Source organism: Pogonomyrmex barbatus, unplaced genomic scaffold (assembly GCF_055798465.1).
Source record: "Pogonomyrmex barbatus isolate J1 unplaced genomic scaffold, ASM5579846v1 scaffold8, whole genome shotgun sequence".
Taxonomy (NCBI): Eukaryota; Metazoa; Arthropoda; class Insecta; order Hymenoptera; family Formicidae; genus Pogonomyrmex; species Pogonomyrmex barbatus.
The window spans coordinates 9341747-9485925 of NW_028297182.1; the positions used below are offsets into that span (position 1 = coordinate 9341747).

Sequence of the window (144179 nt, forward strand, 5' to 3'; positions counted from 1 at the left end):
AAATTCTAATAAGTATAGCTTCATTTCACATATCACAAATTTTCATCTTTTATGTCTTGAACTGTCGTAAACATAAAAAATGACGATACATTGCAAAGATAAAGTTGTATTATAATGTTGATTATGAGATTACAAACGGCATGAAAAAGTACTTTTAAAAATCTTTCACGCCTTCTTTTTATTATGCAACGCAGCGTACACAATAGCAACGCACGTGGTTCACTTATATTTCAAGCTTTCCGCCTGTGTTATAGCGCAAGCTCGTCATACAAGTTGGCTTGGCTCCCAGTGCGAATCGATGTTGTCTCTCCGAACTATCCATTCATCCTCTTTCATTATCAAAATAACCTATCATATCAAAAGTGCAAGATACCTTTAATAGAGAGCGTATTAATCTGATCGAACCGGGATGCTCATACACAGTGAGTCATGCACAGAATTAATAAGCTCAAAAAATCTATTTCAGGATTTTATTAATTTAATTAATAAAATATCGATAGAGAAGAGCAGTGTTACATTAAAAAAAAAAAAAGATAACTGTGTGTTTGAAGGAAATTTGTTCGAATAAAAATTTTTAACATAAGCAATTCTAAAAAAAAGATACAATTTTATGAAAGATGATATTTATGTTGATATTTATTTTTATGATCTTTATAACTTTTATATTTATGATATTTTTCACTTTCAATACTGTACTATTTTTTTAGTCTTGAAGACATTCATTGCAGATCGTAGATTTATAAAAATATTTACTTTTTCTTGGCAAGAAATTTGCAAATTATTTACAATATCAGGAATAATTTGACATCATTCTCTTCAAGAGATCTTCGAGAGATGTCAAGGAAACTTAAAAGCATACACATAAGCACCGTCGGAGATGAATGAGTCGCACGTGCCATCACCATTTACCTCGATATTTCATAATCATTTGTCATTCATGAGACACGAGAAGTCCACGACGAAGCTCGGACTGCCAAGACGATGAGAGGCAGAGTAGATCTCCAACCTATTCCAAAAAGTGGCGCAGTCGCCTTGACAACGGCGGCGCCATGTGCGTGTATGCGCGCCCTTTCACGACGTCGACGAACGGTGAAGAGACGGAAGAGGACAACGTTCATAGGAGCGAGTGAGATGAACGACGATTACATCCTGCGCGATGATAGGAAGAGAGAGAGAGGATGAAAGAGAGAGAGAGAGAGAGGGACGAAGTACGACAGCGCGCTTGATGGTGCTAGCTAGAGAGAGAGAGCTAGAGAGAGAGAGCGAGAGAGAGAGAGAGAGAGAGAGAGAGAGAGAGAGAGAGAGAGAGAGAGAGAGAGAGAGAGAGAGAGAGAGAGAGAGAGAGAGAGAGAGAGAGAGAGAGAGAGAGAGAGAGAGAGAGAGAGAGAGAGAGAGAGAGAGAGAGAGAGAGAGAGAGAAAAGGAGCATAGGGGTTGGAAGGTTGGCGAGGCACAAGGGGGTGGCGCGCGAGAGAAAACCGCTACCGCAGTACGGGATAGTGAGCTATGAGTTAGTCTCCTCTTTCACGCCGCGAAAAAGCTACTAGCGTTTAGATAATATACCGTTCGGCTGTTCGCTTTCCGCCATTCCGCACTTTATGAGGGTGTTCGATTTCTGTTATTGTTCTAGTTTGTGACATAATGTGTACGAGGAAGTGACATCAGAATCACGCACGATTGTTCTCGAAGCTGTTCGAGATTTCTTTCAGGATTTAATCAAGCCATATCTTGTTTGTATCGTGACACCAGTATCGTGACACCATCGTCGAATGTCAAGGACGATGCGGCATTTCGTCGTTGTACTCCAGCACGACACCCGTTAGATCCCACATCTGTGACGACTGTAGGTTGGACAACCAACAACGTCGATTGAGAGATATCGCGAGTGCGTGCAGCCGCAACATCAGAGAAACGTTATATCTTTTTTTAAAAATCTCGTTCTTAAATCACAAAGCGTTCTACGTATCGTCACATCTTGCTCACACGGAGCAAATTCTAACAATGCAGGCACCTGTTCCTGAGTGTAGCGAGTCGGAGGATGACGAAGTGGATAACGATCTTCCTTTATCTACTTCTAGAAGCGACAGTGGAACGATATCCTCGTGAAGACGCTCCACCTGCGGCGAGAGTGTTACGACTTATTGGTATCTAAACAAGGATTTGAAGTTTTGATATCCTTATCATTCATGACACATTCTGAAGAATTGGAACTTTGATACATGAAGAATTGCAATGTTTCCATATCTACCGATAGAAACTCAATTGGTGTATGAAAAAGAATTTTTAAGTAATTGAAAATTAGTCTGATATATGTGAATTTTGAGACATGTTTCCAAAATGTGAGGAAATGTTATGAAAAAGCCAAGAAACTTTAATAACTGAAAGTTCTCTTATCGCTCTTCCATCATTGATATAAAACGGATTCTCAAGAAAACAAGTGGTTTTATTATACTTTGGACTGGATTTATGTCACGACACGAAGAAACACATCTTGTTTCTATATAATTAAAAAATCTTGACTGGAAGATCTAGACAAGAATTTAAAACATCCACATGTGCCGTTGTTAAACTCTGAAATTCTAAAAACGGAAAAGTGAATATTCTCGTACATGTGAAATATGATTGTTATTTGGTAAAATATTTAAGAGACTGAAGTTATAAATCAATGAAATCTGAAGCACTAAATTAACTGAAAACGAAAATAATTAAACAAACACAATTTAAACTTGAGACAAATAACAAAGTGATTTGATAGAAATATGTTAAGTAAGATTTTAAGAAAGATAAAGCTGACATAATCTTATCGAGATATAGTTGATTTTCCAAATCTCACAAAGAAGCGTATTTGTGTAGTCCTTTTATTTGTTGACCGTGACCTTCGGTCATCATGTGACGTCATTCAGGTCAGACGGAAACGAGGTGTCTCGAGATGCTTTTGTGATCGCTACTGTCACGTCGACAGTAGTTGCAATCAATCAAAGTGTGTTGAGGATTCACTAACTAAAAATTACTTTATCATCTTTTAGATGAATCTAGCGAGATTTGTTATATAAAATATGTATTTTTTGCTCAAAAGAAAAAAAGTAATAATTGTTCAAAAGAAATGAGCGGTGTATTATATCATTTTGGTACTACAATATTTTTCTGAGGTTCTGTTGCGTATTTGATTAAAATCGTTAATAATTCAGAAAGAAATTTATAATACATAAAATATACGTAAAGTAGTATAAGTTTGAGATAAACGTTGCCCTACCTTGATCAAAGATAATTTCGTGGAGTACCAGAAAACTCTGTCTTTTAATCTTCACTTAAAAAGACTCATCTCTTACAAAGTACTTTAATATAAGTGCATTTTATCATTTTCGTGAGATATCCGCGAATGAAATGCGAATCAATACAAAAGGATTTTAAGATTACTATTGAACACTTTTCTGTTGCGCAAGATGCGTTAATGCTTCACGCTTCCATTGTTATTTGCAATTAATCGTCATTGTTATCTTGCGATGATTATTCAACGTGAATGTTATTTAGTGCCAAAAATAGTGATGCAAAAAGCGATCTTCACGAAACTTCTTTTTGTCAATCAAAGCTCGATAGCAGCTGAGCAAAAATAGAAAGAGATTTTAGAATGTTGCTCTTTTTACGCTTGATCATCATTATTATCTCGACTATTTTTTTTGAGACTTTTGATGATCAAGAATAGCCAGCACAAGTCATTATCTTTGTAATTATTAACAAAAAAAAATAAATAAATATCGTCGATAGTTTATATCTGTTATATCGAAATGTTAATTATGTGAATTTTGTTAAACTCGTTGAAACTTAAAATTTTGAGAAACTGCTTTTAAAAAGTAACTGTTAATTTTTATGAACATTAATTAAAATAGAAGTGATGACTCGTACATAATAACATAATAACAATAAATAGGAAATATTTTAGTTACATGATATTACCTCGCAAAGTTACCACATCTGCAAGTATTGTCTTCTATCTTATTTTGAGAGAAGACAGCAATTGAAAAACAGATGTTTTTTTTCACACTCGAAGAGCCAGAACTTACAAACTCCTTTTGATGCAAATTTATCGATAGATCAAACACAAGATCACAATTATTCAAATCACCTGAAAGTTCTGTTCATTATGCACGAATGAGTCTTATAAGATTACTTTTACTGTTCTTTCGTCGATTTACTTTTGCCTCGATCGTGTGTTTCTAGCTTTTTTTTTTCATAAGCAAGACAATACTTCTTGGCTAGAATATAATCTACAAATAGAACATAAAACAATTTTAAATATACATTTTATAGTGTCATATTATGTAAGCATGATGTTCTCGTTGAAGAGCGTAATCTTTGAAACTTCCATAAAAACTGGAAACAGAACTTTGCAAATTTATTGTGCAATTTTTAGCGCAATTTTGAATCTTTATTGACAGTGACTTTTCTTTAATCATGATTTTGATTCTAATTAAAGGAACAATACGTACAAGATATACAATAAGTGAAATCAGACTTATATAAAATTAATGAATTATTTTGGATGTGAGGACAGAAATGCTATAAAATATAAGCATTTACATTATAATTTTGCAAAACAAAGTAATGATTATAAAAAGGATGGACAAATCCTAAATCTTTACAAATCTTATACGATCAGTTGATTGTTATTGCACGCGCTACGAGTATTATATTCTCAAGATGTGCGTTCAGTGTTCGTCAAATTTTCCTCTTCGTTATCAAGCAATTAAATATTCCTTTGGATTTATTCATAGCGCCTGTTTGCGTAATTATAATCGTTTTGTTGAGTGATCGGAGAAAATACATTAGCGATGCGGTCGCAGAAAGAACGATGTGGCCGGACGTCGCCGGTAAATCTTACACGTTTCGTGATCGCTTCAAAGTGAAGCTGCCGGCAGTAAACGAAAAGAAGAGGGGAGGGGAAAACGAGCCGGCGTGCTGTAAGATCCTCGCCCTGTTTCATCACCGTAAGCCTCGGGATCCGCTTCGTGCGGGTTCCAGCGCAGCCTCGTCGGTACCCCTGCTCGATATGGGCGCCAGAGCATGGGACTACGAGGCCTTGCCGGAACTTCAGACTTCTGCAGCGGTCACGCCGACTTCGACACCACCGAATGCGTCTCAGCAAAAGGCGCCCAGGGTTTATTTTCAAGCAGAGAATCTGGCGTCCACTAGGCGAAGGAGCAGTTGTAGGCTGCTGGCACCGCAGCAGTCTTGCAGGAGACGTAGCCGGAGCATGAGTGCATGGAGCGACCTGTCCAGGTCGTCCTTCAGATTGGATGAAAGGTTCGTTAGTCTTTAGCTGGAGTTCTTGCTTGTTGATAGTTCTGGTTCTCGCTGTCACGCCCTTCATTCTACATCATCACTCTGGGGATATATTTATATTTTGTTAGTTAGTCGATAATTTGTCTTAATAGCTCAGCATAATTTTGTATGGAAATCTAGTAGTAGTAGTAGTTAAATTTTTACAGATATGGCTTTATGGCAATTATATTTTTTACATTTTACATTTCTTTCTTACTTTTTTGGAATAAAATGTCTAAATAATGATAAATATAATGTGAATAACAGCATTTTTATATTACCAAAAATTGGATTTATTTACCATCAATCACATATACATGACACTTCAAGAGATTGTTGTCTTACATGTAAACATTAAATATTAAACATTAAACATTAAATGCATAATATGTATAATATTTATTTTGCTCATTTAAATCGCTTATTTTGTCGTCTTATGTATACATACAAAATTCTATTATCCTAGACAATACTTTTATTTTATGCTTCTTTCTTTTATTATCTTCTTCCTTTCTTTTATTATTATTATGTTTGAACTTTATGTTTAATTTAAATGAAAATATTTATTATATTCATTATTACATAATATTATACATATTTTGCAAAATTACTGTTCATGATTTACAAATTGTAAAATTATATTTATTATAACAATTTTTGTTGTATTCTGTCTATTATTATGTATTTAAGGTCTTTTCTTGAAGAAATTTTATTATTTTGGCACTTCTTTTTAATGAAAAAAATGTGACCTTATTAATATCTATAAGTTTTGATAAAATGGATGAATGGGCTTGACTATGTTTTTAAATAAAAATGTTAAAAGTGTTATGGAAGTGGTTAATAATATCATTATCAGTTTTTTTTCATTGAGCAAGCGCCGAGCTGCTTTGTCTCGTGAGTGCATCGTAAGCGACAAAGAACAAGCTTTCGATTATCGATCATCGTTATCGACAATATGCACGTATGGTCATTTCATCGAAAACCAATAGTGATTGTTGTACCATGTTAGGCAATAAAACCACGAATGCATTTTATGTGTCATACGATATATAAATTTAACGTAATATCGTATGACTATATAAAATTTCGTAGACAGTTGATAAATTGTGGAACTTGTAAAATTTGTACAAAAAATATAAACGTGACTAGACTATTAACACATATATACATACATATATATATACAATAATATAACGATATTTTTCAAAATATATTTTATTGCATACATTGATGTTTGTGTAATTTTTTAGCAATAAGAAAATTATGAAAAATGATACCATAATATAAATCTTTTGTTCAAGTCATATTAGAATGAGATAATGTTTAATGGTTTCCGAAGGGACTGAAATGGAAGAAAACTTTTATTCTGAAATAGGGACAAAGGGATCTTTCTATATTTGAAATACGCGTTGTTTCTATTTCCTGTATTTCTCATAAAGTTTTTACAAATTCTCTTAAATAAAATATATGATGACAATTTTTACTATTTTATTTAAATATTATATTTATTTATGTAATATGTATTCTTGTACCTCATGAAAATATAGATTTCGTAGAAATTTTTATTAATATAACATTTGCAATTTTATTATTGTTATTATTGTTATTATTAAAACAAATGTGCGGCCATTTACGCTTATATTTTTGTTCTAACTATAGTAACTATACAGTTATATTGTTTATAATTTTGTAAGAATAATTTTATTCATGCGACAAAATTGAAGTAATTTGAAATGATTTTATATTGTTCATAAATCAGACTTATCAGATATTAAAAAAAAGTTAATTTTTGTTCTGACATTGATGTTGATCCGTTAGATAGAATATCGTCTATTTTTAATAGAAACTTTAAGACCACTCAATAGATGTTCTAAAAACATTCTAGGAACGCGTGGGAATGAGAAAAGATTTTATATTTTTTTTTGACCGTGAAGAGATCATTACGTTGCGTTTTCAAACAACGACAAAGTTCTTTAATGTTTTTAATAGAAAACTTTAGTGCTTTTATTGTTAGATTAAAACGAGATTCTTCTCAAATATCTAGATATTCTCATTTAGTAGTCATCTCTGTTCTTGTCATCTTTTTCTTACTGTCATCATTTATAGCTTAATTCACTTATAACTTACATTAATTTCTAGATTAAAAGAATCAATGTATTTGCACAAAGTAATTACGAAAATAAATTGGAGACAACCTTAATTAATTTAATAAAAATATTGTTTAATTTACATAATATAAATATATACACAAAATTACTATTATATTATAAGTACTATTATATTAATGCAAACAATTTTGCATAACAATAATATTGTTTCAGAGAGAGAGAGAGAGAGAGAGAGAGAGAGAGAGAGAGAGAGAGAGAGAGAGAGAGAGAGAGAGAGAGAGAAGGGATTAAAATATTTATTCTGCATATAATCCTAAATCTTTTAATTTTAATTTTAAAAGAAAATCATTATTATTATTATTTTGAATCTGTTATTTGTTGAAAACATTTTTGTACAGATACAATTATAATAATCAATAAAATTGATAATCAATTAAAACTATAACTAATTCAATAAAATTGATAATCAATTAAAACTATAACTAATTCAATAAAATTGATAATCAATTAAAACTATAACTAATTTTTGTAAGAATTTTTGTAAGATAAAAGCATGATATTTTAATATATTTAGCAATTAATATTCTTATTGTCGAGTATTTTATTATTAAAATTAAAAAAATTTTATGAAGAGAAAACTAATTAATAAATTTTTTAATTTAACGTTAATTTAATGTTTTACGTTATTGTTTAATTTAATACGTTATTATTTATTCATTGCATTAAATAATCTATTCATAATATTTTAATTTTCTTGTTTCAGGTAAGTGCTGACATATAATCTTGCCACTTCATTCTTCATTATAGGTAAGTAATTGGAGCGATGTCATCATTATTAGATATTAGTAGCGATTATAGTAGCTAAGCATAAAGTGAATTATATTCATTCTGACTGAATTCTCTAAATCAACAGACTACTATTAAAATATATTCAGCAAGTATGTTCACAATACATCATTGAGTAAACACTTATGTTGTATAGACTGCTCAATATAAGTATAGAAACTATATAAAGCAAATAGCTTGTTTTTTATTAGACATAAACTACAAATAAATTTAAAATTCAGTAACAAATTTAAAAAATTTGTTACTGAAATAAAATTGCTTGTTATTATGTTTAAATAATTATATAAGAAATAGTAATTAAATAAGTAATATGCATTGTCAAGAATTAGGTTTCAATTATTTACCAAACATTTCATAAAAGATAAATCATAAAAAAATTAAAATTAAGCAAATTTTTCATATTATGCAACTAATTCATACTTGTCAATAAATCTTAATTTATTTAATGTAATCAGAATATAATTTTACTTTTTATAAAATATTGATAAATTTTAAGATATTTATCATTAACAGAAGAATTTAGGTATTTAGGAATATATTTAAGAATTTATTATGACAAGAAATAAATATTAATTATATATTCTTTGCAATTAGATTATTACAAAAGAAACGAGTACGTCTTGATTTATATTATTTTCAATTTATATTATTTTCAAAATGTTCTTGTTCTAAAATTAATATTGCATCTTAATTCCTTTTACATAGAGAATCTAAGTAGCCAATTAGCTAATGGAAAATATTAAATGTTTAATGAAAACTAAATTCTTTACACATTCTTTACACATTCATGAAGTTCTTTATATTATGTAGTATATATATAAAATTATATAGATTAATAATTGTAGAAAATAATTTTTTTTGGTGCAAAGAAATTTATTTTATGACATATTTTTTCGCTACGCCGTTTTTCTGTATTTTACTTCTTCGCGCGTTAAAAGTTTATATAAAATTTATATTTATATAAAAATATATCGAGAAATTTCTATATTAATTTTTTTGTTAATATAATATTTAAATTTGCTTAAAAATGATTTTAAATGAAAATAAATAAGTTATAGAACAAATTTTATCAAATAAAAATATATATTTTTTATTTGATATTAACAAAAGAAATAATGAAAATGAAAGCTTGATATAGAAATATTAAGTTCCACGAAAAATTTATTTAAAATATCTGTTAGAACTAGCAGAAAGAGATATTCATGGATCATTTATATTGTTATAAAAAGAATTTTAAAATGATCGGCAAGTTTTTTTAAATATTGTTACCTTGTAACATATATCGACTTTGATAAGTAATTAGATTTGCTCAAATTGCATTTTTTCTAAGAAAAAATTACATCTAAAAGTTTAAATAATAAGATATTCATTAAATATACATGCAAATACACAACATATCTATTTATCTAAAATACACACACACACACACACACACACACACACACACACACACACACACACACACACACACACACACACACACACACACACACACACACACACACATACGCGCGCGCGCGCGCGTGTGTATATGTATATATATATATATATATATATATATATATATATATAAACTTTTTTGTTTCGCTTTTCTTGTAAACCAATATATATCATCTGTTTATAAGGAAAGTGACACAATTCAAAAAAGCTTGCAATTTTCCAGGAAATTAATTTGAAAAATTTCTTATTACAAGATTATGAAAAAGAAGTTTATTATGAGACTTATCATAAAAAAGAGGTTTATTATAAAAATAAAAAAGACTTTTTATGAAAAAGGCTTATTATAAAAATAAGATTTAATTTTAGAGTTAACTTTAACTAATATCTCAAAATTAATGATTTTTGAGATACGCTACTCTTCTTATAAATTTTTCAGATAATATATGATATGTACATTTATATATTTTAACAAAGTAAGTTTTAACAAATCTTGTTTGGTGCAGAATAAAAATTATCTTATATTAAAAGTAGAAATTCAGGAGCAAACTTGCATATATTCTTATGAGAATTCTCCAATTTAATGCTATTCTTATAACGGAAATGTCAGGGTTCATTTCTTCTCTATTGTCATCTTGCTTGACATCGTTATCTCGAATTGTCAAGTTTTGGCACAGATTTTTGAAGGATCAAATGCGACTTCTTGAAATATTCACATTCAAATGCATTCGTATTCTTTTTCGTTATCTTTTCATAGTAGTCCAGTAACGTAACAAACATTAAAGATATAATGTTACGTCACTCAATGCTATTTAGTGCGGAAAGAACATGACATTTAAGTAGACAAAAATATAATCGAAGAAAGAATGTTTATTAATTTTGATTTATAAAAATGGCTCTGCAATCAATTCATTTTATTTCTAAAAAGATTGTTATTTTTCTAGAGAAAATAATTTAAAATATACAACTTCTTAATAGAATGTGTTTATCATTAAATATTTAACTTTGAAGTAATCTTTTTAAAAATATAAAAATGTTAATAACACCCAAAAATTTAACAATATTAAAATTTTACAACATTGCACATAGTTTAACTTTGAACTTAAATATATCAATTAAAGAAAAATAGAATTAAATGTGATAGAATTAAATTTTTTTTATAATATACATCGTTTATTTTAAATAGATATTTTGAATTGTTTTCAATTTAATATGGAAAGACAATGTTAATAGCCATTATCGATGTGTTCAACTGGTTCGTTGATCCTCTTCCCCGTTGTGTACTGTGTTCAGTCTGTCGAGTAATGCGATTTCCCCTACATCATTTCTAAATCTGAAGCTTTGCTTAATAACATTATTTACGCGAAGTACCTCGATTAGGTGCCTTGTCGATTATGCCGCAGATGATGAACCATATAAATTGAGCGTATCACCTTCTTATATGATTTGCTCCACATAAAGCTACAATCGTATCGTATCTAATATTGTATAAGACATATCATATTAAATATACAAAGATTATAGGAAAAATAATTTCACGAAAAAGGACTATTTTTATCATATTATTTGTATATTATTGATACTTTGCATCTTATAAAAGTCAAATTTTAAAATAATAAAAAACCATGTTCTATTATATTAATTAAATTTATAATATCTTCAATATATTTTTATATTATCTTTTTAGAAATAAATATCAATTATTGTAAATATTTATTGATAAATACCTTTCATTCAAAAGCAATGCATTTTGTATATTATTATTTGTATTATTTATATTATATCTTTTTTAAAGTAACAATTTTTTGAAAAAAAATATTTTATAATTTAGACTAATCGATACACATTGTATAAGATTATAATAATAGTTTCATACGATGATAAATTGTTGTTTATTATCGACTGAAAGTGTGTGAATTATTATAGCAAAGTTTTGACATTTATAATCGAGTATCCTAAGCTTGCATCTGTTGATAAAGTAGGTATCTATTGAGCTTTTTTCCATATGATACAGGTCCACACCATATCTGAGCTTTCTTTTCTATGTTATCGACTATATGAGAAAAATCAATGAGCTTTCGAGGAAATTCACATTACATTTGAGTGTTGCGTCAAAACTAAACAGTATGATTTTAAGATATCTTAAGATTGCCAAGTTTATTTAATTTATACATAATAATTTTCAAACAAAAGACAGAACTAAACTGATTACTCAATTAAATAAATCTAAAATTTAAATTATTAATGTGCTATTTATACATATATTTATTGAACACAATTAGCGATGTTTAATAATTCAATAGAAATTAATTGTACTTTAAGGAAAGTAAGGAAAAGTTTTGCATAAAGCAAAATAATTTTGTATAACAATATATTTTACTATTATATGTAATCTGTTAATCGTTAAGAATTTTATTTTTTATTAAAATGATGAATTAATAAATTTATGAAATTTTATGTAAATATATATATATATAAAGTTTTTAAAATTTATATATAGTAAAAACTTATTAATTCATAAATACATTTATTAAAGCTTTTTTTCTTATTTGAATAAAAAAATATGAAACTTTTTTCTGAATTACAATGTTCTTTATAATTCTAGAAAAAGAAGAATGAAATAAAGTTATTGAAATAAAGTTATTTCGCAGATTGATATATCAGTTTTCTTTCAATTTTATTAAAGTAATGAGCAATTCGATGCTCTTCGAATCCTTTATTATATTTTAAATATTATTAAATCAGATTTTATTCTTAACCGATTGTTAAGATAAGATATAAGATAAGAAACAAAATAAAACATACTTTGTATTCGTATAATGGAAATATGTCTTGCTTGAATGTACTACAATGTGTGGATTGCACTGGCTATAATTGTATTTCCGCCGTTCTAAGAATTTAATGAAATGTCCGTGCCGTACGACGATCTCATTAAATTTTCTCGGAGTTATTGAAATGACTTTATTAAAATCACTGATTGCAATACTGATTCATTATAATAACGAATAACAACCGTTTTATTCATATTTCGAAATTTCCTAACACTAAAGTTATATAGAATATTTAGCGAAGTTATTATTTTGTTATTAGTTTCTAATTTCTATTTAGAATATCATAAAGTATCTATGGCAGCTTTATGTATTTAGGAAGTAATACATACATCAATTGAATTTTGCAGTCAGTATTAATATCATATTAACTACTTTATTTTATATTTTTCAAAATTATGATGCTTTCGATTGATTGATCAAGCATAATACTTATAAATAAAGGATTATTCTTAATTTAGAGATGGTAGAAATTTTGAATTATATCATATATGGCTACATGGATTATTTGACATAAAATGACGAATAATATTTACTTTAAAATGATAAATTATTTAGTTACGATTAATTATGATTAATTTTGCAATCTATTTCTAAAAAATTTTTTTCTAAAAATTCAAATTTTTGATAAATCAATTTAATAATAAATTATTTTAATAATATTAGAATAAAAGTACAGTTATTGATTTTTTAAATCAATAAATATTATGTTAGTATTTAATATTTTATGAAAGAAATATGTATAAACAAATGTTTATTTATCAAAATAGAAAAAAGACAAGCTTAACATGTGCAGAAATTGAAAGTTTTCTCTTAAGATTAAAAAAACTAAGAAACTTTTCTTCTATAATTTTATTTCTGATGTATTGATTTGTTATCTTTTCTTATGTAATGTTACGATATATATATATATATATATTGATTTTATTAATTGGTATTAAATACTAATTTTATTTTACTAAAGCCAATATCTAATTTAGATAAAATTTTAAATATTTTTATTCTTATAGTTTATCTTTTAGAAAATTAATATTTTATTTTTAAGAATAATTTTAACAAAAATATTTGACGATTTTAAAAATTTTTATATATCATTCTTTATATTATATAACAAAGTAGAGTGTTTCAATAACTTATTAAAATTAATAAAATATTAATTCTAGGCAAAAAGAAATTTGATTTTCTTATTGTTATAGTAAATAATATACATTAAATATATCGAACACACACACACACACACACACACACACACACACACACACACACACACACACACACACACACACACGCACGCGCGCGCGTGCGCGCATTAAAAATTCAATTAAAATCCTACATTGAAAAACTGAAGGTCAACGAGGTACTAATGTGGCGATATATTACTAACGAGAATTTGATGTGACGCCATATTAGTAGACAGTAAAGTATATTGAGTAATGATTATGCCTTGTCCATAATGATATTTGAAAATTTTGTACAAGAATCTTTTCATATTATACTTCAGAACTTGTAAACGTTGTTTGAATACTATTGTCTCATCGTAATTGGCTGCTTCAATCTTTATATGTAACAATTCCCAACGGAATGGGTAGATTTAGAATCACTTTTATTATTGCGCTATTAAAGTGCAAATGGAAGTTTCCAGTCGACATATTGAAGCAGAAATTGTGCAGTTTATTGAATTATGTCTTAAGCTGATGACACCCTAGCGCCTCAATGCAATAGCTGATAGAATGAGGAAATATCATTGTAAAAGATGAGAAAGTGCAAGGCAAATTTAATAAAATTTCCATAATCTATTGTCATAAATACAAAAGGTACTATTTTTGGTCAAAAAATATGAAGAAAATCAGACAAGAGAGAACATAAACTACAAATTATTACAAACTATGACAAGCTATAAACTATAACTGAATTTGAAAATGAATTTATTTATTACCTATCTATTATTATGGAAATTATTAATTATTTTTTTTCCTCTATTATCAATCTTATTTTTAATTGTCTATATAATGAATATTATAAATATTGTTTACATTTAAAAAAAAAATTATTTTTAAAAAATTCTTGACAATTAATTAGTGTATAAATTAGATAAAGTTTATTATTAAATAAAATATATTTTAAAAAATGATGTTATTAATAACATATAATAACTATTTGCGAATTTATCTTTTAAAAGATAATAACTTAAATTATATTTTTCTCTGTATTAATTCTCTAAATGTATTTGAAGACAAATATTTACTGTTTAATATGCCATGGTATTGTTGTATTCATAAATAAGCAGAAAGAATTCTTCCATAGAAATTTCTTCAGCTGTATAAACATATTGATTGTTTAATAGCCAAACTAAGACATAATGATGAAGGATAGAATAGATTCAATTTATTTTTTAAGAAGTCGATCAAAACAATTTTTATTTGCATATATTAAACAATTTAATTACTGACTCAATAAATAAATTGTTGATTACCGCATGTTTAGTTCATTTTTAAATATTATTAAATTTTTTTACAAAAAAAGCAAATTATACGGAAATAATGAGGTAGTTGAAAAGTCTGAAATTATCTCATCAATTTATCGTTAATACAAACGATATTTTAAATTTTAAAAGTTAAATTGCACGGCCAATACACATTAATCGATTTTCTGAACATAAACATCAATCGAGAATTTTTAGATTTTTTTGCACTCATTGTTAAAAGAAAAACAATCTTGTTTATGCTATAACAATAATCTTGTTTTTGCAATAACTTGATTATTATCAATGATTTATTAATCTCATTATCTGCGCATCGCGTTTTTTCGATATCTATGTTTTCTTTGATATATTTTATGTAACTGTAAGAAAAATTATTTCATTAAGTTGTATGTTATACCATCAAAAGGTCAAAGAGCAATATATGATTTTCGGATTATAGCTTTTGACATAAATATATAAACATTCTATCACATTACAAAATCATCTTTTTTGATGTATCTCAGTATCAAGTTAAATAAAATCCTGCATAACTATCGAGCTTTCTTACGAAACGTTTGAAACGTGCTTTCTTCCCATTTGTCTTTATTTTGCGATTTATCTTTATATTTAAAATTTGATTGATGGTTACCTTCGGTTTATCGCACAATATCATCGCTCACAACGAAGAGTCAACAGTGAGATCTCAGACCCTGGAGATACGGATAAAGTTAGAAAAAGCTTCTGAAGGTTGTAGAAAGAAGGAAAGAAAAAAATGAAGCGGAGAAGGGATGGACTAACTTGGATCAGAGACAAATAGAACTTTTCTGTAATATGAGCTTAAGAAATTGAGAAGGACAAAGGATTGGAAGGCTTATGTTTATATTTTGATAGATTCTAACTATTAAGCTTTATCGACTTGGCAAAACGGACTGAAATCTAAGCAATCTTGCAATCTCGTTGTAATTTTTTGCTGTATATTGCACGATACGTATCACATATTATTTATTGTGAAAATCTGACGTGAAAATGAAGACGTTGTACGAAATGAAGACGAAATGAAGATAACCATCAATCAAACAAATTATTTTTTGAATTAAACATGAAATCTAAAAAATGTCGATAAAATTTGATTTGATTATTCACATTATTCATTTTTACTAAATCGATAAAGTTATTCATTTTTATTCCTTAGAATTGATAATAAAGATGATAGAAAAATAAGAAAATTATAATTAATTTTTTAAATATTTGTATTAAAAAAATTATATTTTAACATTTTACATTTACTGTACACTATATGTTTTAGCTATTTTATTAATTATTCTTCAAATCAAATCGCTTTAAAGAATGATGCTATTATCCGGAGAATAAATATTACAAGAGACAAGAGAAGCTTAAAATGAAAATGATATACTATCTTCAATTTTTTTAAGTGTGATGAGCTTTTAATTAAACTAGCAAACGTCGACTATTTATATTAATATATTACATAGATATTTCATAAGCATAAAAGAGAATTCCCAAATAATAGAATAATTATTTTAGAGAAATTACTTTAATTTTCACTTTTATAGGTTTTTATTAAGAATATCACAAATATTAAAAAGTTAGCTGATAATAAAATAAAATGAGCGTTTTGTATTGCATAGATTTGAATGAAATAAAAGATAAATTTTTTGTTTGTAAAACAAAAGCTAATATAATATTTATGTTCATTGTTTTTTATATTTATAAGAAGAATCAATGACATGATAATGGCAGTTCCATAATCCCAAGTGTAGTGTTAATATTTAGCAACGTGCCTTACTCATGAGATTCGTATATAACAATTATTGATCTATCTATATATAGTCAACTGCTATTATACATTTTGAGTAAATCCGTTAATAAATTAATAGTATCCTGATCTGTATTTATTTAATACATAGTGTAACCAAATAAAGATAGAATTAGAAATTCTAAAATATAAATAAAAATGAAATACATATTGATTACGCGAACCAATTTTCTGTCTAGTTTCAAACTTTTATAATAATTTCCATAAATGGACAATAAATATAAATATAAATATTGATATTTTTTTACTTTCTGATATAATAATAGTAAATATTTTTCTCAAAAATATAATTTTTAGTAAATATTTGAAATATATGACATTCAATACTAATTTGTTGAAATAAAGTTTATATAAGAAAAAGAAAATAATGTGTGAACTCAATATATGAGTTTAAATTTCTCTTTAAAACCTTTATAGTCTTTAAAAGATCCGAGGCAGATGAGTTCACAAATCCTTTGAGGAATGCCATAGAAACAGAAGAGCGTGAAAAGAAGATGATGCGATACTTAAAAGAACGCAGAGTACATCAAAGGACATAAATAACGCGACAAAAGACATGTGATACTTTCACGACAAACGACAGCATATGAGAAAACCTTATTAGGATCATAAATAGTTCTCTAAAGCAAATAAAACATAAACAAAACATTTTTTCTTTAAGTAGGCGAAATACACTTCTCTTCAAACTTACAAAAAAAATTTAATTTTATTAATGTTTGTAATCTTTATCGATCGAAAGAGATTCATGTAGGATAGAAAATTTAATCACAGATGGTAGAATAAAAAAGTTATTAATATTATTAAATTAAAATTTTTTTTCCTTAAGGAAAAAAATTCTAATTTAATAAGAAAAAAAAAACATTAAAATAACGGTTTTTCTAATTTTAATTAGAATTTAGGTTGTTAGACGTAATATACATTTTGCTGTAATATAATACATTATCAAGACTTCATTATATCATATTAGTTTAGGTTGTTTAATATACTGTAGTTATATGTATATAACAATTATGTTTGCATAGATTTTCGCTTGATCCTTTTAATATTAATTTTTCTAATATTTAAAATTAAAATAGTTATAGAAGGAATGTTTGAAATTAAAATCTGTCTGAAGAGTAACCACTAATTTAATAAAATAAAAAGATAGTACAGTAAGAAGTACAGTAAGAAAAAGAACGCGGATATTATTATCTATGTATCCATAGACATATTTTTTTTCCAAAATGTTATTATAAACAAATATAAGAATATTTCGTATATATTATTTATATGTTTTATAATAATGCCCATAAAAATGCCATTAAAATAATTCATCGAATAATTTATTGTTAGAAACTAAAAATCTCTAGATAATCCATTGTCTGATCAATACTATGGTTACTCCACTGCAGTCGCGCATATATACTTTTATTTTTTCACAAATAATGGTATTTCTTTCTTTCAAATTTCCACTTAAATTGCACATTGCATATCCCAACAATAGATCAAATTATTTAATAACTTTTAAAAAATACATGAAATCGTGAGATTGCGGGATATTGATAATCCATTGATTTCTGAAAGATGATGAAAGGGATGAAAACGGAAAACGGATAGGAACGAATCTCATCATGACGGGTGATTGTTTTTGGGGCGTCTGCATCTGATGGTGTGAGAGAGAGAACTAGAACCAGAAGGTGGGTTGTCGAGTGACTAGTCAGCCTTCCAAGCGACCGCCGACCGACCGACCAACCAGGAGGAGGCGCGGAAGCCCTCGGGATGCCAGTCGTCTCCGAACCGCCGCACGGTTGAGATGCGAGCCCTTGCATTTCGCGAATTTCGTCGGTATCCGACCTCGTGTATCATTTTCACCTTTGATTCGCTTTACCTTTCATCGATCGACAATCGTCGGTCTCACCCGAGCTCATACGATCGGCGGTGTATGCGATTCTTCGCCGCCGCCGTCGCCGCTGCCGCCGCTGCTGCCGCCGTTGTACCGGAAGCGGTGGTGCGCACGTGAGCGATCTTTCTGGGGCTCGCCTTCTCTCAGTAGTTGTCGGACAATCGCGCGGTCGTGGTCGTGATAGAGAAACGCGCACGACGATATTTCGAGAGACAAGACAGGGTCAGTTACCTCGGTGTTATGATTTACCGCCCTGTTTTCATGTCGTTCATCACTACATCTTAATTTGTCAAAATCTTGAGAAATTATGGCACCCGATTCCTGCGATCGGGTGCTTCCGATGACTAACCGAAGATCCTCTGAAGAGGAAAATCGACTTCGAGGTATATTTGTTCTTAACTTTTCGCGCCATTTTATCTTATAAATTTATCCGTAATCATTTATTTATTTGTTCTGCCGACAATGGAGCAGTTTATTCTTGTCTTTATTATTTTCGTATTGCTCGTGTATTGCTTGCGATAAAATGTCTCTTTAGATGTATATATATATATATATATATATATATATATATATATATATATATACTGTATTTTCTTTATTATAACAACACTTAAAGCTTTACGATATCATACATAAACATTTAATTTCTTTTTAATATACTCCAATTGAAGATTAAAGTTCAATCTGGTAAAACGGTAGAGAAAATTCTGTAGAAAAGTTCAAGATCGTTTTCCGTGCTTCCTTATTTCATTCTCGTCACGCTTGGAAAGAAATTATGTTTTAGTTAGATGATAAAATGGCGCGTTTATTGATTTTCAGAAAATCAATTTAATTTTGATTATAAATTGATATCAACGGATTTGACAATTAAATAATGAGACATTTCATTCATATTTGTTGCACGTGCACGTGGACGCCATCTTGAAACGCGTGCGAATTGAATGCATAAAATAATAAGATATTTTCATATATTTTTCTCTCTTATCATAGAGATGATTTTGAAATTTACTTTTATTTGCGCAATATCAATAATTAATATTGTTGCAACATTACATGTATTATAAAATATTTTTTATTTGTTTATTTATGTAGTTTTATACAAATGTCCGATTTTGAATCAAATTTAGAAAATTAAAATTACAATAATTTCTTTGTTTATAGCAAACGTTAATAGAATAAATTTGTAATATATTGCAATATATATCTGCAATATATTTATTAATGAAATAAAAAATCTGATAATTTATTATTAATTAAACACAATCTAATAAAACTGTATTAATTAAAAATATTTGAATAATATAATATAACTACATTTGACTATTAATGTTATGTTTAAATATATATTTTAGTTCATCTATAATTTTTATTTTTAATAAAGTTACTTCAGCAATCTCGCAAAATATCATTATGATTACATTATCACAATTAAACATTTTTTTTAACATTTATTATTTAGTATAATACTTGTTAGAATATAATAATACAATATATAATACAATAATAGTTATTAGTATAATTTTTCTTTTTGGATTTTACCTATTGTTTGTTCGATATATCCGTCTATATATACTTGTTTTCTTTTTCTATTGAAAAAAATTTAATTATAAATTATGTATGAATAAAATCTAATTATTGAATTTTAATTTAAGCTACGATTATTAAGACATTTAAAATTAAAAATATGAACATGAATTTTTAAATCATATATACTTTAAATTTTGCAATAAAAAACTGAAGTTTATATTTTTAATTTGATACGTCGTACAATATAAATACAATATAATAATATCGCACAAGATATAATAATATCGCACCTATAATGCTATCAAAAGTTTCATGCGCATGTCACAGTTCGTCACGTATTATTGCACACTTTGTATTAAATTTTGGTTGCACGAAATTCCCAAGAGGATTCTCAACTTATGCTTGACATAACTCTAGGAAAGTTTCGCAATATCGGATTGCCATTTTTCCTACGAAGTTGTTACATTTAATATTTGAATGCGTGACGCACGATATGTTTTCGCATCTCGTTGGGCATATACATATATCTCTCCAGTTCAAAGTCAAATTAGCAGGCATAATCTAACACATTTATCACAATTAACGTTTAATTTGCAAAAGTTTTAATTTGCAAAAACCTAATCGTTCTCGGAATAGATACCTAAATTTATAGATACCTAAATTGTTAATTAGAATTCTGATATAACAATTATATAATTTCAGATATTACATGAACAATTACATGAACTGATTACTTATACAATTCCCAAATAGATTTTATAATTATTATCTCATATTGCTATTTATATATACAGAGGCTCTCTAAATACATAAATTATAACAATCGATAACTAATAATGAAATAAAACGAAAATTTTTGTAGCATTTTGTTCTTTAATAACTCTTTTCATTTGTCGTAATGACGTAATATCTCACATTTTTGAAATTGTATATTACTGAAAAATCACCGTGATTTTCTGTTATATTTCCAATTCTATATAGTTGAAAAGTCAGGGTATTCATGATTTGGTTTCATGATTTTACGTATATTAAACTTTTAAAAAATTGTTGAGTTATATTTTTAAAATATGATACTCTCTACGAAAATATTGTTTTTTATTAAATCATTGTGATGATAAAATATCACTTTTTTTAATTCAATACATAGACAAATTTTTTTGATCTTTTTTTATTAAACAATAAATTTAATTGCAATGAAATTTTGATATAATTATTATTATATTTGATATTATTTTGATATAATATTTTTTAATCAGAAATCTGCTATATATGTATGTTTAAATTTCTAAAATAAATGTAAGAATATAGGAATATAGAATATAGGATATATATTTTTTGTTAATTATTAAACAAGATTACGCGCGCGCGCGCGCGCGCGCGCGTGTGTGTGTGTGTGTGTGTGTGTGTGTGTGTGTATGTGTAATCTTGCATTGATATATCGAAAATAAACATTTTATTAAGTTCTTAGGATACACAGGTATTTAAGAAAATATAAATTATTCTTTATTTCTCTTTTAATTGTTCAATATATACAAACTTTAAAGTCATATTATTCTGTATAAAGTATTACAAATGATTTAGATCAAAATAAAAGTCTATATAATAATACAATAGAGACAATACGTTAATTCTTGAAAATATTTATAGCAACGTGACTATAATGAAATACGGATATTGAGAAAGAAGATTATAGGGGATTGGTCGGTCAAAATCAATTAATTTGATGGACGCAATGATTGGATTCGTTCCGATGAGACGGATATATGATGACTTGTCTCTTGACGACGGTCTAATCATGACCACTATATTACGAGGACTTAATCTCGTGACAGTGTCAATTATGGAAAAGGTCTTGCTTCCAAAACGAGCCATAACTTGCGGAAAAAAACCTTTGTAAAAAAAAATCGGTTAATTGATCGCTTTATCAGTAATACGGAGGAAACGATTGGATTAAAGTACGAATATCAATTTAAAGATGAGAGATTGTTTTTATTATTTACACTTTATTAACGGATTTGAATTTTGATTGAGTGTCAATTTAAACGAATAAAACATGTAAGAAGCGTAAATGTATAACTTTTATATAAAAGATTTTTCATGTCAAAGTTTTCTTATATTATAAATGTTCTACGTAGATTTCTTGTTTTATAGAAAAATAAATAAAATATGCAACAATATATATTGCATTAAAAAATAATTTATATTATAATATGACTTTAAGAATTTACATTTATTTTGTTAATGATTGTACTGGTTACATATAATAATTACATTATACTTGTTTTATTATTTAGTAATAATGTATTATTATTTTACGTATGTGCTCTACATATTTATTAAATATTTTACTTTTTATGATTAATAATGCAATATGAATACTTAAATTACGAATAAAATGTATAATGATTTAATACATAAAATGTGCCAAATATTATGTATTCAATAGAAACAGTAACATATAGTTAAAGTTTACATATTTTTCAATTTCAAGCAAGCACTTTGAATTATATACTGACATATTATTTTAAAATATTATCGCGCAATAATTATTTAATAAAATAATATTTTTTGTTAATATTTTAATACCTTTCAAACTCAATTTTATTTCTAAAGTGATTTATACGATGAATCTTAATTAGTTTGAATAATTGTGCAAAACAATTTATAAATATTGTATAATTTTGAATGATTTTTATTTTAGCGCAAGTATATACTTTGTGCACTTAAATGCGCACTACTATTTAAAAACAAAAATTATTGAATCTTAAAATCTGTTATGGGATATTTTTAAGTTTCTTTTATTTCATTGTTTATTCTTAAAGTTATTTGCCTGATTAGATTTTATTTGATTCAAGATTTAATGTATTTAAAATAAGCGTATGAAATTTATGAATAAAATGAAATGAGTGTAAATATATATTCATATCTTCGAGAATATATATACATGATCATCAAATTCATCAAGTTCAACAGTGTTGAATGAAATATTGAATCTGAATTTTCTAAAATCTTTAATTTTTAAATCTTTTAATGACATTGTTACAAGCTTAATAACTAAGTTACTTAATTAAAATATTTTAAAGAAAAAGTTTTAAACAATACCAACAATGTCAAGAAAAAATTTTAAACAATACCAATTGATACCAGCCGTGTATATGTTAACAACCAACAGCAAGTAACATAGTCGGTTTCTCGGCAAGTAGAATCTTGGTTGCTAAATCTTTTGTATGAAATAAATTTAAATAATCATATCACCTATAACTACATGCCACTAGACTTTCAACGTAGTGTTTCTATAATAATTCAATAATCAAATATTTTTGATATCGATTAAACTCCCTTTTATTATTCCCCCTATTAGAAAAATTTTTATTTAAAAAATTTTAATTACATCTTGAACATTAAGATGTTAATAAAAAATAATCTATTAAAAAATGTATTAACTTTATATAAATTGATTAAAAAAATCAAAAAGACGAACGCGAGTAATTTTTTTTATGTACGTATTAACTATGAACATGATCATGAAAAAACGTAAAAATTTTATTTTTAAATTTATCCTCTCTACTGTATAAGTATTAAATAAAATATTATACCACATAAAATTTTATAAGAAATGAATATTTGAATTGAATTATATATTACTATTACGGTATATTGTTTTAATTATTTTGCGCTTGAATTTTGATATTGAATTAATCAAATAGAAATACGGTCATATATGTAACTATCATCCATCATGTATTTGCAAACCAGAACACGTATTATCGATGAAGATGATGTAAATGGGCGCGTGGCGCAAGTTTGCACAATGCATAATTAATAGAACGCAGAGCGACTTTCACACAGGTTGACTGTTATAACCAAGATTAATTGAATCAAACCAGAATTATCCAACGCTCATTCTAGAGATGCAATGTACTCTCAAAGGAGCCAAAATATTTAGAGGAATTTCATATATTGATCAAAAGTAATAGAAGTTGTCTTCTTTTATATGTATTGCAAATTTTTACATATTATGTAATATCTTATCAATTTAAATGAAATTAATACTTATATTGCTTTTTACACGTGTATTTAATATTATTAACAAAAATGGATAATTTTCTATTGTCTATTTATAAAATAAGTTGGTTTTAAATGATACAATTAATTGTAATATGGTTTATATAGAAAATGTGATAATATTAATAATTATAAACTATAAAACTTATTTTTTTATATAATTTTATATTGTTGTTATATTGTTGTTATGTGCAATTATTATATATTAAAAAATTATTTATTTCAGTGAATATTTAATTACAAAAGCTTATATTCTAAATATTTATATTTTATATTCTGTATTATAAAATATTACGTTTAAAATTTACAAGTTATATGACACATCACAGGGATTGTAACCTTTCTGTATTTTTCAAAATACACTAAAAAAATATTGTACAATTTATACGTTCCGGTTTGAATTGGTTTAACCATTAAACAAAATTTTATTTGATTGTTTTTCCATGTGATGTAGTTACTTTCAATCTTGAAATATTTGTTTTCTATAAACTCGACATTTGCACTTCGAATGTTTCCGACATGACAGTTCATGACTAAAAAAAAAAAGAATCGATTTTTATAGTGAGCACAAAATTTTATTAAAAATATCACATGCAACAATTGGTTCGGTCTTCTTGATATATATCTTTTTCTGTGTTAATAATTTGATTTAATTTAGAATAGCAAGTATTTTTTGAAATTTTATCATCTTTGAAATTGAATTCACATTTAAAGTATATATTTTTAAGCAACTACAAATTGTATTACATAATTTGATTTTTACAGTTTAATTTGAACAATGTTTATTTATATTTCGGAAATCTTTTAGTTATAGCATATTTCTCTTTGAAATATTATTTTATTAGATATCGTAAACTCTTCGTATTCCTTTATTTTCAATTTTAACAAATTACTGATAAATGTATAGGAATATGTGTATATAATAATAATAATAATATATATAATAATAACATATATAATAACATATATAATAATTATAATATTAATATATATATATATAATTAAGCTTGTCTATCATAGATCTAACATAAATATTAATTTTAATATAATTTAGAATTATTATAGATTTTTTATTATTTTAAATCTTATTATATTTTTATGATATAAAAACTTATAAAAAAGTAAACAAGATGTCAAGGTAATATCTATACATCTGTGTAAAGAAATTATTTATTATGAAATAATATCTTAATTACAATAAAAATTATAGAATAAATATATAATGAAAATTATAGTGTATTACAAACAAATTATTGTATAAATAATATTATTTTTATGTTGAATTGCTCATATATATATAAATTCATTCAATATAATTTAATTTAAATTAATTTTTTTTAATATATATATATATATATATATATATATGTATATAAATATGTAAATTTTATATATAAATTTTAATCTTTTTACCATCTTTTAATATAAAAAGTATATCTAAGTAGACATTGCAAGCATTGTTAAAACTATAAGATATATTTTATTACATATAGAAAAATTAATGTTTTTTAAGATAATAATATTACAGAATGGTATAAATTAAAAATAACATAAAAATGAAACTTAAAAATATTTAATAGTAAAAATATTTAATTCACTAGAAAAAGAATATAGTAATACGTTAAATTCTTATCGTAATATGATCATAATATTTTAAAATTAATTTTAATTACTTTTATTATTTTAATTTTAAACTTTCTTTATAATTCAAAGATTATAGATTTAAGAGATAATAAATGAAAATACGATATATTAAATGAAATGATACTTTTTAAATAACAATTTATAAAATAGATGTTATGGAAATTTGATATGTTTAACAATTTACGAATATATAATTTATTACGCGAATACAAATATATAATGTGAATACATAATTAGGGGCATAGAACAATATATAATTATTTTCCTTTATAAAATATGTTTTTCTATTTTATTTATTTATTAGTCATACACAATTTGATATTACATAAAATATTATATTTTACGTTTAATTAAATATATAATATGTTGCACATTTAATTTAATTAAGTAGGAAGTACAATAATATCTTTTTGTGAAGCTATAAAGTTAGAAAGAGCGAGTAATATATCTTATCTATATAAATTAAACGATTAAATAATTTAATTTTATTATATTATTGTACATTTATATTATATTATAATGTACAAGAGTAAATTCAACAGGTGGAAGAAAATGTAATGAACGAGATAATAAATTACAATTGCATTGTTTGATATTCATTTATGTTCAATGAAGAGAATATGTTATTATTAAATAAGGGACAAATACGAGAATAAAATAAAGAATATATTATAAGAATATATCAGTAAACATTTTCCGAAATTAACTTTATTTTGTTTTAAATGACAAAAAAAATTAATAATAATAATAAATTTATAATAATAGTAAATTTTATATTTTTTATTTACATCAAACTCTTTCAAATTTTTACAGTTGAGCAGATTTTTTATTGTTATTTATAATTTCTTGATAAAAATTTTTAAATTTTTTGTCAATGTAATTGTTATGATGCTTACAATGTGCTATTAAGAAACAATTTTAAGTTTCATTTTGTAAAGTCATTTTGTAAAGTCTTTTTATTTTAATGCAATCAATATATATCTTAATTCAAATGGAACATAAAACAATTAGCATAAAATGTCATTTAAACATTTATTGGATTTATGTTAGTTAAATGATTGACATGAAAGTTTGCTAAAATGTTTATCTACTATTTGATCACAAATATGCGAACAATATTCTTTTACTGTAAACTTTCTTTGTTTTCAATATGTATTTAATATATATTTTATTGTAATATATTTTCATATATTGGTATATTTTTGCGTGTACAGAGGATAGAGTTTAAATGCAATTAAGAAGTTATTTAGAGAGAAATAAATTATACAACGGATTAGTATATAGTTTAAAAGTCAGGCATACTGTTAATAAGTGTAGTTCCCCTGATAGAAATTTCAAACTTTTGAACTCATTTCATTTAATAGAAAAATTTAATAGAATTTTGCTTTTAGGCAGTATTTGATTTTGATTTTTTTTTCTTAAACATCAAGCTTGAAAATAAATAAAGTTAATAGAAAAATATTTGAGATACTTTATTGAAATTGCCAAATTTTATTATTGCATTGAATGTGCTGAAGCATTGATTAATACGAAACAATATTAATAAACTTGAAAAATAGATTTAGTTTTGAGTAATTATTTAATTAGAATATTTCAAATTTTTAATAACAATTGAAATGTTATGATATTTTACTTTTTATATATTTTTCGTTCACACATATCTGATAGTGAGCATGCAGGAAACAAAAAAATGTCTGAACAAGAGAATAACAAGCAATATAAAATGAAATTTTTAATAACATTTTTAATATTTTGTATAAATTTTTATACTCAAATCTGATTGAACATGAATATATGATATATACAATATTGATATTCTGCTTTAACATTCGTAATACATTTTCTGATCGTAATATGAAAATTTACACAGTAGGCATTTATATAACATAATATCTTGTTTTATTTTTAATAACAAAGATCTATATCATCATAAGATAACATATAAGAAAATTTTTTCATATTTAAAAAATTTTTAAAAGTCTCATTTAATATTGAATCTATAATGAGACAGAATTTTGTTGTGCTGTTATATATGAAGTATACCATCGAACGGGGAAGAAACTTTTACGAGTACTTAATTCCCAATTTCTCGAGATGTGCAAGGTTTAGCATCAAAAGAACGTTACCGAGGTAACAAAGTGTATTGAAATCTATAATTCATCACGTTAACTTGTAGTATTTTTTATTAAAATAATTTTATTAAAAAATAATACTTAGGCCAGTATTCATATATAGTCCATTTTCATTTTAAGATTGTCTTGAATAATGTCTTAAAATGATAATACGATTTGTGATTGGTTTATAAGATCTTAAGTACTTAAGATCTTAAATGTAAGAATCGAATACTGGACTTCAGCCCATAAAGTTGTTACGTGTTGATTGCAACACGAAAGTCTTGTACCAAAGTATCTCTCCCTTGTTTTATTAAAGCTTGAAATTCCACTGCCAGACATTTGATTGATATTTTTGATTATTTTCTACATTAAAATATATTTATCAATTTCGAGTATAAAGATTTGTAACTAAATATCTTAAACATTATCATATTTCTGTTTCTTCATAAAATTTTAAATTATTAAATAATTCTAAATTATTTTGTGAATATGCTTTAAGAGTTTTTTTTAGCACGTACTAATAGTGCGACATAATAATATATTACTACTTATTTTATATTATAGTTACATGAAAATATCTACAAAAATATTTATTAAAAAAAGAAAGAAGAATGATTTCAGCAAGCACATAAAAAATAATTTTAATATATTTTATATCCTTATCTTATGATATATAAAAAAATCTTTAATCAAAAGCTGTAATAGTTCTTTGCATATGATACGACATTTCAATCAGATTGTGAAGTAAACTCACGTGAGAAAATAGCGTTGTCAGCAAAGTAATGTGACAGATAAACGAAGAAACGAGAATAACGAGGAAATAACAAATTAAAAAACATCGTTGAAAATTACGAAGGTTCAGATTGACCCTTGTCATTAAACAGTTTCAATCTAGGTAACTGTTAACCCATTGTTTGTACTAACAAAAGCATCATAATTAGCGAAAGCGTCGGAAGATAGTGACAGGACTGAACAGACTTGAACTCATACTCTACGATGTCATACGTCATGCAATCACGTGTAAAATTCTCAGTTAATTTTAAAATTAAACACAAGTTTAAACGACGTGATCTCTATTTCAATTATTTTCGTTTTTCCGTACGAATTATGGATGTTTTTGTATACATATACGCTTGTTACAAGCCATTTCTTGGGAAAGCGTGTAAATTATGCGAAATGTTGTATGCATTTTTTTCCTCTTTTTCCTCCTTCATTTCTTTTTTAACGTTGAAAAATAAAGGATGTTGATATGTCGAAGCTTCTGCTTGTTAAATATCGATGCATAAATAAATATGCGCTTCAAAAATCAATATCAATTGACAAGTTTGTTTTGAACTTTTGTTAGAACGTATCTTGTTAGGCTATATGCTTCATATATATATGTATAACTGGAGAAACACATAGACACGCATCTGTATAAATAACGCATATAATAATGTAATTAAAAAAAAAGAATTATTCTTATTATTCATATTTATTTAATAATAATAATAGATACAAGATTGGATTGAAATATTTCTTTGAATTTTGAAAATTAAGAAATTTATTTTTCATTTTAAAATTAAACTCAAGTTTAATGTTTAAATATTATTAATTCTTAATTTAACATTATTCATTATATGCTGTTTAATTTATTGAAACATATTTATGTGTGAGAAGAATATTTTTCTTTGTTATAATTAATAAAATTTTGATTTAAACTTTGAAGAAAATAGAAATAATATTTTTTATTTTTATTTATTCTTATTATTTATGTTTGTTTATTAATGTTTATTATTGGCAATGATAAAAAAATTTATGTTATAATTATGTTAAATAAAGGCAGCAAATTGAATTTTGTATTTATAACGTAAATAGTATTGTGACAAAATACGTATTACGTGACATGTAAAATAAGGAGTGTCTTTTCTTTCTATCTTTTCATTATGTATGCGTGATTATATCACATGCACTCGTGATGCTAGAAATGTAATTAAATTATGACATATAAAATATTGCGTTCATTAAAAATTAATTATTCATTATTATTCACGGTCAAACATAATTTCTTGCATATTTTTAACACTTTAATATATTTATAATATATATTTATATATAATATAAACTTTAATATATTTATAAATATATTTATATATAATATATTTACAATAATTTTATAAGATATAATTTTATAATAATTATAATTTTATAAGTAAGTTTTAATTTAATGTAATATTGTTACTGTAACTTTTAATTATAGTAATACAATGCTTTATAGTAAGATTGATGTTTATGTGTTTAAGGAATATAAAAAATTAATTTCTTCATTGCAAAACTCTTTTAAAGATTTTTTTCTTGATATTTCTGTTGATTACTGTTATATAATTATAATAACAAAGAAAAGAAATATTAATGATTAATAATTGATATTTGTACTTACATACGTAATATTATTCAATAAAATAAAAGCATACTTTATGCGTTTCTAATATTTAAATAAAATTAGTTTAGTTGCAACGTTACTTTGATATAATAATTGCAATATTACTTTGACATAAAATTTATAATTAATTTATAATTAAATTTTTAGCAGCTAAAATGAAGAATATAAGGACTGCCAATTTTATTTTAGCATCGACGTGGCGTTCTTTGCCATTATAATGCTTGTTAATAGACCCTATATGCTTTTACGTATGATCTTTTTTGGCGTTATGTTCGCTCGTGTGAAAGACACGCATACGTCCGTAATTATACAAATTCACATCACATGTACGTATGCAAAAATGTACGCTACTCGTGTGTCATGTATAACGCATGTGGCAGTAAGTAGGCCAACCAAATAATTATTATTAAATGATTCGTGCATTGGATTCCCAAACGGATTGGATGGTTATATGAAACCAACATTCGGTCGAAATTACAATAAGAATTCATACAAATTTTTAAAAATGATCAATTTTATATTTAAATAAATTGAAGCATAATCTTTGAATTTTTAGCATAAGAGTGAATAATAAATTTGCATTATCTAATTAATTTTAAGGTGACTTTAGGATTTGTAACTGAAGTATAATCTTTTATCATGAAATATAATCTTTTAAAATAAAAATAATTGACAAGATTGAAGAACTAGAAACTAAATATTAGATTTACAAGACAGTTATATAATAGATATTATCAACTTTTACAGGAAAAAGATAAAAAGATAATTTTGCAAAAACAATTAAATTTGTCAAAAAGTTTTTAATGAAGAAACTAAATTTTTTGTTTACTTAATATAAAATTTGACATATTTCTTTCTATTTATCTATATATTTTTTTATCTATTTGGAGTTTTATGATTTGGAATATACTATATTTTACCCAGATTACATATATTTTCTAAAATAAAAAATTTATATGAGAGGAGTGAGAAAAGAAATCATATTCTTTAAAACTTCAGAAAAATATTATGAAAGATTGAACTATATAATATGTAAGTTCAAACTAACTGATGATATACGGATCAGATATACGGATGTATAGATCAAATATATAGCAGTAAATAAATAAGACAAATATTTCTAGTTAGAATGATCGATTAATATCAAATATTTCTAGTTAGAATATTTGATATTAATCGATTTATAAATCAAGATTCATATGAGGATATATGAATATTTGTCGATTTGCGTGTCACAAATCGTCGCAATGCTATAAGCGATTCAATTTTGCAGGATAGGGAGGAATGAGGTCGACGAAAGTGTATCTCTGCTTTTACACAGAAATACACTTTCGCTAATTGGTACTTTTGCAAAGAAGGCTGCATATTTCTAAGCATTGCTTTCATGAATACCCTTCTTTTTGTTACATTGTTTCTTTTAACTTCACTATCTTTCGGTCGATATATTATTAGTCCGCGTGATTTTCTACATTCATGAATTTACTCAATCATTATATCTCTTATTTAATTACAATTCTGCAAATATTTTGCAATATAATATTTGATATTTTTTAGGAAATATGTCAGACTTATTATAATAATAATTTACTGTAAAGTTGTTTTAGAAGTTCCGTATGGATAATTTTCGATAAATGAAAATTTAAAAAAATTAATAATTAATAGATACAAAAGAAATGGAGAGAAATAATAACATTTAATGCGGAAAATTTACATTTATTTTTGAATATTCCTATTTCAATTTTTAGAAATATTGTTTTTCTTGTTATACTATTTTAAATTTGAAATGATTCAACATTGTAAGTAAAATTTTATTTAGTTTATTAGTTTTATAATATTTGAACTTATGAATATAATTATTTATAATAATTATATATTTATAAGAACTATACGTAGCAAAGAGGAAATTAAAGTTAGTTTAACTCATTATTAATTATATTTTAATATTTTAATTTTTAAATTAATTTATATTTAGGTGTCTCAAAGAAAATAATGGCATTTAAAAATATTTTATAAGTAATATTAATTTTATTGGTGTTATTCTTTTTTTAGAATCAATTTTATGAAAAGACTGAAGTTCAAAGATTGAAGTTTATTCAAGTTTTAATTTCTGATTTTTAAATCTAAAGTTTTAATCTTAAGAGAATATTTTAACAATTATTTTAATATTTGACAAATCTTTACAATTATACAAAGTTTGATTTTTGAGTAAATGTTGTGTTTTGAACTTTCCAGAATTCATGCGCTTAGCGTGGATCACAATTTGCATGTTACATCACATGAAATTCGCGAAATTCGTGGAGAAACAGTGTTTGGTGAAATCATTGATTTACTAATACACGCGTTTACTAATTTGGTACACACGATTCTGTTCACGTTTGCGTCTAAATTTGAGGAATTAGTGAAAATTAATATTTGACAATCTTAATGATATCTACAGATATGATCTAATGATATCTACATCTATAGATGTCTTAATGAATATCTATAGAACATTTATTTGTGTATATATTGTATATTGAAGAATATATGTAGTAATGTACATAGTAATGTAGAAATGTATATAATATATTGAAGAATTTCGAGAAAGTAAGTGTAATTTATTTTGTAATCAGCAGTTTAAATAGCATGAGAAAAATTAATTACTAATAAAACAATAAATATCTCGTAATTTAATTTTAATAATTACTTTAATTTTTTGTTATAAACTTTATTTTTTTATAAATATTGTCATTTTGTAGTTAAATTTTTTCTGACGTTTTTGTAAAAATTTTTACGTGAAACTTTAACAAAGCTCTTTTATTTAGTGAAGTTTAAAGTTTCCTCATTGTATTTCTAAAGAAATGCATTATATTCTTTCTGTACAGATTTTAATTATTTTCAGTTGCACATAACTTTGAACATGATTTGCATGAATATTACATGTAGATATGCTTTTATGACCATTAGCATGACGGACTATTTCATCGGATTGTGCTTATCGAGGTTTCTTACTCGGAAAATACCTTTTTAGGAAGTCTGTCAGATTAAATTTCCGGAATCCATCAGTTTTATCTTCTGTTTGCATAAAAGCATGCATCAGCATATCGATCAATCCGTTCTAATTAAGGATGACAATTCATGAATTGTGCTTAGACGATGTTATTACATTATCACAATAATTGAGTCTTCCGTTAATTCCGACTTCATATCGAGATTGTAACAGCTTTCCTAGTTCGAAGGTCTATTATTGTCGGATTAAGTGTATATCCGGTCGATTTGAATGTTAATGCGACCTACATTTTCGGAAATTGCAATAAAAGTACAGTTTTCATCATCATACACATTTTCCAGTATTCGTATTACGCAATAACATTAAACCAATTTACAGCTGTAGTTTTATTTCGAAGATATAACATATAAACTTTATATATTTTTTTTTAATTATTAGGATATTAAAAATTTCTGTAAGAAAAATTTAACAATTAACAAATTAAATATGTTTATAGTTATAGTATTAGACTAATAAAATTATATGAAATGCATACAATATTTACACATGCGATGCAAAGAAAAATTCAGACTTATTGCATAACTATAATTTTTTTAATTATAAACATTTTTGATTGCAATAGTGTGAATAGTACGACACAAAATCAAATTTTGACTAATATTACATTTATTAATCAATAAAAAGGAATAACAAATTTAATAATAATATATTCAATAATATGAAACATATTACAGATTCTGATATATTGCAAAATATCCAAAATGTTTTCAGTTTTTTTTATTTTTAGTTTGTAACATATAATTTCTTTGAAGTTTGAATAGAATTCCTGCTTCTATATTCTATTTTTTTATTTTATCAACCGAACATTTTTAGTATTTTATTTCAATTGCTTTCGGAATGTGTTAGACAGGTAAAATTAAATAAATTCCTCAACTGTAGTGTAAATAAATCTGTCTAAACGTGAAAATAAAATTTGTTTCTTTACATTGATTTGTCTAACATTGATTTGTCTTTACTTGAATAATATTATTCAACTTATGAATTTAATTACGACGTTTCCTGCATTACGTAATCAATATATTTTCTTACATTTGTATTTCAAAACATATTTTACGCTAAAACCAACATTAATATAGTTGTTAAAAAATAAAAACTTTTTTTGTGATATTGTTGCATAAATTTTTTACAGAAAAGTTTTTCGTTATAAAGAACACTGGTTTTGTAATTATATTATTTTTTTAATTTTATTTTATAATCTCAAAAATTTATGACAAACTTCATATTGGTATTTATCTTTCAATAATTACAATAATAAAAACAATGATATAGGATACGGTCAAGGGCTTATTACAAATGCTTTGAAGCATTTTTTGATTGGTTAGCAAAATTCTTTGTTTTGATTGGACAATCAAACGCTTTGAAGTATCTGTGGTGTTGCATTGACCGTAGCCATAGTCTAAAAAACTATTATATTTTTTAATAATGAGAGTGTTATCTTTTTAGAAAGTCTTCATCTATTTAAAAAGGTTAAATATAAAAATGTGCAATAAATATGTACCAAATATAAGTAACGATATAGAGAGATAAATAAATATCTACCTTCGTTCGCTTGATACGTGCAATATCGCTTCATTAAAGGCAGTTGCTGTCGTTGCGCTGTGATACCTTGGACTTTAATTTGATCCACAGCTTCGAGCACTCAAGTACATCGTCGTCGTCGCTGTCGTCACCGTGAAATGCTTTTCTCACGGAAGAGATGGGATCGGATGAAAAGCTTTGCAATTAATCGGATATTCTCTGTTCTCTGCGATCGCGATCTTGCCACTATAAAATTAGTAGACAGGCATTAAGTGATATAATTGTAAGCAATATTGCCATTAAAAGTCGTATGAAAATCGTGTTTGACTTTCGGATAGCAGAACATCACGCATATTCGAATCCAATGCGGCATTTCTGTGTTACGATGATAAAGCAGGCATGTGCATGTGCCTAATGCGATTTCCACATTTAGACAGCTCAAGATCATCTAGTACAATAATGCCTATTATTCACGTAGCACAAGGCGGAAAGATACTTAAGCCTTATCTTTTCATTAAGCATATTAGATAAACAAAAGACAAAATCAAATTCATTAAGGTTTTGCCTTTTTTTAAATCTTTTATCATATTCGCGAATCTGTTATCTTTGTACAATTTGCAATTTATCAAGAAAAAATATACAAAGAGGAAGTGAATAAAATTCTTCTTTAGAATAAAATTAATATATACACATTTTGTGTTATTAACAAGCAAAACTTATTAAAAATAGAATTTTTATTTTAAATGGAATCTATTATTTATATTCAATATGTATTATATTCATATGTATATCAAGAGCTTTTATTATATATGTAGCATTATCGATACTTTTTTTTCTTTAGAGATGAATTCAGAAGATTTCGTTTCTCTCTCTTCTTTTCCTTTGAGTGTTCTTGAGATTATATTATCGGATTTGCGAATCTTCTTTAAGACACATGATCTGATCTGATATATATTGCGGAGTACTCTGTTCTTACTTTTCGAGTTCTAAAATTGATACTTCGTTGAAATTTGACTAATTCGAAATGATTTGTGATAAATTGTTTTTTGTCGGAAATACAAGAAACAAATAATCACAATTCATTTTTGTGACAATATTTTGTGATTAATTATTATTACCAAATTTTCTGATTATTTGTTTTTTTTCAAAAAAGAACAACGAGAAATTAATATTGTAAAATTATTCATTTGTTATATAGCTATGTGTTCTTAGAATTCATATTTTACCTAATTTCTTTTTATCAAATTACAATTTTTTTCTTATCTGAAAGATTTGATAATCAAATTTTTATATCAATCTAATAAATGTATGAGTTGTTAACTACAATAATAGAAATTAATGTTTTTGTTTTTAAATAAAAATTTGCGAAAGTAATGAAAGATTTAATTTTTTTAAATACTTATAATAAATGTATCCTAAAATTATAAAAAATTGAAATCTTGTTCCAAGTTTGAATTCTGTGATAATATTTTTTACAATAAAACTTTTTTACAAAGGAAAAAGAAATAATTGATATTACTTTTAATTGATCTATTAAAGGAGAAAATTTAACTATGATCTTGAATCATTATGTTGCAAATCCATTAAAAATAATGACATGATTAACAATATAAACATTTTTATTTTGAATTAATAAATTTAAAAAAAAATAAAGAAATAGATTATTAGGAACTTTTTGGGAAATTCTGTCTGCCAAGTATATTTGTTACATTCTACTTAAAATCGTGTGTTACCTTAAAATAATATAAGATTAGAATAGAGAATCAATATCTGCGAAAGTCTATCAAATACAATTTTCTAACATCAATACAGAAAAGTGAATATTGAAAATTTTTGAATAAATTTATTGAAATAGTTATCACGTAACCTATTTCAGTGTGGAACGATCAGATTTTATTGGATGAAATATGATTCACTTGATATTTGAAACTACAAACCGTTAAAAGTAATAGAATTTGTTTATAAATATGTTATTAAATTCTTTTAATTATATGTGATACGAAAAATACAGAAATTATACTTGTATGTAAGGATTAATTTCAATTTAAATTATTTTGGATAAAAAGTTCTAAATGTGAAATGTAAAAATTTGAAATCTTAAAATATATTTATACAGAGTGTTCCGCAAGACTTCTGCCACCGCTCGTAAAAAAATAGATGGAACCGAGATGAATATAAAAGTCTCATATCATTTTGTGGTATTATACAGCTAAATGAGAGAGGTAGTAATCTCACTTACTGCATTTATATTCGTTTAAAGACTTTCTGTCTGTGTAATTGCTCTTTAGATTATTATAATTTAGAGCAATTTGTGCAAATATTAAAATATAATTTATTTATAATTTACATATTAATTTACATATAAAGTTTAATATTAATGTTAATTTCAAATTTTGTTTAAATTCTAAGAAATATGTTAAATTCTAAGAAAAAAGAGTATTTTTCAATTAATTAAAAATTAAGAATTTATATACATAATATACATAATAAAAAATTCCTTATTTTCAATTACATTGCTTATAATTCAGAGATTATTGATGCTTTGAGAGTAAAGATTATATTTTTTGACATTTTCTTAATTCGTAAAAAAGAAGTTAATTTTGTATATTATAAATGTTTTAAATGCATTTGTTAATTGAGGTCAAAATATAAGCAACTGCTTTGTTTGCTGTATATTCTATATTTCTATCTTAGTTAATAATATTACTAAATTTATTTTATATATCTTTTTGTTTATATGCTTATATTTGAGCATGATATTTCAATTTTGAAATTATGTAAGTAAAATAAAATTTACAATTATATTATTATTAAATTGAATAGAATAAATTTTTGCCAATATATTTTTTATAGAAAGCAGAATTATTAAATCGTTTTTTATTTTTATATTTTATATTTTTGTGTTTTTTATGTTTTATATTTTTGTTAAATATTTTTGTTTGTTAACATATATAAAATACGCTAAATTTAGATTTTAATAGAAATTATTTTATTAAATTATATTTTATATGAAATATACACATTTAAAGCTATTATTAAAGCTATACAAACATACACTCACGCATTCGTATGTATGCACACATATAAATCGCTTTAACATCATAGGAAGATTTACTGATTTTCATGAGAATATATTACTCATGTAATATGCAAACTTTTTATGAAATAATTTCAGATTTTATAAAATAATTTGTATTGACTACAATCGCATTATTTTGAATATATTGATCTACATACAATCCAATAAATATGAAGTCGATAAACTACAATTTTACGAATCGTACGAAGTACTTAATTAAAATTTAAAGAGCACTAAATTAAAAAAAAATCCGTAATATTAAGTTTTCCGTCACATACTTTTTCTTTCTCGAGTCTTTTGTTTATTCGATTCCATCTTTGCAAATTCCTTTGATGACGAATTAAGCTTTTTAATGCGTAAAAAACATTTACAAAGTCCTACTACCGCAAAGTCCTATTACCGCTGGTTGTGATTAATTTGTTATTGAAACAATACAAAACGTCAGTTGAGTTTACTGCTTTAGTCACGACATCATATAATACAGCTTGTACTTGGAATACGAGAATAGAATCTGAGTTTTCTAAATTCAAGTTAATTCTTAAAGTAGATTGAGGCTATGAAAGTTTCAATATATAGATTTTCAAGTTTATTAGGCTTTATGTTTTTTGGAAATCTTTTTTAATGATATTTTATATTGTCGAGTTTTACAACGGTTTGATTTTTTTTTTTAATGAGAAGAAATTTTATAAAAAGTTAAATTCTTAAATTGCAATGTTTGACCATTACATGGAATTTATCACATTTTCTGAAATTTTTTTTGAAAAGCAGTTCTGAAATCAGTAATCTCGATCGTCGTCAGTTGACTATAATTTTCTCGAACAAATTAGTTTCTTTGACAAGCTCAATCTTGAAATGAGATTTTGTGATGGAAAGCATGTTCTACGTGAATCTACAGTACATTACAAGTACACTCACACTCATGTAATTGAAGCATAATTTGCGCTTCTAGAGTAATATAATTGATCTAAAAATTTAATAATATAAAACTTTAATTAACGCAATGGTACTTTACCAATTAATTATTTTCACATAAAGTAAATAATAAAAAATTTTATTTTAAATTCCTATTTTAAATTATGAAAGTATATAATTTAGTATAATCTCTTACTTTTAAAATGACATATCATTTAATAAAGAACCACGTTATTTACACTGCTTTTGTTTGTATAGGCTTTTGTTTAATTGAAAAATAAACAACTGTTTAATATGAAAGAAATAAATTACATTTTTTTAAATAAATGCTATAATCATAAAATTAATTTCTTTATTAAATGACATTTCAAATGCTATTGTTATTTTTTATTACAGTTATTTCTTGCTCGGAGTTGATTTAGGCTATTTATATATTCTAAGAACCAAATGAGAGACGGAGCGGAGTCATGAAGAAATTGCATCATTCACAATATTAAAATCGACTTATTGACTTCGTCACTGGATACGACGAGTGGACCAAAAGGAAAATATTTTTTGACAAAAATGCTATCCATATGCAGATAGACTCGACCAATTCGCTATAGCTTTATCTATTTAACTTATTCCTGGGGGCCATTTTCTAAACAAAAGAAATAGAACTAGTCAATTATCTTCAGCGAAGGAGCAAGAAAAGACAGGCGAGAAAAATTGCAAAACTGAGATATTTTATAGATATTTACAAAAGAATTTAAATTTGCATATTTCCGTGACCATATTTTTATTCAACATCTTGACTGAAAATAGCGGCGTAAATCGCCGCCATTACGCCGGCACGTAACATCGAGGTGACTACTTCGGGGGAAGCCCCTAATTTCAACGTGCTAGAGCGACTCAGACTGTTGAGTGCGAAACAATCGGCAGGTATTGTGCACAACCACGTTCAACAAAGACAGTGTATTTGTTGCACGAAATGTCTTGAATGTAAGTGCCGATGTTTTACATTGATACAGCATGTTCGAGCACGATCACTATTAATTAGTTAAATAATCCGATGCTTGATTCATTGTTTTTAATATTTGTTTTGCATGTTATATAGAATGCATATAATATGCAATGATAACATTTGTTTGTTTTGAATTGATTTTCTAAGTTAGATCTAATATATTTTTTTACTCAACACATAAATGGAAAGTTAAATAGTTTTTAATAAATAAATTGCTGATTTTAATATTTAAGATTTCCTTAATTTTCTATACATATATTTTTTAATTATTAAAAAGATGTTATATATTTATAATTATAAAATTCGGAAAAATTTAAATTTGCTGTAAGTACAACAAATAAATTTATAAAGAGAAAGAGAGAATTTTCAACATTGATAAAAAATAACGAAAATTGAAATAAAAGAATGATTTTGTTTTACTTTAATATGCACTCTTCTTATCGCGTCTGACTTATAGAATCCATTCTTTTATCGTAAATAAATTTATTTTATATCTGTTTGTTATATCAGAAATACAATAAATAATCTAAGATATTTATACTTTACTGTAATTTATTTCTCTAGAGTTTAAATTTTAGACATTTATTTATAAAGATGCATAGTATAAAATATTAAAGAATGATAAATAACACGATTTTATATGAAATCTTCTATATCAAATTCTTTTTAAAATAAAGTTAATAAATTTGAAATAAAACATATAACAAATAATATAAATAAATAAGTGTAAATAAATTAATAACTTGTATAGAGAAATTATTTAATTTAATACGATAAAGATTATTAAACTTAATAAAAAGTATATTTAAAAATTATCAGCTTATTACACGCATTATTTTTGTTGTATGTCAAGCGTTGTTTTATGCGCAAACTGGGAAGCTGAGATCTTTCTCTTATGTTGTCATGATTATTTTATGTTGTGCAAGAGATACAAATACGTGAAGGGATGTTATTTCGGAGATTTGCCGTATTCTGTTGTATTTTCGTGTATATAACTCTCCAAGCCAAGATTTAGCGGTAAGCTTAGAGTCCTTCTCGTAAACTTCCTTCGAAATATGCTACGTATCCCTTGACGAGCGCACTTTAGCCATATCTTATTACTTCATGGATATCTCGACTAGATAAGGGAAATAGATAAATCTTTTAATATAAGCAGTAATGCTTCTAGTAAACAATATTTTACTTACAATAGAATTATAAAAAAAAAAGAATAGAAAAAGTATAAGAAAATGTATAATACATATACAATATACAGATATATATATGCTCTGTCATCGCTATGATAGAATATAGCATATATAAAAAAAGTAACAAAATAAAATATTATATAAATCAAATTATATATATTTTTGAAAAAAATATTTCAAATTTCGATATTATAATAATAACATATGCATCGTTCAAAATGTGATTTTAATAATGAAATATACACGAAGATATTTCACGCAGAAACAATTTTTTAATAAAAATATTAATAAAACAAAATATAAAAAATTAACAGTTGCCTGTGATAATTTTATTATTATTATATATTTACTGCAGCGAATAGTATTTACGATGTACACATCTGCAATGCGGCAAAGAGGAAGAATAATATATAGGAAAGTCGTGAATAAGCTCCGTTTTCGTTTTCTTTTCTTTAACAATTGTATGATGATATGTAAAGAACGTTTGATGGGAGTACGTTTTTTTATAAAGTATGAAGTAATAAAAGGGCAAATGAGAATCAGCGCTGTTTACGGTGCGCAATTTACATTCTTTATTACAAATTAAAAAAAATATAACATACGTTTCGACTCTAGTTTGAGTCATCCTCAGTATATACAAAAATAAAAAATAAAAAATAAAAATAAAGATAAGATACCGTGTTCATTCGACGTGCTCACTAACGTTAATTTCCTTCCTTAAAGAGATAGGACAGTCTTTAAGGGTTGTCAATTATCGGATGGACATAGCTCACACAAGAATGACAGTACAATCATAATTCGAGTTAGCGAAATTAACATTAGTGAGCACGAAACAGAAATAATGAAATTTTCTTCAAATTATTGTGCTAGAAAATTATTGTGTTATATTAGCTTTTTTTAAACATATATATTTTACAACTTCTTTTCCATATATATTTAATATATTAGATTAAGTTATATGTATTGCAATAAAAAATAATAATTTTATATATATATATATATATATATAAAATAAATTATATTCTTTCTCTCTCTCTCTCTCTCTCTCTCTCTCTCTCTCTCTCTCTAACTCTGTGACATCTAGTTATTGAGAAATTCAGTGATAGTGACGTATCGATATGCCTTGAGAGCGTTGCGTTATCATGATGTTCTTGATGCAAGCGCGCAAAACAGGAAAGCACTTGAACACGTAGATGCTGCACTTACGTCTCGCTCTCTACTCTCTCCCTTTCTCGTATATATCTTGCAGTTCTCGCAAATGAAGCCGCAAAGCTATAAAGCATCAGCCAGCTCAGACCAGAGGATCGTGTAATCGAGGAAATGAGATGAAAGGGCAGAGTTCGCGGCTTCTAGTTGCAAGTAGGATCATTTGCGAGGTCAATAACTAGACTGAAATATCTGTTTTCAGACATAAAAACAAGAAAGAAAAATTGAAATTTTATGATAATGTGAAATAAAGATTGACTTTTTTTTTTATTTTTTACTAATTAAATATTGAATAAATCAACGATTGCTATGCATGTTAGAAAAACACGGATTATGCCATTGTTAATATTTAATATTAATATTAATTGTTAATATTTAAACATTTAATATTTAAACATACAATTAATTTAACTCAATTTTTGCAATTTTAAATTTATATATGTAATTGAAAATAAATTGAATTACACTATTCATATTCAATTTTCATGAATATAAACTGTGAAATATTGCTTAAATAAATAAATTATTTAATTACTTAGATATGGAATCTAAAAATTTACTTTTTGGACTTATATATATGTCATATTTAAAAAATTTTACATTTTTGTTGTAACAAAGATTTTTTTAAGTTTAACAAATTTGAAATTTTATATAAATGTAGTCAATATAATAATAATTTAGCAAAACAAATGTTTGTAGTTATATGTATACATAACAATTTTATATGTATATATATAAAATTAATTTTTATAAAAACTGTTATGACTATTATTAATAAAATAAATATAAATTAATTATAAAATGCAAACCATTTTTATTTTGTATATATTTATTTCATTATTAATTTAAATGTACGATATGCCATCCCAAAATACGTAGTAATTTTTTTAAATTTTGATGTAACAAAGTAGTACTTAATTGGAACAAGGGAATATGAATAGGCGTGCAGAAGAAAAAGAGAGTTAGAAGAAACTGTATGATAGCTGCGTGCGGCTAAGAATATTGCATCTTTTACTTTCGGTTATGAATAAATATCATCCTTCATAATTAGTTTGTGTCAATATTATTCCTACACATATATATAATATGTTTTAGAAATATTGTTGTTATAAAAGTCTTTGTAATGTATTGCAAATTGTTTAAAATAAGTTAAAATGAGCTGTATATTAATTTGCACAAATACAAACTTGTTTCTAGATTTACACGGTAATTGAAGAAATGTATTAAATGCAAATTTAGCTAGTTGTAAAAATTTATATTTATTTCATTTAAATTGATAACTTTTTATCATATTAATTAAATGTATACTTTGATACATGAAATATAGACTAGTATTTATTTTCAAAATTTTATCTGTGTAAATTTTATCTTTTGTATTTTATATTAAATATTTATGTATATAATATATACAATATATAGTATGTATAGTATACATTATAATATTTTATCATTTTTTTGTTTAAATTTTCTTTTTGTTTATTTAGTATTTATAATTCAAAATTAATCGAAGAAAATTATATTAAAATTAATTAAGGAAAATTATGTTAAAATTTATATTCATAATGAAACGAAACAATAATCTAATGCGGAAAATCTGTAAATCAAATATGTGAAATTTAACAGTATTTAGTTTTCATTTTAATATTTATTTGGATATTTGTGAAAGTATGCCGAATGTACAAGGTATATAAGGTTTGAAAAGATTATTTCCAGAAGAAAGCTTTCTATTGAAAACGTGACGAAAGGAACACATCTGGGCTGGTAGCTTTCGTGAAATGCACTTTTGTGTATTGCATTTTCATCTTTACGATGGCACCCGAGATGCAGGTGGTATATCTATTGAAGATATTTTATTCTGCTTTTAAAATGTTCTTTTTCAAAAATGTTCTTTGATATATGCATTTATTGTAAATATATGTTAAATATTTATTTTCTTGATATAATTATAGAAATTACATTTTTATTTTCTGAATCAGAAAGAGAGAGAGAGAGAGAGAGAGAGAGAGAGAGAGAGAGAGAGAGGGGGGGGGATAGTCTCTAATAATACGTGTGTGTGTGTGTGTGTGTGTGTGTGTGTGTGTGTGTGTGTGTGTGTGTGTGTGTGTGTGTGTGTGTGTGTGTGTGTGTGTGTGTGTGTGTGTGTGTGTGTGTGTGTGTGTGTGTGTGTGTGTGTGTGTGTGTGTGTGTGTGTGTGTGTGTGTGTGTGTGTGTGTGTGTGTGTGTGTGTGTGTGTGTGTGTGTGTGTGTATACATAGAAGAAATTGAGAGAGATTATTCATATGCAAATTTTATACATGACTATAAGTAGATTTCATATTTTAGAATAACAAAATTTAAAAATTGATTTTTTATTGATATTTATGATGTGCTGATGAGTTAATTATATTATTATTTATTAATTAGAAATTATATTATTATTATATTATTATTTATATTATTATTATTATTATATTATTATTTATATTATTATTATTATTATATTATTATTTATATTATTATTATTATTATTATTATTATTTATATTATTATTATTATTATTATTATTTATATTATTATTATTATTATTATTATATTATTTATATTATTATTATATTATTATATTATTATTTTAATGTTTTAAATTTATATTAAAAATAATTTTTACATAAACTTTTAATACTGAATATTATAAAATGCAATTTAATTGCATGTTTTTTTGTGTATATAATTAATATATATGTATACATCGTCATCAAAATGGATCGAATGTTTTACGTTACGGGAATAGTAGAAAGCAGCTATGAGTTAATTTCAGAGGATTTATACAGTCGACGTGGATACCAGCAATTTTCGACTATTTGCCTTCTCTTCAAGATTTATCGTTGGAATTTAGCATAGATTGTATGGGTTACATGTAGAGAATAACAAAAAGAATGTGAAAAATGCGAAAAGACAGAATAAATTATATAATACAATTTTATCGTTTGTGTAATGCTAAATTTTAAACTATTTTCTTTATAGTTTATATAAATGAGTATATATAATAGTTTATATAAATGATATAATTTCTTATTATTAAACGTTCAATACCTTCCTTATATATTAAGATTGTATATGTTAATAATATTTTTTATTATATTTTGCTTAATTTAATTATTTATATAATAATTTAATTAGCATTTATAAATATATATAATTTTTAATGCTAAATTTTCATAATAAAATAATTTTGTGAAAAATTATTCTGTCTATTCATTGTCACTGTTTTACTTTTTTAATTCGTCAGATATTATATTTAAATTTATATTAAGTTTTACATTTATCCTTTAAGTATTTATATTCAGCAATAACCTCTCATCATAGACTTACATATTTGTAACGATGTCATTGACATTTATTTTATTTTAAGCCATTCCAAAAATAACAACTGCAACTTGACATTTGCCAGGCTATCTACAAGAACATAGATCAAGAGTATCAGAGAAGTCTCCTGACACTCTCGCTGTACTGCATCTTGGTCAGTGCACCCTAGAGATCATTCTGCTATTGCCCGATAAATCTCAGAATAGATCTAGTTGAATGAATGTTAGTCATGTTTTCTAAAACAATATCTATTGCAAAACTTGTATTACTGATATAGTTTTTGTTATTTTTTACTAAATTATAGCATATTATTATGTAATTAATTATAAGAAGCAAAAAAAAATAATTTAAATCTCAGCTAGAAATGATATATTCTATTATTATCTATTTTCTTGAATTATTTTATAATTTAAATAAATAACTTTAATTATAAGAAATAAAATAATTTGATTTTATGTACACTTTATTTATATGATTAGAGAAAAGAAATAATCTAGAGAAAGAAATAATCTATATATAAAAACAATTATAATTTATTAAATAGAGTTAAATTACTTTTACTTTTATTACTATTTTTTCTTTTGCATTATGCATGTATACTCATGCATTTTATAATATCTTAGAAAGGTATCGTTTATCCCTCGTCCTTTAATAAGGGAATGACCAATAGCAATCCAAAAGCAATTTAATTAAACTTACATAATACTGAAGAGAACTGCGCGTTGATTGCCAGCGGCTATCTTTGGCGCCTGCGAAGGGAAGTTTACTATTTGGTGCCTTCCTGTCGCGCCTTAAGTAAAAATAGTAGTGAATCTTTGACGTATATACACTTTATGTATCTCTGAATTTTATTTGCTTTTCTTTGAATAAAAGATCGGAATTGGAAAAACTCAAATAACGTTAGATTTTTTTTCATGTAATAGATTCTTCATGCGTTTGTCATATTTTATTCTTAATTATTGTCATATTTTATCTAACGAACTACATTGTTGATATATTTCTTTCATATAATTTTATTCTGTAAATATAATGTAATTCTACATGATTCTTCATTAATATTACACATTTTACTTTATACATTACAACATTTTATTAATATTAACAACTTAAAAAGTACAAACATGTTATTATTACTTTTCTCTTAAATTATAAAAAATTTATTAATATGTAAATTTATAAATTTAAAATTATTTATAATATTATCAATCTATTTTTAATAAAATAATTTACGATTTCGTACAAAAGAAATGCGACAGCTGACAAATGAAGCTACAAAATAAAGTGATACGGAGACTCGCATGCGATCTTCTTTTGAATGAAAAATTCGAATTGATTTTTACAATTAAGATGTGTCATTTGTGATAGGAAATCAATTAATTAGTTTTGAATTTTTTATTAGCTTAACACATTAATTAGACATTAATTAATTATACTTAATTAGACATTAATTAATTATATTTGTTTATTAATTTCTGTAATATAAAAGTTAAATATTTATATATATATATGTTAGGATAAAAAAAATTGACAAGTTACAAAAATATTTTGTATTGTAAAGGAAGAAATTTTAAATTAATAACTCAATATAAGATACAATTTTATTTATTTTATTTTACTATTACTTTTACTTTACTATTTCCCAATTACGATAGAAAATAATTATGTACTGTTATATTTTTTTTATAAAGCTAATTTTTTGCTTTATTATAATTTATGTTCCCCGATTTTGATTACTCATTTCTATTATCTCATTTATCTTCGTGACTATCCAAAGGGGAAATGATCGTTTATTTATCAAATATCCGCAGATTGTTGTTAAAATATTTGTATTATGAGTGAAATATATCTCTTCTGATCAGTTTCAAAGTGCAGTAGCGTTTTCTGTTTATGCCAAGATGCCTCTTCGTGTGAAGCGCTGTGTAACATCCACACTCGATCACTTCGACATGTAACGCTTCCTGCTTGGAATGTTGTGTAAGAAATATTGGATAAATACATAAAATCAGAAAGATAAGAGCCAAAGAATAATTGATTCGTTACTTTTAAATGTAAATACACCTAAAGATATCAGTATATTTTGTACGCATATTCTATGTAATATTTGAAGAATGAGGTTATGTGTATACGTATGATGAAACGATGATTGGTATCGCAAATAGAAATGACTTAATCCAATTTAGAGAATTTGCACTTCGCCGCTTGCTGGAGTTGTGCATATAGATGGACGATCGAAACCTTATTGGCTCGTTAGTAGTCTCCTGAGTCTTTGGCCCTTATCAATTTAGGTCTCTATCTAATAAGATTGCCCAGTATATTGGAAGTTTGAATTATATTATTTAAATCTGAATGAATGATAAGAACATATATGTAACAAACTGCTTAAATAGTGATAATCAACGTAAAGAATAGCATTTACACATAGAACATAAACGTGAAATATCAATACGATTTTAAAGTGTCAGCTGATGGTTGACCTAAATTGCAAATTGCTTTGAAGATGGTTAAAAGCACTTCCATTATTAGTTTTATCATTTACTAATATTATTTGGTAATATGTTTAAAAAGTATTAAAAGGTTTGTGATTTTATTTTGTAGCATGTTGAATTAAACAATTATGAAGATAAAGATATTTGGGCTATTTAAAGTAAATTTTTATTTTAAAATATTAAATTAATAGATGGAGCTATTATATCCTTGAAAAAAGATGTTTTTTTTTATTTTCTCATAATCGACCAATGTATAATTGTTCATATTTTATAACATTATAGTAAACCTAATTGCATTTTTTAAATATTAAAGCATTCAATGCTATTATCATGACACAGTTATAATTACAATTATAAATTAATTCAATCGGCTTAAATACGGACCGTCTTCGTAAAAAGCATGAAAAAACGACACTCGTAAAACTGCTGTTTGTGGAGACGAAAGACGAGACATTTTCTACGCAACATTTTCACCCTCGCATGGGTCAAGATGAAGGTACCTGCGGATGTGAATTTACGATATTACTAGGCAGTAGGGTTACCTCATTACTTTTTTTCTTCACAGCATGATGAACGTGGCCACAAACACCACCTTCTGCTTTCACGATGCTACTGTATTACGCAAGTTTTTTTACGACAATTGCGACTGAAAAATCTTCAAAAAAAGACTCGTAATTCTTGATAAAATCTTCACTAAAGTAAAAATATAATATTATTTAATAATATACACATATTATATATTTCTTATAAATAATTATTTTTTCTTTTTCGAAACAAATTCTGAAAGATTATTCTATGTATATGCAATTATTTACTAATAAGAACAGTTATAACAGTTCTCTAATAAATAACAACGAAAGAATAAAAATTTGACATAAGACAAAAATCTTCAAGTATATCGCAAAAAGGCATTTTTTGCATATTAAACCTCAATTATTTTGGAAATGTGCTGAAAAAATTTGGTTTGCATTGATTTTAGCATTCAAAAATCTATAAGAAACGCCTTGTTTGATTCAAAATTATTTTTTGCTAAAAAATTAGTGTTATTTATCATATATTTACTATGCAGATAAAGAATATCTAATTGTTTATCATTATTTAATAAATACGAAAACGAGAAATATGCAGAATGCATTGAATTTTAAGAAATTTTGAATGAACTATAGTTGCAACATTGAATGTGCATGAAAACATTTTCTGCATGATGTTATTGAATGCTTAAAATTCGATGGTAATAAAGACATATATGCTTTATATTAATAAAGCAAGTTTAATTGTTCGTTAAAAATAAAAATAGACAATAACGAATGAATCATCAAGTTTATTTATTTCAAGGTTATTTGAGTTATGAATTATTAAAAACGCATGAGTATATATATATATATATATATATATATAAATACTTTTGGTCTAAATATTTTAACGTTATATTACGTAAAAACATTGAATATTAAATGACCGTTTTTATGTAATTGAAATGTAAAATGTATGTTTTTGAATAATCGATTAGTAATATATGTATTTGCATATTGCTTTGCATGAGCGATTAATGTTGCGCAATCTTGTATCTATTAATTTTTGCTCATTTTTTATTATTTGTGTTTTCAAAAATGTTTGATGTATAAATGATTAACAATGTTATGGATACATAATAGTAACACAATTGCATCTAAAAAAACGGAATTTTTTAAAAATTTGAACAATTTTATATGATCACGAATCAATTATGCTGCATATTATAATAGTAATCAATCAAATTTCTATAAATATTTAAACATGATTACATAAAAAAATATAAATATATAAAAGTACATTATTATTTTATTAGATATGTGATTATTTTATTAGATTTGTGCATAACAAAAATATGTTAAGTTAACTATATAATGACTTTTATATTTTATTTTTCATATATTTTAAGCATAAATTTTTAGTAAATATGAAAGTATAAAGATTTATAAAAATATTAACTTAAATTTATTTAATAAAAGAAGTAATATTCCAGAAAGTTTAAAAATTAAAATTGTGAAAATTATTTATGTGATATATATATTTTGACAATATGCTTATTTTATATATGCTTGAAAAAGAAATTTTGATATATTATTTGCAATTAATTATTATTATATGAGTTATGTCTATGAATATTTTGACATAATTTATAATGTAATTTATAATTAATAATGTTCAATTTTATTTAGTTTAATTTTTATGAAGTATTTTAAAGAAAGAGGGAAAAAATGTGCGAAATTTTCACCAAATATGAAAATTTTATTAATTCTTTTATTTATGATATTAACTATGAATTTTATAAATCTATTTTTAGTTTTGGATATTAGAAACTCTTTAAATATCTATGTAAACTTCATACTTGGACTGACTCTAAAGTTGAAAGATTAAGATCTAGTCTAACGGTTGGTGGTCATGTTGATATTTTCACATTCAGTTGTGAACACATTCAAGCAGGATGAAATTTACATTCATGTGAATAACTTTTCATCAACGTAGCTATTTTATTTCTCTAGCAAAGCTGGCTTCTAAAGCTGGCTTCTAAAGATTATGAAATGTGCTAGGCGTTCTCAATCTGAAAAGTGACATAAGAATGATGCATTGTATGTTTTTTTTAAATTGTAGATTATTTTGACCCAGACCATAACATTTTATTATTTTATTTTTTTATATTAATATTTTGATTTAATTGAAAAGTTTTTTACATAATTCTTTATTAAATACAATTGACTGATTTTGTTAAAAAATTGTTTTGTGTGTATAAAAACTATATAAATAATTTCCTTTTGAAAAGTGTAATTTCTCTTTTATTAAAAATAAAAATTTTTATTGAAATATCAATCGATATCTAGCCTATTAATTTAATAATGTTTGATGTTGTTAAAGCATTGAATTGAAGTATTCTGCAACAAAGTTGTAGTACTTTTCTTTCTTTAAAATACTTCGTAAAGACGAATAAACAAGCAATTATTTGATCGCGAGTACTTGCGTGCTGAGCGCAGACATGTCGATGTACTTCTTCCGGCTGCACAACCTGCGTCGTCAGGCGGAAGAGGTACGCAAGAAGCGACAGAAACGTGGCAGAGGCAGTCAGGGCGGGCAACTTGGGACCAACCATACGGATCAGTCCCAACCGACGGCTGAATCCATGCAATGCTGCAACCGGATCCATCGGGGTCCAAGTAGACTTTTCGAACGAGCTCCTCTGCAACCTAGCGACTCGCTTGACGAAATCGCCTTTAAAATACCGAGGTAAACTTCACATTTGCACGCTTCTGCATCGAAATTTATTTCATTTTATGTGTTATTGCTTATTTTTTATTGATATTTAAATGTCCTGTGGATTATTATAACCCATGATTTACATAGCAACCTAGAGTTCTTAGTTCGTTAATACATAGCTTACCAACTTTTAAGTATGTGGTTTAATATATAAATATGCTATTTTTTTAATGTATAAATGCAATTATATATGCTCCTGTAAATATAATTCTGTTTTGAAAGATATTTATGCGTGATTCAGGTCTATTTATAATATATTTTTAATTACTCTCGTTTTTAAAAGATTACCATATCAATATATTTTTTAAGAGAAAAAGGATTAATTAATCTTAAACGTAATGAAGATTTTTAAATTATCTAATATATATCTTATAGTACATTGAAGTTTTCCAATTGGCACAAGTTATAAAAGTTGCAAAAGAAAAATCGTTTTAATATAAATACAATTATGAGTTTTATATTTTAATACAAAAAGGAATCTTGATTCACAATTCCATGTTTTACACTTTCAGTTCTGAAACATTGTCTCGCATTTTACAAATTAACTTGATAAAACGATTTACGCAATTTAAAAATGTCAACTCGCGAAACTGATCTGGACCTTTACGATTCAAATGTAATTCTTATCTTGATCTTTGCTTGAAATGAAAGTCGTAAAACATTAAGATAGCAGAATGTCCCACTTTCTACAAAAGGGTCAAAGGTCAAAACGTGAAGCTATTTAGAGAGAAATGTGAAATTTGTACAAACATAAAAAAACTTTAGTATAAATGTAAGTCTCATTAAATCGCCAATGTAAACTTATATTGTGGTTAGCTTTAGATAATTCTTTTTACAAAACTGAATAGAAGAATGAGGTGAAAATAGAGAAAATGATAGCAAATTATATATAATGTTCTTATATTCTTTATTTTATATTTGAAATGGAATTTTAAATAATATTCTCATCGCAATATTGAATGAGAGTATATCATGATTAATAAAATTATATAAAAATATCGAATAATTAAAAATCATAATTAATTTAATGTGCAAATTAGAAGACATTTACAAATTAGAAGACATTTACAAATTTCTTAATTATTTAATTCTTTTATTTATTAGAACTGTAACATATTTTTTACAAAATTGCGTTTCAATCTATAATGTAGTCAATTTATTTGTATACTGTTTGATTAATTGATATTTTATGCTATTTCAATTTACAATTAAACTCAATACCTCTTTTACTTACGTAATAATATTATTTAAAACGATAAATAAAAAACTATTTGTGGTGTAAACTAAAGTCACGATAAATATACTTTGCGAATTGTAAAGCCACCAGTTCTCTTCATTTTGCTTCATTCAGTAAAGGTAAACGAAACGTGTAATGATAGGGCGGTATTGCTCTCTCGCGGAACTCTGAACTACGTGGAAGTCGAACTTTTAATTTGTTTAATTACGTTTGGCCTCCTCCTGAGAGTGCCTGTGGATGCAATCCCCTCAGAATTAGCCGCGCTTCCTTGTTTCCAACGAGCGAAAGAACTCGCTTAGTTTGACAAAATTTCTGGACGCAAACCCGGAGAGTCATGGTTGACAAGACGAGAAGATGGAAAATGATGGTAGAAAGAATTGAATTACGCTTGGATACGCCGACTCTGTCCAACCCGCAAAACTTTCAATCTTATGAGATTGTCACTATTGCGCGTCTCATAAATTGAAGACAGCTATAAAAGTAACACAACTATTGATTTTTTCTGATTTTTCAAATTGACTTTAAAAAATATTAAAACATTTATACAAAATGATTCAATATTTATTATTTATGATTAAAATGTATGATGTTTATGTATGTCTGAATATAAAGACATTGGGATAAAAAACAACTTTTTTTTATTATTTTTCTTAAACAATTCTTAAAATATAGAAATGATAATTGTTTTGTAACTTTCTAATTGATAGTTTATAACTTGTGAGATTTTTATTTAGATTTTCCAAACAATATTATTTTGTACATATTTAATATTGTTTTATAAATTATTCTATATAAATTATTCTACTTGAAAATAAAAATAAAAATTTTTTAAAATTGTTATGTACATTAGTGCTTTATTTAATTAAGAATAAGCCTCTTTTTAGATTTTAAGTTCAATCATATTTTGACGAACAATTTATCAGGAAATTACGATATAAAGGATTTAGTAATGCTGCGAAAGTTCAGTAACAAGATTCAAAACGTCTAGAAAAAGTAAAGAGAAAACAACTAATCTCTATGATCACCGGTGTTTCGCCGCACCCAATCACGAACACACCCCTTTGTCAAAGCTCACCCATGTCATTTACATTGGCAGCAAATTTATGTTGGACTGGACTTTAACGAGCACAACGGCGTGACGACAATGTCTTGGTCATTTATAGCTACGTTCGAAAAGAAGAAACAATGTATACTAGATTTTGAATATTTAGTTTTAAGAAACATAAAAATAAAAATTTTATATTTTATTTTTAATATTCATGTAAACAACATAAATAATATAATATTTTTTTAAAAAATAAGTTTATAAGGAGAAGTCATTTAGTATATCTGTATATTTTAATATAACATTCTAATTTAATTCTAATTCAATATTTGCTTATTATTATTGTATTATTATATTAAGTATTGTGTTGTGTATAAATATATATATATATATATATATATATATATATATATTTAGATTTATCTACTCAATAAGAAGCTATAGTGATTAATTAATCATCATATCTATCGGCAGTGACCTTCAAACATTGCAAAAATGATGAATTTTTATATACTATTTTACTAGAATATCGATTTATTGATTGCCTTATTTGTAAGTTTTGTGAAAGTATATATTTACAGATAATTTTAATGTTCATTTAATATTTTCTGTTGTAACACTTCTTTGATTAGCCATTTCTCTATGATGACTGATATTAAATATTTATGAGAAACGTGCTACAAATATGATTCATTTTTAATCATACTGATTTATTATGCAAAATAAGTTTAACTTTCTTGAGATGCGACGTAAACAACTCGTGTATGTTATTATGCAAGATATGATTAAATCACATAATAAATATTCAGAGAAGCATTAAAGAAAAAGTAAAGAAAATTAAAACTAAAGTGTTTACATGCTTTTTATTGCTACATAAAAGTGTATAAACGATTATTATTATTATAACGTAAGTATTATAACATAAATATAATCAAAATAAAGTATAATATAAATAGACAAAATTGCAATAGAACAAAAATAGATAAGATTTTATTCTATACATTAAATGATTAAATGTAATTAAATTTAAATGTACTAAATGTAATTGTGGTATATAATCATTATCAATAATAATCAAATTCAATATAAAAAGAATTATTTAATGCTATTGTCCATGTACATATTTTTTATATCATTATATGTTATTTTATTTCATTATATGTTATTTTATTTCATTAGAATAAAATTTTACAATTAATAATATAAATAAATAATAAAAATAATATAAATAATAATGTTGTCAGATGATATTAACGAATTATGAATAATATGATTATAAATAATTGACAATTAGCATTGTTTTCCTTCATACGTGAAATAAAATAATAGAAAATGATGTATTTTAAAAAGTTACAAGATGAAAAAAGAATAGAACTAGTGCTTTGTAACAGGGATGCGGCATATTATGGCGTATATCAGCGTAATCAAAAATAATCGAGGCCATGTGAGTTCCACATAGTGGAGCACATCGTTATACTTCCATGTACATGTTTCTCGTGAGAATATCGTCGAGGATTTTCAGACCCTTATAGTACTATACTTATAACCTTCAATGACAAAGAGGATGTTTTTGTCTTCGAGGTATCCTTAATAAAGTTACAATCGGAGATAAGAGAAGGGTTGTTTCAGTGAAATATGATCATGCATTAGCGCGGATACGAACATAATTCGAAATCATCACTTTTCAGCGCGTACAACCGCATTGTCGAGGTGCAAAGGGATAGCAAATGGTGGCATTAAACTTGCTTCACTGTTAGATAACTACATCTCATGTCTTGTTACTGCTAGAAAAAAATATTACTTCGTTGCTTCGTAAGGAATACATTAAGAAAAAAATAATGTATAAGTCTTTATGTATAAGTATCAAAATCATGTAAATATTATTTTAAAATTAAAATAAGTTAAATTAATTTTTATTTTTCAATCAATTTCAAAAGATTCTTAACATAATTAATGAGATACTAATTACTTAATATTGAAGAATGAATGTTATAATAATGGTTTACTGTTACATTTCTATTTAATAAAAAAATATTTATTACAAATTTTTTGAAAAATTTCTTTTGCTTTTACCTTTAATTTAATAAAAAATAAAGGATTATATATTTGATATATTTACTATGATATCTAAGTTATTATATTTAACATAACATTTTGGCAATATGATTCTTTCGATTTTGAAGCACAGAAGCGTTCATCAATCTACTTCAATGCCGTGGGGATCGCTTGAGGTTTAGGGAAGAAATAAAGGAAGTGCTAGCATTTTCGTTAAGATGCAGACAGCGAAGCTAGTCATATATTTTCGCTCGATATCGGAATAAATGTTCTTACTCTCGGAAGCTTGTAAAGTCAATTTACTACTAAGCACATTGACGGACATTTGTAACGAAGTGGTAGTAAATCTCAAGAATAAAACCATAATTCTGAGATGTCTGTGAGGAATCGTCGAAATGTCGATTACTTTGTTGCAACATTTAAAATGTTATATTCTCATTAGGCTATATTCTCAATGTACATTTAACGCAATACGATTCTGATGCTAAATGTCAAATCTTTCTGATTTTAAATGCTAGCAAGCATTTGTGTTTTATATATATAATGTGAAAATAATAATAAGTTTTAAGGATTTTAATAATAAGTTTTTATATTTACATTTCATATATTAATTATTCAATATAACGAACAATACACTTAGTATCATGATAATATTAAATGTATTTTTAAAAGTAGGCAAATTTCAAAATTTCTTATCAATTTTGTTTATTAGATAGACATTAGATGTTATTTATTTTATTATTTAATGCAATTTTGTGATTTAACTCCTTCACATAGTAGTATTATAGTAAATATAATAATATATTTAATATAGTATATATATATAATATATATATATATATATATATATATAATAGTATATATAATATAGTATATATAATAGTATATATAATAGTATATATAATAGTATATTTCCTCTTTATGTTCAACATATCGTAATTTTCCAGTTTGTGGTCTAATTGTAATTTGATATTTGATGTTGCACGTTTCAATTAGTCTCGATTACATCAATAAATTACTTTCATAAATATTAAGGTAAAACATTATGAAATAGAATTAAAGTTAAAGATTATTACATGTATGTATACTAGTTTAGAATATATTTTAAAATTTTGCTTTTCTTTCTCTCTTTAGGTAAAAAACTTTATATAAGAAAATATATTTTTTATATAATATTAATTTTTTTATTTTATACGGGATATTAATTAGAATATTTAATTTTTTAAGTTTAGAGAGAGAATTTTTTAGAGAATTTTAATTTTTTAACATTTAATTCTTTTAATTTAAATAAAAATATTTTTTTTATTATTATGCACCATCTTCATTTATTAATTATATTTTTAGAAATATATATTATTGTTAAATTATTGAAAGATATATTTATTTATAAGAGTAGAAGCATACATGAATATTAAAAAAATCATTTGCTCTACAATTTCGAACTAAATATCTTACGTTAATTGAGAATTAAATCAGTATTTTGAGAAATGCTAAAATGAATGTTCATTATATTATGTCAAAAAAGAATCAAGTAAAAAAGAAAAGTCAGAGGTCGGAATGAGCTTAAAACTCGCCAAGCGTCTGCGTCAAACGTTGCTCAGGGGGCGCCTCACAACAGTTCGGAAAGCTCTGAAAAGCTCCGAGTGCTGTCGCTGCGATGTCGTGATGGGTGTCTTACGAACTAAGCGCGTCGGGTTTGCAATAACCAACCCTTGTCACTTAAGGTGACCTCTTCAAAAACATGAATAAAATCCTTGCACTGATGTCGTAATCTTATCACAAGAAGAATGCAAGGGGCAAGAACGCAAATATAGATAGGAGAAAAATCATAAACCATTCAAGCCTGTCATCAACAGACCTGTTAGTGATTATTGAAAATTCCTTCTCCAGCATTTGCATTCCTTTTTATACGATGTGTCAGGAAGATATTTTTTTAAATAATATAGACATTACAATATAATTTATTTTAACTGCTTGGTCTTACAAAAGATGATTTAATTCTGCAGCTTTTGATAATAAACTTATGATAATAAATCGAAAGATTATAAATGGATGCTTTTAATAAATGAATGCTTTTTTCTGAAAGTTTCAAAACTAATGTGTAATGATAATTTTTACATCTATTTACATGCAAAGAAAATTATTTTTTTTAATTTTATTAAAATAAAATATGGAAGTATTAGTATCTCTTTGTAATTTTTTTTTTGCAAAAGATTTACTTTTATTCTTGTTTGTTTATCGACCTTTATATTGATTTAATTGTTTCTAAGATATCTTTGTTACTTCTCATTCTAATAATTTATACACCAGACATGGATTTTCAACTAATTCTAATTCTTTTGCATATTGTTTCATTTAAATTCTCTTGTAAAAAAAATTTATTTTATCACATTCATCGAAAATTTGTTTCTATCGAAAGAAAGGAAAACGAAAGTTTTCTTGCCTCGATTAACAACTTTATTATTATTATTATTCTTGACAGTTCTCTGCTATTGCAGAAATTATACAGCATTAATTAATGACAGAATTAATGATGAAGTTTGTTTTGAATTATGCGCACATATGACTGAATAGTAACATTGCATTATAACATAATTATATTACGTTCTTATATTTATTAGCGTTATTGTACTGTATTATGAATTGTACGATTGAAATTGAAATTTTTTTCTAATAAATTTCAGGAAATTTATTTGAAAAGTTTCATGTGGATTTGATTATAACTCAAATTTTGTTATATAACACATTGTATATATTTATAACATATATATTATAATATTTAATATTATACACACACAACACATACCACACACAGACACACACACACACACACACACACACACACACACACATCCATAAAAATCAATTAACAATTTTTCTCTACGTTTTTATAATTTTAAAATTTTTATTTATTTCAATTTTGCTTTCTTGATAGAAAATACTGTTACATAGTATTATATATTAGTATTTGTATGTTTTTCTACATTGACTTTCACTGTCATATTGTATAATATAACATGTACATGTAAAAAGAGAATGAGACAATTTAAAGTCGCAGTGCTTTTTATAATATTAAAGAGGTACAGCCAAGCGATGCCCTTTTTAAATGTTGGGATTCTTATGATTGATAATGCCGGCAAAGAACACTAACTTTTGCGTCTTCACCGGTTGACGGTTCTGAAAGCAAGAAATATACGAGGTAATGGTCTTTTTTTGAATTTCTTACGGTGACTATGAACTTTTCTGTGCAACATTTCGGTGTTGAATATAAAGCGTTCAACTTCATATCAATCATCGTCATTTCTATTTTTTCGGGAATATAAAGTTGAAAATGTCATATAAAATGTCTTAAAAAATTATATTATTATTTAATTTTTTTTTTTCACAAGAAATATGAAACAGTAAGAGAGAGAGAGAGAGAGAGAGAGAGAGAGAGAGAGCACAAATAAGTTATTATCATATTAATTATTAAAATAATTATAAGTTTTATTAATAATATAGTAATTTTAGATTTTTCTATAAGAATCAAAAACTTTAAGTATGTTTTATATGTAAAATTTTTGCTTAGTTTTCTACAAGAAAGAATAGAGATTATACTAATGATGAACTTCATTCATGATTAGTATTATTACGTTAGTACTATTATTTTTGTTTCTGTTACAAATACTATTTTAATATAATATAATAAATATTAATACAATATAATAAAAATGATTGATTTATTTATGTCAAAACCTATATTAAAATGTATTATAATATATTATTTGGAACATTTTTATTTTCTTATATTATTGATTTTTACGAAGTATGATTTTTCTACATAAAATAGTATTTGCATCAATTTACAACTATTTTATAAAAGAATTTTAAAAATTATAGTTGGTGATATGACTGTTTGAATTTATTTCATTTTAAAAAAATCTAGCAACCAAGATTTTGCTTGCCGAAAAATAGCCATATTTCTCGTTGTAATTTAAAATTATAATTAGAAAAAATATTGATTAATATAAAAAATATAATTTGCATTATCTTCGGGCTAAATGTAATAATTTAAAAAATTGGTTTGATAAATCACTCTTTTTAATTAAAGAAACACGTTAGGCATTTTACTCTGATTGACAATTAAAGTAGTTTATTTCAATTAAAGTAGTTATTTCCTTTTGTCGTTCTATTCTTATCTCATTATTCGATCAATGGCATGTGCCGTCTGTTGCAATGCACGTTCAATGTTACAGATTGATTTAATCAAGAACGAGAAGCCGTGAGTCATCCGTCAGAAAATTCGATTCCCGAACTGTGAAACTTGTAACTCTCGTGGTTATAAGAAATCTCTATCTCTTCACTTCGAGGAAATGCACTTCCACTATTGCTTTCAAAGTAATCAGACCGATCCCTATCGATTTTCGATTAGCACTATCAATGACTACGACGATAATGTTTTACCTTTGACGTTAAAATGAACAAGTAGTTTGAACTAAGAATTACTTTGTAAATACAACACATATCTTCTTTTTCTCCGTCTCTTTTTGTTTTTATTATATTTCACTGAGCAATATAATATACAACGTTCAAATATATCATAATTAATATAAATTATAATTATGTTATGGATGTGGAATATTCAAATATAATTGCGTTGAAGATAATAAGTAACATTTTATATATTTTCTGCATAATCAAAAAATGCAAATATAGCATAACATTAAACATTAACAAAAGCTATTAACATTTTGCATATAACATCATTTTTATTTCGTGGAAATTTATCAATATGCTAATAGCACATTGTCTATGCAAATTGTATTCAAACTATATTCAAACACTGTACATTGTCTTAAGTTTATTTTTTTATTATTGAAAGTTATTATTGAAAGTACAAATTAGGAGATTAAATAGAAAGTTGTATGTTTCTATAAATTGCATAAACTGCAAGTCAATTTACGCAAAGCGGTGCAATATAAATCCGCGAGTAGATGATCTTGAGTCGCGATTGAAAATTTTTCACAGGACTTGGAGTGGATATTTTTTATGCATATCTCGTAGTCGAGTATCCCAAGCCACTTTTAATGTTGAGCTATCCCTTTTTTGCTGTATCCTCACGTTGCATCGATGTTTTATGATCGACGACGTCAATATCTTATGGGCAGAACGGTTTCACTCATAAATTCGCATTGAGATATTTTGGATTTGAATACGAAAGCTATAGATTCGATAGAAAGGAGAGGGGGGGAAGAAGAGAATCTTTTCTACCTTATTCAACGAATTTCGAATGTTCACATGTGTATACATGATGCGGTGCGAAAGTGAAGTGACCCAACAAAGAACCCGAAGAGAAAAGGATTAATCTTGCATGCGATAGCCATATTGATCCTTTTTGTTAACCTTGGGCATCTTTTATTCGTGATGGAAATTTATATGCGTTACGCAAAAGATCTTTTTATTAAAAAAAAAACTCAATTCAAATATTTAATCAATAAATATTTATTAATTTAAATTATTGTAGATAAATCACAAAAAATATTTATTTAAGATAAAATGTGGATAATTTATAACCAATTTACAGCTAATTATTATTGTAAGCCACTTTGTGATAAACTAGCAATAAAAATAATAATTTAGATTGAGTAATATATTTTATTCAATTTTATATCTTTAGAGCTAATGTTCAAAACAAAATTTAATAAAAAAATAAACGAATAATTAAAAATTAAAACTAAATTATAAATTTAATTATTTATAATTAGAAATAGAAATTTAATGACTGAAATTATAATTAGATAACTTTTACATTATCTTTAGTTATCAAGTAATCTATGATTAATAATACATTTGCTAAATATATTCAAGTTCCGGTAAAACGAATTTTGCAAATGATCGATATTCATGAATTTTTTTGTATACTTTTGTATATCTGTTGATTTACATGTACCGTTTGCATACATTAGCGAAACTTTTACGATATATGAAATACTCGCAATCATGAAAGAGTGTTTTAGAAGTTAGAGTGCAAGTATTTCACACAAAAGTGCTACTTTAATGTAACTTTTATATAATTGTATTATTAATCATGATACTTTAAATGAATATTTATTTACATTAAACAATATATAATAAAATAAACTGTAAACTATGAAATTTTATTATTTTTAATAATATTAAATAGAAAGTTAAATTAAATGTCCTTTTGACATTTAATAATAAATACATCTTTTTAAAAATAATAAATATTTGTTTTATAAAATCTGAAAAAGATTTTTATAAAATTTATTAAGTATAAAGGAATTTTATTTTATAAAATGTATTTTTTACTTATTATTTATGTAAATTTATAAATAATTTATAAATAATTAAAATTATTATTTTCTCGATCTTATGATTAGATTACTATTATTAGTGTTTCATAAGTTGTGTGCTTTAAATAATTTTTAAACAAGCTTATTAGATATGAGATACATGTATATCTATAAGATAAATTTTTTGCTAAGAATGAAACTTCGCTAAGCGAAGATCATCAGATCATAATTATTGATATATCTGCGTGTTCTTCATTCATTTCGAAAAGCAGAATCACATCTGACATCTATTTATCTCGTTTTTTACACATTTTGTTAATATAATTACACATTTTTTATTATCGCTATTATTACCATTTTTTAAATAAATATTTATAGAAAGAAATATAAAATATATTTGGAAATATATAAAACATATCAGGAAAAATGTTCTAATTTGAAATAAGTTACCGCATATTCAGTATATCAGCATAAGCATAGAACGGTTTAATATAGCGTTTTAATAAATATGTTAATATTAAACTGCATTATGGCAAAAGAGATGATTTATCATTTGTAAGGATATTAAATCATTTCTTATTGTCTTATAGTCTGATGTATTAACAGATTAAACTCACTAATTGACAGACAGGTTTCAGCCAAAGATATTATTATTCCTGATTATGAGAATGCAAGAAATAAAATCAATTTTAAATTTATAAATTTATAAAAATTATTGAAATACAAGTACTGTAATCAAAGGTATTTGCATTTAATATTTAAAACTTGATGATTAAATAAACAAATTTAATATTATAATATGGTATTTGCTAATATTCAGCAAAATTAATTGTTCAATGAATAATTCACATTTATATTTTACGATTGTTAGTTACGCTGGTAATCTTAAAAATATAATTTCATCCCTTTAGCTTATTTACAACTTTGTAAAAATTGATAAAAATTATCTTTATTCTTCCTCGAAATAAAGAATGATGGTTTCCGTATTATTAATAATCAATAAGCAGATTTTCTCATGCCCATAAACACAGGAAAATATACACACAGGAAGCGCATTTTTACGAAAAAATATCTCTACAATTCATATGTCATAAGTCGATAGGTAATATAATAATGAAAGAACTCAGAGAGTCTTGAAATTAGACATGTTGAACATTGGAACTATGCGAATTAAAATCTTTCATATAGTTCTCCTTCATATAGCTCTCCTTGCGACTCTTCCTTATCTATCGGTTTCTCTTCGAGAGAGAGAGAGAGAGAGAGAGAGTTATCGGCTAGTTTGTCGAGGAGAATCAGGAGAGGGTGACGAAGAGCGGAGCTTGCGCGGTGCTAGGGGTGCGCGTCGTCACGACAAAGAGAGCTTGAGGCTGATTCCGCTAGTCGGCGCTAAGCCAGGCCACGCGAAGCGCGCTGTGCTTGCACGGAGCTTTCACGGGAAAGGACCCGTCAAGCCGGCGGTACGACGGCTCCTCTCGTGCGCACGCGAGAAAGGTGAGCCGATGGTACCACGACAACTCTTTGTTTCCCAGTGAAACGACGGCCCGCACCGAACGCGAGCAACGGGGGCGACGGAGCTTCCGAAAAATGCGGTACCTGAAGAGAAAATCCCGCTGCCTTGTCGTGAAAGACCGCGTCGGATTGCGTCCGTGACAGCAAACGTCACTCGGGATAAATCGTTTTGCTATCAGCGATACCAATAACGATTCCCAAAGTAATAGGACCAAGCTCTCCCCTGTGAGGCTTCGAAACTCTTGATAAACTTGAAAGCAAGATCGAGTAGTATTCCCAAGAAGCCTCTCTGGTGGAACTCCGTAAAGAAAGGACCAACACACGTTGAAGAGGTTCGAAAGTAAAACTTTCGAAAATAGGACCAACATTTTCCTGGAAAATATAAAGCGTGATTGTTGACAATAGAAGAACGTCTCGTTGCTACATTATGTTGGATGACGACTCGCAGAAGGGATGTGGAGCTATTTTCGAGAATGTCCTTCGGGAATATACAACACAAGAGTAAGGTGGACTCAAAAAGAAAAAGACGTGGTGGACCACAAAGAGGAGGAAATCTTCTACAAAGAGATTTCCAATGTTCTTTCAAAGCGACTCTGCGAGGAAATTTCAACAAATTTTGAAATTTTCAAGTTTCAACTTGAACTTCAAGAAACGACATCGGTCTCCCTGGGTGATTATAGTGCGATTATAGCGAGCGACTATAACATCAGCGAACCGTGACCCTGCAGAAACCTTTAACGATGTGTCGTTGTTGATTGATGCAATTTGTGGAATCAGTCTCATCATGATGTCTGCCGACATCATAATTTTGATCGTCGCCCTTTTTCTAAATTAATAAACTTCTTTCGGCGTTTCTACGATAATTGTTCATCGTTCGTGAGAACGACCGCGTGGTGAAAGTTTTCCTTTTTTTGGGACGCATTACAGAAAGTACTTTTTATAACTTTGCTGAATATTTTTTGTATGTGAAAAGAGTACGTACGTTTCGAGGTTTTACGAGAAAAGTCTCTTCTTAAGATAACAAAAAAAAAGTCTTTCTAAAACGAGCAACGAGAACTCTTCTAAAACAAGATTAGTATCGCTGCAACGAGAAAGAAATAGATTACAATTGTGACATTGAGAAAATTTGCCTCTCACCCCCTCATAAGTGTATTCGATTAAGGGAGCAATATCAGCAAATGGCAAAAAGGAAAGAAGGGAAAACGGGAGGATAGATGAGGGAAATGTGGCGTCTGACATTGTGCGACGAGTAAACAAGCGGGCGCACCTTCCTTCTAATTACGAGATATTTAACGAGCACGCTGGTTGGCGGGTCCAAAAAACGTAGAGTATTTTTAATACGCGCACACACAACGCGCACTCACGCACGTACGGCGCGTCGTCCAGAATGATGAATAATTTTAAGTACAGCATAGAATTGTAATTGAACATTTAATGTTTTAACAGAAGGATATCAAAACGGCGGTCCAATTAGACAGCGAAGTAGCGAAGTACGTGGTCCAAGTTCTAGTGGCTTAGTCGTATTTTTCTGCTACCGGGTTCGATCATCTGGTAACCAGTTACCAGTTACGCTGGGTGTATTTTTTACGGGTATATCTTCACGGGATTACGTACACGGCAGGAAGGGTGGTGGATGCAAAGGGGTGGTGGAAGTACTCTACAGTGTATCGTGCAGGTACTGAACGCGGTTAGGCGCACCCGTGTTCCAGAAGTTTCTTTCTGGTTCGTTAACCCTTGCCACGAGCGATCGTGCGTGTTACGAGACTGTAACTACGTCGCTCTGCCGAGAAGGGTACATACGTCGCCACGACCGCGATTAGAGCACTCGGAACTCCCGCGCGGAACTCCCTCATTAAATGCTTCTTGGAGACGAGACAACCGGAAAGTTTTCGTCTTAGTGGTGGAAAATACTGGACGAGAAGAGGGATAATTGTGGAATAAAAAAGATACTGTTATCATAGCGATTTCGAACGTTCGACTATATGAGCGCCAGTTTCGATATAGTGAAAAGATGGAGGACGTTCGTGGTGACACTGTGGAATAATGCGACTGAGCGGGTCCGAGATGCCTCAGCGAACAAAACGTTAACAATGACGACTTCCAGCAGATACAGTAGCTACAACTGCCTTACCAGTTGGGATAGCTACGATCGGATTCCAAGGTATCATTATCATTATCCTTAAAAAACGTGTTATGTCAAATTGTTAATATTTTTTTTGAATAATTTATTTATCTTTGTAGTTTTCAGCTAAAACACATAAAATATTTCTTCTGCGTGAATATCAATTAATATTTCAATTTTTACGAAAAGATTTGAAGCAGCTATATATATGTAATTAATTATTTAAATTGGTTCGCAATCCTTAACGTATATTACGAAGCGCAAGCGGATTTTGAGAATTTGCTAATAATCTTTATTAACAAATTCTCTTTTAAGCTCGATTAATTTTAACATAAGGACAAAATCTACGCTATCAATTATATAATATAATCAATCTAATTTGTACTCTACTTATTATATGTAACCACGCAAACATTCATTTTATATTTCTGCTCTGTTTGTACGATCAAGAATAGCTCAATAACGAATTACATTCTTTTTCCATTAGTCAATTTCTTTTGATCATCTATTTTGATCATCTATTTGACATCTTTATCACAATGTTGCATTTTCGTCACTATTTTACATGTCGTCCATTTTTCACACTTTCGCAGTTTATAGTGCTCATCCCGAATGTATTAATCGCACGACGAACTTTTACTATTCTATAAAGCTAAGGTTGATTTCGACGTGCCCCGGTTAACTAGCGATGTGTTAGAGCACACGAGTAAATATTTGCTCCGCAATCTCAATCCTGACTTCATATATTCATCTAACTACGGATCCGTTGATCGTATGACCAAAGCCATTCGAACGTGTTTGGAGGCTGAAATGAAAAACTACTTCAAATATTAAGATCATTAAAAAGAAGTAATTAATTTTTTATTATCCTTAAAAAACGTGTTATGTCAAATTGTTAATATTTTTTTTGAATAATTTATTTATCTTTGTAGTTTTCAGCTAAAACACATAAAATATTTCTTCTGCGTAAATATCAATTAATATTTCAATTTTTACGAAAAGATTTGAAGCATTAGATTGATTATATTATATAATTGATAGCATAGATTTTGTCCTTATGTTAAAATTAATCGAGCTTAAAAGAGAATTTGTTAATAAAGATTATTAGCAAATTCTCAAAATCCGCTTGCGCTTCATAATATATACGTTAAGGATTGCGAACCAATTTAAATAATTAATTACATATATATAGGATTTTTAAGTTAAAATAGAAAATCATTTTTATAGCTTTTATATTAATTAATATTAATATAAAAGTTACAAACAATTAATTTCATTAATATTTAAATTAATATTATGTTTAGTCAATTATTATGACGTATTTAAAAATAATAAAAAGTGTTCTTTTTAAGAAAATTTGTGTGAAAGATTGCGTCCCACAATTTTAGTACGAAAAAAATCTGAAATGACTAAAAATTATTGGTAAATAACTATTGCAATATCAAAAAAGTTACAGCCCTTTTTTTCTCTCTCTCTTTTTTATTATATTAGCGTTAATTGATGCTTTATTATTTAAATTTATTGTGTTTCGATGTTTTAATACTTTTTGTTTTTATTTGTTTTACTCGATAATAACAGATAATACTTAAGATTCGATATGAGAATTCAATACGCAATATAGATAAACGATACAGTATCTGGGATACTGGACTATTTATTTTCAATCTGCAAGCGATAGAAATAATGGTCGTCTTCAGTGGCAGATGAGTTTGCCGCTCGTTAAAATACGTCAAACGGCCACGGCTCGTTCGCGTTTCACGGGGTATTTAGCTTTGGCTATCTTGTTACGAGCGTGATCGCGAGTATCAATAACGGGAGGCATTATAGCACTCTTCCGGCGCGAACGAGGTATTATCGGCGTGCTTGAATGCCGATGCGCGAGATATCGCATGTCGTATATGTGCCGTCGAATAGAAATATCTGAATGTAATTCGTTTTAACTTAACAAGAATGTGTTGAGAGTTAGAGCTTTGATACAATCATTCTGATATTTCTGGTGACATTTCTCTTTTTTTGTGCCAATTCTGACAATTTAATTGATTAAACAGAGATAACTAGCAGAAATTGAAAGCAGAAAAAGTAATTTATCATAAAATTTTTCATAAAAGGATTGATTTTGTATGAAAAAAGGAATAAAAAAATAAGAAGATTTATAACTTTAATAGGAAGATTATTACTATAACTTTATTTTAAAAAAATGCTGTTGCAGTGACTTTCTAAAGTCTTTACATTGTGAGGTAAATATATATATGTGTTACATAAATAAAATATATAGTTTCATAAATCTGCAAAGGAAGTTACACGAGATATTTCTTTTTATATTTTTTAAATATGAGTTATACTCACAAATATAAGTACACTATCTAATTTTATTCAAAAGAGAAATAAAAGGAAGAATTATATAATTTGATTTTACAACTATTTAAACAATTATAATAGAAGTTTTATATCTCTTTGAAGAGAACTATTGAAGTCGACAAAAAATTAAATGAATAATTCTTTTATATGTTGAAAATAATCTTCTGACAGATATTACTATCAAATTTTTATTCGCGTGAGTGAGAATTTTCTATTATAACGCAATATGCCTTTCTTTTTATCTCCGTATGAGAATCGCTTTATTCGATGAAAAACTTAATTCGACACTGGTGAAATTGGCAGCTAATTGAAGTTTTGTGTCCATTCATACTTGGATTTACGAGTGAGAAATAAAGTAACTGACCAGATGGATTCTTTTATCTCTTTCTATTGACTATCATTTATTCTTCAGTTTCACTTTAACCGTGTAATGAACAATCTATTATGTCACTTTCTGTTCGATCTTTCTTTAGATATAATCTGTTAGCGCAACGAATACTTGCCTATTTTGTTTTGTTTATCATACATCTTTAGTAATTGTATTATAGAAAACAGATTTAGAGTGGATATGAAACAACGGCGTAAAATAAGAAAGTTTGTATTTCTTTGTATTTTTTCTTTAAAATACATTTAGTTTGATAACGTTTGCCAGTTCGAAATTACGTACATTCTACTATTACTATTTTCTTAATTCGTCATTGCTGTTTTCTATTCACTGTTGTTACTGTTTGCGTGTGATGTTATCCGCGCGGAATTTCTTCCGATGAAATAGCGCAAATGCCATAGATTTATTTTTCTTTGATTCTACTCTACAATATGCAGATACAATGGCAAAGCGAATTGTAATAGCAACGTTCGTAAAGCTTTTTGGAATTAATAAGAGATTTCTACGTTACTTGCTTTTCTAACGGAGAACTCATAGCTGTTTATTTTTTGTTTCGTATTACTGCTTGCGTGACAGATTTCATTCAACGTGAAATTTCTTTCGGTGAAATGATACTTTCTGTTTTAGTAAACTATGTTTCCAATTCTTTTCACTTGTTAAGCATTTTATTAATTATCTTAATAAAATCAAAAATATTATAATGACAAAATATATTTAAATAAATCATATAAAATAAATCATATAAATGGACATAAAATAATGAATATAATCTTTTTAATAGACAATCTCACGTTATTTGATTTCATATCATTAGTTTTCATATTAGTTTATAAGATTGATATCAGTTTATAAGTTTATAAGATATGAAAGTTTTCGAGATTCGCTGTAAGAATTATTATTTATTTTATTTAAAATTTTGTGCAATATTAATAATTATGACTTTCCGTGTTTTCGAAAATTTATTTTTTAATGATTTAAGTCAACTACAATCTGTTTTTATTGTGCAGTATTTTAACTTATCAGCTTATAATACACATATTTTTAAACGTTAGGTATATTTAAAACGTGATTGTTGTGAGAATTATTTTATGTTTTAACTAATATCTTTATAATTCTATATAATTTATAGTTTTAAAAATTAGAAATAAATTTAAAATAGAAATAATTAGTCAAACTTTGTTTTTAGATTATATTTAAAAAAAAACGTACGGTTTTTCATATTTATGTAACATTTTATTTATTTATAACTATTTTATTATAAATGAAAAAATATAATGAAAAAAAACAACATGAGGGCAAATGAAATTTTTATTTTCAAAAATCTCCTTACCTTCATCAAAAGTATGAAGAAAGGTATGTATTTTTTAAGGATAAACTATATAAACATTATAATAGAATGAAATAATAGAATATAAAATAGAATGTGTATATAACATACTGCACTGTAATAAAATAATACGCTTCGCATATCGATAAAATACGTTTAATATTTTCTTTAACAGACAATAAAATTATTACGTCGTTATGGTATTGAAATATTGTACAATGGAATTGCAATTCTCTTAGGGACGATTGAAAGCGATGCTAGCAAGTGGATTATATTAGGTTATTGATAATAGGATCACATTGCACACACTTTACCGATCTATTAAATAATGTATCGTGCTTCTGCTACGTCTTCATTGTGGAATTTTACATGTGACAGGCTTTTGTAGCGAGGCCTTTTCTGAAAATTATATTCATACGACGAAAAAGACGCTTTGAGTGCATTCACGTACGTATACTATATATTAACTATATTTAGACTCTTACGTCGTTACGTCATAATTCTTTGCAAAGTGCTTTTATGAAGTTATAATGCATGCGGAATGTCAGCAATGTCTTGTAATTTTATTTATTTTAGAAACTTAAAATATAAGAAAGTGAATTTATATAGTTTATTTTGCACAGTTTATTTTGCCAACTTTTAATTCCTGTTTTTAAAACTACAATCTTAAAATCTTCATCTATCATAATAAATTTAAAGTCAAAGGTATATTCGTTGATATTCTTGTTTTATTTATATACGTATTTTATGATAGAATATGACAACACTCGATAGTTAAGATTTTAAACGCCGAATAATTCCTTTTTAATTTTTTTGAATTTATATATATAAATTCAAGATAATTGCTTATGTGTGCCGCCAATCACGTGCCATTATTTTTAATAGATTTGCAATGTTACGACTCAAAGTCAGAATTTAATTTTTTCTTTAATAAATCGATAATTAAATATTAAATATCAATTACATGCCTTCCTCCCAGAAATTCTTATTACGAAAAATATTATCTCAGCCAGAATTCAAACTTAGAATCTCACAATTCTTCGTCGATATTCGACTATTCTTGCCGAATATTTTTATTAATTCAAATATTTTATATTATTTTAATTTTTTCAATACATTTAGAATAACAATATTTTGGAAAATAATGTTTTTTGTTAGCATATAGTGTGTATTTTTTTTTATTTAATACTACATGTCATAGTTTGATTTCAAAATTTATTTCCTTAATTTAAACATTAAGCGCATAATATATATTATTATTTTTCTTTAAAGTTTTATGCTTGATACAGAATTATAATGATAATAAGTAACGAATTATTACGTATTTTAATACGTCGATATCAATTTGCATTTGTAAAAATTGTAAAAAATTTTTTCGGCTGCACATATTTGATTAATTTGATGATTTGAATAAAATTTTAATTTTATTTAATCTTATCAAATACATACTTTTTTAAAGGAAGCAACTACAAATTTATTAAAAAATTGTTAAGCTAAAAGTTTATTAAGTTTAATATACATATAAATATATTACGATAGTGCGACAATTGAAATAATTTACGGTATTATCTAGTGTAATGTTACTAGATCATTTCAATTAGTATCTACCTATAGATATACGAATTTGTGCTGACATAAGGCCCTCGTACCGAGATACTAGAGGACCGTTTGCGGTAATCGAAATGCCTTGTTCCCGCAAACAGTCATTGCCACCGTCATCTCACCAGAAATCCGACGTGCCCCGTCAGGATCCCGCTTCTTGTCCTGTTAATGAAACACGGCCGAGTGGCAGTCGCTGTCGAGCTAGGTGCTGCCGAACCCGGACGGCAAATTGATCGTAAAAGCGACGGCCGGCACTTCTCGGGCGACGAGTTGGCAATTAATTCCTGCCACATTTACACGTCGCGAACACACAAGGGTCTCCCGCGAACGCGATCTTAACTAACCGATACTGGAGCATAGTGCCCCAGAACTGTCGCACTTTCTCTCCTATGAAATGCTAATCAATTGAAGAGAGCAAAAACGACATTTCAGTAAAATGAGGATTGTAGTATGCTATCATTTAGCAAATTTGAAATAATGATTATATGAATAAATTTATTAGAAGAACTATTTGTTTGGAATTATGATAACTTATTTTGCTATTTTAAAAATTACACGAAGATATATATTTGAAAGTGTAAATAAATACACTTCATTTTTTGTCAAAATTAAGATACTACATTTTAAAGTTTTTGTTAAAAATAATTTCTAAATAGATCTAAAAGATTAAATAATTTTTAAATAATGGAAAATGAAAAAAATACTATACATTTAAAACAAATTTAATTAATATATTTTAAAAAAATAGACAATTATAGAAAAAAATGACATAATCTATTATTTCAATTCTAAAAAATTTATATTTGAATAAATGTTTAAATAAATTGTATTTAAATAAATAGCTTTATTACTTACTTTTTTTATTAATTTTCAATCACTTTATTGTGCTAACGCTTTTTTAGATCTTTAAGAAAATTATTATTTAGACTGTATGTCTATTTAGACTTTATATACTAATTATTATCTTTTACAGTGTAATTTTTTTATTTAAATCTAATTTTTTTTATCTAATTTTTTATTAATATCTATTAATCATTATTATCAATTGATTTAACTAACTAATGGCAAACATTTGGAGCGTAAAATGTAATTGTTCAGAATTAATTGTATCAAAATATGACTAATGTAATTTGGATGCTTTCGGTTTATAGACTTAATTACATTTTAATGTTTTGTTCAAATTATCAATGATTTGCTTGTTGCATTAAAGAATTATTTATATTTTTCTTAATGTTATTTTTATTTATTATTCAACTTATTAATGACTATGAAGAATAAAAAGTATTGATAATAAAAATATGATAAGGAATAAGTATGCATATAAAATTTCTTTATTAAATTTTTTTAAAATTAGATATGAATATAAATTTATAACTTATAATAAATAATAATTGTTAATAAATATTTATAGAACAAGTATTGATATAGTCTAAATAAAAATTAAACAAAATTAAGAAATAATTTTAGTAAATAAAAACATTAAAAATTATGATGTATAAAATTATATTTATAATCAAACAAGATGGAGAGCACAAATATGATAAATTATTCGATCATACCATTAATATCTCTTTTTTAAAATCTCTAATAGATTGTGATAGATACAAAGCATAATTTATTATATTTGAATTTGCGATAAGCTTATTTGTCATTGCGACAGGTTTCAGCTTCTGTACCTTTAAACAATGGCAAATTACATAAATTACATAAATCAGTCGCGTGTCGATCATTATGTCGTCCGCCATTCCGTATCAGTTACGGTGCACTCTACTATAATGAACCACTTGCAGATAATAAGCATAGAGAACAAAGAGCCGCAAATGTCACTGTCGTTAATGCGAGAATTGTAAAATAAAATATTTTTAATAAAATTTATGTAGAGCAACATGAGTGAGACATCTGATTGTATACTCTGTGACAAATATAATCAAATTATAGTATATGTATTTCCGAGGAATTGTATAATAAGCGAGAAGGATTTAAATATAATTAAAACTTTGTTTATTTTTAATAATTATAATAAATTTAAAATAGAATAAATAATAATAAAACATTAATTTTATTTTTTTACGATTAATATAATATTTAATATATGTATATTATGTAAAAAAATAGTAATGTACAAAATTTATTAATGAATTCAAGATTTATATTATATATTTAATATTCTAAAATATGTTTAATATTGATTATATTATTTATGGAATTTTATATTGATGTTTAATACAAAGTATGGGATCTTTTAAACTCAATAGAATTATGAACTTTGCTTTCCAGCTTTATGTGTAATTTTGCTTTGAATTTTAACATGTATAAGAATATAGATAGAATATATGTATGAAATTTAGAATAAAAGACTATTCAATTTTATTTTATATTTGTTAGTACAAAAAATTAATATAAATAATATAATATATTAATTTTAATTTATAATAATTTTTTAACTTAGTGAACTAAGCATATTTTTATGCTGTGTGTGTGTGTGTGTAATAAATTTGATAATTATTTAACTATCTATTATTTATTATATTAACAGTTAATAACACAATAAATAACATGTATTACTTTTTGAAAATGATTTAAAGAAATCTAAAATAGAAATTTAAGGGACGTACAAATATGTATTCAACATAAATTGCGTCAAATTCTTCGATGATATGAGCTAAGAGTTAAAATATGAAATGAATATGTGTAAATTTACTTCAGTGATAGTAACAAAAGAAATTAAAAGATATTATGCATGCTATCAAATAAAAGAGATTTGCGTATAAATTAAATAAATACATGTAAGAGCCAACAAATTTTTTTTAAACTTTTGTAAATTCAATTCATCACAAAGCGGCGCAATCGATGAACAGACATTTTGATTTTAACCGTCAATCTATCTTGAAATTTCATCAAAGCAAGTGATTATATTACAATTGAATTTAATATCCGTTCGTTATCGTTAATATTGATAATGAGGTCTTGAAATTATCTTCGAACGATTATAATAGGATTTTACTTCGCACTTTGCTAAGTGCAAAAGAATCTTTTCCGGAGAGAGAAAAGTTTTCTCTTTGATTAATTTAAAAATAAAATGAATGAATAAAATGAATGTGTTGATTCATTTTTGTATGGATAAAGCATCCATGATTTCAATTGGTCGATTATCTTAAAAATATTGTGGAGCTGTAACATTTCTGAATAATTTGTGTATAGTTTACTGTGCGTTCTGTAAATTTTATTTGGATATTAATGTTTTTAGGTAAAATTTAAATTGTATATATTCTTTGCATTCGAAAGGATTACTTTATTTAATTTAATGCATAAAGTTATTATAGACAAATAATTCTCTTATTTTTATCTTATATTAAAATATAAAAAAATATTTTTGTAAGTGAATTATATATTTTATATTCATCTATATATTATCTATATTTTATAGCTGCATATTACAGCTTCAATATGTTTGTATTATTTGCCAATATTTAATTTCTACGTAAAAAAAACTGGTGATGTGTTTTAAGTCAGTTAAAAGATCTTTAGATATTCATTGCAATTCGAATAAACTTCAAACAATAATAACAGGTAAATAAAGTATAAAATAAAATATTAAAAAATATCAACAAAAATATATAAGTCGTATGTTTAATCGACGCTTTTAATTTGTATAAACTTATATTTAACTTATATTTAACTTATATTTATATTTAATATTTTGAAATAATTTAAATGATTTCTACTTAACATTTTAAAATGATTTAAAATAAATATTTTTTTATACAATAATCCTATTACTATTACTATTAGAGATATAATTACATTTTAAACATTAATTACATTTATTAAAATTACGCAATTCTAGAAAATTTTTTTTAGAAATAAATGATTAAAATATTATATCATGTTTTAAAGGCTATGAAGAAGAAAAATAAAAATAAAAATAAAATTGAATGACTTACACGTTAAATAATAATTTTAATATTTGATAAGTTTAAGGAACTCTGGGAACTTAAAAACAAATAATTCGTATCTAATAGATTTACTGCATCACCTGTTGCCGCTATATAGAGATATCATTGATGTTTGGAGATTAAACCAGATAAATTATTGAATGTATTTTTGAATATTTAATTATGTGTTATGAGAGATGTTTATTTTATATTAATTATTATAGAATTTATTTAATTATTATTTATTAATTTTTTATTAAGAAATTGATGATGCATGCAATATATTAAAGCAATTTTTGTTTTCAAAGTAAATTTCAAGTGACTGAAAAATATTCTTGTGCTCGAGCTTTATAAATATATACTTTATTAGTTGAGATAAAAGAGCATTGGACATCAGAAGCAGAAATTTTTCTCTCATTGAAAGCACTTTCTGTTCATAATGTTTATGCGAAAAGCTTTTCAAAGATCTACCAAGTTTGAAAGTGAATTATTTAATAAACAGCTAATTAAATTTATTGAGTAGGTCAACATTTCAATATTTGAATATTTACAAATGCTTTTTATAAATTTTATAAAGAAAAATATAATATAAGAGAAAAATTCAACAAAAATTGTTACTTATATTCTATTCAAAAAAATTGTTACTTATATTCTATTTAGAATTATAATAATAATATCTTAAAATACATTAAGATATTATTACTTAGAAAATTTATAAATATTATTTTTTATATTATTTTTATATTATTTATTTTTTTAAGTTAATATGCTTTAATTATAGCATTAGAAAGGAAAATTTCATATGTCAAAATTTATCAGCTATTTGTAATTTATTTTTTAAATTTTATTTTTATTTATGAATTTTTATTTATGAATTGATTATATTTAATAATATTGATATAATATATTATATAATTAAATATCTGTTATGTTATTTAAATTATAGCAATCATAATATTAAATTTAAATTATAGCAATCAAAATATTAATTATTAGATATGGGAGTATAATTGTAATATAATTGTCACAAATTGCGTTGCTTGAAATAAAATTACATAATTATAGTTTTATAATAGTTAATATGCTGGATAATACTATACGCTGTAAAAAGCAAAATTTACACAATATTATCTGAAGAAGATTGCATTCTATGTATTACACAAGACGAGGTATTAGTAGAAATTCATTTTGACAAGATTTTGCGTTCCACACATATTACTTATTGCGGTACAATATCACGACGGTCTGACGTGAACTATTTTCTGTTTTATGGCGTCTTAAAGTGAGCGACTTCGCGGGAAAACATCATTTTCTTCAAAAACTTGTTAGAACACTGTCGGAGCAAAGCGCCCTTGGCGCTTTGGTGAGCTCGATGAAATTCTACCTTTATGCTTCTTCGCCCCTCGTCATCGCCGACAGTTCTTCGAACGAAAATGCAGGTGTACGAAAGTGTCTTTTCAATCTCTCATGATTTTTTTGAAGACTCAAAGTCTCCAAAGCGTAGCGGATAAAAAAATAACATATTATGGAAAAAATCCAATTCTGAAAAAGAGTTTGGTATAAGATATTTTTGTCAAAAATTTTTCAGAAACTTATTGGCAAATTAAATGAATACCAATAATTTTATATAACATGCATTTAACAGATTTTTAAAAAATTTATACATTTTTGAATATTAAGCATTTAAAAAATATAAAAATTGTAATCAAATTAAATATCAAATATTAAATATCAAAATATATCAAGACAAAAGCTTAATATGTTATAAATGAGACAGAATTAAATACCTTATAGTCAATTTGTTTGTCATTTTCCAAATGCAATACATTTATTTTATTTAATTTGTATTATTTTTTTCTAGCATTATATGTTATATAATGACATTATAATAAATTTTGTATTCTTATTAGTTTTATCTTTTTCTATATATGAGCTCAGACTTCTTTCTATTTATAATTTACTAATTTATATTTTATTAAATTTTACAAAATTTAGTTTTATTGTTGACATACATTTTATTCATAACTTAACTGCATTTTGAAGAAAATATTTATAATGTTAAATTTGCTTAGTTATAATCAATATATTGTATTGTATTTATGTATTTTTAATTTAAAGTTTTTCTATACAGAATCTTTTTATGTAAAGTATTTCTATACAAACTTTTCTATATAAAATTTTCCTATATAAAATTCTTTCAAAACTAGAACATGTTACGACTTGTAAAGGAGAAGATTATAATGAATAAATCTGATTTTGATATACGAAAGAAAGGCGCAAAATTTTCACGCTGAAACTCTGAGCAATTCCCTAAATATGACGTGTGTGTGCTGCTTTGTGTAGTAAAGAAAAAAAGAAAAAGAAGAATAGAAGTGGACATTCACTGAGTGCTCATTATACAGTTTTCTCATTGTGCACAAGAGCCATCCTGAGCTCGCGCGAAAGTCTAATCGAAAACTTTTGTACTCCTTGGTGCTCTCCCAGTTCTCCAGTTATATTTCGTTTTCCCTCCGTTGTCCTCCCTGTGTCTTTCCCGAACGGATCTCAAGAGGGTTATAGGACTTCACGAATGGCAATGCTCGAAATAAGAGAAAAGAAGGAAAACGTGACGCGACAGCGAAGAAAAAAGTCACCAGAGAGAGAAGTAACTCGCATAGCAGTACCAAATCGAATCATAGCACCTATAGGAAATAGGTTTTGGCGGATCATACACTCGGGCCTGTCTGATCGGATAGTGTTCGAATCACTGCAATTGTTGTGGACAATCAACGCAACATAGAGTTTCTAAATTTTTCTGAATTTTTTTTAATTTCATCGATAATAATTATTGATTTTCTCAAAATATGTGTAGATTTTATTACACATTTTAAATCAAAAGTGAGTGGCAATTTTGAACTTACAATATAAAATTAATTGTTTCCCATTTTAAAATGTAAATACGATCTTTTGTATTTATTAATTGTAAAACATTGCTTATAAAAATCTAATTTGCATGAGATATGCGTACATTCTTTCGTTTCATTGGCGTTGTACGTCATATAGTTGATGGAAATGCATGAGAAACGAGAATCCCGACGGGTTTATGAGCGATCGAACAATCTTTTGACGTAGTCGTAGGGTTGGAAGTTTCTTCTTTCAGTTTTAGTCGTGCGAGTGACGCGTGACGTCTAAATCCCTCCGCTCAATTACTGAGATCACTTCGACTCGTCTCTTTTTCCCTCGTCGAACTCTCAGAGTCACCTACGTTCCAGAATTCTTGCCACATGATGCGAGAAGAGACACGGCGAAAGTCGATTTGTCAAGCCATAGAAAGAAGCGATCAACATCATGTAGTTAATACGCGCGACTCTCAGATACAAAATCCACGTGCACAAATTATGCGAAAAAAATCCTATTCATATTTTCTCTCTGTTTAATTTTCATGACATTTGTGAGACAAATATACTCTATTGCTTATACATTATTTTTTCAGCTTTAATTTTTTATCATATCGATATACTTACAAGAATCTTATTAAATTATAATTTATTATTTAATTTAGAAAAAGATAGTTTGGAAAAAGATGACCGTTTAAAATTTATTTAAATTATATTTACTTTTCTGTTTACTTTCTGTTCTATATGTTCTGTATGTTTCTTGCTTCAAGATTGATTTACATATAAATTTTTAATTTAATTAATTTATATAATATTATATCAAATATTAAATAAATTAAATTACATTAAGTGGAAATTGTATATTTGTCGAAAAATTTAAATCCCTTTTTTTTCAATAATCTAATTACATTATTTTACTAAACTGAATTATCTCACTAAATTTATTTATGTACTGTTTATGCAATTTATGCAGAAAACCATTTACATTAATGTAAGATTTTTTTACCGTTGACAAATTGAATCGCTTTTATTTTTTACAAATATTATGTTTTATAAATTATGTCCATTTACTTGTGACGCATCCATGGAAAGATTTTCTACAAACGGATGCGATTTGAAATTTATGCTGTTTCATCGCATGTATGAGAAATCATAACAAAGAAAGTGGGAAGTATTTATATGTCTACGCTGTATCCATAACCTTTTAGATTCGGGGGTAGTGCAACAATGTCGGTAGTTTATAAATCGATATTGCCGACCTCGAGGAAGACATTGTCACGTTGTACCGTCTCGTGCGATTGTTCATTTCGATCTGACCGCGTTTACAGCTTTACAGCTTGATACACCCTGTTGTGAAGTTCCGTATCATGTCTAGAGAATCCGCTGCTGTCGTAACAAACTGTATGATACATGTCTATGCCTAGAAGGTCGATTTTGCATTTCTACCAATCAGCGACTTATGTGCCCTGAAGCCAAATACATCGTAATTAATCACATTTTTTAAAACGAGAAGTAAAACTTCTGCATATATCTAAGATACTTTTAAAATACTATTAAAAATTTGAAATAATTGAAAGTTTTGTTAAAAAAATGAGCGACAGAATTAACGATAAATTATTTATATTAGAACGCATTAAACTTATATTTGATATCTAACATTACATATGACAGATATCTCATTATAATATAATTAATATAATGTTAATTTTTTTTGTAATAATTATGTTTATAAAATAATTTTTAAATATTAATTATATGGCAATTATTATGTAATTTAAAATTGAGACTTCTTGTTTATGCATATGTATAAAAAAAATATTTTAGCCATTTTATTCACATTATTGCATCTGCATGATTTAAAAGTAAAAGTAAATCGTGTGTTGTTTTTGGTGTGAGATAATAATTGACTATCATAAAAGTTGATTTACTATCGCATTGACGTCAACATCATAATAGAATATTCATTTCTCTTCTTTGTTGAAACACATGGAGTGTTTCTTCCTCGGTGTCGTGATCCTTAAATGTCATTGTGGGTGCGAATGTTTTATGAGCATTTCTCCAGAGTCTCGTAAACCGAAATTCTGCGATCCATCCGCACCATGAATAAAAGCCCGCAGAATATAGGTGCGTTATCGTTATAAGAGATTTTAGGAAGAACAATCGCAAGCAAAAAATGTTGGTTGTTATACCGGCAATTATGTTAAAAACTAATTGTATAAATTAATTTTAATTTTATAAATTGACTTTAATTTTATATTTCTATAAGATAGAATTATAAAAAAATTGAGAAAATAATTTAATGATTACAATTAACAATAAAAATGTGAATTTAACGTTTTCAACATGATCATGTTGATACGGATATTTCAGATTACTTTTTCGAAAGAATTTCTATATTAATTTGTGTTAATATCAATAATATACTATTGGAAGAATGTTCTTTTTACATGGCATACAATTGAATTTAAAATTTTGGTTTTATTTATGATATTTGATTAACGTTCAAAAAATGCAAGTGGAAAAAATAAAAGAAAATGTTGTTATTATTAAATGTTATTATTAAAATGTTTCTTTTAATCCAACTTTGTAATATTTGACCCATCTCCCAAAAATATAAAAAATTATCTTTATTAAGTAAATAAAAGTAGTTTGAGTCTTTATACAATTAGAACAATCATATTGTTTTTGAATGGGAAGTTTTTTTTATTATTTTTTTATTAAATATATACTGTTATCCATTTATAATCTTTTTTTGGAAATAAGATAATGTATATAATTTAATTAGATAGAGTAATTTTTTTGTAATTTCTTGATAATTTACTGTATTTAAATATAATTAAAATTTATTTTTCATGATAAATTAAAAGCTTTATAAGCCTCCTTTTTTTAATGCTAAGAAAACCCTCTTTTTAACTTCGACTTTTTAACTTCGACCGGAATTCTCCTAGATACACACAATTAGCTTGGAACTAATTTAACATTCGTATATCATGACCAACATGTCAACCCAAAGGCACTCCCTTGACATGTCCTATAATGCAAACCATATTATCTTAATTACTGCGCCGTGCGTCGTCATGGCGCTTACGCGCACTTACGTCGTTCTCTCTTAGGTTCCTAAATTATTTATAAACATCCAGAGAAACAAAATGAAAAAGCAAGATAACCATCCAACACGCAACTTCATGCACGTGACTTTTGAAATGCATACACGTGGTATAAGCAAATGCGAAATCTTCCTTCGTCATTCTTGCAATAGTCGCAATACTAGGAGAAAAATAACTAACAAGTCCGACATTTCTAGCAACTGGGAACATACATATGTATGCAAGAATATGAGCTTGTTTGCTTTAATAATATATATTTACTGAAATATTATTGAAACACATATACATATTGCATTTTATTATATTGTATAGTTTTTATTAAGAATATTTTAAGATAAAAAGAAACATACGCATGCAATACAATCGTACATTATAACGACATTTTTCAGCTTGTTACATAAGATAAAATTTTAGGTTTTGTTGTTTAGAATTGTTATTTGATATATAGGAATAAACGTTATATGTGTATATATATGTGTATATACTATTTTATATCTTAGAAATTAGTGAATTATTATAGAATTATTATCTTTTAAATTTGAATATTTAAATATTATTTATAATAATTTTATTTTGTAATTATGAATTATATTCTTAAAATTATAATGAACAGATGCAGAAATATACATAATTTGTCCACAACAAAAGAATTTAAAATATATAAAAATAAAATAACACATTTTTTATTAAAAATGATAATGCATATCAGTTTTTATTACCTGTCAATGAAACTTAATATACTTTAGTTAAGAAATTATTTAAAATTGTTGAAGTAAATTTAGAAAAATCACTGAATAATACTATTTAGATTTGATGATATTAAAAAATTTTTAATATTATTTTAATGTAATACATGAGCAAAATTAATTATACTTGGTGTTCTTTGAAATAGTTTTACTAACATCGTCTTTGTACATAAAGTTTTTCCAGCGTCATTACCCCCTTGCGTAGAGTAATCTTCTTAGAATTTACTTTTTAGCGATTGCTTGGCAGTTTGTTCGTTTACAAACTGGCTACTGATAATTAATTATATCAAGTCTGCAATACCGGCGGGGGAATTAGCAGAGTTCAATCACTTGCAAAACTCGCAGCCTATAAGTAAGTGCACTCGGTCCATTACTTAATTACTGCTTTTCTGTCGAGTGATTAATTATTACGGTGGCTAATTAAAGACTCGTATTGGCAAGCAACTGCAACTTGCTCGATTGGATTCGCGATTGATTTAAAGGATGAAATATTGATGAAATTTTCTTCTCATTCGATGATTGACGGTTTTTAACGATAACACAGTAACGGAATACGTGGAAAATACGACTAGATTATTATCGAAATGAATATTGCAAAATATGGTGTTATCTCGAGCATGCTTATTTTTTGCTCTTACCCGTTTCAGTTAGATATACATATATTTTCACGAGCGAGAATTGCTCACCTTGCATATCGGATGGCACCATTTCGGTATCTCGCAATCCGCGAGATTCACATAGACGGTTTATCAAGACAACCAGAAAAAAGAAGCAAAAGCACGTTTTTTTCTTACGAATATGTTGCGATCTAAGTATAAGGTGACAATTTTATTAATCTTTGAACATTTTATTACGAGTATATATAACTTTAGATTTATTTAGTATATATAACTTTATTTATTTCCCGATTTTTTAAAAATAAAATCTTTATAAGAGTAAAATATAATATTATAAATATGATATTCATGATATTAGTAAGATAAATATATATATATATATATATATATATATATATATATATTGTAATATGGCAATATATATATATATATATAGACAATTAATACTTCAATGATAATAATCTACAGTTACATATTATTTAAAGTATTTAATTATTAACTCAATATCAACTTTGTTTATTAAGAATAATTTAAAATATATAAATATAAGCTTTTCATAACAGCACGATAAAACGATTATTGAGAGATATTTCCAGAAAGTGTTTATATATTATGTATTATTTGTAATGTATGTGTATTAAATTGTAAATATTAATTATTTTGTGATAAATTCTTATATATATGATATTTTTGACATGTAGTACAGTAATATAATTTAGATAAAAAATATTTTTTTAACTATGATTATATAAATACTTATTTCCAACTATTTTGTTTTTGCGATATATATATATATATATATATATATATATATATATATATATTACATGATGAAAACGTCAGTTCAGTTATATAAGATAAAGTACATACAGGATTAGTTATAATCCCTAACTCTAAAAAAGTTTCTTTTAGATGTTGCTATCATGCGTACATCCTAGGCTTCAGTAAATCCCACGTATTTGATAAACTTTTCGTTTTTTATCTTTTCACTTTTTATTGAACAAAAAATTAAAAATTTATTTATAAGAATATTAGAAATATAGAATAGGAAGACAACTATTGATAAATGTTTTTATGTTAACAAAATTGCAATAATTTATATTATATGCATATTTTAATGAAAAAAGGTATAATAAAGAAATGTATTAAATTTTTTTGATTGTAATAAGTATTCCTAAAATTAATATTTTTTTTTTATAGATATTTATTTGTTATAGATATTTAGATATCCAACTGTTTAAAAATAAGTTTTTAATATTCCAAAATTTCTTTTTTTGGTTATTTATTTCTTTTATTTGTACTATGCACTTATATATTTTTTATAGAAAGAATCTTACACAAACATACGCACATACACATATACATACACATACACACATTAGATTCTTCTAATTATCTAAAGATTAATTTGTAATTATTCTTTCGCGCTATGTCATCTACGTCATGTAATTGTCATTTTAATTTTGTGAAATATTAAATCTTATAAATCTTATTATGTTTATAATATAAAATATCATTGTTTTTTTTTTTTTTTTATTGAATCCTTTTCCTTTTACATTTTGATGCAATCCAATCAGATAGACATACTAAGAATTGAAATATAACCGAGCAAAAGGAATTTTCAGTTTGTGACCGTTATGTGTAGCGTAACGAATAGTTTCTGGAATCTAGTGCAATCCATTATACGCAAACTATTACAAACTGACGTACACTTTGTTTTATTTAGTTTCTAGTTTCGAAGCGTGTATATACACGCGTGTTAAGGCCGTATTCACATACATGAAAATACGTTACGACATATTACGGTAATAAAGCGGTCAATGGAGTGCAAGGTTGCACTCCGATGGATATTTTTACACGACGACCGACGTCGTAGTTCTATTTGTAGTGCGCGAAGGCAGGTCGCTATATAATTATAGACGGACATGATATAGATCGAGTATATTTCAATTAAATGATGAACAATCCTAATGCAAGACTGTATTTTTAGTTTAAAAAATTAATGTTACTGGCCAAGTGCTTTCCAGATTGAACTTATCTCTCTTTACATCCAAATGAATTATTTCAGACTGACGGAATTCTCGGGAATGTTACACAAATTACGTTCATGATATGGCTTTATATATGCTCTTATTTCGAAGAATTAATATGTTGGATAATGTGCATCGCATTTTGTATTTTATATTATATTTATAAAATTAATTATGTTGATTTATACATAAAAGAATTAATTATTACTGTGGTTTATAAATGATGACAGATATAAAAATAATATTGAATTTTGTTTGCATTGTTGAGTATTATGTAGATTATCTTCACAAAACCCAATTTACAAAAAAGTAAACTGTAAACTGTATATAGATTTGTAAAACGTATAATTTATTTGTTTTCCAATTTTATTATTCAGTTAAACATTTATCAGAAAAATTCTGTCGCGAAAATGTAACATTGCTTCTGTTACGAAAAGATAAAAAATAAGCTACCACTTTATTTGATTTCAAGTGGATTGTGGTGAAAGGAGACATTTTATCAATAATGAAAAGAGCCATTTCATTGAATGCTTTTTGTACATAGTTGACGCATCAGTTTTGATCAAAAATTACATTTATTTTTATTGAAATACTGCTTTCAACTAGCTAACAAAAATTTCACGTAATAGTAAAATATTTTGTTAAATATTTATCAATTCAGTTTTTCTTTTACATAACTTTTACCTCTTTCAGAGAATTTGTACATTTGATGTGAAAAGCAACTTTCTATTATATAATATTAAGAAAAGAGAAATTGCCTATTCCTTTATTTAAGTAAAAAAGGTATGTATGTTGAATAAATTCTCCGTTATAAGTATCGACAGATTTTAGTGAAAATTAACAAATAAATTTCTATCATAAATCTGTGCATCTCATAGAAATGTAAATTAATTTATTCATCTATGTCTCTTATATAATGTTTACAAGCATTGATTAATATTTATGAATAATAAAACTAGAATGCAATATATGTTTAAGATAATTATAAATATTGAAATATATCATCTCTGAAAATAAAGAGTTATGTCTTGAAAAAATATTAAGAATTTATACCAGGAGAACAGTAAAATAAAGTGTATTTATATAAATATTTATTAAAATTTAATAACTTAGAAATTTATAATTAATGTATTACATATTATTATTGATATAGTCTATTTAACAAATGGATTTAAATGTAATCTAGTTATTAACTAAAATAATTAATAGCATATCAGGTAATGACATATAAGTATTTTCTTTATTCATTAGTTTTTATAAATTGTAAGTGTAAATTTTAAAGTGTTTAAAGTGTAAAGTGTAAATTGCCATTAAAATATCAATATACATTTGTCATATGTCATTAATATACATATGTAATACTCATATAGCGCGCAGCGTTATTTGTTTTTGTGCAATCAATATTATAGAGTGGAAACAATCAACTAAATGGTATAAATTGCAACAGACAAATCTGTTGATTGCAGATTATGTAATTCGTGGAGTAAAATTAAAAAACCAAAGTTTTGATTGATATGCCAAAGAATATGTAGCAGCCGATACATATATACATAAAACATATATAATCAAATGGCTCGTAACTATTGGATCAGAATGAAGATATATCGTATGCTCTGATTTGATATATTCTTTTACGGCTTAAAGAAATTTCAAATGTTAGTACATTAATCAACTTATTAATTACATCACATATGTTAATCAAGTAAACTTACTGATTTATAAATATAAGAACTTAAATACTGTCTATATGGACTGGCTTTATTTAATTCAATTTATAGTTTTCTATTATTCAATTATATAAATAATAAAAGGTTAACTGAACTTATCAACAATATGTATCAATGAATAAACTAACTTGCTATGTTGCGGGTAAGTCAAAATTTAGAATTGTCTTGTAGAGGAGCAATTATTTAGGATGTTAAGTCATCCGTTAAGCTTTCAGTTTGTCTGTCTGTAGTGTCAATCTTACATGGGAGTTCACATCTAAAATAGATACAGTGAATTTGGACAACGATGAGAAACGGATATTTGTCTTCATAAATTATTTGAAACAATTGTTCAGCAATCGTTCTTCAATCAAAATTATGATATTTATTTCAATATGAATAACATAGTTTTCTCCTCGAAGAAGCTTAATAAAGTATTGTAAATCTACATACTTTAAATACATTTTTTATATCAATATAAGAATATAAGATATATTAACATAATAACATTATTACAAATCTAAATTTGAAATATTTTGTCTTATTAAATTATGAAAAAATTTGAAAAAGACAGTATTTTTGTATTATAAATTATAATATCATTACTAATTCATATATATAAAACTGGATATAAATATTAATTATAAATATTAATTAATTAAATTACATTAAATAATATAATAAGAACAATAAAATTTTATATATTGTTAATAATCTTAGTAAAAAATAGTTACTTTTTATATGAATTAAATATACCTTGAGAGGCAAAAGACCGAAATTGTCTATGTGCCTTTTGTTTCCATATCAAGAGCTTAATCAATCGGCAATTACAGTTTATTCCACATCAAATATTTTAATATTATTAATTGGTGCACATGAAATGGAGATTAATAATAACTCAAGGATAATAAATTTAGTAATATTTAGTTTGGAATATTTTCTCGTAAAAATAAATTATATTTTATAATATAGAAAATTTGAAATTATATTTGATTATTATACGAATAAAACGTGTATATGTATTATATAAATATAATTTATAATTACTTGAAATCAATATTTAAAAGATTTACTAAAACTTGTATGAGTAAAAACCATGTAGTGAATTAGAGAATTAATAATGTTTCTAAAATTGAAAAATGAAAGCAATAAACTAAAGTTAAAAAATATATTTATCAATAAATTTATATATGAATATATATAAAAATTAATTAGAAAATTTACAAGTAATAATACCACCAATAATAACATATATATGGTGAATGAAGGAGAAGAGCGGAAAGTTTTTTTTCTAAAAGAGATTATTTCTTAAGAGAAAATAAATAGAGGAAACAAAATAAATATTATTTAACAATTTTATCTTATTATTTTATTTATTTGTTACGATATATTAAGTATTTTAGTTATTCTAGTTTAGTTTTCTTAATAATAATAAAAATTAATTCGAGACTGAAATTTCTTTCTCTTTACGTGTTATTTAATTATTAAATTGATTGATATCATAATTATTGATATTATTAGTCATGTTTAATAATAAATTTATGTTTATAAATGTAGTATAGGTATATATTGTGGAAAAATCGAAGCCACATTTCTTAACATTTATATTGATTGATCTTTTATTGATCTTTTATTATGATTATTATGATGATCAAATTCAGACAATATAGACATTTGGTTTATTAAAATTAAAATATTTTACTTTGTTCAGTTTAGTCTTATTTCCTTTGATCACACGCGAAAATGGCTTTATTGAGGCAATAATGCATATTAATCCGCAATTCAATAGATATAATTATAAATTTAATTTAACTGAATAATTGTTCATTTAATCACTTTTTGCTACATGGTTATGATTGAACACATACAAAGAATTATTAATAATAATAATTTACTCAAGTCACATCCAGATGTAATTTAAGTTACAAATGAAATTTATTTCTATTTCGTCTTTCTGATATTTAGTAGTTATTTTAGTTTAATTTACACAAATAATTAAGCACAATATGATTCAGATTAATAATTAAATTAAACTCTGGATATTAAACTTAGAAGAAATTTGTAAGTCAAAACAATGTTATGATGATTGCAATAATATTACAGTGTTAAATAAATAGATAAAACTATTATATATTAAAATATTTTTTGGCAAATACAGATTAGATGAAAAATTATTATACAAAATCCATTTTGATATTGTGATTTGATATTTATATTTTATATATAATTATTTATATATATATATATATATATATATATATATATATATGAAACATTTATATGAAAAATTTTATCATATTTATGCAATGTTGATATTATATATGGATTTTATATTATTTATGAAGATATATTAAAATAATTGATAATAAAAATTTCTTATGCAACATACTTAAGATTTTAATTTGTATAAAAATTGATTTTTATTATTTTGAATCTAAGTTATTTTTAATACTTTAATAAGAAACAATGGATTTATTTAGACTGATTTAGATTTTTGCAATCATTTTCTTCAATGAGATGAGTTGCATTGGTTTTACCGTATACCCGGTGGGAAGTCTAATGCGGCTCGCAAATGTCACTCGTGATTCCCAGAACGCAATTTCAATTGGAAATCGCTGACGATCTCTGCGAATCCACATCCCTATGCGATGTAATTAGAAACGGCGTCGTAATGAAGCTGTCAATTATATCCTGACGATGCAGTATGTCGTTACCATTCTCGATTTGTCGCTGCATTGAAGCAACAATCTCAAATGACGATTAATTGATGATTATTAACACTATGATTTATAAACTTCTTAGCCTAAAGAACTGCCGTTTAAGTAATGATGACAAATCTGAGACTTTTTTTAAATATAGTAATATCATTTAAAATAACTAAATCGCTTTGAATATAAACTTTTTTATCATTTTTTATTTTTTCCCTTTTTTTTAATATTTTAATTATTATAATGGTATTTTTATTAATTTGTACTAAAAGTTTCCCATGTATATGAACACTATGGATTCAATTTGGATTCAAGGATTCTAAATTTAATTTTTATCTAAATTTAATTTTCCCATTCCTTATTTTGGTTTTAACGAATTTTTATAGTTAGAAAATATTTCTAATCTGATTGCAAAAAACTTATCTACAAAAATTATGAGTTCACTCGTAACAGCGTAAACGCGTTCTCTCGGTTCAAGTATCTTCGAAATAGAAACATTGGTTGCACCAGTCCACGTATTTTGTCAGTGGCATTACTCACAGCCCACTAAACATGCTTTTTCCATCTACACGGCTGATCGCGTTAAATTACACATCGTGGAGACTGCGGCGATATCCGCGTGCAAAACTCGAGTGGTATTGATACATTTCGCTTTCTATCGCTTATAGAATCAATAGCTTCCATGGAGGATTTGTATTCTTGTCAAATCATTCAAACTCGACAATTTTTCACAATTGCATCGCTCCACACAATATTTTATAGAATATTCAAATTGGCGAAATATATTGATATATGTCTCTTTCCATTAGATTTTTTTAAGTTCAATGATTATGAGATGTAGTTATACATATATATCTCTCTTACGTCGATATTAAACACATGCCAATTTTTTATTAAAAATCAGAAATTTTCTATTTTCTATCAATATTTAATTTAATTTAATGTATTATTTATTTAGTAAGTTATGCATTGAGATATAGGGCGAATACAAATATAAATATAAATAAATTGATATACGAATGATAAAGCGTCAGCAAAATTGCCACTATAAAGCTTATCAGGAAATATAGAGTAGTAAACTGAAAAAAAAAAAAACGATATGTTGAATGTATGAGATAGCATAATCTATTATAATCTTATTACAACTATTGTGACAAGATATAAAAAATAATTTGCAAATTAATTACTATTAAACTTGTTTTCCAAAAAAACTTCAGCAAACTTTTGATTTGTTTTGTCAAACCATTAGTTATGTTTATTAGGTGTATAAAAATAATTAAATTATTTTATAAAAATTTCTGTTGATTTTTTGAAGTATAAAATAGCTAATATATTAATTCTTGTTTACCCTTGTTTATTTGTCTTGTTTAGAATACTCGGTATTTTAGACATTATTTTATAAAACTTATTGTCAGTTTTATAAAAAGATACCAAATAATTAATTTTTTATATAACGTAGATTACAAATGTCATCATGAAAATATCTATCGGTGTGTTCAGAAAATTTTTAATTTATCTCTTTAAGTGTGAGAGTGCGCGAAGTCAAACAGTTGGCTCTCCATCTCTTCCATCTCGATCGGCATCATTTCTTTCCATCAGCTTTCCGCGTTTGTCGAGGACGGATAGCCTAGGTCAGGCATTCGTGACGTTATGTGGGTCAAAGAACCAGTTCAACAACTGGGAACGATAGCATACGACAGACCGCCTGTCGACGCCGGCCCGGTGACGTCACGCGACGCTATTCTCGGCGCAACGCCAACGCATTTACCGCGGCTAAAAATAAGAACTGCAGCGGTGCACCAAGTGCGCAAAATGACAGCCGACTTGTCGAATAAAATTGACCTGTTCGCCTTGCTGCAGTACTAACAATAATAATAACAAAGGTCGTTGCACGCTCTTCGTTCCATTCTTTGACCTGAAGTACAATTTGGAAGTACATAAATGAATATGATGACTGAATGATCGTTAAAATCAATTATTAAAAATGATAGAGAAAATATTTCATATTTTAATTATCAATTTTTTTATATTATATTTATATTATATTAACTACATATTTACATAAATAACTTATATATTTTTTGCTTTTAAATTGTATATGTAAAATTATTTTTAAAATTATTTTGCATTAAAATTTTAAACATTGTACACAATTTAAATTATTTAGTAAATGAATAAACGTGTGTAGATTAAATTTTTCATACTGTTCGAGAAATGTCTAATGTATAACATAAATATATAATAAACTTTTTGTTGAAGCTATACTTTAGATGTTGAGCTATCGTATAATTTACGTTATAGCCAACATTAATTTCCATAATAGATCTTACAGAGATGTTGCTCTATAATGCTGGACGGAAATGACTCGTGGGATACAATACTAGACTAGATTGTAATAATGAGAATTTGAACAGCGTATATGTAGCATACTGCGTTGTTCAATTAGTCATCTGAACCTAATAATATAGCGAAATTTTTTATCAATGTTTTAATCTCATAATAGTTGTCGGTTGCCAACAAATTCTTTTATGTTGAATAAATATTTCCTCATGATATTACATGATATTATATATCATATTTGTATACATAAATATCGATTTATATATAAGAACACCATAAAATTTATTACAAGAATTGTGAGAAAAATAAAAAGAAGAATTGCGATATATATTATTAGCAGTTGTATACGTTACAATGTATAACATATAATGAACAACAATATATGGAATTTACTAAAATTATTGAATGCAATAGTTGAACATTGTGTTAAGTTAAATAACATCATTAACATTTTCGAAAAGTTTGCGGAATATCCAGTTAACAATAATACCGTTGTATATCTGCTTTCAGAGTTCGCGTTGAGTATTATGTGAACGAGAACACATTCAAGGAACGTCTACAGCTATACTTCATTAAGAATCAACGTTCGAGTGAGTAAAGATTAATTATTTGTATTTATAATAAATTAAATATTTTAAATATTTTTAATATTTTTAATATTTTAAATATTTTACAAAAAGTTTCTATTATAAAGTGAAAGATTTTGTAATTCTCACATATTGCTACAATTTACATCCTCAATTATAAAAATATATAATAATATATAATTAAATTTAAATTTTAAAGAATTTAAATTTTAAAGAATTCTATTTTGTTCTTCTATTTTGTTCTATATTTTCGCGATGAAAGATTGCCATAATTGTCACAATTATTATAAAATTGTTTTTTTTCTATACGTGAGCACGAACATGATATATCATTTATTTATCATGTATTTGATATTGTACACATACAATTAAACACATGAACATACATATAATACAACACATCACATTAAATTGTAAAGAAGGGTAAGATGGAGAGATCGTATAAATTCATATCTACAATTCTATCTCACGCTATTTGATAGCACTATTATATTCTACACTATATTGTAACACGCGAAATATAATGACACTATTAAAATATGTCATGTTTTATTTATATATTTTTATAACTTTCTAAATTTTTTTATTAATTATATGAACATATATATTATAAAATATTATATATATCTTTTGGTACTAAATTCAAAATGATAACAAGGTACGGAGATAAGAATATTTTCGATAAAAAAAATAACGATGTTATTTTCGAGATAACCTATCGGTATTGTCGTATCATTGTTATATTTCTACCAAATTTGTCGTCGGAAATAGCTGCATTGTCGTCAACGTTTTTCCGCGTATGCCGCGAAGTAATCCCGATTGCTTCCTTTCGAAATGGCAAAGTCATTCCAAAGGCAATCTTAAGGATATTGTTATCATCATCCTGCGGATATTCCGAAAGAGCACGCTCGTGCTCTTTCGGAGATGTGATGACGACAACCGATAATAGATATTGTGCTACTACAAATTTTTCTTGTCGATGTTGACCTTTGTACCTGACCTATGCATTAGGACCTCGTGAACCCAACAGGTCAACGCTTTGTTGCCCTTTGTGAAGTTTGTCGTGGGCAACTGGTTGAAGCATCTCGTCAAAATTCGGAGAATCGATATTCAGCTTAAAGCAACCCGTAATTTAGGTCTTACTGTTAGCGTATCCTTAATATATTACACAGTTTTTCTAAACTTATAAATAAATACAGTACATATAAATACAATACATATAAATAAATATAATACAATACAGTTTTTTTTATTTATTGTGCTATATAATATATGTGTATGTTATACAGTATCATGTATATATTAAGGAACAATCTTTTTTGTTTTTTATTATTTTGAACTCTAGCTATTCTAAATTTCTAGGGAATATATTTTTTTAAATTATTTTAACTCATAAAATTTTTATTAAAAATTACTAAATTTTTAAAAAATTGTAAACATTTTATATTTTAAAAATAAGTTTTTGCAGCATTAATCGTTGTTAATTAAATACTTTTTTCTGAATTTATAACTGAAGAAGAATATTCAGTATTAGATTTAATTATTTTAAAATAAAGACATTGGAAAGAAAGATATTAATATCTTTTAAAAATATTTATATATTAAAAGAACACTGTTGAAAACTCTTTAGAAAATATTTGTACATAAACATAATTTGTACATAACTTTATCGATGTTAGATCATATAAAAAATTTTTCAGTTCTTTTTGGAAAAATCTATTTTAGCATAAATTTAATAGAAATTAAAACTTATTTTATTATAATTTAATTTTTAAAAGAAAAGTGAACTAGAAAACTAATATGTAAAATTACAAATTACAAAATTATTTAATGAAAAAAGAAAATGAAAAGTAAAATAAATTGAGCTATAATAGAGATGTAAATTAAATAAAGATAATATAAAAATTATAAGAAAGAAATAAAATTTATTTTTCAGGCTTGAGGATACGACTTGCCAATCTCTTCTTCAAGCTTTTAACATGCTTTCTGTATATATTCAGAGTTATTACGGACAACGATCCAACGTTCGCAGCATGGTAAGCTATATTAAATATTTGAATAAAATCTTTTAAACGAAACTTGGAAACATGAAATTTGCAAAATTTACGTATGCATTTGATAACAGTTTTATAATATAAACTCAAATATTACAGTAATGTATTTGACTTTCTGAAATACTTTAAGATTGTTATTTTATAATTTTTTATAAAATAAATCTAATTTATTATTTTTTTAGTATTTATTACATAACTTTATATATTATTTGCTTTATTTCTTGATGAGCAATAAATGATGTGTTTTATAGTATAGTATATGTAATGTTGCAGTTTTTTCATTATTTTTTAAAATTATGAATTATTTGACTAATAGAAAACTCAAATATTTTAAATTGCTGTTGATACGGAAACTATTAATTGTCTTATTTTGATTAAAAATAAAAATATATTTATGACAATATTGTACTACAAAATTTTAGAATAAAAGAAAATATAAATCTGGACTATCCTATGTGGTAGCACTAACTGCAACTGGGGAAGGCTGAAAATAAAGAAATTGTTTCATTTGGTTTCATTCCATTTCATCGCCGACGGAACGATTTCCAGAAAAATTTTATCTCTGTAAAAAGAAATTTGCATGTAAACAACACGATATTCATACACAATTACGATATTATACAGCACTCCTATCATGGCTTAGAATAAAACGCAGATAAGACAGTACAACAGATACGGTGCAATGTGTTGTTATTTATATATGTGAAAATGATGATACTTTTACGATTATTTTTGATTTCTTTATATAATTTTATTAATTAATGTTTAATCAATACTTGAATATTTTGTATAGTACGCTATTATTATCTTTTGTAATTTTATAATAATGCAAAAATAATTATTTTATTAAAAATATGAAAATATATTAATAATATTAGATAAATCATTTATTTCAAAATTGTAATTTTTATTGTTAAATCTTTTAGATGAATTCAAAAATTTAATTTTATTTTAATATATTTTTTATTATGATATAATTTTCTCTTATCGTTCATTTATAACATTTAAAAGAAAATTAAAATTTGTTAATACTTAAAATAATTTTATAATTATATTTTAATAAAATTTCGAAGAAATTGTCACTAACGGAAATGGCAATCTTAGTAAAAATATCCGATAAATAAATTTTATGTAAAGGCAAAAAAATTTTAATAAAAAAAGTTCCCGATCGGTTATATAATTTTTTTTCGCATTTGATGTTATGTCCTTTTTATTCTTTTCATGCGACAATGATCCCTCGACGCAGCCCAAACGACGTACTTGATATCGAAAACCTATCGAACTCGTCCGATTTGTGCACACCAAATATCGTGCGACAATCTGTCCCTCCCTATCCACACACTCATCTGTCACTTATACCTTTCTTTCTCTCTATTTCTTTTTAGTTACGGTTGCACACCCGGCAACAAGACCGAGTTTCTTGCGTCGCAGAACTTGACAGAGGAGGAGTTTCAGGAGCACCCGACCATCAATTGGGACGCTATCCTGTGGGTCAGAAGACCCTTAGAGTTATGGGTTGTCCAAGTGATCTTGGCTATGGTATCGTTAACCGAGGCTTTGCTACTTGCCTACCTCGGTTACAAGGTACGTTATCCTTCTCTTCTACAAATAAATTTTATTTTTATTACTCGATATTTGAGCACACTCGTTATTTTATTGACTTACTTACTGGAGAGTTTTATGGTTTATACGATTGAAACATTTCTCTTTTTATATTTAACGAATTATTCTTCAAGATGATTAGAATACATTGGAATGAAGAAATATATATTGAAATAGGAATTAATATTGAAATAGGAATTAATATTGAAAAAGAAAATGTAATATATTGAAATTTTCTTGTATATGTGAAGTCACTTATATATAGGATGATTGGTAACAACCGTATTATCTCTCGTGAGCAAATTGAGCAGGTTATGAAAAAAATCCTGTTGCGATTTTCATATAATAATAAAAAAAATTATTAATTTAATAATACACGTCCACGAATGAGCGAGCATTGAATTTTTCTTCTTTTTAATACCTTGTGTAATGCTTCCTTTATACAATATATGTATATCTAAAAATATTTATTATAAAATTATTGATATTATATTCTTATAATTAATAATTTAAAAATAATCTCTTATGCCATAAAACTCAATAAATTAATTAATTCTGTAATTTTAATTTGCATAATAAAATTAGCAAAAATATATTGTATAATTATGTATTTTTTGGCATATCTATTTTCATCAAATATTTGTTACATAATTTTGCATGAGTAAGTATGATATGCGCTTTGCCAAATTTGCTATATTTCTTCGTTGTTCTGCAATCTCTAAAATTTAAAACGTACACGAAATAAAAAAAATTTTCTATCTTAATAAGAAAAATGAGGAAGAGTAAACATTAACAATATTACTTATTTAAAATAGATAATTTATATATATAAATATTTCGTTTCAATGATAGAATGATGTTTTGAATTGACTGAATAGAGTAATATGATTGAATAAAGTAGTATTACGAGACTGATGAGCAATACCTTGCAAGCTATTTACTTTTGTAATTTATTCATTTGGAAAAAGGAGTTGTGCTCTAACTCACTTTGAATTACATATATAAAAGGTTCTATTCTCGAGTTGAAAAGTTCAGAGGGAATTAATTAGAACAACCGCAATATTTTTGATTGGTTTTTTGTCTTTTAAATTTTTTTTCTTTTGAGATTTGTATGTGGAAAAATTTGAAATAGCGGAAATTATTTTATAATTACAAAAGGCGAAATAAAAATTGAAATTTAAACAAAAATGTGTTTTCTTTGCTTCAAATTTAATTAATATTTTATAACTGATTACTTAATTTTAATTACAGATATACAAATAACATAAATACGAGCAAAATTTTTGAATACACCTCCCTCCCACACACACACACACACACACACACACACACACACACACACACACACACACACACACACACACACACACACACACACACACACACACACTTTCTATAAATTAATTACTTTAAAAATAAAAACAGATTATAAAAACTTATATCGCCGTAAAATGATCATTTGATCTAATTGCAGTAATAAATTTTCACGCGCGAGCGAGTGCAGAATTCGTGATATAATCTGCAACGGTCGCAAGTTCGTCACGCTATTCGTTAATCGAGCATTCCGGCGATAAGCTGATAACATTACATTAATAATATACAAGCATTTTAACAAATGTGCTCTTATTACAGTCTATAGTATCCTCTCCCTGATCTAAAAAGAATAATTACTTTGCACCCAGTTATATTTTTTATAATATTTATTATTTCCTGTAAAAAAAAAAAAATAAATAAAAACACCGGAATATATTTTGAAGATTTCAGACCTACCTTTTACGTTCGTTATTTTCAATAATCTTTGAAAATTATTAAAATATATTATATATACTTCAGTAGAATCTATTAATTAACAAAATTTATATTATTATACATAAATATATTAATTTAACAAACTGTATTAATTCAAACGATACAAACAGGGAACGATTACAAAGAGGCATACATTAATACGACTTCTTTTACAAATGTTATAATAAATTATTTTATTATACAACCGACGGAAGAATCGGGTCGACAAACATCCCGATGGAACGCGCAAGTTGCACCATTCGCAATCGTCGGCGGTAACATACGTAACGAGTTAGCGTTATCGATCTAACTAACGGGCGGCGTGTTGTCGTCCATCGTTTTCCGGCCCAGCACTGCCTAGCAAAGTTACCGCCGTCGTTTCGCCCCCTTTCGACACTCTTTCGCGCCCCTCCCGCCCCTCTAATGGGCCGCCACCGGGCCGGAGGTTCTACTTCCTAACTACCGGGTAACAGGCGTTACCGGCGATGGATGCACTGCGAGGTAGATAGGTAGGTAGGTAGGTAGATAGGTAGGCAGGCAGACCTGTTTCTTTCGGCTGTGCCTTTTTATGCTTGCTCCACTTAGACGTCGAAATAAGTTTACGGACACGCTAAGTATATATAAAGTGCAGTGGGGAAGATCAAACTTGAAAGTAGTATGCGCGAATGAAGTTAATTATTGGATCAGGAAAACCACGAAATCTGGTGGATTCTGCAACCGCGTGAATTACATTAATTAACTTTTCCAATTTTAGTATGTATCTTTATATATTTATAATAATTTTATGTATCATAATATGTGTATCATATATAAATTTAAAATAGTATAACTTAATTATATGAATTTTATATAATTTTTATATATTATAATAAAACCAGTTAAAAAATAGATACAAAGTAATGTAACATATACCAAATAATATCAGATAATACCAGATAAATACTAAACAAAAAATACTGTAATATATATTTGTCAATAATTAAAAAAATTTAATTAAAAAAATTAATGAAATAGATTGATTTGTTGTCCGAAAAATATAATTAAGAAAAATTAAAAAATTACAGAACTAGAAGTTTGTTAATAATTTATTATTAAATATCGTAAAAAATATCGTAATATAAGATAAATATTTTTCTTCACGCTTATCACATCGATCTATCATCTTTTTGATTTACACAATTTTCCTTCCTCTATGGTAACAGTATCTTACGTTCTATTTCGCGAAAAGAAGCGGAAAGAAGAGTTCATTAATCGTGGAAGGAGGGAAAAATACAGAATATTTCCGAATTCCATCTATGTTGGCAATCCCGATAATAGTAGTCAGGGGATGATAACGGCTGGAGGAGAACATCCCGCTTCTCCCGCGGCTCGTATATTTCCCGGTAATTTCTTAGCGATCAGGCGGAGAATTTAGCGGGTGGGCCCTACGTGTAGGGGTGGGCTTTCCCGCCCCTAATATCTGTCCCTATCTCTCGAGCACGACGAGCTTTTCATCGAGTCGTTAGTTAACGGTCGCATGCGGCTGCTTCCTCTTAAAGACCGCCATCCTCCCCGAGGGGAAAGAGTTATCGACGAGTTATCGTCGCGAGTTGTTCTCCTAACGCCGACGTACGACGATTGTGCTTTAAGCGTTGTCCACGATTTTAATCGGTTTAAGATAGCCCGGCGACTCGTGAGTCGATTCGACTCGTTTGCCGTTTCTTTTTTGCCGAATGTCTTACCTGTGACGTGAAAAACGATCTGAACTTTTGTGCGTTTAATTCAGTAAAGCAAAGAGAGGCAACGTTGTTTAATTTAATGCCAAATAGAAATGAAACGAAGATAAAAAAATGATGATTCTATTTACCATTGACAAATCTAAATGGAAATATTACTACTCGTCTAAAAATATACTACATAGAGAATTTATATTATATAGGCAATTTGAAAGAAGTGCACTTTCTGTGAAGGTTAGAAATGCAGATGCGAGTGCACTTTTACAATTTTCCTGCAATTTGGTATAAATTGTGCCGGCAAGAGACCATCCTCCTTCCTTGCCATTCCGGCAACGAGCTTTTCATCGAGTCGTAAGTTAACGGGCAAGACTCCTTTCGCGCAGACAACCGTGCGGGCCATTCCTTTCCCGAGTTATCGACAACTTATCGCCTCCACTTCGTGTTCTAATGCGAAGATCGTATTTAACGGCCGTTGCCGCTACCGCGCCGCTTATTACAACCGAGAATCTCTCTCTCCCTCTCCCTCTCCCTCTCCCTCTCTTCTTCTCTCTTTTCCATTGCGACTGCGAAGAACCTCTCGTCGGCGATCGCCAGAAAGAACTTGCTGGGACACTTTACGTGTCCCAATATATTACTCTTTTTCGAATTGTGAATATTCTTTCCCCTAAAATGAAATACAAACATCTTCATTTAAAAAAAAATAATTAAAATTAATTCAGTATATATATATATATATATTAATTTTAATGACTTATCAACTTATATATTACTTTTTTTAATTTAAAAAAATTTTTATTATACAGCTATATTTCTATTTCATTTTATCATACGGTTCTGTCTCTTTTTTTGCTCGCTTTGTTTTCATTTTTCGTTTATTTTTATTAGTGTTCTAACCGATTACGAGATTCGTCATTCGTAGTTCGTTAGGAAACGAACGAGCTTGGGAACAGATTGATGGCAACAGCTATTCATGAACGCGCGGATTCTCCCGCTGACGACAACATGCTGCCATCGAGGAAAGGCGTAATCAGAGTGGCAACACGGGGTCTATCTGTTGTCGGTTGATCTACAGCCGCGGAGAGGGGTTGTTGCCTCGCTCACTCGGGGGGAAGATTTTCACTCCGTGCCGGTTGATAAGCCAGCCCCTACTCCGAACTGGAAAGCTGGAAAATATCAAGCCACTCGACGCGACGCGCGCTAAATGTATTTCCAACAATTTTCGTTACGAAAGTGTCCGACAGCCGTCAAATTACGGGGGGATGATCGACGGCCGAGCGATTTCGTCCCACGATTATTAATAAAAACAAGAGCTGTCTCTCATCAGGGACGTGAGCGCTACTCCAGATTTGTTTGTTTGTTTTTTTTTTTTTTTTTTTTTTTTTTATATGTATCTACTCTTTTCTCATCTCCAATTTTTACGGGGAGTTCAAAGAAAAGTGCACCCCATCGAGCGTTTTACATCACTTTCGATTTGAAGAAATCGACTCGTACTCTTTTCTCCGTGTTAATAAATTACGCGATAAAGTTTTGTTCAATCGTCGAAAATCTGGTTATCAATATCAAAAGCGAAAGCTGTCTCGCACGTATAAAGAGAGTATGCCGATTTGCTGAATTTAAGTGAGAGCAATGGAGAAACACTGTTATTGACACCATCGGAAATTATTTTTAAAATTATGTTGAAATAATGTGCAAAATCCTGCTAAATCCTTTTTTAATTAAAAAAAAAAAAAAAAAAAAAAAACGCAACTGCTAATTAAAAATATACTGCTGCTTGATTTTATCTTTCTTTCTCTCTCTCTCTCTCTCTCTTCTTTCCAAAGGGCCAACAAAATACGGTCATCATTCGTCATTAGAAATTATCTTTCGTCCGTATCGATCGGAGAATTCAATTGTTTTCCCCTTGGACAGAAGCAAATTCAAATCCGAGATTATATGTATGCACCGCCAGGAGGGGAGAATTTTATCCGAATCTATGCTCGACTTGCGTTTCCACGTGCAATTTCCACGGCGGCGAGACGCGAGATTTATCGGCCCGCGACGTGGCGCGCGATATTAAGGCCGCGCATCCTGTACCTGGTGTCAAAAAATGAGGAGCGACGTGAGAGAAGAGCGCGGCGATGTGCGACGGGGACGGCGATGGCGACGGCGGCGGCGTTTATCTGCGAACTCCGGCTCATCGCTTTCTCCGCCTTCATGCATCGATGTCCCTTATCGTCCCGTGTCCCGCATCGTGCATTACGTGAGCGTTCCCCCCCTCCCTTCCTCCTCACTCTCTCTCTCTCTCTCTCTCTCTCTCTCTCTCTCTCTCTCTCTCTCTCTCTCTCTCTCTCTCTCTCTCTCTCTCGCTTGATTGATACGCAAAGTTGACAAAGTACGCGAGGTGGAGGCTCGCCTAACGTTGCGCGGCGTCCCGCGTAGTAAAGGGGTAATGGCCCGGCAACGGTATCTCCACCGTTGTGTACCTTCGACACGTCGCGTCGGCGTCGGCATCGCCGCTTCCGTATCTTTTTCCGAAGCACTGGCGAACAGATGAATAGATAGCCCGGTATATTTCACGTCTCTCCCCATCCCTCCCCCGTCCGTCTCCTTCCCGTCCCTTCGACGTCCCTCCCCATGCGGTCTCTGGGTTTCTTCTCGCACTCCGAGAACATCCCTGGGCGTTTTACCGCCGGGTCCGCGATAATTCGTTCAGCAACTTCGATGTGACTTCGTTTGATTCTTCGATCCTTAAACACGCGTACGCCGATACGTGTCGGTGTTGGTAGTATGCCGGTTATTATGTCAATCGATTGGGGATCGGCGTTTCGTTTTGGCACCCTGTAGCGACACCCCCGAAATCTTGATTATTCGAGTATATATCTGCGGACGTTGTACTCATATCTAGATACTCGACGACCGGCCGTATGCAAAGGGGGGGGGGGTGAGGATCGGGAGTTGCTTCCGCATTTGATACACTTGATACACCCACCCCTCTCCCTTTCCTCGCCCGTATCACCAAAAGTTTCTGGGCCTCGACGATGACGAGGTATTCGTGGGGGTTAGGGGTTGGTTGTCTGGTTGCGCCGCCGGTGGTGGTGTTGGCGCTGGCGGGGCTTATCGCGAAGCGCACGCGGTCGCCACCGCCAGTCACCAGCCGCGGGATTCCGAGGAATTCGCGGGGGAGAGGGGGGGACGGAGCGGAGGATATGGCGCAGCGGAGGGAGGGGAAGGTATATCGTCGTTCGGCGGTGCCAGTTTTCTGATCGCGATGGATTTCTTTCCCGGTGGGAACCGAGCATCGCACTGGCCTCGATAGCGCCGAGGGGATGAAATGAATTTCGCCCCCCCTTCCCTTCCTGACGTAACCCCGCGACGACTGTCCCGTCCGTTGCTGCAACACGTCGAGTAATTCGAGTTTCCGGCAAACGTTGATCGTTTTTGTGATAGAATTCGCGCGCGGTATTCCCTCCTTATTAAATTCCCTCTTTAATTAACATTAGATTCCCCCATTATTTAGATCAAAATTGAAAGAGATCGTGCAAACTTTTAATATAATTAACACAAATCAAACAACAGAACAATATACGAATAAAAAATTTTATCAAAATTTAACATATAAATTTCATCAGTATCGAATTTAAAGAATGTAAATCGCATAAAGCTAAATATAATCGAATTATCTTTGTTATGTTAGTATCCAATGATATCTAGAAGTGATCTATATCGCTTCGTTTGATAAATTGTTATCGATGGAGATGCGAATGGAAAACGTTCCAAAAATAGGATGATAATTATTACAATAATCTTCGCATAATCTTCGCAATAATTTTTCGCAAGAATTCAATAATTTTTCTAAAAGATAAAATTTGCTTAAGAAAATGTCTATTATACATGCAGTTACGACGATGAGCCAGCACTCATATATAATGGCGATCATATTGCATAGTCCATATTGCAAGTTACAACGACTAACGACTCATAGCATGTATCATCGAAGCCGTGATATCATCCGTGTACAGAATATCTTGGAATTGTTACGCTCTTTTTCGAGAATTCTTAGTAAAATTTTCGATTTGAGAAAAATGTGAAGATACAAATTGTATCTAAAATATAAATAATCCAAGATATATTCGATTTGATCAAGCGAGTCAAACTTCCGTGATGTGAATAGATAAGATAAATTTGTTTTTCAGATATACATTTTCAAGCAAAGGAAATGCTGAACCTCAGCCGATTCTTCGTTTCGTGTAAAGAATGGAGACATTTAAAAAAATGTGTTTAATTCACATTGGAATTAAAAATTTGTGACTATTTGTCATTACAATTTAATATAAAGCTTTTCACATATAACTTAATTGTTGTAAAAATATATTTCTTTATACGAATAAATAATTTTTCAATTCATGTCTAAAAATTTAATAGATATTTACAAAGTCATTACATATTTAAATTAATTTATATAAAATGTGAGAAGTATTAGCATTTGTATACATTTTTAATATACAATTTAATATAAATACTCTATGAAATTAAATAAACTTTATATTAAATAAAAAAGTCTAAATTTTAAATTTTTTATACAATAAAAGAATAAAACAGATATACAAATTGGCCTCATGACCGTATTTTCTTTTAAAAATACATTATTTAAGTAATTTAGAAACAAAAATCCTAATATAAAAATGTTGAGATTATTATATTTCAAATTATAAGTAATTAAAGTTCAATTGTGATTAAAATTCGCACGCTCGAGTATATATATGCGTAATGATAAAGATAAATAATTATTTGGTCATTGCTAGTTTCATATTTTATATAAAAGATATGACAATAACACTGAATTCCAACTTTCAAATTTGCTCTTTTTTCAAAAATGTACTTTTTTTTATTATGTATTATACTATGCCTGAGCATGTGAAATTTATCCATTAATAATTAATACATTTTAATCAATTATAATTTAAAAAATATTATAGTCTCAATATTTTCAAATTAGCAATTAATTCCAAATTATCTTAACAATAATTTTAAAAGAAAATGCGGTAGTGAAGAAATAACAAAGCCCTGTATATAATAATTTGAATTATTGAAATTTTTTACACACGTCAAATTATTTTCCCAAAAAATTCAGGAAACGACCTTCCAAAAATTAATCGAAATCGATCTTTGAACGAAGAAATTCTGGCACACCCCCCCCCCCCACACACACACACACCCACCCACCCACCCACCCACTCACCCCCCCCCCACACACACACATACAAACACACACACACACGGACCACGCGATCGCGCGTCCCAGATCGATCCTGTGCGGTCCGCAGGATTTTCAGGGCGTTTCAGCTCATCCCGCCTGACGCAGAGGCCGAGGAACAGCAGAGAGGGAAAGAGAAAAGGGAGGCCTCAGGCTGCATCGAGATCGGGATGTGATGTACACCAGGTGCATCGGGAGGGTCCGGACCGCGAAGAAGAGTGCTCAGTGTGGACCGCTGCGATGCAACGCAGATACGAAACTGCATCCACATTGTGATCCCCACACCTCTCTCATCCGTGCCACCCTCTCCTTGTTTTCGTCGCAACACGAGGGACATATCGCTCTATGGTATAAATAAAAAAAAATGTAGTTTACTTTACATATCGATCTCAAGTGTTATTTTATCAGCAACTCTAAGTCTTATAAGAGGTAAAGGTTAATTTTATTTACAATTTTGCAAATCAAAGATCAACTCTCCAAATATATCGAAATTTGTTTCCGAATTCTATATAAGCTAAAGAAAGAATGCACCGCAAACAAAACCAATTATTACTCGTAAAAGACCCTCCATTTTGTATTTTATGTTTCCTAAATAATGACATCTTTCTCGTTCCGTATTCGCACGCATTATATTATCTCACTTCCCTCACTGTCCCTTTGCACAATCCGTTCTCTCATTATTCCCCCCGTTGTTTATCTCCTTCGATCCATTCGCCTTTCTCATACGGTTCTCTCCGTCTTGCCCCGGCCATTCTACCCCCTCCCGCCCTTCTCTTTCTGCCGCGACCCTAGCCCCCTCCTGGGCCCCCTTGGTCGGTACGCGGCGGATGGGAACCCGAGATGCCCTCCTACAGATACAAATGGGTACCTATGCCAACGGCGTAACCTGTTATTATACATTCCCCTATACAAACAACGTGTTAATCGGGCCCCACACCCTACGTGCGCCGCGTACGGGGGGGCCAGCCCCCCCCCCCTTGTTTCTCCCTCCAGCTCCGCGTGGCAAGTGCGGAGAGGATATCCGATACGCGCGCGCTGTGGAAACCGATTTATCGATCGTTTATTCGCCGCGAGCCTTCCTCCCGTAGGTCGTAGCGCTAAATTGGAATGCACCAACCCCGGATAAGGCCCCATTTTCGCGCGGCAACGTCCTCTTCAAAAGGGCAATTTTTTAAAAGAGAGATTGCGCGAGAGATACAGTTCTGCGAATCAAGAGATATTTGTTTTGCCCTTGAGCAGTTTTCTTGCTATTTAATTCTCTTTTGTTTTTATTCTATTTATATATTTTTCATTTTATTTTTATTTTTATTTTATTACATTTTATTATATTGTTCTTGATTTGATTTAAAAGGATAAAATATTAGGAGTTATTATTTTCTTGGCTCTTTTAATAAGGAACTTTAATTATTTATCGTAGACAAAATTTTAAAAGGTATTAATTTCTTTATCAAATTTCTTATCAAATGTAAAGAATTTATACTCTCAAGAGAAGATTGTTCTTTAAATGCAAGAGACAACTTTGGTGATGAAATACGATTCCGTTATACGTAACATATGTACCATATATTCCGTACAAAATAATATTTACGTAATAAAATATTTTTACATATATATATATTCGTACAATTTATTTATTTATTTATTTATTTATTTATTTATTTATTCATATTTATAGATACGTGTTACGTACAAATATATTCAAAGACGTACACACGTTACACATCGTAAAAATAAATAATATAACGATATCTGATATTGTATTATATATTCAAAAGTGAGCGATGGGAACAATTCGATAATTCGCGGTCTTAAAAAATCCAATCGGACGGTTTCTCCTCTTTCAGGTGCTGTCCGACGACGCGGCCGATCGGAAGGATCGTAACCGGCGGACTCGCGAGAAGAGGAGATCGCGCGCGGTCCATTCCCGGGGAGTCTGCGATGATTTGTTTAACTCGGATCGCCCTCGATGCGATGCGCGCGCGAACCCGCCCATACGATGCGATGCAGCGTACCCGGGGTCAGCAACGAACCCTGACCCCCCCCGGCTAATTGTTGTTGGCTCTAGATCGCTGATATGGACCCGCGAGAGACTCTCTCTCTCTCTCTCTCTCTCTCTCTCTCTCTCTCTCTCTCTCTCTCTCTCCCTCTCCCTCCTTTTTCACGGATATCGATGGAACATTCCTGCCTCGCAGGAATTTAATGTGAAATATCAATTACGTCATAACTGCGTATGTATACTGCGAGTCTTCAGCTGTTTTCTTGCATTTCGTTCTTACGCTTTCAATTTTTGCCTCTCTTCTCTTTACTAAGGTGGCTTATAGCTGCGGTATGATGTGGCACATTTATTCCGCACTCGAAATAATTTATCAGTAATGCGATTCGATTACACTATTCAAGAGTTATTTTAATTATTAATCTTCTCATTTTCATTTGATGTTTTAAATTTTTAAATTTGCAAATCCAAAACAATTTCTTCTCTCTTCTTATTCATTTTTGGCAAATAATCATTTCATCGTATTAAAGTATAAAGTCTGATTGTTTAATATTAAAATATAAATATTTATTCGTTTGATTTTTTTGCAAATTTCGATAAGTTTACGCCTTCAAAGTTTATGTCTATGTATGAAAAAATTTCTTCCTCAGACAATGATACTATTTTATCTTAGACGATCCTCTCTCTCTCTCGTCATGCGATTTCTTGATTTTCCTAGTTACCAACACTCTTCCTACTGATATATGAGATCGAAGCGCGATCCACGAATCGCGAATAGATCACGATCGCGCGATCTAGTATGGGAGACCCGCGAATGGGGAGGGACCCGTGGAAAGGGGGCGGCGAGAAGGGAATGGAGAGAACTCGCAGATGGATAAAAATGGATGGAAAGGAGATAGACAGCCATGGCGGCAGGCATGGATCCGCCGGGGTATCTCGCGCGACCGGGAAGGGACTTATCTGCGGCGGGGCCCTGCCGGGCCCCCTCCTAACCCGCCGCCGCGGTCGTTTCCAATATTAAAAATCTACCGCCGGTAGATAGTCGCGCGCTCTCGGCTATCGGATAGCCGCGCGCATAGCGCTCTCGAAGGAACTCTCATTAAAAATAGCTATCTCTATCTGCGAGAGGGGCCAGTGCGCTCGCAACAGCGCGCGGGGCCCGAACTCCGTCCTCGTCGGGTCCGTGCGCACGGGCCGTAAGTCCATCTCGCTCCTCGTCCGACGACGAGGAGAGAAACGGGAGAAGAACGAGAGCGAGAGAGAGAGAGAGAGAGAGAGAGAGAAAGTCAGCCGAGAGCATAAAAAGCACGGTTTCTCAGGCAGATACGGGATCTTATCTACGGCGGGGCCGCGGCGAATGTTTGGCCCCCATTCGTTTTATCGACTGGCCTTATCGGTCCCCTCCCCCTGGCGCCTTTTTTTTTTCACCTTCTTCCCCACGGACACGATCTTTTTTTCTCTCGATCCTCCTTCACCCCCCGTAGCCGACGGAGCAAACGAGCCGGAGCTTCTTCTTCCTGTCCGGATTAACGCGCGTAACGAGATACCCCGATGCGATTCGCGTTTACGAAATATTTCACGACAATTTCGCGGGAGTCCCGCGCGATAATTCGCCGCGCGGTTCAAGATGTCAGAGAAAAACGAGATTCCGAAAATCGGCATATTAGATTAATCGGTCAATATAAGATTATACTTGTCACGTTTTCTTTCTTTTTCTGGTAAAATTTACTTTTTTTTTCCTCTCTTTTCGTCTTTTAGGATTATTAGACGTCAGATATTTCTATATGTCAATACATCAGCGAATATTACTGTGAACACTTTAATAGAAATAAAATGTAATATAAATGCTTCCCATTAAATTTCTTACATCGTACATATCATTTATTTTTTTAATAATATACTGAACAATTTATACGTAGAAGAATTATGGCGAGTATTAGCACACATTTAGCGAAAAGAAATTTTCGAGAGATTCAATCAAATTGTATATAGGATCCAAATACGATCAACAAGTCCTCCGATTTGAACGAAGACCAAATGAACGCACGTGCAATTCTTCTATCCATCGTGCGGAAGATAATTGGCTAGATCGATCGTTGATCCATGCTCATCGATCGAGTCGGTCGTATTCATTTTGGAATGATCGGCGGCGATTTCATATCCCAGGAGGGTGTGTGGAAAGAGGGGGGGAAGGGAGGGAAGGGGGGGTGGGGCGGGAGAGCGAATCTTTGAGAAAAAAATAAAAAAAAGAGGGCAAGAGGGAAGGAGCTTCACAGGAGTTCCACGAAACTCGAGAGAGAGAGCGAAATAACCGATAAGGGGGGGGAGGGAGGTGCAGGGAGGGAGGGGACAGGCGGGTTAACCAACAAGCAAATTAACACGTGGGAGGGTTCGATCGGCAAATGAGATAATTGTTGCAACGAGGGGCCCCTCGGGGTTTCTCCCTCCCTCTTCGCCTCCATCGTCGTTCGAACCTTTACGTGGCTCACCAGCCACGAGGAGGCGAGATCGGCAGAGGCGTGTTACCGATGGACGTGTGTACCCATCGATGGATCGATCGGACGATCTTCACATTGCACCGTACCGCACCACTCCATGCCACATCGCGCCGCGGCCCTTCCTCCTCGTTTCCCCATATCACTTGTCGTCATCGAGATTACATTCGTGGGGGGGCGGGGGGAGAGAAACGAGGGGGAGGGGAGGAGGGGGGGGTACCAAGAGAGATCGCCACGGGCCCTCGTGGTGGGTTTACTCGCAACCTCCCGTTCGTATCTTTATTTATGAAATCGTACGGGGAGGGGGGGGGGGGACGCGAGTTGGAGGGAACGGGACGGACGTTGATTGAGAGCCCTCGCGATCCCTGTCGGCCCGTGGAATTAATTAAGACGTCCGGGATCTCATGCGAGGGGCGCACCGCGCGCGATTTCGCGTAGGCGGGGTATCTACTTCTCGATAACCGAAGGGATTATTGGTAGCAAATCCGACAAATGGAAGGAGGAGAAATAATAAATAAATATGATAATAAATAATAGCGGTAATAAATCGCTGATACAAATTCAAAGCTCAGGAAAAAATTTCTCTCATTAAAAATTTAATATTCTAAAAAAAAAGACTACCGAAAAGATTAATCTTAGATTAATCTGCGATGAAAGAAATTCTGCTGTTGTAAACATAAAATGTGTTGTTGTATTGTTGATATCTGTCATAAATGTTATTTCTCTCTCGCGTTAACGGACTCGAAAGAAACAACCTCAACGTCGTATTCTGTCTTCAGTAGTATCTTTGAGAAAAAAAAAAAAAATATTGGAAAGAATTGACGAGCACACAAGGCGCGCGAATAACAGCCGTTGAAAAATCGGGAAACGCCTTCGACTCGGCAATAGGACGTCAATGTTAACCATCGCCGTCAAGAATGCCTTTATTGTTAGAGAACTGTAGAAGTTCCTTTGCTCTATTAAACCATCAAGTTTGCATTGAGTTCGCCTCGCAGGCGATCGATAATCATGGGCAAAAGCAAAGTCTATCTAGAAAGACAGAGCGGGGGGAGGGGAAGGGAGGGGGGGGGAGATGACCCTAGGGTATCAAACATCGCGATTCCCGATCTCCCGATCAACGATCGATCGATCGATCGATGTGTGATCGAGATACGATCTACGATCATATCTTCCCTTCCCGCTGATCATCGTCTGGACGATTTATCGCTCTCTCTATCGATCGGCCAGTCGAACCGACAACAGAAACGTCCTCGACGTGCTATCGCGGTATTTGATAAGTCCGCTACCCGCATCGCATTCGATTACGATCTGTAGATCTGTATTATAGATCGCGCAGTTTTTTTTTTTTTTTCCCGAACGAACGCAATCCGAGAGCGACGCGTGTTTTCACTTCTCTTAATCGACTAATCACGTCAAGAGCAAGACAAAGATGACTCAAGTTTCAATATCAAGGTAAGATATTAAGATCACTATCGATACGACAGTTTAATAAGACATCTTAATATAACTGATTTAATTGAAGACATTTAGTATATTAAAAATAAAGGACATTAAGAATAATAAAATTCAGATATAGCAAAAAGAAAAATGTGCTCTTTAATAAATGATTATACCAAAGATATAATTAAATTCCTTAAAAATTTTCGTAATAATAAATTATCTGATTTAATTTTACAGTTTATAACACAGAATTTTAGCGGACAATTTTAACTCGCAGTCATAATTTTAATAAAATTACTAAAAACTAATAGAGTATAGAATTTTAATACATGATTTCGGATAATAAAATTTTTTTTTAGTAATAAAATCTTCATTAATATTCAATGTACAAATTTAGATAGATAATTTTGATTCTCAATTCAGCTATAAATAAAATTTCCGCTGGAAAAACAAAATGCGCCCACAAAATCGACTTTGTCATTCATTAAAAATGAAACATCCTATATGAGAGAAACTATTGAACTAATAATTCCCTTCAACATATTCTGATGATACGAAAAGATTTTCGCTCGTCGCCGGCGGCCGACTCATCGGGGAAGGATCGCGGCGCGAAATTCGGAGAACAAAGCGCGCGTTGCTCGGCAAAAAAGCCGAAGAGGAGGCGACAGGAGCGGAGGCGAGAGGAGCGGTCCGGAGGGACGGGCGGGAGAGGAAGTGACGTCACGCGAAAGTAACGAGCCTCGGTTAGCCGCGATAAGGCGTTCTAATCGCGCGATCTTAATGAACTCCTCCCATTAGCGCTCTGCGAGGCCGCGACGGGCCGCGACGGACTCGCGCTCATCGAAACCCTTTCTTTTCTGTTTCTCTTCTAGCGAGAGAGAAAGAGAGCAGACAGACAGAGAGAAAAGATTCTCTATAAAATTGTTAAAAATATCATAAAAATTATATAGTATACATATAATTTTTAAATTCTGTATATAATTTGTTTCAACGGATAAGAACGTACTTGTTTATTTTGTTATGAGACATGTTTTCCATTTAAAAGAATCAATACTAATATTTTTAGAACCGCAATTGGAGATTTCTCGCACGAACACGCAGAATATGTACATGATTATTACCGGTAATTATATAACTTCTGTGTATCATTATTATCGCTTTTTAATATTTAAAAAATTCATGTATGTGTAATAAAAATTACATTATTTATATATTATATATATTTACTAAATTATATATATTATATATATATATAATGTATATAATTGTGTGTGTGTGTGTGTGTGTGTGTGTGTGTGTGTGTGTGTGTGTGTGTGTGTGTGTGTGTGTGTAAATAACGTGACTCGATCATGTTATTATTGTGATCATTTTTTTCAAGACAAATATTATTTGTTAATTGTGTCGTAATAAATTATTTATATATATATATATATATATATATATATATACCATATATATAAAATTATTACTTATATATATTATTGAATCTGAATGATTATATACCAATACAATTTCAAAATGTAATAATTTTCATTTCTGGAAGTGAGCTACTTACTCGGCAAAGAGAGAGTAGTTTCGGCCCGCAATTGACTCGCTCTGCGCTGACGCCACAACAAAATGCTCATGATGTGCACGAACGAATTTTCAAATTGTAAAACCACTTGACATTTTCGCACTTGTTCACATTCTCCGACACAGTTCGCGAATCATCATTTCTCGTTGGAACACAAACAGCGGTGAGATTTTTACAGATTCAATCACGATGAAAAGCAGCACAAGTGCAAACGCGAGTTACACACACATTAAAGTGTCTCGTATAAAGTTTCGGATAACCATAACACATGATTCTCACCACTAAACATTATGGCTTCTTGCTTTTTCAAAACGTGAAAATTATCAGTTCTTATTACTAACGTTCTGTATTAAGCTTAATAATGAGATGTAATCCTGACGTTCGAAAAATATGAGCTGGAAATAAATTCCTCGATTTTATCTTTTATCTTATTATAATTCCTTAATTAACGCGTCAATATATTTCAAACTTTAAATAATAATCTTCAGTTGATTTAAAAAAAAAAAAAAAAAAAAAGAAAATCTGACGCTCAGAAAACTAGAATCAAAGAATAAATTCCTTGATTTTTATCTTTTCTTTTATTTTATTAACTGATTGTCGCGTCGATACATTTTCAAGTTTAAAAAAATAATCTTTCCAAGAAATCTCTCGTCGCAAAAGCGACTCAGAAATTTCATCTCTAGAATTTCCCGCTCTACGATCCCCATCATCTTAACTCGTAAAGGGGAATTTACACGTCGCTCGCGACGTCGCGACATTCGTGGATCGATGGCGAATCTTTACTTCTCGTAATTAACAGGCCGACGTACGGCTTTTTGCGCGTCATGTTACAAGACACTGGATCGGACCGATACGGTCGCGGTGTCGGGACACACGCTCGTCACGAATCTCGCGGGTCGATACATCGTCGTTAAACGCTGACGCGCAATATCGGCGACGTTAACAAGTCAGCGATCGAAGAAGAAATCCTCCGAATCGAAGGAGGAGAGGATTACCCGCGCTCACGTTCCATTAAAAAATATATTCCGTGTATCGCGGGTCACGAGCGCGCTCGAGCGAGAATACCAGGCGGATTATCCGTGCCTTTCCCTTCCTTCCTCTCCCCCCTCCCCTCCTCCTTCCCCCACCTCACCTCCCTTTGTACACAAGGGAGCAGAGATCTTATCGCGCGCACGTTGTCCGATAAGCGCCGCGCCGGCATAGCCCCTTATCGATCGTCATCTTATCGATCGCACACACGCACGTCGTGCGTCTACGAGACATGGGACGCTTCATCGATTCCTACGCGGCTGCAATTAAGAAATTTATATCTCGAAGGAGCGCGCGTATCAATCGAAATATATCGCGGTTGAAAAATCTCTCCTTGGAAAAAGAGAAAAGAAAAAAAAAAAAAATAAATAAATAAATAATAATAAATAAGGAGGAGATGCGAACAGAATTTTATTAATATATGAAGAAAACATGAAGAAGTATAAATAACATAATTTTTTTTCTAAAATAAGGAATAACAAATTTTGACACATGTAAACATGAATGAAGGAACAAAAATAAACGAGCGCAGGATATTAAGATGCATAAGTGTTGGATACATGAGAGAGACATAAGAGAGTAAGAGAGAGAGAGAGAGAGAGAGAGAGAAATAATATAAATATTGAAAATATATAAATATGTAAGTCCGAATGCGTGTAAATGCAACTATTTTTAAAACCGGCTTGAAAACGAGACTGGAAGTTGAAAGTAAAGAAACACGAGTGACTTCTCGCGATTAATATATCCAGCACTTTTTTCCTCGGGCCCGGAACGTGTCGAATGGCGACGTGGTTTTGTTGTCCCTGCGCCGCCGTGCGTGCGTTTTTGCAACGGGAGCGTCCCGGATTAATTATAACTTGCTTACTCCGTACAAGTGCAGGAGGACCTTCCCCCCCCCCCTCCCCGCGCAAGTTTTAATTGACGCGTGCTTCGCCGCTCTTAATTACGCGATTTTATGTACACGCGCGTGAGTTGCTGTAATACCTTATCTCGTTTTTTCAAAAAATTTCCTCCTCTCACGAGCCTCTCATTCCGCGATTGCAATTTGCCGCGCTTTCGGAAGATCTCTTCAGAAAAATTATATCTTACACACACACACACATACGCGCGCGCGCGCGCGCGCGCGCGCGCACACACACACATACACACACACACACACACATCACGTAACGTAATGACGGAAGCACTGTTATGTTATAAAATAAAATTATGCAATGTAATCCATTAACGATGTATCAGTATCATCGATCTTTGCAACGTATTATTCACATCAATGTAACGTTATCTACGTTAATTTTACCTTATTAAAAACCTTTGATTAAATACAGATACTTGATACTTAATGTATATTTTAATTATATATATCAATAAATTACAAACTATTAAGTTAAAGAAATAATATTAAAGAATATGCAATATTTAATATAACGTAATGTATTAAAAATTAAAAATTTAATATTATGAATTTATTCTTAATTGCAAATTCGTCACACAAGATCGAATAAATTATATGCTTGTTTATTAAAACCCCTGGAATACGAGTCTTGTTTATAAAAAAATTGTGGATTTGAACCAACAATTTTTTTTGCAGCTGTTACTTTTATTGCCACAAAATTACCTTCGTCGATATCTATATAGTATTATCTAAACTGCGATTTAACAAAATTTTGCTGCTTTCAACTTGGATATCGCCATTGCCGAGTGTATTTTCTGGATAAAACTGATGATAACGAACACAAGGTAAAAAAAAAAAAAAAATATAAATATGTAAATAAAAAATATGTAATAGCCACGAAAAATCCAAAAACACACATACACAAACGCACTTTTCACGATCTTCTTTCTCTTTCGAGCTTCACATTCAAGGTTTCACTTTTACACATTTTCGCTCATACTGTTATTTCCTTTTAATTTTGTTTTATCCTTACGAGTTCTCGAGTTTCTTTTTCTTTTTTTGCTGATTTTCCCGAAACGCTCAGAGACGACCACGACGAGATGATGCTCGCTCTTGCGATGCAAGCACTATCACTGGTTTCCCAGCGGCCCAGGGACCTATGGCTACCTGTTATCATTCTCCTTCTCCTCTTCTCTCTATCTTTCTCATTCTCTTCATCTTTCCCTCCGCTGGCCTCCCCTTCCGTCGTCGATTTTCTCGCTCCGTGTCACCACCGATCCTTCTTTCCGTCCTTTCCATTCTGTTACCGTTACGATAAGTACCAAGCAAACATTCGACAGTCGTTCTCTTTCTCTCTCTCTCTCTCTCTCTATCTCTCTCTTCCGCGCTTTTGCCCTATCTTCTTCTTCTTCTCGCTTTCTCCTCACCTTCTTCATCGTTGATCCACCGGGTAGGCACACACACCGGAAGACGGCAATTCCGGGGTCCGTTGGGTTCTCTCTTGACAGAAACCCGGTGAATCACCAATTATTCCCGAGAATAATCGCTGACATCAGTATCAAGTTACTTCACACTTCGTACGAATCGCACGATCGCTTTATTTCCAAAGAAGGCGGAAAAAAGTGAGAATTTTTCTTCAATCTAATTACGTTGTCTTCTCGCGAAATTTGCTAACTCTTCAATTCAAGAAAATCTCATTATCAAAAAAATAAGACAGAAATTAATTGATAAAAATATTTCTTTACACTCTTTGATCGAATAAAATAATTCGTTCTCTCATCACGGATGTCAAGTCGAATTAGGAGCGGGAAAAACGTTGAGGAATAATTCTTGCAAAATAAGTCAACGATAATTGGCAATCTATTATTTAAATGACTTAAGCACTCTGTATTTAATTTAAATAAACGTTTACGTTTAACTTTTAATTAAACTGTCGCTTTATCATTACAAGTGTATAAAGCCGTAACCGTCGTCTCTCCCGCTTTCCTCCGCACTTCCAGCATTTCGGCAATTAATGAGAGACTTCCTCTCCTCTCCTCTCCGTAAGCATACATTTCGAAAGATTAACCTCGAACCTGAATTCGGCTGCTCTTCGGACCTTGGCAAGACCCGCGCGTATCACGTTAGGTTTTCCGGCGGTGGAAGCGGCACCCTCCCCCCCCCCTCCCCCTCGGTACCAGGCTCGAACTTCGTTGATAACGCGCGGCGATAACGGATAACGATAACCGCCACGCTGTTCCGCGATATTCCCGTGGCGCTGTGCGCGCGCGCGCTTGCGCGCCTGCGCGCCTGCGCGTACTTCGGGTTCTTCCGTGAGTAACGGAGCGATAACGATAAGACCGAGGCGTGAGACACGTAGGGAAACCGTTTATATCTAATAAGCGTGCTCTTTGTCTCCGCACGTCGATGCGATATCGCGCGCCGCCGCTTTCTGCATTTTTTTTTCCTTTTTCTTTCCTCTCTTCCCCCCCCCCCCTCCTGTGCACCTTTTGCCTTCTTGCCTCTCTTGTCTCTTGTCCCGTGTGTCGAGAAGATACGGTTTTTCGAGATTAACTCAGGCATCTGCAATCTCGAAACTTGGAGAATCACTTGCCTTGAGATACGTCAACGTCTTGCACAAGAGGTATCGAAGCGCGTTTGAGAGATACAAGGATAAGTACACATGAGTGATATAACAATATGTCAACGATAACGATGTTAGAATATCGGTTCTGACTGTATAAAAAAAAAAAAAAAAAATTTATATTTCTGTATTTACATTCTTGAAGAAAGCTGCTAAACGTAGACTGAGATATTTAATAAGTATAATTAATTGTTAAAAATATATTTTGTTTAATTTTTGTTTTATATTCTTTAGTTAAACAAAATGTTATAAATAATCTACAAATTAGATTCTGAATACTAATTACGAATTTAATTCTCAAAATCTTTTATTGTTTTTTTGTATTACATTTTAGGAGAATAGTAAAAGTCCAATTTGCGTTTACATATTTCAATACAAATAATAAAATTACAATTTTTTTTAATTGTTTGTTTAATAATATTTTCAAACAGTTAAGATAAACGAAAGGTTTGAAAATGACATGATCATTGGCAAGTTTCTCTATTTACAACAATATTTGTTGCTTTTTTTTCCAAATGTTTTATCGCATGTTTTTTCTTTTTTTTTTTTAAATAAAAATTTATATATTAGAGACTAAAATTTTTCTACTTATACTTAATCTTCGATAATTTCATTGTTTATTAAATTTATAACAATATTTTCTTATATTACATGCTTGAAATATGATAACAAGCCTGTTAAATAAATTCGCGGACATATTTAATTTTAATTGAATAAGAAATTAAATTTTTTCATAAAATTTAATATTATTTACATTCTATAAAAACCTTAGAGCTATAATTTTTATATAAAAAATTTTGATTAAGTTTTAAAAGAATAAACTTTAATTGGCATCTTACGGTATTACTATCCGATAACGTTAATAAAATGTAGAATGTTGTTCCCAGCAAATAAAATAATTGATAATTTCCAAGGCTTAAATAAATTCTTTTAATAAAAAACCGTTCAATAAAAAATATAATAATCATTTACATATATTTAAACTATTCGTGCCCGATCCATATTTAATACTCTTATCCCATTTATTCTGTGATCTATTTTGAATTTTATTTTAATCAGTTAATTTTCCATATTAATAATTTACAATAATTACAGGCAACCTCAATCCTGATAATCTAAACGGTAAAATTATTATTTTATACGGCGAAGTTTCTTCGGATGCTGATTAATTGTACCGCGGTATTTTCACTGGTAATACCGTAACGTATTTTATCGCGCTTACCGCGCCTACCGCGTTCGTCGCGCTCGTTATTTTAAGTCCGCCTATTATTCCGTTACGCATTATTGTTTATGTTCCTCCCGGCGGAAAATACGCGAGGTGCAACGGCCGACGCCGACATAACGCAACGCTACGCAACGCTACGCGACGCGACGCGACGCGGCGCAAGGCAACGCGACTCGTCTGATTTTATTCATACCGGATAGAAATGAGAGAGAGAGAGAGAGAGAGAGAGAGAGAGAGAGAGAGAGAGAGAGAGAGAGAGAGAGAGTTTAGTCGTTCGATAAAAGCAGCAGCGTGCTCGAATCGAGGTACAGTGACGGAAACGAGTGCTGACAGTGCCATAAATATTCACACGTCGTTAACTACTGGACTCCGGCGACGTTGCGTGCGTTACGAATGCAAAAGTAACATGTGCATTTGTATAATCCACTCGCACATTAATGCATCCATTCTTGCGGGCGGCTTTTTTTTTTCTTTTTTTTTTTTTTTTGAGAGAAAGGAACACCGCGGGGTCGCTTGTAGTCTAAAGAAGGCCACTTGCCGTCTAAAGAAACGTGGCGTGGAAATAGCCGTTTACGAGTTTCTCAGATCCGCAAGGAAAATGTATTTCAACGCGTTCGACTGAAGTATGGAAAATAATGACAATAAATTTTACACGTTTAACAATAGAAGTTTATTTAAACAATTAGAACAAGAGAGCAAGAATGTTTCAGAGAGCAAGGAGTTTTTGAAGATTATTATAATATAATATATAAGTAAATTCACATATATACATATAATGGCATAAATTAAATTACATTAATTATAATAAAGATAAGATAATGAAATAGTTGGTTAATTAGCAATAGTTGTTCGTGTATATTTCTTTCTTTTGCAGATTCGCTCTGATACTCGGGATACTCTAAATTAAATTAAAAACTGAAATTATGCAACTATGTGTATTTTACTGACCGCATTAATTCAATAATATGTGTAACCTTGATGATAATCGGCGATGATAATTTGTGATAATAATGAATTCTTTCTCTAAATTCAATGGCCTAGCAACGGCCAACAACAATTTTAATTGAACTTAGACCAATAATAGTTATACGCTTTTACGCGTTCATCCTAATTCCATATTAATTGCACGCGTACTATGTTTAATTTTCGTGGTCTTCCACGAATTCGTCACGATGAATCCACGCCACGTTCCGTTACGTAAAAACTTTCTGCAAAAGTCTATTTTTTTTTCCCTGAATACTACGCTGAACCTTCACTCGTATTACTCGTATTACGTGAATGTTTCTGAATTTTTGCTTCTATTTTTAACTTTAATTTTAAGACGTTTATTAATTATAAAAAGTTGTGATAAGTCAATTTTATATGGACTTCAATTTTGTATTTGAAAAAAATAATAGGCAATTTTCTACTTTAACGTTTACATTTTTCGACTACTCTCAAGAATTATCAATTCCCATAAATAACTTTAGTTATTAAATAATACATGAGGAAAAATGTTCAAAATATTAACAAATGTAAAAATTGTGATTAGATCGAAAATGGGAAAACATTTAAGCACAAAATCGTTTGTTCACTTCAATTTCAGTTTCATTTTTGTTATTTCAGAAGTGCAATTTAACTTCAGTTTCAGTTCAGTTCACTTCAACTTCAGTTTGTTATTTATTTCAGAGGTTCAATTTAATATAAAATCTCTACTGCAAATCCTCAAAGACTAAGGTCAAAATTAAGAGTAAAGCTCGGATTAAAAATACACAGATATTGGCCAGATATTGCAGACAGATAGATTTTGTTGCGCACGTGCTTTTGTTATTAATTCCGACATTATCGTTGAATTTTTCGCGACGTTTCGCAAACCGGCTACCGCCGATTCATGCGCGTTTCACCTATGTACAGCATTATTCGGCTGTCGATTGCGTCACGCCTCCAAGGAACCGTTGCGAAACAACATGCCCGGCCGTTATCAACGTATCGCGATCGGTAATTACTCACTAATAAATTATTCACGTCGGTTTTATGCGATATTCGATGAAAGAAAGAGAGAAAGAAGGCAAAAAAAGGAAAGACAGGAGAGGGGCGGGGGAAGGGGGGAGAGAGAGAGAGAAAGAGAAAGAGAGAGAGAGAGAGAGGGAGGGGGGGGGGCGGGGAAACCAGTCGAACTTGTATTTTCTGAGTTCGCCTATCGGTCCCATCTAACCGTTATTCGATATCGATGTTGGGCGCGTATTAATATGCGCAGATTAACATCGGGATTCGCGCAAACGAGTTTTTCGCGCGACAAGTCGCAAAGCGACCAGAAAGTCCGGTCCACCGACGGCCCGCCTGGAAGACGGAGGAGAAAGGAGCGCGAAAGACGAATGTCCCCCGAGGAACTAACTTCGAAGAGGAACCGCGGTCGAATAAACGAGAGGGGAAAAAAAAAAAAAAAAAAAAAAAAAAGAAGAAAAAGAATCATTAAGCGACAGAATTACGCCGCATAATCATCGCCAATTAATACGTTGAGTGTGAGACAAGCGTTATTCAAATTAAATTGTATATTTTTTCGTGAGATTATACCCGGCAAGAAAAATATTTCAAGAACAAAATAAAATCACGATGGCAGCTCTGAACGAGCTTAAACGAGCAGACGAAGAGCGCGAGGGAAAATATTCGGCTTTGAGATTCGATCGAAACTTCGAAGGCGAGGAGAATTCCTCTTCCGAATTTCCTCTCTCTCTCTCTCTCTCTCTCTCTCTCTCTCTCTCTCTCTCTCTCTCTCTCTCTCTCTCTCTCTCTCGCAGAATGCGGGTTGTTCTTGTTCGTATGTCGCGGGATATCGGAATCGTTTATCCGAAGAGCGACCGACACCGCGACGCCGATTACGCGGAATCCACCGGAGACGCCGGACGAAGAGAACGATTCCGTTGATATGTGCCGGGGATCAATAACCCTAAGTGCAAACGGTTTCAATTAGGGTACACGCCAAGCCACGAAATAACTGTGAGAAAAGCACGATTCGCTGGCGACGCTTCTTTGTAACGTAACTCTCCATCAAATTTAATTTAAAGGATTCCTTTCGCAATCACGAGGCAAGAAAATTTCTCCCTTTTCAATCCGGCTCGATTTAATTTTTTTTTTTTTTAAACGTATCCAAGTATTAAAAAGATCTTCTTTAATTAATTCCGAGATGCCTCTTTTCCTCTCGTTTATCTCGTTTATCTCTTATTTGTAACTTAATATTTTATCGCATTTCGCTCGAGGATGCCGCAAATTATTTTATCTTGTTTTCTACGAGAGGATCGCGCCAGAAAGACGATCAATTTAAATAATCCCGCTTTTTTCATCTCTTGCATCAACTTCCTCCGTGAAACGAGGTCGTACCAGTCGATCGATTGGAGAGGACGCGTGCGATGTCTCTCGACATCAGAGACAGGCATAAAAAAGCGCGCGGGGGGCGGAAACGGCGACGGCGAGATTCCGCGTAATCGCGAGAAGAGATGTCGAGAGAACAGCCAGGATGGATCATCGCTGTAGTGTCGGTGACCGTTGGCCTTTTCGAATACCTAATAGAGGGAAAAGGAGAGAAGGAGAAGATGACGTACGGCAGGAGAAAGATAGAGAGGGAGAAGAAGAAGAGACGAACTCCTTGGCGCCGTGTTATCTTATTCGTTAAGATCCACCGGGGGAGGGGGAGGGGAAACGGATCCAACACACAGTGGTCTTACTGTCTTGTCCATTCTCTGCCCCCCATTCTCTCTCTCTCTCTCTCTCTCTCTCTCTCTCTCTCTCTCTCTCTCTCTCTCTCTCTCTCTCTCTCTCTCTCTCTCTCTCTCTCTCTCTCTCTCTCTCTCTCTCCTTGGGAGCGCAAGGGTCCCGGGGGAGAAAATCCAGGAACGACTCTTCGAGTCTAGACGACGCGAGAGATAGTCCGGTCCCTTCTTCTTCCTCTCTCCCTCCGTCTTTTATCGGCTTCACTCTCTCATCTGCCTGAGAAGATGGACGGATATCATGGCTTGATGCTCGGAAGCCCTACGCAGTGACCGGTACTGATTTTTTCTTTGCAATGCGGAGGCAGAGCAGCACGCGCTGCTCGGTCCATAGCGGATGCTGCGGTAAAACGGTACATATATATATATATATATACAGCCTTTATACTCGTTATATTTAGGTGCAAACCCATCTAAACCTTGAATTAACGTTACCACGAGTATTATACGACTTCGACGAGTCCCATATTTTGCAAGTAACAAAATCAAAATTAAACTAAATACGTACCCTGTACGTTTCTCGTATCGCACGCGTTAGAGCTCCAAATAGTTTGAGAATCAAATCGCGCGATTCTCCCCTTTGATCCCCTCGAGAGGCGCAAGGCTCCCTTCCATTCCTTTCTCCGAAGCGCCGAAAAGCGCGACGCTCGTCGGTTCCGTCTCGGAGAGGTTCGACGCGGACCTTACGACGAGACGCTACGCGTCCCCCGACCCGTGTTACGTTATCGGGAAAATAAATTATACGCACCGCGATGGTGGCGGCGGCGGCGGCGGCGGCGGCGCTACCGCGAGCGAGATACCGCGGCAATCGGCAGCGTATCTAAAAAGCTCGCGCCACCGGAAGCTCGACTCTTTCTCCTCTCTTTCTCTCGCCCTCTCTTACCATCCGTGCCGCTCTCCGACGCCGACGTCCGGCGTCGATGTGTGTATGTGTGTGTGTATTTCTGTTTGTGTGGTGTGTGCGCGCGCGTGTATATATCCACGTCGCGCGCAGATGCCGCAAAACCCCGAGCAGGAGCAGCGACGGCACCGAAGTCCTCCACCGATAGCCTGATGGTCATTTCTCATTTGTGTAATCTGCCGCCACCCCTCGAGCCGAGCTTTCTCTATCTCCGACCTCTCACCCCCCCCCTCTCACCCCTCCCTCCCTCTTTCATCCTTCCCGTGCTTCTCTTGCCCTCTTTCGAGCCTCCTCTCGCCGCGAGAGCCGCCGCCGCCGCCAACGCTTGCCGTTCCTGGGGGATGCACCAGCCGGAGGTGGGAGGATAAGCGACCATTTGTTCCGCGGGGCGGTTTTTGACGAGGCGCCCTAATCGCACTATCCTCCCTCTCACTCATACCGCTCCCTCCCTCCCCTGGCATCACCGACCACCACCCCTGGCGGGCTAATCGTAATTGCGAGCGACGATAAAAAGTGTCCGCCGCTTTTTCACCGCTCGGTGCGGAACGAGGGAGGCGTTTTTGCCCCCCCACCCTCTCGCCCCCTCCCTCCCTTTCCCCCGTGATGGGACAACGACGAAGTGAAACGCGAGTGCATCGCGCGTGCAGGAGCCACCCGCCGTCCGGAAGCGATCGCGTAATTGCGAGGGAGGAACGCGAAGGGTGATATTGCCGCGGGACCTTCAAGGGTGGCTCTTCAACTTCGCAGTATCCATTTTCGGGGGTGTGTGCTGGGAACAAATCTCACCGCGCGTTTATTAATGAGGACTTACGATCGTGGAGGATCTTTATTGAAGAATTTAATCATTTTTATTAAAGGAATCTCATGGGTTCGTTGTAAAATGGAAGTTTCTCAGATACGAAAATTTCGCATTTACATTGAAAAAACTTGCATCGTTTTTCAATATTTTTAAAATATATGTATGGTTCATCTCTTTGGAAAAGTGCCAAAGATTAAGTGAGGATAATTAAATTCTCTAATAAAGATGGAAAATTATTTTGTAAAAAATAAATCTTATCATATTCTGCTCATATTCTTTTAGATTCATAACATTCACATATTCGCTAAATTCTATAAATTTTTATTAAAAAAGTGATAAAATTATAGCTATAGATTATAACTATAGATAAACTATACAATATTATAACTTTGTTATCTATAAAAAAAAAAAAATAATAAAAACAAAATCAATCGTCCAGATTTAAAATGTGCAAAATTGTCAACGATTAAAATAAACGAAATACTAGAGATTGTCGAGAAATAAAATAAATGTGATGACATTTCGTTCGGTTGTTTTCGTGGTTAAAATTATTATCTTATCTCAATCATAGATTATTGTTTCACCGCAATCCTTTTATTTCGCGTTATTCCGACCGAATGCGGATTACGCGAATTTAAAAAAGCCGATTTCCAAGACGAGTTCACGTGCGCAGAATCGTGCACGCGCAAAAAGCGGCACGTTAGATAATTCGTAAGAACATTCCCGGAAGTATTTATTACCCGTGGCGAAGGACCTGTCGTTTTTTGCGATTCTGTGAGGGTCCTTGGGATACGAAGACGCTGTAGCGTCGCTCGGAGGAGGACTTTGACAAATCGTCGATCACCCCTTGAGGGCCGCCGCTTCCTATCTCCGGAGCTTTTCACCCCTGACGAGCTGGACAATGGTCTCCGACAAAACTCAGCCGTCTCTCTCTCTCTCTCTCTCTCTCTCGTTTCCTCCACAGTTTTTTTCGCCGCCCCTCGCGATCTAACGATTCTGCCGTCATGTCGTCGTCAAACCGGCGCTGCGAATTCAACTCGAGCGACCAATCCGCACGGTGACGAAGATCCGACGCTCATCTCCATGAAACAGCTCCGTCACCACGTTTTATCCTTATATTCTGGTCTATTTTATATTCGTCTACTTTTCACCTTCAAACCTCTTTAGAATTCCATTTTTCATCTCGAGTCTACGCGTGCATCCATTTTTCTTTTTTTTTTGCGGGTTTGTCAGTCAGTCTCGAAGAAATTTACGAGGTCTATGTAAGTTAGGGATCTGTAAAAATTCAACGAGGTGCGACGAGTTGACGCGATTTCCGACAGTCGTTTACAGATTATTCGGCCCTGGCATTTGCGAGTAAACGGCCGGCGCTGTTCACCCGTCCGCTGAAACCCGCCGAGGACGAAAACGAAGGAGAAGGAAAAGGAAAAGGAGAAGAAGAAGAAGAAAAAGAAGACAATGGATGAGGGGGAGAGAGAGCGTTTCCGCGTGATAAGATAAGGCCCTCTTATCGACGCCGTTCCGCGATACACTGGTCTGGGGGCTAGTCGAGGGGCCGTGTAATCGGCGTATTTGCGACGCGCGACACGACCGGTATTTGACCCGAACATCGATTCGCCATTAAGCCATTAACGTGGACAAGCGCGCCGCACGGCCGTTTCCTTACAGAGTTTCCTTCAAAAGTCTTGTGTGGTATCGGAGGAAGGAAAAATTCGAGAGGAGAGAAATGTCTGTGGAAAGCAACATCATTGCGGAGGATGCCCGATTTTGACTAATTAAACAGGATAGATAATTAATGTGTAAGTAATAATATAACATTAAATGTAATTAATATTTATGCTATGTGTGTACGTTATGTATTATATTTCAAGTCTATCAGTTTATTAATATTACTCTGCTATAATATTGTTATTAATTGAGTAATTATGCAATACAATAATTATTAGAATATCAAAATAGAATAAATTATTAAACCATTGTAATTATTCAATGGAATGGAACTAATCAATTAATCGTACAGAGAATAGAATGAAGTTGAATTGTTTAATAAAATTTCATTACTTTTGCAGTATATATTTTTATAGGGAAATTAATCATCTAAATTAAATTTAAATCGTTCAAATTATTTAATAATAAAATTAAGAGATTGATTTAAAAAAGTCAGACTAGTCCAATGTTCTAAATTTTTGAAAATGATAAACAACTCTTTACCGTGTTTATTTCAAATCCTTGGATCTTAATGTTTTTCGTTTATACAAAACACAGTGTTGTGAGAATATCTTTTTGCCATTTTTGTTTTGTAATATTGCTGCATTATTTAGAGACAAAATACAAGGATTGTTGATGCATTTGTTTGATTTTTGATAGAATAATCATTACGAATACTATTTAAAGAAAATAACTAAGGTAGTTTCAATTTCTTAATAAAATATGAACTTTACTTAACACTTTATTTAAAACTTTATTTAATACTATATATATTTATTTAACATAAAAGTTTAGTTAACACTTTTAGTTTACATAAAAGTTTAGTAAAACACTTTATTTATAACATTTGTTTTCCATCACCATCATTATTATCATCATAATAATGATAATGATTAAACTTTTGAACTTGTATGATTCTTGTTAGATACAGAAAAGCTAAATCTGGTTTTTGTGAAATTGCATTTACTTCAATTGGTTATATAGTATGGCTTATCTTTTGATGTCCGAATGAATGCCTATGAACATCATTGTTATCCAGTCAGCATGACGTCGCAATAAGAAAACTTTTTTATTTTTGGAAAATGTTTTACTTGTCTAGTTTTTTAGTAATTAACCCCTCAACCCCTGTTCTGTTCATCCTGATTCTGATAATATTGTAAATTCATTCTTGCCTTAATTACAAAAATATAATTTCGTTTTTAACGATTCCTCTGGGAAAAAGTTGTAGCTTCAAAAATTGTTTTAAATTGCGCGGAGTTAAGAGTTCAGTTCTCAAGTCTCGCGACAACAAGCCGGAAGTGCAATGGCGTGCGATGAAGATATCGTCGGGTCGATCCGGGTGTGCATCCCACGTGTTAAATGCGGGTTGCACCCCCTCGTCGCGGACACGTGTCCGGCGATGGTGACGACAGGTGCGAAGCCTGTTCCTCCTTTAACGCGCGAACACACGTCCCCTATTTACCCGGGCCACACGTGTGCGTCTTCCGGTCGTCTCCATCTCCCCCCTCCCCTTCCCCTCCTCCATGAAAGGATATGAGCGAAGGTGGACTCCTCGAACACGTGGCAGGACGTCTCGAGGTCGACGTCGACGAGAGGCGGATCTTGAAAGAGGGTCCCGCAAGATCGAGCTCTGACCACCGCCTTGACATCGAGGATATATATCGATATCGCTACTTGAGATGACGTCGGCACGCACGATGGATCTGATTACTGGCGTTAGCGAACGCCATTGCGAGCATATTTCCGAGATTCTTCTTTAACATATTATGTCGTCGGCGCAATACATAAGACAAATATATTATAAACTTATAGCAAGGGGAATTTTTCTTCGTCTTGCAAAAGGAAAAAAAAATATTAGAAAATGGAATAAACTATTATTAGAAGATATAATTAATTAATTGTTAATACTTTATTTTTAATTTGAAGTTTGTATTATGTATTGTTGTACCACATACACACAGAGCGTATGATTTTATTTTAAACAGTCAAATATCTCAGAAATCAAAAGATTGTAGAAAAAATATTTTTTACAAAAGTTGTAGAGTCTAGACCATATGATAATTATAATATTAATTCAATTATAGATGACGTCACTCTCGCTATTTTTTTTAATGGACCTATGGATATATTTTTCGTTATATAATTCCTTTAGTACCTTTACGCTGCATGATATAAAAGTATTAAAGTACAAATATAAAAAAGTCAATAATTTATGATATATTTTATATTTTATTGCGACATATTTTGTAAAATATAAAATTTCGTAAATTATTCATTTATATTGATAATACCTTACTACTTTTATGCATAAAATGAGATAAGTTAATCGATGTAAAAAAGATACATAGTTGCTTTATAAAAAAAATTATACAAGTAATATGTAAGTACAAACTTTTTTTAAAGACAACTACATACTTTCTCGATTGATTTGTCTTTTATTCTATGCATAAAAGTCTTAATTACTTAATACCATTATCAAAAAATGATTAGTTTACGAGATATTTTAGTCAGAATATGGCAGAATAAAATATATTTTGTGACTTTTTTATATTTATTCCTTAATACTTTTATAACTAAAGAAATTATATTAAGAGACAAAAAAATATATGATTCCATTTAAAAAAATGACAATGGTCCCATTGTAAATAAATCAATATTATAATGATGGCTCTCTTAAAATCTTACAACTTTTGTCTAAAACTTTTTCCACATTATCTATATTTCTCGATATATTTGTTTCTATCATTGGAAATAGAACATCCTGTATACGGTGCGATATTTATATAAACAAATAATTATTAGGTATCATAATTCAATTTCTCTGCCTTCAGAGCAGAGCTTACTTATCATGGCGATTACACTTAACTTAACTTAATTATCGTTACGCTTCTCATGAATAATTCGTGGCGCTTGCGTTTCACACATGCAACTTTCATTCTTCTCAATTGCAGTCTTTAATCGACGCTGTAGCGAATTGAAAAGGCGCTATTGTGCAAAGTTAACTCTCTTGCTGCATTCATTATTATATATCAGCCGTCATAAATCGGGACGAGGATTTTTATTTTTATCCCGAGTGCGCGCCACGTGCGGCGCGCTTGTGCGTCAAAATCGAACGATTGACTTTCGAACGGACAGAGAGCGAGAGAGAGGGGGGGGAGGGCGAGAGAAAGGGAGAAAGAGAGAGAGAGATGCGTTAGACGCTGATAAATTCGTGATCAATTACGGGACCGGTAAGCTCGATCTCGCAGCGAGCCTCGCCTCGTCGAGTCGACTCAATCCGCGAGATATCGATCGGCCAATTGGCGGAAGGAGCCGCCGGTGCGTGGAAATAAAATCCCATTTCCATTCCTGACTGACAGTCGACTAATTTTTTTCAGACTTATTGAAGGACCGTCTCGCGCAAAGTAGACACCGAGCCATCGACAGGCGCCGTCGAGATTTCTCTCCCGTTAGGACATTTCGCGTTTAAAGCCAATTCATACCGTCAGCGATCGACGCGATTCCGAATGTGCCGGGAGTCGAAAGGATACAGCCGGGACAAGCGAAACGTTGACGGCCGAAAAAAAAAAATGAGAAAGAAAATGAGATCGTCATGAATTTCCCTGGTCGTTTAGCTGCTCATTAATTAAAATAAATCTTAGGCTTTCATCTGCGTTTCACAAGCTATATTTTTTTTAGTCTAATTTAAGTTCGCAAAATAAAGAGGAAAATATCTTAAACGTGTCTTTTTTTAATATCTTATTTGGCTATTGATAATTATATTTTTTTTTATTTTAAAATTAACAATAATGTAAATATAATGTGCATATAGACAAGTTTCTTATTTCTCTATTCCTATTACTTGAATTAAATTGTTTATACAAAAATTATATTATAAAAATCTAAAATTATATAACACGATTAAATTATTCGCACTACGACTAAGATTTCATTTTGTTGTAAAATTTAACTAAGGCAAAGTAAAATTTAACTTAATTCAGAGATTTATCTTGAGATTAAAAGAATAGATTTTCGTAGAAACGTACATTCAATGTGCAACATTCAATTTCACTTCGGGGGGTTCCATCTTAATCTCGGACAATTTATCGAAGAGACAAAACGTCGAAACTGATCGCGCAAATTCGCCTTCAGTCCGGTCAAAAGTGACGATCGTGAGTCTCCTCGTGAGAAAACGTCGGGATGCCACTCCGTCGGGGTGGCACTCAGAGAAGATGCCGGGGGGGGGGGGGGGATCTTGACGACGATGAGACATCAGCGAGAATCACCTTTAAATGAACTGTCGAACTGCCGATCACCGAGAGAAGCGACGACGAGAACGTGCGGGGCTGCGATCGCACAAATTGACTCGTCGGTCACCAATAAAAATTCAATAACCCTCCGGTTATTGTCGAAAAGTTTGGGCGGACCTTTTAGCGACGGTCCCCCCCCCCTCGCCCTCGATTCCCATTTTCTATTTTTTTCTTTTTTATTTGTTCGCCGACACTCACTGGAAAAAAATGCTCGACGATGCTATCGCTACACCGCGAATTGGCTGCTGACGTTGGTTACCCGATTTCCCTCTCTTTTCTCTCTCTCTCTCTCTCTCTCTCTCTCCTACCCTCTGGGAGCAACCGGTCCACCAACAACCCTCCTGCGTTTGCGGTTGAACACCGCGTGCTACACATTTATATCCTCGGTCGTCCGTTCACACAGCTGTGTTTTTGTGTACAAATTAATCTCAGCAGCGTGAAAAATGGGAAGAGACAGTCGTTTCGAGTTGATAGCAATTGTTTCGTCGCGTTTTCAAGTGGATACGTCAACGAGTTTCGATAAGAGATCGGATTGATACCTGATCTTTCCTTACGTCCAGAGAATGATTTCGTCAATTGTTATCGCGCTTGTAATAAGAAATAAATAGAAATGAGATTCATTTTGATGGCTTTTCATCGAGATAATTCTAAAAGTATCTACATAATTTCAAATAATAATATATCCTTCCTTATCTTACTTTACATTACTGTCTTATTTTATTAGCGTTTTAATAATCATAATCAACATCTCTACGGCAAGAAAATAATTCAATTTTTACATTTTGCTATTTTATAACTATTATAGACCAAATAAGTATAGCGGAATGGAACAATCTTGAATTATATCGGCATATTGGAGATATGACAGACAAAAACCAGATCCGCTTGTTTCCATTTCCTTTTTAATCGGAACGAAAGCATCTGGTGCCCGGCTCTGGCCAGATAAGGATTAATCCGTCTTAGACCGGCAGGCTTCACGATCCCTAATGAGATACCGGGTGTCAAAACTCCGACACGGGCACAAAAACACACGAGCGCGTATATACATATACTGTGGCCACCGAATAACGGATCGGCCCGATTAGATCGCACCGATAAGGTCGTCCGAAGGGGCCCAGGTATACTTTGCTCCTCCGTGCCCCTTCCCTCCCCCCCCCCGCCCCGTCGTCTTCCTCGTCCTTCCAAATATCCTCCGGAACGAGGATCGGGAGAGAGCGAGAGGGCATCCTTCGAGACAAGAGAGAGAGAGAGAGAGAGAGAGAGAGACACAGAGGCGAAGGTGGACGAGAAAGAGGGGAAACGGGAAGGCGAGAGGAGACGCGGGCAGAAAAGATAAAGGGAGGACTAAAGAGCGGAGATTAGCGCTAATGCACCATCGGGGAACGAGATGACGGGGACCAGGCAGCGACGGCGGGGGGGGGGGGAAAGGGAGGCGAGGTTCATCGTATCTCTCATATTTCAGAGCCCCGTGACGTCGTGGAGATACCGAATCATTCCCACCTAGAGTCGACGTTATTTTTAGTCCATTCGATTGCCCGCCCGCCCGCGTCGTCCTGTTGCCCTCCAATCGAGGGAAGAAGGAGATGGGGATGGGGAAGCAACGCTTCTCGGACGTCTCTCCTTCACGGAAAATTGCCGGAATTTATTTACTTTTTATTTCTCCGGAAAAATTGTTGAATATTTGTCACTCGCAACCGACACGTCACGGGATCAAAGTTACTTAAATTTTATTTTTTTATTCTCCTTAACTCTCGCGTGATGACACTTCACACGAGAATATTTATAACAAATAAAATATTATTTGTTATTAATACTGTTAATATATTGTACACACAAGTATGCGAGCGAAAGCTAAGTTATCAGTTTAGAATTCGATAAGAGCGTAATCATCGTAAATAACGTTCAACGATGATAAAAATGGAAGGAAGGAAAATTTGATCAATACCGCATTTCAACAACGTAGAAGATCAAAGATTAATCGATAATATCAGATGTGTTTTCACAATAAAATTAGATATTCCTCCTCTAAAAGAAGAAAAATCATTTTGAAATATAAAAAAAGTTAAGCAACGTTTATAAACTATATATAATAATATTAAATAAGAGGAGACAGCAGCAAGATTTAAGCTGATTGAGATTCAATAAGCAGCTTTATGATTAATCTAGAAATATATGATGTGCCATAATAGATAGATAACATAATAGGACTATTTTCTTCCAAAAGAGAAACATTTTTCTTGAATCAGAGAAAAATGAGAAAAGGAAAATAAGAGGAACATCCTTTTTTTCATCAATTAAAGGTGAGTTTTCGATATTAAATAACGGCCCAATCAAGGGCTTGAATACACATACTCTCCTCTAAAATCTTCTTCTTAAGAAGGATCGTCTTCAGATCGAAGAAAAATATTCGCATTTTACAACCATTCTTCTCGTATCCGAGAAACGTCGCAGGAGAAGAGCGACGGAGGCCAGATGGAGGCAGAAGTGAAGAGGGGGGGGGGGGTGGAAAATACAGCAGGAGTACCGTAGTACCAAGCCGGGAACCACCGACACCGCCGCCCACTCGTGTGGAAAAATGATAGCAGCGCACTGACTGAGTGCCCGGGCTCCATCCCCTCTCTCCGCAGGAGAGGCGCGGGAGAGAGGGAGGGTGGTCGAGGGTGGACGACGGGGTGTACTACGAGCGGGCTGCTGGAGAGACGGGGTCGAAGGGGGTGGCGACGGATGGCGGGAAGAGAAGGGAAGGGGTGGATGGCGAGATGCCTGCTCCCGATTCCCTTATCGCCGCGGCACAGTTGTGTGTGCCTTTATGAAGATCTGTCAAACTCACCCTCGACCCCTTCCTCACCCCTCACGGAGCCTTCGCTATTCCCCTGCCGCGCCCTTCTATCCCCGTCCCCTCCGTTCCGTCGCCGCGGACCTCGTGTAATGATCGTAATATTCGTGCATCTGGAGGACGAAGTCTCGTCTTGTTGTCTTTCCTCGTTTCTATTCCCGATGCGACCGATGCATCATCGCAAAATGCACTATCTCAGTTTGCAGCGCAGAGTAAGAGAAAAAGAGAGGGAAGAGAGACAAGAAAACGAGTTGGATAGATAGACGTGTCTCAGCGTCTTGGATCTCCGTTGTGTGTCTCTGCGTTCTCAATTCCGAAACGGACTTCGATTTGATAATATTCTAACCTGAAGGATCAATCGCAAAAAATTTTTTTAAAAATTTATAAAAGTTCCACAAATAAATTTCAAGTGCAATCACATTGATCAACAAAGATCAATTATCTTAATCTTTTTACAATCTCCAATCTTCCTTATATAAATATTTTTAATATTCTTAAGATTAATTATTTTCATCGTCAACAGTATTCTGTCTCAAATATCCAATTTAATAAATCTTACCGATCCTAGAGAGAAATAAAGAATCGTAATCCGTAATCTCTAAACCTCCCCAAAATCTGGAGCAAGAATGACTAGCCCAGGACACTTGGTCGCGCATACCCACCCCCTTCCACCATCGAAGAGCCGATTAGTCGTCGACGACCTCGGCTGCTCTCGCCGGCAGAAGTTCGCATTATCATGTTCGAATTCATTGATTCCGGGGCGCCTCGGGGAGATGGAAAGAGGCGAAGGAAGACGGGGACACGCAAGGGGCCGCCGGAGGCGTAGAACTTGGCGTTATCGGGCCGTTTGTATGAAAGTGTCTACGAGGTGTGATATCGGCGAGCGCCGCTCGCCTTTTCGTCCGCCGGAAGTCGTCGCGCGATGCGAGACCAACCCCACCATCACCACCACCGCGATTGTGGAACGGGCGGGGAAGGGGAGGGGGGTGACGATCGCGCACCGGGATGCCGAGGCCGTCGAGAAATAAAAGCCGCGAACGCCTCGCTCTTATCGCGTACGTTCCCTCCCTTTGAATTTTTGCACAAGGGGAATATTTTAAGAATCTCATATATGCTGAAACGAAGATGTATTCCTCGTAAATTTATTCGAAATAGATTGGTCCTGGGTTTCCACCAGTTCTGCTGGTGTCTGCTCCTTAATTTTCCGCCGTGTCAAATATTACCCTCTGTTTTCTTCCTTTATTTCTCTTTTTTTTTCTTCTTCTTCTTCGATAAGGTATATAATTTTTCAGTATTTTTATTTTTAATTGGATTTCATAATTTAATATTTAATAATATTAAAATGTTCGTTGATATTACTTGATAAATATGTTTGATAAAGTATATTCTCACATAGGTGTACACTATTATATTTTTTACGTTTCTAACAAAAGTGCAATGTCCCAATGTATATTCGGGCAAATCCGAGAAGCGATTAGCTATCGGCGCGACTTCGGCTGCTGCCGCTGCTGCACGAATACGGGATCGCGGCGATGAGAAATGTATCACGAGTACGCGATGGATTCGTCGAGATAGAGCTGGCGCTTTATATAGAGATAATAATGCGCTTTCGCGCAGAGAACGATCCGGATCGAAACTCGGCCGTGTCTCTCTCGGCGTCGCGAAGCGGCGCGAGTTCTGCCTTTCCGCTTGAAAAGCCGCGATACGGACATACGCTCGCGAGCGAGCAACCCACTTATTAAAATAGATCAGACCTGGAATCCGAAGTCCGATCGCGTCGATATAGCGGAACGTCGAGTAGAGTAGAGCAAGAAGACAATGAAAAGATTAAAATAAAGCCGATTAAGAGGTAATAATATTTAAAAATTTCATTTTCTCGAATGGAAACACTTCCTTTCTTCGTGTCGCAAATATAAATCTCTACGATACGAATTACGTCTATAATTTTCAGACGTCACCAACGCGACGATGAGTGATCAAATAGGAGAAAGAAACATTAAGAGCGATACCATCGGTGGAAAAAGCCATCAATAATCAGATACCATAGAAGATAACAAAGTCGGATAATTAAAGATCTTGGATTAAAAAATTCTTTAAATATCGAAATTGTATTATCGCCTGTAATATCTTTCTCTTGCGGTCGATACTGATATCTTAAAAATCAATAAAATTAATAAAAAAAAAAAAAAAAAAAAAAAAAATAAATAAATAAACCTCCGCAATAAAATAAAGGATAAATTGACAATGCGCCATCAAATGTGTGCGAACGGATCTCTATCGCCAATAAAAGGCTATGTTATTTCCGGAAAATCAGATACACGCGTTTCAATCTCTCCCAGCATACATATCTGAAAACCGCGATATCGTCGCTCGTAGAGAGGAGAGAGGGTGAAGGTGGTGAGAGGGGAGGGGGGGGGGGGGGGTAGCAGTTTCGCGGCGGGAGAATCCGTCTTAAGAAATCGCCCGGTTCTTATCAACGTAGAACAGGGAATCTCGGCAGTGCAGACGCGTTCGATCATCGGCGGTGAGAACAGGCGGCGGACAGCTCGGGCGATCTGTTAGCGAGAGCGAGGGGAAGAAGCGCGAAACCGCGTGAATGGCGGTCGAACCGACGCCATAAATTCATCCGTCAGTCTCTATCACGAGCCCCGCCTCGTCTTGATAAAAAAAAAAAAAAAAAAGAAAGAAAAAAGAACGAGGGCGAGAGGCAGCATCGATGAGTCGTCGTCGTCGTCGCGAGAGAACGGCGAGATCTCATGATATTAATAATGCTACATTATAGCATTCGATTGTTATAGATTTCATTTCTATGTATGGAATTTTAATATTTTTTTATAAGTTCATTACATTAGATAAGTTGGCATATACATTTTACAAAAGAATTTGAATGCATTATGTTCATAAATTGCATTATATTTATTTTATTAATTTAATTTGTTTCATTTTCTTATGTTAATTATTCATTAATTATAATGTATAAATAATTGATGCCTTACATTGTGTTTATAAATTATATTTTAATATATTATAGATTTTTTTTTTAATATATGTATTTTTCAAAATCTTGTAAATCTTTCTTTTTTGATTTAATGATTTAACTTGTGTAAATAATTTTTTCGAGAAGAGTAAAAATGAAATACTGAAGAAATGTAATTAATAATTATTAATACGTAATTAATAAATATAGAAAATATATATAATTGCTAAATTTTAAACATGTACTTACTTAGAATGGTGCAATAATTTAAAACCTAATTATGTGACAAGACAATTTCTCTGACTTACCTGTAACAAAAAAAATAAATAAATTTACTTAACACAAGTTATAATAAACAAATAATTGAAATCATTTATGTACATTTTACTTAATGTATATTTCATTTAAAGCCATAAATATATATTTTATAATAACATTTAAATAGTTTCCATCGTATCTCGCGAATAAAAAAATTCTTTTTATAATATTCACATTATAAATTCTCTACATTTATAACATAATATTCATAAACTATTACTTTAATATACATAATCAATATTAAAAGATATATAATTAATTAATAATTATTAAGTTTCCTATATATGTATGAAATATATAATAATAATATATATATATATATAAAATATGTATATAAGATATATCTTATAATGCGCATTTCTTAATTTAATATTTTACAACGAGATATTACTATATTACTATTAAATATTAATATTTATAGAGTCTATAGATCGTTTTGCGGAGAGAAGAGAATCGAGGAGACAGCAAAACAGATCATCTAACAGTATGAAAGTAAGAACCCACCCTCAACGAAGACGGGAATACTCATTCGCCACCCCGTAACTTTAGAACCGCGTGCAAGGGGGTGTAGTCGGTGGAGCTCTAATTTCCGATAGAACGCATGACTTGAATTCGCGAGATGGGACACGCATCGCTTTTAAGAACGATGCTTTCTCTTCCCTTCACCTTTTCCCCTCATCTCGCCACTTATAGAACCTAACTCGGATGACGAGATGATCGAGGATCCGGAGGAGGGCTCTTTACTTAAAGCACTCTAAGTCGAAGATAATAGTTTTCAACGTGCATTTAGTTATCCATGGTTTTGAAAGACTCAAGACTCACTTTATCAAATTTTATTTGAGAATAGAATTCTCTTTCTTTCACAAATATTTGTTTAGTATTATACTAATTATTTAGTATTATATTAATATAATAATGGTAATTTAATAATAGCATTTTTTTCAATTTTACTATTTTCTTCTCTCTCTCTCTCTCTCTCTCTCTCTCTCTCTCTTCCTTCTCTTTCTTATCACTAATAAATGTTTCTGAGGTTATCATAACACAAATTTAGAGAATAATTTAGTAATTTTTAGTAATTACCAACATGATATCTTTCAATTGCAATCTAAATTTTCGAATATTGTTAACATTCTGTTTGTGATGATGACTAGTTTAATAATTGTTATAAAAACTATTAGAGAATTAACATCTGCCAAGTTTACACAGTTGATAATGTTGTGAATGACACTCGCGCCGAATATTATAATTAAATGTACTCTCTTTACTTTAATTTTCTTATTTTATATTATTTTATATTCATTTCCTTTCATCGTTTGCTCTTCTCTTTCCTCTTGCCACTCTGACATTCTGAATTTTTCTGCTTCTAAATAAACCGCGAATCAAACGGCACATCCAAGGATCAATTATACTTGACGTAAAAAGCCGCCCCTTAGGCCTCCTCTTTCCCTCTGGTTTATTCTCTCTGGAGCACAGCGGCGGCACGATCGAGTCCAGTGCTATCGAGCCTCTCCGGCTCTAAAAATGGCGGGACGACGAGGAGGCCCGACGACGATAGGCGGCGCGAGAAAGGCACGACGGCCGGGGGTGTTCTCGTGGAGAACCAAGAGGGGGGTGGGTGAAAAGAGAGAAATCGAGTCGTCGGCTCGACTGCACAGGCTCAACAGAAAAAGCTGCTGGCGTCGGCTGGATGGATTTCCAGCCGCGAATCGACAATAATTGTCTGAATCAGGCGCTTGTCGAGGCCTCCCTCCCGCACCCGTCCGTCGTCGCGCCCGGTGGAGAGTGGAGAGAGAGAGAGAGAGAGAGAGAGAGAGAGAGAGAGAGAGAGGGGGGGAGGGCTTGAAAACGAAGCGAAAGACAAAGGAGCATCCCGTTCGTCGAATCGCGCCGAGCATGGCGTATCTACATCCCCTCGGTGGCGTTGCGCGACCACCTCTATTCAGGGACTCCCTTAATACGGCGCGCCGCTCACCCCCTCCTCCCTCTTTCCCTCGTTCTCTCATTCTCTCCCTCCCTCCCTCTCTCTCTCTCTCTCTCTCTCTCTCTCACAACGCGCGCGGCTCGATTATTACCGATACATCCACTCTCGGCATGCCTCCTTTTCATCCCGTTACTTCAGGAACGGCGCCCGAGATTAGCCGCATCGGCCTTGTACGTGTGCGCACTACGCGATTGTGCGATCGCGTGTACACGCGGGAGAGTGTCCGCGTGTGTGAAGACGAGCCGCGCTCCGAAACGGATCGCCGCTTTCCCCCCCCGCGATGCGATTTCTCACGCTTTGTCTCGAACGCGGCGAAGGCGGCGCTCGAACAAATACGACGAGGGGAGAATGCGACGCCCGCCGAACGCGCGCGGTTTTCCGCGTCGGTCGGTTTCCACGGACATATTCATCGTCAATCAATCTCGCTCTTCTTTCCTTTGCCGACGGCGACAGAGAGAAGCAAATGAAAGAGTCCAAATGACTTTTTGCAAAGCGACGTTTGATCTCAAAGATCACGCTGGAAAAAAAAAAAGAACTCACGTTTCCGTAAACGCCAGTGTTCTTATTTCTTCTGTTAATCTTCTCACAAAAATATGTAGGGGGAAAAAAAAAGAAAGGTAACATATTGTTATTAAAACTTGCTATAATTCTATGTATTTCTTATAGATATATTAACTTTTGTCTAACTTTGAAAATGTCAATTTGATCGTAATCCTGATAATTCAAAATAAATCATATGATGTCATTTTCAAAACTCAGTGCGATCAAAAATGCGAATAGCATTAATCAACAAAAATTTTTCTAATATGGATAAAAAAAATACATTTTTTTGTTAATTAATATGTATATGTACTGATTACAAATACAAATTATATGACAGTTTCTACATGTCATACCTTTAGAAATTGATTTTTAGTTTGTAAAAAGTTTTAGTTACTTTCTTTAACGTTTCTTTCACACAAACAGGCGGCATTTCTGTCATTTTTAGAATGTAAGCACACACGTTCACTTTTGTGGCGTAAAAAAATACAGCATCAGTTATTCTATGCTCATTTATATTATTTTTATTAATAAATTTAATTATATTTTAGTGCATTTTTTAAATGTTATTAAATGAAATTGTTTCTTTTTTTATTTCGCTGAGTTTGAGAAATTTAATATAAAAAAATGAGACTGACAAGCTTAAGAATAAAAAAAAAATCTTGATCTTTGAAGTTAAATGGCATACGATAATAAAAAATGTGACACGTTACAAACTCTTTACTGTTATTATCACATTCATTGTGTGCAAAAATTAATTAAAAATTGCTTCACTCTGCTTCTTTCTTCCTGCTTCATTTATATTATCAAGAAAATGTTTAAATTTTTTGACTAATAAAATTTACACGTTACAATATCGTGTCAATCGGCAGCAACAAATCATTGACATGACGCAAATGCGGATTCTGAAAGTCGTGCGAATATTTATAGTGCCTTAGTAGGGCACAGTAGAAGTTGGAGAAAGACTCGAGGAGGACTCGTTCATTTTCCTGCCTCTAAATAGCAGCCATGCAAAAAATCGCATATTCTCCGTGAAAATCTCGGTTATGCACAGGATGCACGCGTAAGAAATACGGGAAATGCGCGCGCGCGCGCGCGCATGCGCGCAAGCCGTGTGCTCACGATATATTCCGCGTGCTTACGCATTTCGCGTTGCACGCACGTAAGTATTCGCATTATGGCCGTAATAATGACCGCGATGTAACGCCGGATAAGTGCACACGCGGCGTACACGCGAGCGCGCTTTTTTCCCGCGTCGGCCGCGACGTTTATGGAAACAGATGGGATTCGACGCGCGGCAGCGGCACTCGGTACCTTGTGCGGCGATCTCGCGCGACGTGAACGTCATTTCAAATAATCAAATGATCGGGGTCGATCCTTGGGTCTGCCGCGAACAGCCGATGATGTCGGCGCGCCGATAAACGACTCATTAACGAAGCATCATCAAACATTTAGACATGCGGATAGACACGCGTATATAAATGCGCGGATGTACTTAATCAGATACCGAGATCTGCGAATGTGTATAGAGAGAGAGAGAGAGAGAGAGAGAGAGAGAGAGAGAGAGAGAGAGAGAGAGAGAAATGTACGAAGCGGCAAAAAATTACGTGAACCACGAGTGTAAAGATCGCATGATTTATAAAAAGAGGTATATAAATTTCCAGTCACGTGACTGCGTAGGTACATTTTCCTCTTTCCCTTTGTACGGTGTAAGACTCCTGAAATTCGTTGATTGGCGAGCGAGGATGCAGCGAGGATGACGAGTCGTCGCGACTCCTGGGTTCATCCCATGGAAGGAAATTTCGCAAGTATCAAGACATACATTTCGCAAGATGCATTCGTGTCCGTTGATTAATCGCGCGTGCACCGTTCGAGCGAGATCGTTGGATGGCTCTCACCTCGACGAGAGATCCGTCTCTCGCCGATCGCCAGCTTTCTCCCGGCGGTTATCACCGCCACGGAATAGCCGCACAGTGAATCATAACCGCGCATCCCTTTCTTCCTTCGATCCCCTCCTCCTTCTCCTCGTCCTTCTTCTTCCCACGCGAGCTCTAATCGCGAGATCTCGCGCATGACTCGCCCGAGAGCGCGCTCTCCATCATCGCTCGCCGCTAATTTTATTATCAACGCCGATAAAGCCGGAGGATGTACAGGACGTTTCAGAAATACGTACGGAGGAAGGCGTCATTTCTCTTCCGCTCCCCAAAACTTTTTTCCCGCGTAGAAAAAAAATTCATCTTAAATCAAGATTATCTCTTAATATAAGCGAGATATAAGCATAAGATATATTTTCATATTATATAAGCAAGAATATATCATAATCTCCTTGAAAATTTTAGTCTTGATTTGATGAAAGTTATATTGAAAGTTATATGCGAGCATAGATATTCTTATATATAAGCAGGAGTATTATAGTATTTTCGAATAGAAGACTTTTAATCTTGGGTTGCAATAGAGGTAACATTGAGTTGACCAAAAGTAAAGCGATAAAAATCAAGATTAAAATTTTTAAAAAGATTATAAAGATTATTTCTCGCTTACATAGGATTAAGATTAATTTTTTTCTGTATTATTGCCCGCTTATTTGAAAACACTTTCTTTCTCTGTATCTGTCCTATTTTTTTTTTTTTTTTTATTAAATAACTAGATGTTACATACGCGAGTTGCGCGTGCGAGATTTATTTTCTGATATCATATATTATTCAATATTAAATATAAAATTCTATCAATTTATGTGACATTTATACGTCCACTTCGTATTGTGGATAGTTGTGACACAAGAAAAATTCTTATGTAATCATACAACTTCGGTATTTAATTGGTCATAAAAATACTCCAAAGAAAATACAAAATGAAATGTTTTCATGCAACTTGTAGTCTTCTTATCCGTGATGACAATTATGTATGACATATGTATATATGACAGATGTACAAACTGTCGAAATGCATTATCTCCACGATAATCATACACGAAGATAACTAACTGGAATCGATCAGCATTGCGAAAAAATGATAACAATTAACTTCGATATATTCGATATACCGATTTAAAAGCGGATTAATTTGATTAATATTTGTTGTAATCGACGATTTATCTCAATGGAGCGTTAACTTATTGTATTTCAGTTTAATTATCATTTTTTTATTATACGACTCCTTCCTGAAATTTCTACTCACAAGGATATCTTTAACTTCGTCCTGTAACGGACTATCACTTCACCCACGACAACTTTCGTCAATCGTCGACAAAAGAGGAGTCGACCGAGAGAAAGCTAAGAATACGATTCGCTTCGTTTTCATTCAACCTTATCAGCCTGGGGCAAATCGGAGGACAAAAAAAACTGGGGGAGTCGATAGTAGCTAATGCGGACAAGAGGACGACTCGAATTAATCGGTGTAAAAGAAATGGGCGGGAAGAGAGGGAGGAGGGGGAGGGGGAGGGGGAGGGGGGGGGTCGAGAGAAGAGAGATACCTCGCTTAAAGTTCCGTCCAATTTGTCATCCCTCCGAAGGACTTTCAAAGTATTTAAAAAGTTCGCCGGCCCCCCCGGGCCACGCTCTCCGCTTAATCGTCCCTTCTTTCCTCGTCACCGTAACGCTTCTTAACGCCAGCAACATTGTCTTCTTCAACAGAGAGAGGAAGGGGGAGGGGGGAAGAGAGAGAGAGAGAGAGAGAGAGAGAGAGAGAAAAAGAGAACGACAAAAGAAGAAGAAAGTGAGAGATATCGCGCGCGCGTTCCACGGACGAGCAACGCGATTTATAATTGGGAGGGATTAAGCTGCGGGGGGCGATAGCATCGTACAAATGTCTCGGCCGACGTGATTCATACGGGGTGGTATTTCATGCCACGTCGGGGCCCACGGCAGTCGCCGGAATAATTCACGAAAAACCACGCGAATTCGCTCATCCGCAATCCGATGAGCCCAATCGGAGCGAAGATACATACTTGCGCTTTATTAAAATTCAATTTCTGTCGCAAAAATCGCAAAATCACTATCGCCGGAAATCGGAGAAACCGAAAGGAACGAAGAAAGCGAGCGTCCCAAGAAGCGTCCCAAGCGTATGGTCTCTCTAAACATATGGACCCTTCCGTCTGTGTCTTGAGATACTAAAGATACCGAAAAGGTGACGAGCGGGCTGAAAAATTTGGCTGAAATCTTGTCGCTTTTGAACGATGAAGCCTACCTAGTTTTTTTTTTTTTTATTTGTTTTGTGCCTTATTATTTCCAAGCTGTGTATAGACACATCTCCTACATATCTCCGTTCTTATTAGCTTAATATAAATAATATGTCAGAATATGTTTTTACGAGTGAGATTAAAAAAAACCTCAAGTACGATTCAACTAGAAAATTTACACGATCTTGTTTATAATAAAAAGCATTTTAATATTAACTTTTTTTTTAAAGGTGGGCCCTAGGCTCTCACATCGGCATGTCGATCACCTTGTAAAGTACTGCTGCTTTTCCTTACGAGATCCTTCCCCTCTCGCCTCGCCCTCTGTTCAGCCGTTCGGGCTTTCTAAGCCAAAGTACAGATGTCTCGCGGGGATATCAGATGCAAGAGGTAACCGGCGAAGGGATGATATTCCATTTCCACGAGAACCGGCACAATGTGCTCGCGGAAAGCGGCTGCGGCTGCGGCTGATGAAGAAGGGACGGCGAGAGGGAGCGGAGGGAGGAATTGGAGGGAGGGGTTGGAAAAGGATGTTCGGAAACTTGGCACAGAAATCCATTACGAGCGACGAGAAGCGGGAAAGTGAGAGATTCATTAGGCGCGATAATAACGAAATGAACGTCGCCGACGCGCCCGCCGCCTCGAGCTCTCGATTAAGGTTTCGGCGGATCCCTGGGATCCTGGCCGGAAGTCGCGGCACAAAAGCCGCCGTTCTTCTTTCGCCATTGGCGCGGTCGCTGCAACGGGCGAGCGGAAGCCACCGCGTCGACCACGGAAATTGAGTCGAGTGGCGCCCGCCCGAATGGAGATGGATCATTTGCATTTTTTATACACTGCGGATTGCGCACCGTGGCGCTTCGCTTTCAAAGTAGCGACGTAGCGACGTAGATGCGAGATATAAAAAAAGCGCAGGGCGATCGCAGGGAGAGAATAAATTCCGCGTTCATTAGAAACTGTATATCAATGATAGAAGGTTGGACTTCAGGTTTTTTCAGAAATAGTTACAAAGTTGTTTTCTAGCGACGTTCGATAAATTGGTACTACGTAGAAATTGTGATAAATCTAATGTAAGGGAAGTGCAGAAAACATGATAAGAGGTGGCTTTCCTAATTAATTTGAGAGAAAGAAATTCTTATCCATCTTTCCATTTTCCCAGATTGTTATCTAGCTAAAAATTCGGGTTTTGTTTATCCCAAATAATATATTCTGAATAAAATATAAAAATGCAAAGAGGAATTGTTTTTATAAATAATATTTTAATAATTTATGTTGTATCAATACAACTACAAGATCAATATTTCTTGATTAAAGTAACTCTTTATGTGGTTTTTTTCTGACATTTTTCTGACTTCTGCAACTGATTCAAAATAAAACAAAATAAAATGCTAATTTTTTATATATTTCCCGTAATATTTTGTAACACAAAAACCGTGATAAATAATTGAAGATGGCAACCTCTTATCTCATATTTTTCCTCATATTTTACCAATTTTTTTTTCAGTTGCCTCATTAAAAAAACAGTAGCATATTATCTTCCGCGTGAAATGTGCCATGCAGGATTACGCATCTTTTTCTTTTTTTTTTTTTTTTTTTTTTTCATTTCCTCGTAAACTCCATGCTTGACTCCGTGCTTGATATTGCGTTTCATAATATTATATGGCGGGCAGCAGCGATAAATACGGTCAATCGAACAAAGCGACCGCTTATCTCGGTTCTCCGTGTTTCTCCGATTTTTGTGCGGTCTCGTATCGATCTGACCTCACATTTATGCGTCAATCTTTTGCGATCAGCAGTCGTCCGCGAAGGTGTCGGCGCGGAAGGAGGATTGTTCGCGCGGCGTGACGCGTCCCCTCTTTTTTCCGCCCCTAGACGAGCAGTAGACAATATAAATGTCGGGCGGGTGTTGGGAGCGAACGCTTGGAAACGAAGGCCGACAACGGGGAAGGAGGGAGGGGGGGGTGGATATCTGTGCTAGCGAGAGTTAATTCCGCCCCCGTGTGCGTGTACGAGTACGCAGAAGAGCGCAATAGGTGTGTACGTGCGCGCGCGAGATGAAGGAACGGGGGCGGAGAAGGGATCAGAACGAAAGGGGGTCGGTGAAG

At 30.5% G+C, this 144179-nt stretch overlaps 1 protein-coding gene and 1 long non-coding RNA gene across 7 annotated transcripts in view; one reads left to right on the forward strand and one right to left on the reverse strand.

Moving 5' to 3' along the window:
• The first annotated feature begins 1450 nt into the window (after positions 1-1450).
• LOC105427039 (potassium channel subfamily T member 1) lies at positions 1451-97439 on the forward strand. Of its 6 annotated transcripts, none has more exons than XM_089083702.1 (6): positions 18348-19100; positions 39444-39968; positions 51283-51532; positions 92071-92150; positions 94084-94183; positions 95587-97439. In XM_089083702.1, exons 3-6 carry the CDS (start codon positions 51285-51287, stop codon positions 95939-95941), a joined length of 783 nt encoding a protein of 260 aa, XP_088939828.1. In that variant the 5' UTR covers positions 18348-19100; positions 39444-39968; positions 51283-51284; the 3' UTR covers positions 95942-97439. The 6 variants fall into 6 exon arrangements, with proteins under 6 accessions (XP_088939825.1, XP_088939826.1, XP_088939824.1 ...); XM_089083703.1 differs by having other exon boundaries at positions 18348-18939; XM_089083699.1 differs by lacking the exons at positions 18348-19100; positions 39444-39968; positions 51283-51532 and adding exons at positions 1451-2979; positions 4474-5300 and having other exon boundaries at positions 95587-95956.
• A 37721-nt stretch (positions 97440-135160) lies between these two features.
• The window catches only part of LOC148934770 (uncharacterized), a 91957-nt gene continuing 82938 nt past the window's right edge, over positions 135161-144179 (reverse strand). The window contains exon 2 of the long non-coding RNA XR_016141026.1: positions 135161-135372. This is a non-coding gene — a long non-coding RNA (uncharacterized LOC148934770). The remainder of the gene's footprint in view (positions 135373-144179) is intronic.

Coding starts and splice junctions, on each gene's coding strand:
- LOC105427039 (XM_089083698.1), top strand. CDS start 4,849: ATGTGGCCGGACGTCGCCGGTAAATCTTACACGTTTCGTGATCGCTTC. Junction 5,301..92,070: donor TCCTTCAGATTGGATGAAAG/GTTCGTTAGTCT, acceptor ATCTGCTTTCAG/AGTTCGCGTTGAGTATTATG. Junction 94,184..95,586: donor GATCCAACGTTCGCAGCATG/GTAAGCTATATT, acceptor ATTTCTTTTTAG/TTACGGTTGCACACCCGGCA.